At 42.9% G+C, this 144,179-nt stretch overlaps 2 protein-coding genes across 8 annotated transcripts; one reads left to right on the forward strand and one right to left on the reverse strand.

Annotated features, from left to right (window-relative positions):
• Nucleotides 1–12,111: 12,111 nt before the first annotated feature.
• GRHL2 (grainyhead like transcription factor 2) lies at nucleotides 12,112–75,671 on the forward strand. 6 transcript variants are annotated; one of them, XM_039706311.1, is made up of 16 exons: nucleotides 12,112–12,413; nucleotides 24,753–24,942; nucleotides 27,898–27,965; nucleotides 29,527–29,911; nucleotides 32,402–32,454; nucleotides 34,826–34,982; nucleotides 36,991–37,102; nucleotides 42,140–42,234; nucleotides 50,904–51,062; nucleotides 56,626–56,713; nucleotides 56,800–56,939; nucleotides 58,951–58,982; nucleotides 60,085–60,176; nucleotides 65,210–65,295; nucleotides 70,538–70,602; nucleotides 71,768–71,882. In XM_039706311.1, exons 1-16 carry the CDS (start codon nucleotides 12,394–12,396, stop codon nucleotides 71,880–71,882), a joined length of 1,857 nt encoding a protein of 618 aa, XP_039562245.1. In that variant the 5' UTR covers nucleotides 12,112–12,393. The 6 variants fall into 6 exon arrangements, with proteins under 6 accessions (XP_039562245.1, XP_039562243.1, XP_039562242.1 ...); XM_039706309.1 differs by having other exon boundaries at nucleotides 12,113–12,413; nucleotides 34,829–34,982; nucleotides 60,082–60,176; XM_039706308.1 differs by having other exon boundaries at nucleotides 12,114–12,413; nucleotides 56,803–56,939; nucleotides 60,082–60,176.
• A 2,348-nt stretch (nucleotides 75,672–78,019) lies between these two features.
• Nucleotides 78,020–135,864, reverse strand: NCALD (neurocalcin delta). 2 transcript variants are annotated; one of them, XM_039706217.1, is made up of 5 exons: nucleotides 135,645–135,864; nucleotides 128,644–128,701; nucleotides 94,628–95,024; nucleotides 88,320–88,425; nucleotides 78,020–88,141 (listed from the first exon to the last, which is right to left on the reverse strand). In XM_039706217.1, the coding sequence occupies exons 3-5, from the start codon at nucleotides 95,003–95,005 to the stop codon at nucleotides 88,044–88,046; spliced, it is 582 nt and encodes a 193-aa protein (XP_039562151.1). In that variant the 5' UTR covers nucleotides 95,006–95,024; nucleotides 128,644–128,701; nucleotides 135,645–135,864; the 3' UTR covers nucleotides 78,020–88,043. The 2 variants fall into 2 exon arrangements, with proteins under 2 accessions (XP_039562151.1, XP_039562150.1); XM_039706216.1 differs by lacking the exon at nucleotides 128,644–128,701 and having other exon boundaries at nucleotides 135,645–135,854.
• Between the last annotated feature and the right edge of the window lie 8,315 nt (nucleotides 135,865–144,179).

Consider the following 144,179-nt stretch of genomic DNA (forward strand, 5'->3'; position numbering starts at 1 on the left):
GATGTTCTCATGCACTGATCACCAGAAAACCTGACTACAACCAGCAGCTCACATGGTCCCAGGCCACTGTTGGTGGCCACAGGCTTATGACATTATCCCATGACTTCAGCTGAGCAAAACAGTGTTATTCACAGAGCTGGTGACACAGGAAGTTTTCCAGCTTCTGTGGTGTTCAGAAGTGTTAAGGATGTGACATATCCTGGTATTGGTACTTGATGCCTGTGTGAGGTTTGGTACCAGTTAGTTGAATCTAGAGGTTGTGCAATGATTTAAAGCCATCTTTACACATTTCAGATTTGGAAAAGCAAATGTAACAAAAAGAAGAAAAAGTGTAACTCTTTAGAGTTACAAAACAACCTTTCTTAATTTCAGAAATAAACAAGGGATTCTCACAAGTGGATGCAAAACAACTGAGAAAAAGAGATGCCTGCCTAATCAAAGCAAGCCCTGGTTAGTTCAGTGGTGTCAGTGATGCATCAGTGATACCACTTCCTACAATTTTCTAAAGGCCACCCTCGCAGAGTCATATGACAGAAGTGTGTTCTTTAAATCTCTGATTCTCATACTTCATTTGTACTTCAGGGAAAAGCTTTACAGGGAAATACCGAGACACTGGCAGACAGATGAAACCTCTATTTTTAAAATGTCATGATTCTAAAGCACGATGCAAAGAAGGGGGTGCCACCATCTGCATGCATTCACTTCAGACTTTAAAGCAAGGTTTGAAGCTGAGGGCCTCCAGAGTGTGTTGTCATCTGCTGCAAACACAGCATAAAAGAAGCAGAAAGTAAGATAACAGGAATTGTGCATTTGTTAAAAAGGAAAACAGAGCTCAGTTCTCAGCTGCCTGTATCTTTGCTGTGGCTCAGGACACAGCAAGCCACCGAGACAGCACATCTCTGGCGCTGCTTCTGTGCACGTACCGAGAATCTGCTGCAGCACTGACACTGCGTGCATTTTCCCATCTCCACAACTGTCTGCTGTCCACAACACTTGCTTCACTGCCAGTACCAGGGCAAGAATTGCCTGCCAGGGCCAAGCTGTCTGTTCTCAATGTGAGCTAGCTGGGAGGAGTGCCCTCCAGCTCCCAGCCACTAATTAGCCATTAATCTCAGGCACTAGGATTCCCACACACCATGCAGGCTTCCTTTGGTGACTTTGCAATTAGCATCACAACACCCCAAGCTTTGAAGGCTTTGTGTATATTTATCTTTTCTTCCAATTGTCAGGGCCAGCATACATAAATTAAACCAATTTAAGAGCATCTGTGTATCTATTATTTGGCAGCTATTAGCCTAAACTGACATAGTCGTCTGCCAGCTGACAGTTAGACACACTTATATTACCTGGGTGTGACTTGTATTTTTTCACAGAAAATGTGACACATCACATAAGTGCTGCTTTAAAACTGGAACTCACTTCTACATGTACAGGAGAAATGTCTGCCCTTATTGCACTGATGTGTCACCTCCAGATGCAGATGATGCAGCTCTGCTGAACGAAGGACAAAATCAGCACATCAGTCCCAGACTGAGCAGGGACTGCACGCAGTGAATGTTTGGGAAGTTTAGAAGAGGAGCAGCCATATGGCATGGCATGGCATTCTCTTCTAAAACCAGAGACCAGGGTGAGGAGCCTTTCTAAGCAAGTAGCAGCACTCACCTGCAAACAGACTGAATTCAACCACATAGGGATAGGGCCTGATCAGTAGCTCACAAAATTAGAAGGATTCTCAGTGGACTCCATCTACTACAGGATCAGGCCTTCTAAAAAGCAGTATAGTGCTTCAAAGGAGAAAATTATACTTGAGGCTTAGAAAGACCCAAAGCTAGAGGAAGCTGCAGAATTCTTGGGAAAGTAAATGGTCAGGAAAGTGCAGGTTAAGCAATTTCCTGGACACAAAGACAATGACTACACATACATGTAACAAAAAATTCCAATTCCTTCACACTGCTATTAAGGATTTGTGTTGGCTGATACAGGAACCATGCAGCCAGGTTGCTACTGGCTACTGCTTCATTGCAGTTGAAATTTCAACTCCTGTACTGTCATACCACTCCCATCCATCTCCCAATCCGCCCAGCTCCATTGTCATTGTTACCAGACTCCAGTCACTGGAGCCAAGAACTGCTGCTGGGGCAATTCTCTGCATTAATAGGGAACCTCTGAGCAGAGGCATTTCAAAGCACCTTCCTCAGGCTCTAAAGGCTCTCCCCATTATAGTGTGATTGGTTGTTAAACTGAGGTAATTGGCATGTGTATAATTGGCCTTGTTGACAATGAAGATTTTCAGATATCCTTAGTCTCCCTTCCCCCTCCCTGCCCTGATCTAAGCTCTGGAACCCAAAGGGAGAAGCACAGATCAAGGGGAAATCCCTGCTCCCCATCCCCCATGTTGCCGTGTTTGGAGGGCCATAGCATCAAATTTAACTTCAGGCATCTACTGTCTAAACCTTACAAAACTGGAGCACTAACCAGCAATGGAGTCACTTCCAAAGCAAAGAACGGACACGCAGCACAAAGGACAACTTAAATGAGTAGCATTCTTCATTATACTATCCATTAAAACACCTTCTGTATGTACACCCTTCAATGAAAAGATGGTAATTTCACTTGTGACTAATGGAATACCTTATTGACCAGATAACTGCACCCATCCACACACTTCTATGAATTCAGAAGCTTCACTGGTACTGCATGATGCTGATCCTGTCTTTCAGTTGCAGAAATCCACCACCACTCCAGCCACTGGAGAGCTGAAACAAGAAATGGGTGCTCCCCGAGCTGCTGGTGATGGCTCATCTGCTGCTAATGCCAAGAAACATCATGTGGTCCAGCCATGTGCGAGACTCTAGGAGAAGAGGGCTGTGCAAATGCTGCAATGAATTCCCTATGCTTACACTTGGAAGGCTTTAGTTCACCCTGAACAGAAGAGACTGCTTTGCATGCACTTTCACAATCACTTTAACTCAAAGCTAAAATTGGGTTGCTGCCAAAAGAGGTGGGTCTCTTTCCTTTTGTTGTGTCCAGCATTCCCACAGTTTGGCAATGGAATTTTAAGAGGTCAAACCAACCTATGTACCTGCCTGAAAACTAACCCTATTTAAAAAACCAAACCAAATGAAAAGAGGCTTCAGGCAGATGAAAGAGCAAGGCTCCTGCTGGGACACCAGAGGGCAGAAATGCATGACCTGGGTGAGAGAGAGAAAGAGCCCCTTTGGGCAGCCACGCTCTCTTCTACCAGTCTCAGCCAACCAGTGGTCATCCTAACACATTGACTTCTTGGGCATCTCAAACAGATGTGCTTTACTCAGCCCCACTCTAAGGAGGAGGGTAGAAGCATGCAGTTATTCCCCCTTGCCCTACAAATGAGATCCCAGGATAACTAAGGTTACAAGACCTTCTGACATATTTTTCTGTCTTGCTTTTTTCCTCAAGATGCTGCCTGCTCATCACTGTGACCTCAGGGATAAATATCACAGGAATCACTGCTGTAGGATTACTGTGCTCCACATTGTGGTACCAAGCTCAGTGTCCACCACCTGCACTTCATACATACATCACACTGAGAAAGATTTCATCAAGAGTTATAAAACTCTGGTGAGAGAGGACTCCACTCTGCCCAAGGTAAGATGTGTACTGGAAGCCAGATATGATACTGCATCATCAGCTGTCCTGTGTAGATAGTGGTGTCAGTTTAGAGTTATCAGTGCAACATTCAAAATTCAACCTGTGCTGCACCAATAGGTTGAACCAATTAGCCCTGATAAAATGAGATTTTAAACAAGATTTTAAATATCACACTTCATATGTAGTTTGTCAGTTTTGTGAGTGGAACTCACATGGAATTTTTCTCCCTCTGTAAGCTCTACTTTCAACTTTGCTAGTGATTGAAACAAACAAACAAACAAAAAAAGGGCAAGACTAAATTGAGAAAGGCACCTCACACTCTCTCAGGCTCTGCCTGGGAGCTCACAGGAGGACTGATGGATGCTGCCAGGCAGCAGGTTTAATGAGAAGTTAGGCATGATGATGTTTCAGGGGCTAAGAATCCACAAAGCACTCAACAGTCTGGCACATGTTTCAAAACAGGTTTCGTGTTTGTCAAAACGTATTCCCTGTCTGTGCAGTTTAAAAATAAATGCATTCTAAACTGGGGAACTCACTGGTTTCACTGGGAATGCAAGAGTACTTTCCAGGAGTCAGGTTGAGGCATTCAGCAAACTCCCCAGCTGTATTTGGCATCAGCCTGAGATTTGGGCGAGGGGTAATAAATCCCTGGCTTTGCACATGCTCCCCATACAACCTTTGGCAAGTCTGTTGCTCAAAAACCTCAGGCATAAAATGGAGAGGTGCTGCTACCTCCCCGTGTCTGCCTTGCACACCTTCCCTGAAAGCGTCAAAGCTCAAGAACTGCCTCTGGCAGATGGTGCCTGGGCTGAAAGAGTTTAAAAAACTTTTCCCTGATACCAAATGTCTCTGTCTTGGGGCTGGGAGACTGTGGTGTCAGTTTGGGCTCCCTCTCACAATGGTTTCCTGAACCTTTGAAAGTGTCCTTCTGCACCTAGTTCAGTCTGGAATTATGCAGATTTTACTCACCTTTCTCCCCAGGCACATTACCATGGTATTGATTATGCAGACTTATGCACACTTCCAATGGTGTTAAAGCAGGGTCTGCCTTCCCTTTAAAAGTCCTAGTACTGAAAGTAAAGTTTATGGTGAAATAAAGAGCAACATGCACGACTTGCCCCACCCTTCCCTGCAGGGCTATTGGTCATGTGTGGGAGCTAGAGAAAAAAGCAGTGAAGAAATGTAAATGTAAATGCTTTTCCCCTCACACCCAGACACTCGATATAAACAAACAACCATCTCCAGGTAGTGTTTTCAAGTCAAATAGAGACAAGCAAATACTCAACATCTCTGTCCTGGAGTCAGGTAAAACTTCCTCGCTGCAGAATGCTTTCACCTTGATTCTTTCTATAAGCTAACATTTCCTCTTACTTGGGAAAAAGGAATAGAAGTAAAAATGTAAGGGAAAAGCATAGATATTGTAAATTTGTTTATTCTAAAATATTTGGTTTCTCTACTGAAACAAAGAGGGAAAATTTGCAGTGCAATTCCTATTTACACACATTGTCTTGGGTCATGACACGTGAAGAAGTTTCTTAATCAAAAAAAACATGGATGTTTTGTCTGATCATTTCTTAAACTAGGAAAGGTAGGGTAAAAGCAGCATGTAACATTCCAAGAAGTTGGAATTACATAGTATCCTCAATCTGCATTAAAAGACAATGAAATAATGAATTAGGCAGTGTAATAGTGCACACAGGTAACAGAGTTACTGCAAACAAAAAATGAGGTGCAAAGCAGCTTGGAACCAACCCATCAAAATGATTTCTGGGTCTGGCTATCCCACAACACATGGGCAGAACGAGATAGAATAATTATTACCTCTCCCTGGGTGTCAGGGAAGCCCTTCCAGCAGCAGAGGAATAGCAAAATGTACTTTTGCAGCACTATGAGTAGAGATAAAGCAGGCTTGTAGGTGCATGCAGGGCATGTGCATTGTATAAACATGGTATCACTGAGATGGCAAACCTGATAGGACAGGCTGACGAAGCAGCTGCAAGGGATCTAAAACTGGGGTCTTCCCCAAGCCATGGACTAAATTATCTTGAAGCTCCTGAGCACTGAAGAACCAAACCTAGGCAGTAAGAAAGGCCAAAGGTTATGGCAATAAGCTGTGATCCTGTGTTGCCCAAAAATGCTTGATAGAGTAGTATTATACACTGCCTTTATGTTTATGAATGAAACCAGCTGGAGGCTTTCTTCTCACATACTCCTGTATTTCAAAAGAGAATACCAAAATGTTGTAGAAAGTGACACTGCTACACCTGTCTGTAAAGGTACTAAAGACAGAGCTGACAAAGCTTAAACAGAAACACAGAGACACAGGGTCTGGTGACCTTTCCACAGAACAAGGCACTGCAGAGGTGCCCTGGCTCCAACACTGGTTCCTTTTGTGCCACCAGACAATTCTCTTTATCCTCTGCCCTTCAAATAAAATAACATTTGCTTGCTTGTGAGGGCATCCACAAGGAAAAATGAGCAATAGCCTAGTGGCTGTCAACCCCACCTCTTATTCAGCAAATTCTGAAAGCAGCTTTTTCTTCTTGCTGTGATTTTTAAAATACCTTTCTCTTTGATTATAGTATTGACCTATTTTCAGGGAAAACGACACTGATTTTAAGCAAACAGGTTGGTGAGTCCATGGCTCTGTTTCCCAACTCATACTGCTGAAGTATTTCTGTGGATACTATGGGCTGCATTTACTCTGGTTCTTGAGTGTGGGAAAAGTAAACAAGCAATTGTTTATATGCCATCCTTCACCTTCTGCATTCTGGAACACTTATACCTATTTTAAGACAGACTGCTGGAGCAAAAAGACACATTCATCATGGCTTTTAGAAAGCTTATTGTTGCAGGGCATATTTTAGACCTGTTCAGCCTCTCTATTTTTTAAAACTCTCAAATACTTATAACCAATGCAAAGACATTTGAAGCTCTTGCTTTTGCCCCATGTTGATCACATCCCTATTTCAGGTTCCTTTAAAATGGTGCTCTGCTGGTCATAATGGTTCAAGGAGTGACTGATGTGAGCTGGGAGCAGCATCCCTGGTGGCAAACACAGACCTGGCCATTCCCACTCTGCACTCAGAGCCCTCAGTCTGGGCCTCCAGGGAGCTTGGAGAACACCAGCCCATCTCCCCCAGACACCCACTGCAGTACCAAGAACAACTATGGGCTGATTTTGTACAACTGAGGGAATTCTGCCTCGTCAAAAGGAAAAGAAGGTGAGGAGAGGAGGAAAAAAAAAGACAAAAAAGGTATAAAATAAGGAGAAAAAGAGAAAGATAAGATAGAGGAAAAAAGATAAAAAGAAGAAAGGGAAAAAGGAAAAAGAGAAAAAGAAGAAAGAGAAAAAAGAAAAAACGAGAAAATTAAAATTTTTATAAAAAAAAGAAAAAGTATAAATTTTGATAAAAAGTTGGCTTTAAAGTATTACTAGCAATTAAAAATTATATAGTAATTAAAGAAATATATATATAGGTATAGGTATGAGGACAATCTTCTTACATTGCCTGGGAACTGTTTACAACTGAAACAAACCAACAACACTTTACCTGTATCTCAAACCAGTTTGAATTAGGATGACTCAAAATGTGTCCATGAATTTGCAATTTTGTTCTATCATGTTGCAAAGACCTTGTCAATTAACACAGAATGCTGGACAAAGCTTTAGGAAGATGCACTCTCAACGTTTTTCTCACTGGTCAGGTTATTTACACTCTCTAGCACTAAAGACAGGACAATTTTATGTCAATTTTAATGTCAGCATGATTAATATATTTCCAAAGTCTTGGCTCCCACGTCGCATGAAACTGTCTTTCAGAGATGTCTCCTTACTCTTTTGTTTCACACTACAGTTTTACACTAACAGCAAAATTACCATCACTAGGACACCTAACTGTATTTTCCCAGTGTTTAAAAATGGTTGAATGAATCACTAAAAACTCCACCAGGCAGATCAAAGCATCTGCAGAAAAGCCATCATTCTCTATTAAATTCTATTGAATTGGTTCCAAAACTATGAGTATTCTTTATGAAATAGATTGGTACTTTAATGTCTGCTAATCAAGTTTGCACCTAATATTCCAGTTGATTGTCAGGCTTTGCCACCTTCTCACCTGTATCAATGTCTCAGTGTCAGTCCTTAAAGGACTGACATAATGTGAGGTGTTTTCATCACTAAAAATGACTTCTGTTTTAAGCTGAAACACCATTGTGTGTGCCACACTGCCTCAGTGCAGAGTTGCAGATATGTAGGATAGTCATGTTATAACTCTGTCATGTTTCAGAACCGTGAAGTCTACATGCAAAATGAGCAGGACAAAAATTAATCAATCTTCTTTTTTTCCCCCCTTATATATTTACATATTACCTTGACAAATCTAAAATAAACGCAAATCAGCATTTCATATAGAAAGTGCCACACTCAGCTTCACACCTTACTCTGTGTAAGGTGTGCAAATGCTTGATATTCCATGATCCTCCCCATGGCTGAGCTGCTGCTGTCATACATGATGTGGAGGTGCTTGAGAGCTTGTGGTTGTTGAAAGGCTCCCAGCAGGCCTGTTTGGGGAGCACAAACTGCAGTTTGCAGGCAGCATTACAGAAATCCATGAGTACTTGCCATTAATCACAAAATCTCCTATTCCAATAGGAATTTTATAGTCAATTGTGAAGCATTAAAAGTCAACAGTTACCAGGATCATGGTTACTTAGAATCACTTTCTTGAAGCTAACAGTGCACAGCAATTCATGCTTAGAGCGAAGAATGACCTGTTTTGGGGTATAGGAAGGTTGCACTGCAATCTTTTAAGCTTATTTTGATGTACACGATGGCTTCATTGAAGTCAGTTGAGGATCAAGGTCTGCACAAATTCCAATATAGTTTCGTACAGAAGACTACAAAGGAAGGGCTGTAGGGAAGATTAACAGTAAATGTTGCATATCACAAAACTAGTAAGTAGGTGGTTGTCTTTGAACTTACTGTGAGAGAATACATTTTATATCAACAGCCATCAGTGACATAAAGACACAAATAAAAATATGTGGTAATCACTGCCCACTGAAAACAGTTGTTTTCAAACATCTGCTCTCTCACTGAACTGCTTTACAGCACTGTTTTGACATAAATATCTCTTCAACATCTTTTATCTCATAGACTTCTTTTAATAGTTTTCTGAAGTGTATTTTAAGTACTTGGTGCAATTAGTAAGCCTAGTTAAGCCTTATTTGTACACTTGATTTCCTTTACCCAGTGCTGGCAAGTCCAAACGACATTCACTGCTATGGAGTGAATAGCATAAACATGAGGCAAAGCTTTAGACAGTTGAATTCTACACTGAACCCTTACAATGCCACAAAAAACTATCAGCTACTGTGCAAACAAAGAAGCAGGCACAGTATGAAAAAGAGTAGCCTACCATCTTAAATATTTCCTGTACACTCCAAAGACAAGTCCTAGACTTTCAATAATGTATGGCATGACTATTCTATTTTTGCTTTACACAGCCTTGATTCTACAGGTAGAGAGACTGGTCTGCCCAGAAATAACATTATCTGATGTTTCAATGACTAACAGATTAGTTTATAATAATCTTGTAGATCATGAAGAATGAGCATCAGGCTGGATTAAGCAGGACTTGTTTGACCTGTTCAGCTAGAGGTGGACTCTGACAATTTAATTCCAGCCTGCAGTGTGCAGCAAAAGGCTTATCCAGAAAACTGTGAGCCCTATGCCTACCTTCCTACTTAAAATAATTTTCAGGGTATATTTTTCTATATAAGCAACTCCTAACTAAATAACAGTTGTCATCTCCAACTACCCCAAATCAAGAGCTCATTACTCAGAATTTTCCACTTATATTCCTAACTTTGACCTTGGAACTACTCCTAAGACAGTGAGCAGTAATTCAGTCTCCTGACTACCTCATTCTAAGAGGATCTCTCCTGAGAGCAGGCTGCTAAAGGCAGTTTTGTATTTGACCCAGTACTAGAACAACAAACTCCATTTCAGTTTGAGTTACAGTTTGGGTTTGGTCCAGGACTACAGATGGCATCAAATGCAGTTTTCTTTCTTTTAAAATCACATATCAGCAGCCTTTCTACCTTGGGGAAGGTGGCATTTTCAAATGTGCTCATCACTGATCTTCCTCTCCTTCTTCCTATGCATTTCATATGGGAAAAATGGGGGAGGGGGATATGAACACAACAACACCCAAATGTTTCTTAAAACTGAAAAATTAAAAAAAGAGAAAGAGGATACCTGAACTAGTGTTAATCCTATTGATGGTGCTCAAACAGGTAACCTTTTCAGGTCTCAAAGTTTCTTTCAGCATAACAGCTATTTGGGAAAGAAACCTTATCATTTCTGCAGTTAACAAGGAGAGCTTCAGTAACTTAGATTGTTAAAGCATTCTATCACTATTTCTTGAAAACAATATATAGTAATGTACTTGAGAAGTCCAACTTATTTTAAGATTATATAGAATTCTGTATTCAAAATGACTGCATCATTTACTGTGAATAAATTACTCCATTTCTCTTGTGTTTTATGAAGCCTTATAGCTTCCTCACATTTTGATGTGCTATACAAAACAATTCATACAAGCATCACCATGAACAATAGCCACACTGACAACTTTTGACTGGATTCACAGATTGTATAATGTTTCTTTCCTGTGAATGGGTAAATGGACAAAGAGATTGGCTAACTCATATCTTGTGTTGAATCAGAGTCATTGATCTAGGGAAAGTATTTTTCTAATTCTGTTTAGTTAAAGTGACAAATCTTAATGAGACTATGTTTAAGCTGACTTAAAACTGATTTATACTGAATTTTTAAAATTTGATTAGTTACTATGTACACAGATAAGGAATGAGACCCAGTAATAGATATTTGTACCTGACTGTGATCCCATAATACCACGGACTTATCAGAGTCAAGTTTGATTTCAACTGCAGCAGTAGGCAAATGAAGATGAGGTCCCAGACCATAACATGTTTTATACCTATGTACATATGTATGTGTGTCTGTGTGTATACATATATATTTGGTTATACAAATATGTATTTCCATTAATATCCCTCCTACTACAGTCCCCTGTCAAGGGAAATTCCCCTCTTCAGAAGCTGGACTCGATGATCATTGAGAAGCCCTTCCAACTCAGGGTATTTTATGATTTTATGAAATCAAATGTAGGAAATGGATATTTTCCTTCACCTAAAACATTATAAATTTGATGGGTTTGAAATAATTTAGGTAATTGTCTTGCAAAGATGGCTAAGTAACATAATGGTCTACCCCACAAATTGGTACATTATTCACACATTCAGCACAATTTGTACAGCAGAGGATGTCAGCAGTCAAGCTGGATGCCTAGTACAGAAAGCTGTTTCCAGGAGGGCAGGTGGTAGCAGGAAGGATTAATGCAGTCCTGGCCTGTCTGATGGAGGAATGGAGACTGAAAATGGGTGACAGCAGACGGGAGCCTCATTGCTGCCCTTCCACTACCCTTCCCAAACTGACCCAAGGAGGTCCCCTCCCCACCTTCTCCATCAGGCTCAAAGCTGCTGCCCCCACAGCCCGATCTGGTCATCCCTTGTAAACCTACTTTGGTCCTCTGGCAAAGGACACAGTAGGTTGTACTGGGCTGCAGGGTGACTGATGGGTCTGCAGTCCTCTCCATTCACTTCATCCCTGCAAGACAGAGCCTCGATAAACGCTCCGTTCCAGCTTTTCCATTCTCTTCCGGCTTTCCCCTGCTGACAAAACAGACCCCTCAACACCCGTCACCAACATCCCCAGTTCAGGTATCAGCTCTCAGATCTACACAGTGGGTGTCATCACCTGGCACCACCTCATCCTGCTGCCGTGAGATGCCTTCTGCAGAAAGACATTCACCAACGTCTAACTCAGCTGGTCCCAACCGTAGATCAAAAGAAAAAATAAAAGGAAAAAAAAAAAAGTCAAAAAATCCCCAAACCCAAGAAAAAACCCGATCTTCCAAACTGTCCTGCGAAGGGCGACACCTCTCTGGGCGTTATTCGACGGCAGCCACAGGCCAGCGAAGCCGGGGATTTCGGGCGCGGAGCAGCGCGGCAGGAGAGGCCGCCCCAGCCTCCCGGGCACGCTCGGCCCTGCGCCGCTCCTCGCCGCCTCAGCGCGGCCGCCCGGGCGCCTCCGTCCGCGGCGGGGCCGGGAGGCGTTGTTGGACGGTGGACCTGCCCGCCGCCCGAGCGCCGGCTCCCCTTTTTCTTTTTCTTTTTTTTCCTCCCCTTTTCTTTTCCTTCCTTTCCCGCCGGCGGCGGCCCCGCGGTGCCTCCCGGCGCGCTCGTTACCTGGCGCTCGGCGGCGGCTCCTTCCTCACCTGTGCGCGCCTCTGCCAATGGCAGCGCACCTGGCGGCCGCGCCGCCCAATCAGCGCGCGGCTCGTCCCTCTCCCCGCTCCTTTAGTGAAAGAATCCAGCGCCGCTCGGGAAAGTTACCTGTGCGCGCCCGGCCCGGCCGCTCTGCCTGCCGAGCCCCGCCGGCGCCCCAGCCCCGCCGCTCCCCACATGCCAGGGGGAGGGGGCTCTACCTGTCCTGCCTCGGCGGCTGGCTGTGGAGCCGGGAGAGGGGGGGAAGGAAAGCAGAATTACCAGTAGCTCTGGTTCTGCCGTCCCGGGCGTTCACACGCACACCTTCACCTGCACAGACCTGAAAGTCCAGTTCCGCCAGGCAGACGGAGGCACCGGGAAAAGGGGAGAGAGTTCATTGGATCAAACATGTCACAAGAGACGGACAAGTAAGTGATCGCAGGCACGCCGCTGCGCCCGCTGCGCGGGGCGGCCCGCCGGGCTGGCCGCGCTGCCCTTCGCCGGTGGCAGACGCGCACCCGCCGGGACGGCGCTTCTCCCGCTTCTCCCTCCTACGGCGACGCCGGAGCGGGCGCACAGACTGCGGAGAGCCCGAGGACGAGGCTGCGGCTCGCGGCCCCGCACCTCGCTCTCCGCCTGGCCGTGGGGCTGCGCGATTATTTGTTTAACTCCCCTTTTAGTTTAGGAGGGGTTTTTTTGTTGTTGTTTTGTTTATTTATTTGTTTGTGTTGATTTCGTTTTTTTTCCCCCTCACCTCGAGGGTCGCTTTTCGTGACAGAGAGCTCCTCGCCCTGGAAGAGCGGAGCGGCCTCCGCCCGCCGAAGGCCTCGGACGTAAAGAGCTTCTTGGCTTTTGTGTTGGCGCAACAAAGGGCTTTTATCCCCAAAGGGCCGGGGACGGCCATCTTCCTCCCCTCGGCTGGGGCCGGCGGGGCAGCGGGCCCGGGCCCGGCAGGAAGGCCCTGCCTCGGCCCAGGTGCTCCCCGGCCGCTCCATGCGGCGCCTTCTGCCGCGCCGTCCTGACCTTGTTTTCCCGGCGGGACGCCCGGGCGGGCCCGCGGCTGCCCGGAGACCGGCGGGGTTAAAAAGTAACTTTCCCCGTAGCGGGGCCGAAGGAGAAGGATGAAGAAGCGAGGGAAGCCTGCCGGCCCCGGGCCCGCCGCAGCCCCTCTCCCGCCCGGCCTGGCGGGAGCGGGGCCGGGCAGAGCGGCGGTGCGGGGGCACTCCCGTTGTCTCCCGGGGCTCCCGGCCGTGGTTCTGGGTCCCCCCCGGGACCCGCAGGGCTCAGTGTCCCCGGGACCGGGAGCACCGCCAGGAGCCGTCGGTGGGCGCGGAGGCCGCGGCGTGCCCCGCTCCGGCAGCGCCCGGTGCCCAGCGGGCCGGGCTGGGGCGGGTTACCGAGCCCCGGGACGGGACTGGCACAGGCCGTGCCGCGCTCCGCCATGGCGGCGGGTGGCTCGGCCTGGCGCCCAGAGCCGCCGTGAGGCAGCCAGGCGGGAAGGCCATTTTCCCTGCTCGGGTGATTAGTGTTTCTGCAGGAGGCGGCTGGCGCGAGTTACGGGCTGAGGAAGATGGAGGGCGGGAGGTGTTTTGTTTTACTGCTCCCCTGGTGCAGGTAGGAGTGCCCCAAACACGGGTGTGAGCTCGGCTACCTTTGGTGTTGCTCAGGTGCTCGCCCTGGTTGGGCTGCCCAGAGCCTTTGTGCCAGAGGAGGTGGAGAGGAGGAGCCTGATGCTGGAGGGAGGCTTGGTGACAACCTGCCTGTCAAAGAGTGAAAGAAGGAGATTGCCCGACAAAAGAAAACAGCAGGGTTGAGTCCCCCGACAGGGAAGAGACAGGATAGGACGGTTCAGAGGGAGAAGAGTAAACAAAAATACTAGGCCTGGCCTTTTCAAACATCAGCTGACAGTGGGATTGTACGAAGGTAGCCACTGACATGAAATTGAACCGATTTGGGTAGGAGTTGAGAGTGGCATTTAGGGGTTCATTTGAGTCGGGTGGGAACGAATGCCTTAGGTGGCCAGATTAGGGCGGTAAATGATTAAAGTGCAAGGAAGGGAATAACGAGAGAGCCCCGAGGGGTGCGGGTTAGTGAAGGAGCAGCTGAAAGAGCAGTCGGTCACTTGAGAGGGGAACCAAATTAGCTGTGGAAGAGCTGATAAGCAGTGATAGAGGGCATCCCAAAGCAATGGGCAGTTCCAGAACAGCGTGAAGGTGAAAGGGGCCTGTAAGTTGCTTCCTGGCCAAGTCTAGTTGCCAGTAGTTCCAGCAGCCAGAAACTAGGCTGCGGCAGATCAAGAGCGGTTAGCGGGAGTGGGAGGGGAATGTGGAAAGGTGGGGGGGTCAGAAGAGCAACTTAGCACCATAGTCGGCTTTGAATCAGAAAAAAACAATGGGGAGGAAACCTAACTCAAGTAAGGAACTAGGGCAAAAAGTGGTTTCCCGCTGGGTCTGGGATTCTACTGAGATACTGGACTATCCTTCCTTCCCAACAGCAACAGTATGGCAAACGTGTAAACTACTGAGACTGGAGATTAATGCCCTTCATCCCCTGCTCTGTGTAGTGCTGCTGCTGTTACCACTGTGAGGAACTTAAGAGCAGTGCAGAGCACACAACCTCAAGTAACAGCACTTGCTCCATTGCAGGTATGCCTGTGATCTGTTTTTGGTTAAGGTGTTTGGAGAATTTATACGTGATAGGTAAGAGTTGGAAAAGGAAATGAAGAGTAAAGAAATCCCCTTTGCTCTCTATAGACAAGTGTAACATGAGAAGACAAATACATTTCTTTCCAGAAGAGATGACCAGATGGAATGAGATAATAGACTGGTGTGAGGAGTTTGCATGGGAAGGTTTTTGGTGTTTTTTTTTTTTCCTAGGTTCTAATTATTTCCAATTAGAACCTAATCCAGAGAGTATACATTATTCTCCTCCACATGGCCTTTCTTTTACTTAAAACCAGATCTTCCCTACAGGCAAGACTGGAGAGTGGAGCTCATTATTTTGAAGTCAGTTAATTTGTCAGAGTCATTGGACGTGTTTTTATGGGCCTTTTGTGCTACTAAAGTGCTGATGTAGAGGACTAAGCAGGGGTGGGGATATAAAGTGTGGAAAAATCCATTCTGTGGGACTTGCACCTTGCTGGAGAGGTGGTAGAGCCTTCTGCACCACTACACAGAGCTGCCTGCAGTGTCTGTCTTTGGAGGGAGCAGTGGGGACAGGTTCTGTAGTGCTTTAAGGGAGGAAGGTGGACAGTTAGGTGAAAATGCTAAAGAACCAGGTGTTTGATTCTAATGCTAATTGAGGAGCTTCGAAGGGGAGATTATCCTTGAGATAGGTGTACTATCTCCCTGTCTTTCCCTTTAGTCTTTCTACCTAAACCGGGTCTTTTCTGCTTGTTTCCACAAACTCTGGGGTCAGGAGAGATAAGGCATGATTGCACATGCATTTTGCAGAGGTAATACCGACTGAAGCAGGCTATGGCCACTTGTTTCTACCTCTGTTCCAACCTCTCAGCTGTGTCAGTAGAGCTGTTGTGCAGCTGGAGAACCGGCTCAGAGTTGGTGTTATTTTTGACCATTCATTTTTCATTGGTCAAGGTTCATATGCAGCAGGGGTGAAAACAAATGACAGGTGTTAAGAAAATAACTGTTCAAACTATGATCTCTGCAGAAGGAAATGCATGTCCCTCCCACTCTGAGTGTTTTCTGGGTCTGTGCTGTTGCTTCCATTATTATCCAGTTTCCAGATCCTTTGAGGGGAACCAGGGCATTGATGAAGGCTGAGGAACATGGGGTGGGAAGGATGGAGCATCCCTTTTGCAAGGTGAAAAGATTATTCTAGGGTGCACTTCTGCATTTATGGGCTAAAGTTGTTCTTTAGTAGCATACAAAAAAAGTGATCAACACAAAACTCCAGAGTCACTGCTCTAATGCATTCGTGGAGCAAACTGGTGAGCTTGCTACTTGTGAGACTTAACTGGGTTTTAGAAATTGACAGCACTTCTGTGAATGAAGGGCAGCAATTGTACAACCATTTGGGATCTGTCTCGTACATGCCACAGTTGTGTCCCTGCTGCTCCTGGGGTTGTGTGAAGGCCCAGGTGGGCTGGGACAGCGGTGGCAGGAAGGGCAGGCTGGTGGCAGCCCCAGCACGCTGGCTGCCCTGGCTCTGCTGCCTGCCTGCCCCCTGGCAGCCTCCGGCAGCCCGGGCTGTGCAGAGCTGCTCAGGACACCAGCTAGCTGGGGCTGGGGCATGCTCAGGCTGCCCACACAAAGGAGGGCTTGGGGCAGCCTGGGTCTGCAGCAGAGCGTGTGCTTTAAGTAAATAACTGAGTGGAGAGCAAACCCGTAGGTGGGAATGGGTTCAGACCTGTTCCCCTGTGTCAGTGGAGGCATGTTCACATCCAGCTTGCTGCTTGGTAGTGTCTGTGGCAGAAGTTGAAATTGCATTTACTGCCTTCATAGTATTTAACTTAAGCATCTAATGCTGTAACAGAAAGGGTGTTTGTCATTTACAATGTGATTCTGTGTTTTGTTCTTAATTTTTTTCTTTGAGGGTCAAACGTGTTTCCCATCAGCAGATATTAAGTAGCAATTAGGTGACAAATCGATTAATTTTTTTTTCCTACAGCCAATTGTCTGAATAGGGCATCCAGTGAGATTAATTTTCCAAAGTGTTACTCATCTGGGAACAAATGGAGAAACAGGAATTAGATGTGTTTAGTTCTTGTGCTTTTTGAATGCCAGACATACTGTCACAGATGTTCCTTAGAAAACCATTTCTGGGCAATGAAGGTGAAAGATAGAGCTTGCAACCATAAGCTTAGCTAAGAGGAGTAAGAGTATCAAATGGTTGGGACTTGCTGTTTACACTGCTGTCTCTCTGGCACTGGAGTCTGAGACCAGACTGAAGATCAAAGCCGAAGAGGAGGGAGGGGATTTTCCCAGGTCGCTTTAAGTTGATTGTAATGTCACATAACTTCTTCCCTGTGGAAGGGTCATCAGGGACATCGTTGTCCCTGTTTTGGCTGGGACATCTGAAGGGGAAATGATATTACACCATTTGACATTTGTTGCCAAACATTTTCACAAATATTAATCCAGTGCAGTGGTTACCTTAGGTATTTTTTATTAGGAAGCAGCCAGTTAAGCTGCTGTTCTTTGTACACACACAAAATTGCACTTTCAAATGCTGATCTAGGAATTAATCCTGGGGTGAATCTTCATTAGCTTTTTGATCAGTTATTGGGACAGTACTAGCTAGTTAAGTAACTATTTCAGACATGTTAGTATACAGGGATACTGTTCTGTTCTTCTACAGTGCTGACATAATAAAAAAAGACAGTAGTTGCTTACACAATATTTAACCAAGGAAACCATATTAAATACATCTGAACTGTGAAGTAAAATATTGCAATGTATCTGTAGTTTGAAAGTATGTCTCAAACATCAAAGATTATGTATATAGATTTCTTTCATATATATATTTATCTATTTATAGCTATATATTTTTATATATAGATTTGTTAATTTTCCTAATTTGGGGAGGCAATGCTATATTCCATAATAATGTATTTAAATAGTTCTATAAAGTATATTTTCATGTTTGTTTGCTTTTAAAAAATACTTGTGGGAAATCTTGTCTCCCAGGTTTGCTTGTTGAATTCATGTTTTCCTTCTAGCTACATAAAAGGTTTAATATCCTGAAAAAACAGCAATCAGTGCTATCACTGAAGTAACTATTCCATTTCCATTAACTCTGTGGAAGCAGTGAATGAACAAGGACCACGGGGCCAAGGGTCAGGTTAAATTGTAGGAGGTTTGGGCTGCCTTGTCATGACCTGTTCTTAATTCTATGCTTCTAGCTGCTTCAAGTCTGCTAAAACAACCTTGGGTGCTATGCACATGAAGTACTCTTCTTAGGAAAACAGTGTGGCCTGCCATGAAGCTGCTAAATAATTGCTAATTCTGATCAACTCTGTCAGCTCCTGTAGAAATGCTGTGAGCTTCAGGTTTTCCTTGTTTTGATTTTTTTACAAATGTGCTGAAACCTGTCCTTTTTTGAGACTGTTTGTCTTGATTAAAAATAAATAAAAGCAACAGCCTTAGTACACAAGCAACACAAGAGTGTCTGGTAGAAATAATATTTTATTACTAGTGAAACACAAAAAGTCTCTGAAATCATAGGTATAAAAAGTCTGTCCCAGGGTAATTGCCTACTTGAACTAGTCCTCAGTAGGCATTTATTGTATGTATTTAGTCCTTGTGTCAGATTTCTTTTTCATACTTCCGCTTTGACATAGTTAATAATAATTTTTTGTCAATGTTAATGAATCACCTATTTGTTTTAATCTCTTGATCACTGCTGCATGCTCAAGTTATTTTGGTTCGGAGTAAAAACAAATAAAACTTCTACTAGGCATCTAATTGTTAAGCTAGTCTGTTTTGCCATTCATTGTTGCTATTCTTAATATATTAGTTTACTTCCTCTCAGACCATTTAGTAACGGTAAAATAATTTCTTTTAATCATTTCACATGTGTAATCTTGTTCAGATTGGTCTTGTGCTCAAAAAGTATAATTGTCCCAAAATTGCAAGAGTCCCAAACTTGCCTTCATTAGAAGGCAAAATGACTCAGCCTCTTTAATGGGAATTTTTTCCTTGGTATGGACTTGTGGGCCAGAGGGCATCTTACCTTTTTGTTTCCTGGTGGTCTAAATCCTTTAATTTTTTTTCCTTTTCTCTCTCAATTCATTTGTATATTTATATAGTCACTGGATTGGGTTAAGTACATTTTGGAGACCTGTTGTGCTTCTGGGAATGATGTGATTGTCAGCTATGAAAGACAAAATGCTAAAGCACATGGGCCATAATTTTCCTGTTCGTTAAATATTTGTGCTCCTTTGTAGTTTTAACGGAACCCTATTATCTAATTGAAACAACAGTATTGGAGACTATTTAATTATACCTTTGGCAATAAATCCTGAGTTGTCTCAAGTTGTGGGGTTTTTTTAATCAAATAAATCAAAACTTGCAATGAACCACACAAGTTGTGGGGGTTTTTTTTTGGTGGTATTTTGTTTGGTTGGTTTTTAAATTTTGTTTTGTTCTTGCTTTGTTTTTAACTTGATGTCAAGTAGGCAAAGTAGTTTTCTTAAAGTAGTAAACTTGGGCCAAAACTAACATTAGAATCTCTGAAACAAATGGTTTCAAGCATTAGGACTAGCTTTGATTTATACTCCTCTGTGTAATGAGCACAGGCAGAAATTTATGATCTAGAATCTGAAGTTTAACTTATGCAGCTTCTGTGGGATCTGTCCTGCATTTTAAATGGTCATAGTGCTTCATTTTATGCCTGTGAATTCATATGTATGTGCATGAGTTTTAAGACAAATTGCATTAACATCTGTTCTAGATCTGTTTTACAGTTGTCTTAGAGCTAAACTAAGATTTGTGTAAGTGTAAAATAAACTTGCAGAGGGTTTGAGAGCTACTGAAATGTTTGTACATGATCATACTCTGCCCTCCTTAGTTGTGTCAAAACTGAAGTGGGAACTTCTGCTCTATTTTCTGGTTCTTGGATGTGTCTGGAGCATGCTCCTGTACCTTTTGTCACACCAAATAAAACATGGATGGTTCTGTAAGTTCACCATTTCTCTGACTTGGCACTGGAGGGAAGACCAGAATGCACTGTGGTGTGTGATGTATGTCTGTGTGCAACGGAAGTGGTCCCTTTGGCTAGGACCTTGTTTTAGACCTTGTGTTTCTCCCAGCATTTGCAGATTGCAGACAATTGCCCTGGTCACCTTCTTATCATGCAACTAACAAGGAGTTTATGATAAAGATCTTAGGACCTTGATGTGCTGGGCTAGGAACAAGGGTGATGTGAGTCTGTCTTGCCTTTTCCAGTTATTTGACTAGTGCTAAAACTTCTGGATGTTTTGTAACAGCTGTATGGGCCAAAGCCCTGTATCCCTCCCTTCTCTTGAAGGAACAGTTTGCAGTCCATGTATGCAGAAGTGCCTGGTGCTCTTTTATCTCACCTGTGTAAGAATGGGCAGGCTCAGGCCTGGGTTCATACCTGGGAGTTGGAAGCTCTCCTGTTCATTCTCCTGCCTCACACACATTGCTTATGTGTTCCCATCTGGCACCTAGCCTTTGCAGGGAGGGGAAAGTCTTCCTGCATTGTCACAGGGTGAAGAAGTCTGCAGGTATATTCATGGAACATTTTGATTGTAACTTTTTTTTTAAGAACAAATGCAATGTCAAAAAAAAACCCCCAAAAAACCAACAAACCCAAACAAACAAAAAACAAACCAAAAAACCTAAACAAAACAACACCCCACAGTTAAAAAATGGAAATGCCTGGGCTGGGTGCCCACCTTGGCAGTTTAAACAATCTGCTTTGGATTTCAGGGTTGAATTTCCTGAGCAAGGCAAAAGATGTGGGGCAGGTAGGACGAGGCTTTCCTTCCCACTCTTTCCAACTGGATGGATCAGGATGTAATTCTGAACATATGATGCAGCAGGATGCAGATGTACTTGATGCTGCATGGCTGCCTCAGTCTGCTTTATGTTCAGTGGCAGATACAGCTGAGAAGTCGAGGGCTGCTTGAGCTTTCCAAATTAAAAAGAAAGCTCTTGAGCATCAAAATTGGATTTGAGAGATTGGCAGGCAGAACACCTTGTTTCTGAATAAAAAGGAAGCTCTGATCACCAAGCCTTTTTTACTGTTCATGAGTGTGTTAATGGGCAGTTCTGATTCATTGTGAGCTAATTCGAAAATTGCATCAAGTTGGGTGAGAATTTGCCTGTAGTAGGATTTTGTAGCCCCAAGGGCTGGCTCTTGTATGTTCATTATCTTTAATCTGAGGAAGAGCTTGAAAGGCTGGCCTTTTCCATTTAGCATTATTGATGTTAAGTAAAATGTACCTCTCCAACTGGATTGTATGAACAGGAAAATCTCTACTAAACAGTGGAGAGAAAAAATAAAAGATTTTGCAAAATAAAGGCTGTCTGAAGTTCTAGTTTTGACATAAATGCTCCCCTGTCAGAGCAGTCTGGCTCCTAGCTAGACCATTGCCCAGAAAATACCTTTCATTCTTGCACCCTTACTACTGTTTGCCATAATACAGTGGAAACATTTTGCATTCATGAGGAGCTCAAGTGGTAGCTTGAAAGGAAACATTTACTTTTTAGAGACAAAGTATCCTAAATTCTTAATCTCTTCCTCTACGATAAAGCGAGGATGTGCTTTCAGCTTGTGCGAGTGTGTCCCACACAGCTGTGTTCTTGTTAGCACACATCCCGAGTCCCAGATAGAGGGGTGGGGGGCTGGCCGGGGTGAGGGATGGGCACAGCAGGGGTTGCTCTTTTCTCTGCTCTTTACCAGGTTTTTAGGCGTGACTGGAGCTACAGCAGGTATTTGCTGGTGTTGCTGGTCAGGTTGAGTGGGAGTCTTGCAATCTTGGCCTGTCTTTCTCCTTTAAGTGTGTTGTTCTTGGTGGATGTGGTCACTGATGGATTTTCAGCCTTTGATAAGATTCATAGATCTATGGATCTGCTAATTACAAGCTCCCAATTAGGCTTTTCTTTCAGCTGGGATGGTCAGGGCAGCTCTGTCGTGGGATTGCTGTTACTTGTAGGTGTCACCCTTTGTCTTCCACACGGTCCAGGTACCACCAGAGTCACTTTCCTCCCAGGCAGCTGCCAGTTGCCATCAGTTGCACAGCTGGAACAGCTGGGGCTGCCCTGGCATGGAAGTATGATTGACAAGACTGAGGAGCTTATCTGTGGGGAGCCTCACTTGGGATGTTGGGGTTTCTTAGTGTATATTAAAATACAGAGTATTTATCTTCTCTGGTTATGGAGGATTCTGCTACCCCCCTGTCACGTTTAGCTGAAATCATCCAAGGAGGTTCAGCACTTGTGCAAAAAGGAAAGGGAATTTGTGTGCATGCACAAGTCTCATTTCTTCAGAGAAACTCTCCCTCTCATCCAAACGGCCTTATTTAATAGAGAAGTTTTCTTTAAGTGAACCCAATTGTTTTGGCTGACTACTTTGGCTGTAATCTTTGAAATGATTGACTATGTTAAGTCATGATAATTAGCTCTGACCATTAACCTCCCACAGAGCTGATTACAGGGATAGGGGTGATGAGGAAGTTTTTTATTTTTCTTAGTGCTATTGTTTCAGTCTGTTTGCAGAGTAAACACAATGAGTGTGGCAGTTGATTATGCTGCAGACCATCTCTCAAAGCAGAGGAGACAGATACTTCATTGTCAAATGTGAAAACCTGAGTTTTAGAAAAAAAACATACTCCGGAAAGATGTTGGGAAGGCTCTAGGTCTATGCACCTGTGCCTTTCCAACAAACCCAACTGCTTACTTACCGAGTTGCTGTTTCTAGAGCATTTATCCACTTTGCTTTGGCTTCTCCCCATGACAACCAGATATGCACCTCTGAAAGACTGCACTCTGGTCATTGCTTTAAGATCATCTTGGCGGAGTTAGAGCAACAGAGATTGACTCCTCCCCTCCAGCATTTTTACAGACAAGCACAGCCCAAGTCATAAAAGGTGTGTTTTTAAAGGGATCTTGCTGTCTGACTGTAGTGCTCATAAATCAGTTATGACTGTTGCATGCTGTGAGTGCTCCAAGAACAAAAGGCAGTTATTGATTTTAAGGGAAGATTGCTACAGGAGGAAGGGTGAGCGGGATTTTGTGCGCTGCAATGGGCAGCTGCCCATGTGGTGAAACAGCCCAGATTTAGCTGAAGGGGAGCTTTGTTGAGGAAAGGAGAATCCTTGCTTGGAATAATTGCCTCTGAGCCAGGGAGAATTGACTACTCCAGAGTGGAAACAGGCCCTCAGCTACCTCTGGCACAAACAGCAGGGCTGTTGCAAATCTGATTTGAGTTGCTAACAATAAGGGATTGAAAAGGCAGGCAGACCTAGTAGTTGCCTTTGTATTTCCTTAGGCTCCTCATTTATGCTCAGCTATGCTTGCTGAAACAAACCTGTAACAACACAAATGTATATGTGAAAACAAGAGGGACAAAAATCTTCAGCAAAAGGCCAGGCAGAAGTGTTGTCCAAAACAAAAAAGCAAACAAATAGGTAGTTTCCGAAATCCAGTTACTTTATATGAAAAGAAAATAGAACCGGTACTGTAATTTGCTGTATTTTCTGATATGTAGCTATGAAATGCTCTCTTCCCCCACAGAGGTCATAAAATTGTGCTCTGTGTACCAGATGGATTATTTTGTTTTTCATTAAATAAAGAAACTTGTAAACAGTGCTCTGTACCATAGAGATTATAATCTCCACCATCCCCCTCTTCTTCCTTAAGCACTGGAGCACGCACTGTGCAGGTTGGGTTTGCAACACAGGCCTGGTGATACCCCAGCCTTCTGCTGGTCACTGCAGCTTGGGGGCCAGGCAAGGCATGCTCCCAGCATCTGAGAGCATTTACTCTGTGGGTTCAGTTGTGCTTTTATCAAATCCTATTTCAGAAAACAAATAAAAGTCTTGTTTGCCCAGTTTAAATGCCGCTCTCTGTGCAACAGCAGCAGTTGGTTTGGTTAGATTTGTGGAGCTGGCACTGGTGCAGGTAAGGCAGAACAGAAAGAGGAGGCTGACTACTAAACTGGCTTTTATGTGGAAGTTGGCAAAAAGTGTTTTATGAAGGTCACCAGGAGTAACTACTAGTTTTACCAGTTAAGTTGGTATATTTAGTTATACTACCCTCTCTGCAACTTTCACATTTGTAAGGTGTAATGTGTTAAAAGTTTCGTCATAATTCTAAGTTGAGCCACAATTCTTGACAGCGCTCTTGTAACACCCATGAAGCAGCACACTCCTCACTCTACTATTTCCCATGCCTAATCTGTTTGCCTACTATCTTATGTAATAGGCCTACAACCTTTTTTTTCAATGCAGTTCTTTTATCAATAAGTTTATTGAACAGTTTGCAAAAGCAAGTGCTATTATCTTCATTTATATTTCCATTATACTTCAGCCATAGCTGTGGTGCAGCAGCTTCTTATGCAGTGTACACGGGCACTGGTCAGTTTGTACCACTCTCAGGCTGGAGGAAACTGCTCTGGCTGCAAATGCCATTCACTAATGGTCTTGTGTGTGTTACCATGGGTTTATAATTAGATGTGGTGAGTGATAAAGTGTGCATTGAGACCAAATATGTTTACTTCTGTTCCATCCACTGGACCTATTGCTCATGTCATGTTACAAAAAACTTCTCTGAGATTACTGACAAATTGCATTCTAAAAGCACAGAATAGCTTAATTTTAATGTGTACCTACTTAATAAATACTGAACTATACTCTCTTTAGGTGAACCCTAGATTAGTATTAGATGCCTTTTCTTGTTTTTCATTTGTATCTTCTTATGTCAGTTAAGTGTTGGATTTTTTTCCCTAATCAAGTGTACACATAGCAAGAATACTGGGGCAAATGTTCTTATATTGTTGCTTCATTTTTTTTCCAAATAGCTTTAAAATTTTTGTAGCTCTATCTGTGTATTAGTAAAAATACATTTGAATTATTATTACAAGATCTGCACGCATTTGACTTTTTCTTAAGAACTGAAGATAGCTAATACTGATAAATATTTATGTCACCAAGTGTAATACAGAGATGCTTGCTTGATGTAATCATATAACTTGAATTTAGCTGTTTGATGTTCTTTACCATGCCTTGTGAATAAAGTAATCCCTTCTGGATCACAATTTTATTCTTCCTGTCTATGCAGTAACAAGCGACTTGTGGCCTTAGTGCCCAATGACACTTCATTCAACACCAGACGAGCCTACACCAGTGAAGATGAAGCCTGGAAGTCGTATTTGGAGAATCCCCTAACAGCAGCTACCAAGGCTATGATGAGCATAAATGGTGATGAGGACAGTGCTGCTGCTCTTGGCCTATTGTATGACTATTATAAAGTAGGTAATTCTGTCATTATCCCTCCCTGCTGCACTAGCAGGGACCACTCTAAGAGGCATCAAAAGAGCCAGTTTTCAAAGACAGAAGTCACTGCATCTTGTTTTCTCTCTAATGTTTCCATCATGCACCCATTCTATTATAGGAAGCCTGTCTGAAACAGTTTTGATATATTTAATTCTGGAGAGAAAAAAAACAATCTCAGAATTCCCATATTAAATTTTATACCATGGGGTTTTTTTTTGGGTTTTTTTTTGTTTTTTTTGTTGTTGTTGTTGTTGAGCCTAGTGTTCTTCCTTTGCAAGAACATTGGATGATACTTGAAATACTGAAGTGTAAAAGGGGAGGCCTTGTCCATCTGTACATTTGTCTGCTTTTCTGGTTCATTCCACACATGTTTTAGTTTGCTCTTTAACTGGGGTATCTCTCATCTGACAATTTCCCATGTTATTTTTGTTTGTATAATGATTGCAGTAGGCTGTATACAAACATACAGGGAGGGCTAGCCCTTGCACTGGCGGTTTGCAGGACAGAAATGAAGCTGGACACAAAGCCAGAAATCTAGGTCAATTTACAGGAAAAGCACTGATGTAGTTTCAGTTTGTCATCTTCTAAACCCAGGGCTTTACTTACAATTTTGGTAACATTTTTTTAAAAATATATATATATTTCATAGTATTTAAGTAAAGCTATGTTTGAGATTTTTGCTGAAATCAGAGGAGAGTCCTAGAGAATGCATCTCTGTGTAATGCAAAAATGTCATTCTGAAACCCATGCTGACCCCTGGTACTCTGCCTACAGAATCAGTGTTGTTTCCCAAGCACAACAGTATGAAATAGTTGTAGTGAAATGAACAATCTCCATTCCCCTCAAGTCAGCTATGGCTGCCTTGGACAGATGATCTTCTGTGAAAGCCAGAATAGCAATGCTGGGTCCCCTTGTAATTCATGAAGCAGTAACAGGAATGGGAATTAAAAACCTGTGCTTTTAGTATTTATTAGTATAAATGCTTTTCATGAATAGACCCCTCTTTTTAATCTCTTTGCATTGAGTGTTCAGGAGAAGGGGTTGTAGGGGAGATGCCATATACTGACCTTACGGTTAAATATTGGTTTAATTGTTTTGCTGATTATATTCCTTGCTTTTGTGTGTTGTTGTCAGTAGAGAAAACTGTTCCCAGTGAGAAAGAAAAAAAGGTCTTTTTTTCTGCTTGACATATTTACCACAGTGCCAGAGTCTGTGAAATTAATATGGATTCATAAAGTTCAGGATATGTATGAGTATCTGGAGTATTGGCTTCTGTCTTAATAATACCTTTGTATGTAGCAATTCATTAATCTGATAGATTTTAGTAATAAAACCAGAAAATATCCCTTTTCCTTCTCAAAACCATGTTCTAAAAGACATATCTGCTCCTTTTTCCAGGCAGTTGCTAAAGACTTGGGGTTCAGATGGAAGAAGGTGGGATTAACATCTCAAAACCATTTCCAGCATTCAATCGTATCTATTTTTGTCTTAGATAGGGATAAAATGATAACTCTTTTTGATGCTCCCAAACACAAACTTAAAACTTAACCTCTGTGCTGTAATGGGGAAGTGTAGAGGAATTCCAATGCACGAGACTCTTGAATTGTCCTTATTTATAATCTGGTTCCTTCATTCTGACATGCTGCATAATATTTTTAATTACTTTGTCCAGTCAATAGGAATGATTTGAATTTAACTGTTTGTTTTTTAACTTTTCCTTTTCCTTGTAGTGATATTTACCTAAACATAGAACATCATTCAGAGAAAAATACATAATCTTAACAGGGGAATCGGCATATGTAAACAGCTTTTATCCCAGTTCAAAAAATAAATGAAAGAAGTTTTTTAACCAGCAGGATGTTTATTAGGGAAAGGGGATGTCCCTAAAAGAAAGAGGGCTCTGGACAGAACTCTTGACTGTGCTGCTGTCTTGCAGTTATTGTTGATGTTATCACTGGCTACTGGAATGCCCTGTAATACTGTTTTTCCTCTAAAGTCAGATATTTTTCTGATGTTTCTTTAAAACAAGTAAAATATTTAAAAGTAAAAAGCGCAGCTTTAGCCCATTCTTAGGTCTATTCTTGCTCTTTAATCATGAGTTAATTGCTGGGATGGAGTGGATATGTCTTGTGCAAAAGATAGATTAGATGTTTGAGCTCCCAAATTAATGGCTCAGCAAGAAAAGAAAAATATGGTCATGGCAGCAACTTTTCACTTGGTGATTTCATATCTGTGCTGGTGTCAGGACACTGGTGGGTAGGAATACAAATCTTTAAACTCACTTGATGTCAATTCTGTCAAGGGGCCAGATTTGACTGGGTTTTTACCTCTCATAGCTATTGATGCAATCAGCAAAGCAGAAGTGTTTCTGATGACATACCAGCATGCCCTGACCTGTCCCCATACTAAGAAAGGGAAAGATCCACAAACTTTTTCAAAGTGTGACTCCTGCACTCTCCAGGCTTCTCTCTAACAGGAGGACTTACCTGGTGCTTACAGTTTAATTGAAAAGCCTTTTTTGTCTGAGGTAAAATGGTCTCCGTGCAGAGCTCATCAAAGCATGGTATCTTCCTTCTCATCTTGTTTTATTCAGTGGAGAGTGTGTGTGTGTGTTTTTGGAATAATATGAGATTCGATTTTGAGATAGCTTGGCCTAGCTTGATATTCAAAAGATAGGACATAAAGAAGAGTGCTTTGCTCCTAACTGGTGTGCTGAAAAACTAGAAGACAAAACAATTCCTATGTTTTTTGTCTTTGGAGATTTTCTTTCTGTTCACAGTCAGCCTCCCAAAGAAAAACAGCTCCTGGCATCTGTGAACTAGACAACACTGACAGAGTTACATTTTTCTAGCTGTTGCAGTAGAGCAGTTTGAAGCTGCAAATGCCTGACAGTTGCATTTACCTGACCCCATGCCTGGTGTTGTTCTCAGGTTCCCAGAGATAAAAGGCTGTTGTCTGTTAACAAAGTGAGTGATAATCAAGAAGACCAAGATAAAAGGTATAGTATTATTCAAAATCATACACCCAGCTACTGAAAGTGTTGATCAGTTATGAACTCTGAGAGCCTGAGGGGTTTATGGTTTTCTTTCAAAAGTTAAAAGAATGAAGGCTGTTTTGGGAAGCACATTTTACTCCTTTTTACTTTCAATTGATTAGAAAAAATGGATAGTATTCTCAAACATGCAGTTTGGGAGGTAGCTGAGAGTTTCACTCCTTGTTTGTGTTTGGTGGTGTTTTGCTGCTGCTGAGATTACTAAAATCAGATTATCTTGACAGTTGGCTATTGGCTGTTTTTCTTTATTTTCTTGTTGTAGGGCAAAAAGTGAGTAGTTTGGTCTCAGTAATCTCATTTATAGAGTCGTATTTAACATAATTTAGGATCTGCCCAGCAAATAAAGTAACTCTTAAAATCATTTGCTTAGAATGTTTTTCTCACTCCTCTCAGATTTCAGCTTTTCTCTGTAGGCTAAAAGTTACTTGAGTCACAGGACGCTGCTTCCCACTATTAAGAGCTGTAGAAAAGAAAGAGTGTATATTTTTGTAGAAACAAAGGAGTTTTTACATACTGGAAGGTATCCCCATATAAAATTATGACTGAGATGAGCTATGCAAGGTTTATTTCAATGTAGCTAATTTGTGACAGCCTTAGATGGTCTCCACTAGCTGTTCGTAAGGTGATTGTTTCAATAGGCAATAGTATAAACTTACTGTTTCAAAATAGGATATGAAATGTTTTTTGGACAGTTTTTCTTCTACAAACACCAGAGAAATTCCTGATGTTTGGTTCCTAAATTGAGTGTAATTGACAAATCTGGCCTTCAGTGGAAAGCCAAGAGAGAGGAACTGGGCACTGGGTAGTGTCAGAGCATTTCTCCTGGGTTGAAAACAAAGCAATGTTACACCTACTAAAAGTTCTATGAGTTAACAATTTTATGTCAGTGTAACTACTATCAGCAATCAGATTGCTTTCAACAGCAACTGTGGGTAGATGTGGGAATGCTGCTGAGGTTACCTTGCAGCCGCTATAGTTACTGATCTACTCTGCTACAATGGAATTCCTGCGCTTGCTCTTTTAGAACAGCATTGCTACCAGAGTTAAGCAAACAGCAGTGGCCTGTCAGCAGTCTGAAAGAGCATGCCATCTGCATATGAATTTTGCTGTTGATATTCTGCCTATTTTATGTGCAAAATATCTACTGCGAGTAATCAATGCCCTGCCTTATTCTTGATTCTTATTTTGTGTCTAATGCTGTTGTACTGCTGGATTGATTTTGCATCCAAATTATAAGCTAAGGCAAAAGCAACCCTAAAGACCCAGAATTTATTGTAACAAATAAAATCAAATGTATTACCTTTCCCCATTTGTTAAAGAGCTCTGCACCTCTCTGCTTGTCTCACAATTTCTTTTGCCTAGTATTTGTTAATGTATTACTTCTTATGGCAGTGGCTTATCAGAATTGAAAAATCTTCTTCCTTGACATCTAAGACCATTAAGCTATTTAAGGAGGAGATTTCCTCTATCAGGACAGTTCATAATATTTTTTGGTTTTGTCTCACAGAAATTGTCTTAATACCACGGAAGCTCAGAATAACTTAAGTGGGGGAGAGAACCGTGTGCAAGTCCTGAAGACAGTGCCAGTTAACCTTTCCTTGAACCAGGATCCTTTGGAGTCATCCAAAAGGGAATACAACACAAATGTGTCTGGGAGCTCAACACCCATCACAGGGTCTGCAGTGACTGTGGTTAAAGCAGAAGAATTCACCCCTGTTTTTATGACCCCACAAACACACTATGCAAGAGGAGAAAATGAGGAGCACCGAGGTGTTATCTTTGAACCATATGAAGTGTCCAACATTGCTCCCCACACAAATTATCTTAAAGATGATCAGCGCAGTACTCCTGACAGCACCTACAGCGACACCTTCAAAGATGGAGGAACAGAAGTAAGTTTTTCACCTCAAATTAGCATCTAAGAATGCAATAAAAAGCTGTAAACAAGATAAGGATATTTGAGCTTGTAAACAAGATAAGGAGATTTGAACTGTCCACAAGAGCCATTAGAAGAATAGTGATGCTTGTTTCAACAAATTAATTTCTACTCCTTGCTGTGTTTCCATTAGTCTGTACTCTGATGAAAGGGGAGCATCATGAGGCATTTCAGAAGACAATTTTAAAGATGGTTATTGAAAATTCTGAGAATAATAAATACTGATTTTTTTTTGTCTTTGGGGATATTGTGTGAAGTAGAAGATAGTTGTTATTCTGAAAGAAAATTTATTTACCATTAACAAGATCTGCCTTCAGAATAGTAAGAAATAGCCACATTGTAACGGGGAAATTCTAGATGTTCTTTTGAAAATGCAAATGAGTAGCAACAGCCTCTGCTGCTGGATAAACCCAAGTAATTTGTTCAGAAGCTGTTTGTTGCACTAAGCTCTATTCTGCAACACAAGCAAGTGAGAAAAAGTAGCAAAATTAGACTAATAGAGGGAACAGAGAATTTAACAGGCAAGGAACAACTGCGTGTATATGTACAGGAACGAGGAGAAAAAAAGGCAAGGAGAGCTCCTTCTAACTATTTTACAGCTATGTTACAGTCAAAGTAATTTTACAGTCAGCTAAAATATGGTGAGTACCCTCTGGCTGCTTTTGCCTGCTACAGAATAAGGCAAACAAGCTGGAATCATAGAAAGGTAAAGACAATTTAAAGCTGACAGTACCTCTGCAAATAATTAGAGATATTAGATGGTAAAACTCCCCTAGGGTTTTTCTCCTCCCAACTCTATAAAATAGTAAACATAACAAAAGTACAAGGCAAGCTACATTAAGGCTGAACTGTCCTGATTTAGTATGTGAGAAATTTACTGTGTGTTTGTGTATTATAGAAAAGTACATTGTCTCCATGAGCGACACAGATCCAGGATGTCTGGAGGTGAAATCCGTTTTCAGATATAGAACATGTGTAGGTCAACTAAATGAGTAAATAATGAAGAAATCTAGCTTCCTGTTGTAAAATCAGTAGGATCAAACCTTGGATTAGAAACACTGCTCTGCATTATCAAATAATATTAGTTTGGCAGTTTTTATGTGTTAACTGGTAAATGGCTCTTATGGTACCATATTCATGGCTTTCCCTCGAGTGCTGTAGCAAAGTGATTCCATTCTATTGGTTTGTTCTGGGACATGCTGCTGAGAGGTTCCCAAACAGTCCATCTGCCCTGTGCAGAGAGCTGTCAAACATGCAAACTTGTTAAATTTGGACGTAAAAGGGAACTTTACATCTGTACCTTGGCTTTGCATCCCAAAGTCTGTGTTATAGTAACTTTGTTACATGTTTTTGTAATATATTGTTACATGTTTTTAAAATGATTGGTTAGTAACAGGGTGCAGTACTTGCCATGTAGGATTTCTGTGCAGTCTGTGGAGACAGAACCAGTTCAAATCCGCTTGCCAAAAGTGGGTGGAGTAGTTTTCTAAGTGCACTCACTCCTCTCCATCTTCACCTCTCCTAATAATTCTACAAAGGACACTGGACAATTAACTTTATGCCCCTAGCCGTAGTTGTTAGGGGAGATGTGTGCTACTGTTTTGGTGGCCTTCTAGCCCCAAGTGTTCACTTGCACGTGGCATGGGAGCAGTCAGAGCTTTGCCACCTGGCTGCAGCCTCACTCAGCACTGAGCCTGTCCCTTTGTTTTTCTCAGCTGCCCAAACCCCAGGATGTGCTTAGCCTGGCTGTGCTCTGACTGCTCCTCCAGCCACTGTTGTGTAGGCACAGCTGGATGGAGCAGGTGTGGGGAAACCATAAGGTAAAATGTCAAAACATACCAAAAGAAACTTAGGCAAAGTTAGTGTTTAGAAATGGGAAGGCAGTTGTTCTTACTAGTTTTCACAAGTGCTTGCAAAGTATTTCCTAAATACTGGTGAGAATGACTGGATTTGGATTTGTTCTAATACTTAATTTTCAAACACATTATACATACAAATTTAGGAATGGTTTCAAAGCATTTATGAAATGACTTAGTTGTGTTGTACTGAAGGAGTGCTGAGTTTTTATAGATCCTTGTGGACACTGGTCAGTCACTTGCTGTGTTCTTTGGTAACAGTTTTAACAATTACAAATATGCTGTTCTCATCTCTTTAATTTTTATTTTTGTTTAACTGTGCTTAGTTTGTTGGTTCTTTATAGTATAAACAAATTTATAGTCATTCTTTAAAGTTAGGTAAGTAAATTGTATGTTTTTTACAATGTCAATCTCTAACCTTCATATAAAATGTGACTATCTTATTAATATCCATTCCAATCTTTAGGTATTTTGAGTTTTAAATGGTTGATAGTTTCTTCTGAGTTATCTTTAAATAAACATAGCTGCACTTTTGTTGGTATTTGCAGTTTGATTTTATCAAACAGTATTTAATTGGTCTTATTTTTCAGAAGTATCGGAGTGTGTCAGTGGGGGCTGAAGAATATATTTATGAACAAACAAGGTATGGCATAAGTTTTGCAGTGGGTTGACTGGCATCAGGCAGGAATGTATTGAGGAGTAGCTGCCTGTGTCCACTTCCCACCCTTCCTTTCTCCCCCCTGGGGTACCTGCAGGGCTCCCTTGATGCTGCCAAGCATCATTCTGCCCTTACTCTCCTGCTCATGTTAGCTCTTGGATCTGGCCAGTTTATATCTTATCTGTTACCTTCCCTCAGCATTGCTTTAAACTCATAATTCCTCTGAAGCTCCCTGCCCAAGATATGCAAGATGAAAGCTGTTGAGAAGTTGGTTCCCCAGATAAAGCATATAGCTTTGACAACCAGATCATGAAAAATCTTTTCAGGATGGCAGAATGCACAAGTCAAATGTCCAGGACAGTTCAAAAGCTTCAAGAAAAAGCTTCAAAAATTAAAGTTTGAAAAGAATATTGTTCCGCCTAAGCACAGAAGAATGTGCATGTAGCATGGGCAAACACTGCAGAGTCCCTTTGTCTAGGAAAGACTGTAATCACTAAAGATTTTAAACTGATGCTTTATTTCATACTTGTGAATGGTTCTGTTTATATCTGAGAGTTTACTCTCACTTTAGACTCAGGAACATGCCTACATAGTTTTTGTGGATTAGGCATATGGCTCTGAGTGTGCTGAAGGTTCCTTACAGCTTGATATTTTTCTGAAGAATGTTAAAACAATCATTAACTGCAGTGAGCTCAGAACTGAATCATTATATAGACAGAAGATATGAAACTGATATTTAGCAAAGGCTGCTCACTTACGATACTGAATATCTGTAAAATTGAATCCTGAAGCATTGGTATTGTTAACAATTCTCACACATTTAAGTCTTTCATGCTACGGCCCAGGTTACATTAAGAATGAAACCTGTGAATGCATATTAAGAAAACTCCCAGGAAAGATGTATTTAGTTTACTTGGAAGTGGAAGGCTCAAAAATGAAAATTTCAGATTGAAAAAAGAAGTGGTGAATATGCAAGTAACTGGAAGCTTGCTAGAAAATCTGTTAGTGACTACACAGGGGTTTAGTTAAGACTCATGGTGAGGTTCATAATGGTATTATAATAATTGAGTGACTGCAATAAGCTTTAAGAGTGAGAGTAATTCTCCTGCTATAGGACATGCTTTGCTTGCCAACTGGAAACAAGAAGAAAATTCTGAAATGGTACTACACAGAGGCTCCAAAATTGGCCAAGTGCATTGGATAGTTAAAATATCTTTTGTTTTCCCTTTATTTCTATATTGCTATGGCAGTACTATGATGCTCTAGAGTATTTGCTTGAATTAGAAAGTTAGGGATACACTGTTGTTTTGGACCAACGTATTCCTCCTATTGATTCTGCTCTGGCACTGCTTAAATACTTTGCTGAGTCAGAACCTTTGTGAAAATGCTTCCACTGTATCTTCAGTTCACCAGGACTTTGCATTAAGGTTCCTGTGCAGTTTGAATTTTTTTTTTTTTTACAAAATCAACATTATTTTAATGTAAGAGAATGTGAGAAGCTGCAGGCATAATTTTTATTGGATTATTGTTCAAGCCCATTATTGGAGGTGGTGGCTGAAGGGGTTCAGTGAGAATTGTTTCCAGCTAACAGTTCACTAGTTAATGGAGCCTTAACTTTTCATGGTTTGAGAAGTGCTTTGAAGTTGGAAAGTTCTTCTGTGAAGGAGGGTCTTTTTAAGATCTAAAATTTCAACACAAGAGCTAACTGTTTTTCCCTGACATTTTTCTAAAGGGAGGTTGCTTGATTGAAGATAAAGCCAAACGTAGGCACTTCATTCAGTGTGACTAATTTTGAAAAGAAAGCTTATAAAAACCTTGATTTGCTGTTGTCTTAAACAAATGAACTTACTGTCCATTCTCTTAGTATTCCTTCTTTGAACTGTGCTGAAAGTAGCAGTTGGACTTTCCATTCTCTGTGTCCATCTTTTGTAACATGTTTTATTCTGGTTGGGCTTTTAAAAAACTATTTATTTATTTATCTTTCTGCAACTTTCTTCGGAGTTTAAATGTCTGTGGAGTTGATGATGATTTCCTGCAAATCATACTGAATCCCCTCTTGGTAATCGACACTCTCATTGTGAGGTACACAGTCTCATAATTCATAATGGTTCCTTTCAGAGATAGTACAGATCTAGCCTTTGATCCAAGAAACTTACAGTCCAGGTAGTTTTACGCTTGATTGCGGGATCTGATGAAGTCAAAAAAAGAAAATTGCAATTTTAAATTGCCATGTGACAGTTTCCTGGAATTTTGTTGTTACCATCTTAGGCTTTATTCAATGCAATAATTACATAATAAAAGAGAAAAGGGGAAAGTGATATGGATTTTGTGGGTGTTTCTCTCCTTGTCTTTTCAGCAGCACTTTTCAGTATACGCTAGAAGCTACCAAGTCTCTGCGTCAAAAGCAAGGGGAAGGACCCATGACCTACTTGAACAAGGGACAGTTCTATGCCATCACCCTGAGTGAGACCGGTGACAACAAATGCTTCCGGCATCCCATCAGCAAAGTCAGGGTATAGTCCCATTTCTTTCCTAGGTGGGAATGTAGCTCTGCAGATAGATACAGTTGTGGTTGATTGGCTTTTAATTTAAGTTTTTTCTCACTGGAGCACTTAATCAGCTGCTTTGCAGTGCATTTCAGAGAAAACATGAAGAGTTGGATCCATCCTTTGTGACATAAATTTTAAATAATTTTCATTTTATAAGTGTGAGCTTTCACTTGACATTCACCCAGAAGTGTAACAAAATGAATTGTTTGCATCTTAGATTCTATGCATAGAACTGTAGCTGGTGTATTCAGCAACATCTACCTGGTGAATGGGCCTCCTGATTTCCTTGGTAATGTTTTTGAGTTCATAAATCCTAACCCAGTAACCTTGGAATGAACAATGAGCCCTGTAAATTTTACCCTGAAGCTGGCAGTGCTGCATATGTATGAGGCTGCAAAAATGTTTCCATCCGAATACATGAAGCTCTCTAAAAATGTTGTGACTTTAGTCAAAGAAACCAATGAAAGTCAATGTGAGCAGTGAAGCAGACAACAACCTATATGTTTCTATCATACGTGAAATTTAGAGAGACTCTTCCTAAACAGAGGCAGTGATTTGGAAACCTGAATTAGCAGTTAATTTTTAGCCTGGTTTCCTTAGGACATTAAGCTGTTGGCTGAATCCAATATAAGACATCTCTGTTGCTGAACAATTTCTTTCCCTCCACCCATTCCTTCCCATTTTGTGGTTCCAGCTGTAGCGCTTATAGAGCTGAAACAGGAGGCAGGAGGTCACTGGTCTGACTGAAAACCAGTCCTCATGTACCTGGTTCGGTGCACTGCCACATGAGTTTTGAAGCTGTGGAAGCAGAAGGGTGGAAGTTATAAAGGAGAGGTGAGATTGCATCCTGCTGGAGGATGTAATTGACAGAAGATTGTGAAACTGTGTGCAACTTTCACAATCATGTTCTTTTTGTCAGGGCTCTCCTCAAGTGACTGTTGAATTTATTGTCAATTCCATCCAAAGCTAACAGAGGGGCAAGAGGTTTTGAAGGTATTAAACCTCTACAACTTCCCTGTAAGTGGTTCATAAAAACATTAGTGGTGTCCTTGGTGGAAAAGCTAGGCTGCATGGCCAGTTCTGGTTAGGGCATCACTGGCCAGCCACACACACCTGGTGCCCACCCAGTACATACAGGCACAACCCAGGACTCCTCCACGGTGTGTACTGCCTCATGCCCATGGAGAGGAAGATCTGGTGACGGGTTCACCTTTTATAGGTGGAATGCACAAGGTCACAGAGTGCGTGAAGGGTTGTGGAGGGACCAGATGATGAATCAATTGTAATCTACCTCCCTGGCTTATAAAGCAGCTTGATAGTGATTTTTTTTTGTGCTTAGTGTTTCGGGGTGAAAATAAAACAGAACATTTAAAAGTGAAGATTTTTTTCCTCTGGTTTATTTTCACTTGATTTTAATTGGTATGATTATTCTTCCATTGTTTTGTATTGTTTTGCTTGCCTACAGCAGGGCTTATTCAAAAAGCCTATATTGCTTGTGTAAAATTTTGCATAAAAATTCAATCTGTTTCCTTTGAATCACAATTTAACAAAGCAAATTCAGAACGTGAATTGAAAACCTCAGCAAAAATCCATAAACAGTTACATTGAATTTGTCATTAAACACATATATATACAAGAGTCCTGCTCCCAAAAAGTGTATTTATGTATACTAAATTGAAAATGTATTACCTTTAGCCAGTGAAGGTGACTTTTTAAAACGAAGAATATGATTAATTTTTATTTGGACTGTCAATAACATAATCCTGGGCCTTGCATTATTTTACAGCTACTTTTTTTTTGTCCTGAGTCTTTAAGTACACTGTAGTACTGGACCACTTAAAACCCAGTCTTCTACAACCAAAGTACTGTGAGAGTGGTTGGATCAGAATTAGAGGCATATGGAGATTTTAATTTTTGTGTTCCTGACTATTAATTATTTTAACTAATGTGGCTCTGGTGTTGTTTTTCATAGAGTGTGGTCATGGTTGTTTTCAGTGAGGATAAGAACAGAGATGAGCAGCTGAAATATTGGAAGTACTGGCATTCCCGGCAGCACACAGCTAAACAGAGAGTCCTTGACATTGGTGAGTGTAAGAACATCTCCAGATGTTTCAGGGAAGATTTCAGATATGGAAAGCCCTGGTGCCTTGCACAGGAATGTGGTGGAATATATTGGCAATGGCTTCTTGGCTTGTACCAGAGGTTTTAGCAATGGCTCATTCCTGCTAGGACTATGGGGTCTATGGAGCTGGGTAGGGACCATGCAGAAAGAATGGTTCTCAGTATTTGCACAGAAGAGCTGCCCCTTGCATGTGTATTTAGTGGTGTACCTCCTTCTGGGAAATCAAGGTCTGCACCTCCTCCTCAGGTGTGGCAGAGTATCTGTTCCCTTTATTTTTTCAAAGGGCGATCCAGTCTTTGATCCTGCAACAGTTATGTTAGCCAATTGATGTGGAATTGCAGCCTGAGAGTGCAGATGTCATCATTGTGGTGACTGCAAAGGAGCGTGCAGGATTCCTACACCCCTAGGGTTTGAGTCTTGTCAGTGTCAGCACTGAGGGAGAGGCACACTGGTGTGCTATCCTGAGAGACCTGTTTGCCGTTCATCCCATCTAAAGTATTTACTAGCCCATTCCAGCCCCAGCTGTCCTATCTGCGCGCTCGGGAGATTTTAGCAGAGGAAGAACACGTACTTGCTGCCAAGGAGCCCGAAATTGTAGGCAGTGGCAGTGTCTAGACATCAAGCGTTTCTCCCCTCCCACGTGCAGTTTACACATGCACCCATCTGCACGGATTCCAGGCAAAGGAGTCGGCAAGACCAAAGCAGACAAAGTCGATCTTGTTTTGACCGCCTGAGGGAACCAAACCATTGAATGGCAGGAATGAGAGGGGGCAGAGAGGGGGGCTAAACCAAGGCAGGGTTACTTGCAGAGAACATTGGGACGATTCAGGGGGCGATTGAACTGGGTGGTCAGGGAATCTGTCCCCTCGTGGTGGTAATCACTGTGCTGCCTGTAGATTTTCAAATGCTCCAGTTTCCACTGAGGCCTGGTGTTACTTAAGGTCAAGTGTATTTTGTCCAAGCAGCTCTTCCAGAATGTCCTCTCTGCCTCTTATCATCATTATTCTTGTCTGAACTGTTTCATTAACTTCATTCTTTTTCCCCTTGCACCCATTTTCTCTTCTTGCCCATTCAGGTACCTAACTCAGTAAAACTACTACCCCAGAACAAATTACTTTTGTCATGACACCTTAAAAGAAGAAATAGGCCACGTCACATCTCTTTCTGAAGGCTGCTTGGGTTTTTTTTGTGCTAGTCCCTACAAGCTTGTGGTAGTAGTGCTCATACCTTTGAAAAGTATGTGCTGAGCAGCTCGCTCCACTCTAGTGCCAGCACCCTCTGACTCCACTGCAACTTGTGGTGTCCTGGCACATTCATTTCAGTTGCCTTACCCCAACAAGTTAACTTATGGTACATATTCTGAAAAATAGTGCTCTGCAAAATAAGTGCTGTGCATGAGCTGCGTGTTTACCTGTGTTAGAGTGAATGTCTTTTGATTTTCCATTAGTTTGAGGTGAAATAGCTCTGCGCTGACTTTTGAGGCACTTTTGAATACTGAGGTGTGTATTTTTTATTTGCACTGCAAACATGAGCAAAGCACAGTGTAGTAAGACTTACTGATATAGCCCTTTTTGTCAGATATAAGAGCTGTAAGAGCATGGTTCACCTCAGTTTTCAGAAAAAAAAAAGACCTAATGTTCCTCAGTAGAGTTTTCTTGAGAACTGAAATATAGCGTTAGCTCTTACAAGTATGGTATTTCTGAAGTACATTACATTTTCTTTGGCATGGCTAACTGGCTAATTAGGCCAGAATGGCTCCCAAGTATCAAGCTGCATTTATAAAAATCTTCTAATTTTATCATCAAATGATCTAACTGAGCAACTTAATCCAAATTTGAAGTTGGGCCTGCTTGAATCAGATAATCTCCAGGGGTCCCTTCCATGCAAAATTATTTTGAATGACTCTATGAAGATTTCCCTTTACGTTAAAAAGTCAGATCCCTGAAGGGATCCTCTAAATACTTGGAGTTAATGTCCAGGACCTGTGTAGTAAAAAAAGAAAATTAAGTGTCCAAAACTCTTCATGACCTCTTCCATAGACGTTGCTCTTATTTTAATTTGATGTTTGTAGCATGTTTAACATCTGTGAATCCTTTCTAATTGTTTATAAATGCACTTTTAATCTAGAGCATGATGTGGTCCTTAGCAGGCAGAGGATCAAATTAATTTGGGGTGCTCCAATTCCAGCTGTTGAGATCTCAGATGGACAGGGGAACTATGCTTGTGCTGCTTTCCATTGTGGCAGGGATCTGTCTGTCTGCTTTCTGGCCTGCAGTTATATTCTGGACATCAGAGGAAATAGTGCCTTGCTCCTTCACTCCAGACACACAGGGGTCACTGCTTTAATTTGTTTTGTGTACTGGCTGGTGCACCTCCTGGGAGGAAGGATGCTTCAGTGGATTAGGTGCAGTGACAGGTCTGAAGATGTGTTGATATTAATAAAGATAAGCATGTACTTACATGTATTCAAGTCCTTAGTGCTTGAGGAATAAACCTGAAGGTTTTACACTTATTAAGCAAGAAAGTAAGATATTTTTCAAAATTTAGGCTATGTACTGTAATGGATTTTTCTGAAGAAGGAGTAAGGTGCATGTTTACTTTTTGTAGGAGGAATAAGGGGGGCAGGGGGAAAACAGCTTTATTTTCACAGTGCTGTGACACTGGATCACTAACTTTTTCTTTTAAAATAATTTAGAATAAAGAATACAATACTTAATTACAGTGGATATTGATTATTTAAAATAAGTAAAATAATTTGACATACTAGAACAGGTTCAAATACAAAGAGTAGGTGTGCAAGCTTTGTGCTCCATAGAAACTTGCTCTTGTTTTTTTCAGGATAGTTTGTATTCTTTATGTGCACAATACAAAAGTATGCAATGACATGTAATGCATGATTAATGTTTAACATTAAAAATTTGCCATTGTTTAATATGCAATTTATGTAACAAAAGAGGAAATAATTCCTGTGCAGCCATTTTTTGCTTATTGAACATGCTGATTTTCTCTTTCGGGTAACTCACAGCAGGAGAAGAGGAAAAGTTGTAGTCACTCTAACAGCTTTCAGATATTCTGAGGTGTAAATGGTTTCTTAATCAACTGAGGATCCTTCTTTATTTGCCTGTAAATTAAGGGGAATAGGATGCACTTCTCCTTTTTAACAGTGTCATATAGACACTTATGAGATTTGTGTATAGCAATTAAAGGAGAGGCATGTGTTGAGAGAAGGGAAGGGTTGGTGGAATGTGAGGTTCTGACAGCCTTTTAAGACAAGAAAACAGGTGTCTTTACCAGACATCTTGTTCATGTCTTTCCAAAGTGCACCTACACAGCACGCCCATATGCAGCAGTCAGTTGCATGAGGCACTTTCTGGTGAATCATAAATTTAAGAGGTGGGTGGATGTGTGCACATGCATATTAAACTACTTATGTGTCTTCTAGTTCCTCTCATTTGCATCCCCACACTGAATTTAGATAGTGAAGCCAATGACTTCAGCTGAAAAGGAGATCTGCGTTCAAGGTGGGAATGAAAGCCTGCCTGCCCTCTCAAACACTTTGTTAATTTGCTACATCACCAAATATCTCGTGCTGTTCCTATGGTCTAAAGTGATTCTTTTTTACTGTATCCAAAATCATTCATGTATCCCAGGAACACAAATTTATTTGCCCAGTGAGATGCCAGCATTCTTGTGTTTCAAATGAGAGAAAAGTATACTGATTGCCAGTCTCAAACATGAAATAATTCTTTTTTTGTAACGTTTTTTGTTATAAATTATTCTAAAGCAGTTTTTATTTAGAAAGTATTTTTTAGAGACCAACAGTTTAGGCAAGGGGAATGAATATTGGAGTAATTTGTGTGTCGAACAAAATACAAAAACATCCTCTTTCTGTAACTGGTTACAAAGCTAAGAATCGGCATGTTTCTGAAGCACAGATTTGGGCAAAATTTAGATCCGGAGTGTAATCTCAGCCCTCTGGCACTGAGTCCAATTATAACCCTCGGGGAATTCTTAGGAAATGTTTGTCCCAGAGAGAGTTATTCCATTAGTGTGAACGATTTGGAAGTTCCTTTAATCAAGCAGCTATTACCAGGTATCTCTCTTAATCTCAAAAGGAATAAGTCATCAAAAGGAATAAAAGGTGTTAAACTGTCAGCAAAGTGAGGAAAAAGCAGTGCTCGTTCCTCTTTTCAATTATAAAGAGGACTGGGAGTTGTCTGTTTTACATAGTTTTCCAGCCTTACTGTTTTGGGGGAGGATTAGTAAACTTTTAAGTCTTCCTTCCTTTTGCTTTGCATTCCTTCCAAAATGCTAGTTTATTGATGATAATAATAACAGCACGTGGGGAAGAAGTGAGAAGAAGGTGCAGATTTTGTAGTCAGACAAATTAAAATTTTTTTTTCTTCGTTTGCTCTTTTAGTGGTGCACGTACTTTGGAAAAAGGATCTTTGTGGTTTTGGTTCTTTTTGGGGATTTGTGATGGTTTGGATTTTTGTGGGGTTTTTAATTTTGTTTTTAATAATATATAAATATTAATCCAGCATCCAGTGCAGTAATTCCTGGGAAAGTTGGAATGCACACTGATGATTTCCTCCAGTCATAGCTCTTAGACTTTTAGAAAGCTTCTTTAGGATTTACCATGTGTTTTCTTAATATCAAGATTTGAAGAGTCCCTTTAAATGCTTCAGTAGTTTTCAGTTAATTTTCCAGTTTTGGCCATTCTTTGGCCAAGCTAATGAATGCACTGTTTCATTGCCAGTGGAGTCACACTCCTTTTTGAGAGCCAACAATATTTTGCAAGAACTTTAGCTAGTGATATACTATGCATAAGACTCAGGTTGCATTATATTACCTCTTTGCAATTAAGACTATTCATAATTAACTAAACTACACAAGAGGTGGTTTTGATGCACTAGACAACCCAGCTGAAGAAGCAAAAAAGCATTATGAGTTGTAAAACAGTTCAATTTTTTTCATGACTCTTGTTTTTTTCTTACAGCTGATTACAAGGAGAGTTTTAATACCATTGGGAATATTGAAGAAATTGCATTCAATGCTGTGTCCTTTACTTGGGATGTCAATGAGGAGGCAAAGGTGAGGAAAAGCCATGCAGACGGCATCCCTTTATAAGCACCATTCATCATTAGACACTGTTCCACTTCTCTCCTTTCTGACAAATAAGAGGGCTTGTTGGTAGGTGCCCAGCCTGAGAAACAGTAAAAGATTTTTTTCCTATTTGCAAAGCCAGGTGTAAGACACAAGCTGAGTCTTTTCTTTCTCCAAGTTATCAACTTTCTTTCTACACTCTAAGCATCTCCAATAATCCAGATTCTGTAAGTTAGACTATGCCTTCCCTTGTGTTGGTGCTATTATTTTTTATATTGTTACACAGACCATTTTGCAATTTGGAATTAATGTATTTTTGAGGACTGAGGCTTTTTTTAAACTTTTTTTTTTTTTAATGGTCGAGTACCCTCAGGCATGGGGTTTTCGTTCAGGAATGTGACTCTTAAGTGGACCTATAAACCAGGACAGCAGAACACCTTAACTAGTTTCTTACAGATAAGGTTGTACAAAGGCTGTCAGAGTGCTTCAGCTGCATGGACTAGTGTGGGAGAAATGAAAAACTGCCGGTAATTATAAGAAGAAGTTGGCCCCCGGAAAGCAAACAAGGGAAATAGGCTGTTTAAAATGAGTGGGGGTAATGCAGGACTCTTGGGGATGTAGAGTTAATAAACAGCAAACACTGAGCTCGGCAAACTCCTGATACTGTTTTCATGTTGAACACAAAATGTCCAGTATTTAAGTAAAGCTGTGAATCTTTCAAATACAAAGACCTCTTCAGGCACAATTGCCCACTGCATTTCCAGCAGCATTAGAGAGGTTGCATCCTCAGAGTGAGTCCTCTGAGAACTTGTACTGAACACTGAGTGGTAGGACTAACACTGTCCTGACTGAAGGTGCTGTTTATAGTAAGAGGGATTTTAATCTCTGATGCGCATCTTAAAAGAAAAGGCAATAGTTCTGAAAATCACCCAGCTCTTTCAAAAGCAGGCCTTGATAAACAGAGTTGTACTTGTCCCAGTTGCTAATGGTGCTGTATTTACTCATGCAGTGATTACATTTTCACCGCCCCAGATATTTCCCTATTATGTGTTTCCATTTCAAAATACAGCAGTAGGTTTTCCTCTGCAGTCACAACAGGCGACTGTTGTGTGTGTGATCACTGTGCAAGCAAATACCGATTTGGGATCTCCAACACAGCAGTCTTCCTCGAGGACCTTTACAGAAGCACTACCAGGGCTAGAACGTGGCAGTCTTGTTCCAGGGCTGGCAGTTCTCTAAGACAGACATTTGCATTTGCAGCCCCAAGCCACACTTAGCAAGACACCCGTGTTTGATCTAGGAACAAGGAAGTCACATTCATTAATGTCAAGTATTAACCGTGGACGTTTTCTTCTAATCTCTCACCATTCACCTGGCTCTTGACTTGGGTGCCAGAACATTATGAACACAACTTTTGCAATGATCACTGGAAACAAAACAAGCTAAGATTTTAAAATAAATACTCCTTCTGGATTAAAAAAGTGCTAGGAGTGAGATTTAAGCTGCTTGTATTTCTGCAGGAAATAGTGATTAAAATGCAAATTGGCTTATGCGTATTTATTTTGGGGTATTAAATATCTGATCTTTTAGGAGCTTGAACTGTAAATGTATTGATAAAAGAGGATTCATAACGTGCTTTAGTATTTGGCTATCAAGCATAAATCAGATTGTACGTGAAAGCTTATCACCTTGTCTGCACTACAGTGTTTCCCTCCCCACACACAAGTATGTGTACATGCTTGCTCCTGTTGGAAAGTGGTACAATAACTGGTTGCACTGGGTCTGGGGATTCCCATAGGATGCCCCTGCGGTGTTGGAAAGCTGTGGGTTCTGAGGCACGTCACTGAAGGCTGTTTTTTCTCCAGCAATTACCTCATCCATGGGAGATGAAGAATTTCAAGGCATAATTACAGACTCCCTTTTCCTAAGCTTTTTGAATGATGATCTTTCAACTGCCTCCATTGTTTCTGTTCAGTATTATTTTCCATTTTCACCACAATTTCAAGATTAAAACTTAACCCCTTCAGAGGCACAAAAGCCTTTTTTTTTCCACGTCAGACTAAAGTAGCCCACAACAGTTCTTTTCAGGGCCTCTGAGTTGGGATGTGATGAAGCACTATACTGGCCCTGGAAGAAGCAAAGAAAAACTTCTTGTTGGAAGTATACTGTGGAGTGATGTAGAAAATCAAGCCGAAGTAGTAGAAATCACCTAACCAAATCTGCCTCTCCCTCCTGTGAAACTAAATCCCACATTTAGAAGATCTGTCTTGAGCATCAGGTTTCTCACTTTCCTACTCCACGTGGATGGCAGCTAATTTAAAGCCATATTTGTCCTCATTTGAAGTCAGACTTTTCCTCTCACACAGACAGAGCAGGCCCTCCCCTCACAGCCCTTCAGGAAGAGGGTATAAAGCAGTCAGAATATGCCAGCTACCAGTAAGCCTGCTGAGGGCTGGTAAGGCAGCATCTTGTGTTGGGTCTTAGTGGAATAAACAGGAATCCAGAGAGTACAGGCAGAGGCCTCTCTGTGTTCTCCCAGTAATGTCAATGGAACTGGGCTCTGGGCTCCAGTTCACCCCATGCTTCGTGCCTCATCTTCCAACTGCTGCTTGGCAGAACAAGTCAATGGAAACAATCTTGTACGGTGCATGTCAAGAGGTGGAATAATCATACTATTGCTTTCTGTGGAGTAAGGAAACAGCACCAAAGTCAGAAACACCGCTCTGCTAGTGTTCTCTCTGCTGTGCCTGGTTGACAGCAGCAGTTCCCTTGCCTTCTGGCAGAGGAAAGTTAGTCCTGGCACATCCTTACCCTTTTCTAGAACAGCATCCTTTTTTGCTGGGGCTGTTATCTAGAGGTCACTGTGGGGCTTGTGGTTCAGAGCAGGATCCAGGGAAATGAGGAGAAGGCTCCATAGCCATGTCAAACTCAGTGCTGTCTTAAGACAAAAATATTGCTGTAAAGGAGCAGGGGTAGGAAGAGAAGAATGGTTTTGTACAAACCATCTTTGTTTCCCTCCCATATTTAATTCTGTTATATGTATGTAACATTTATGGGTAAGGTGATTGTCTCCCTTTGGTTGAACATAAATGCTATGTTTGGTACTTTTAAAGGAGTTCTTTAAAAAAAGATGAGGAAACAAACAACAATTAACAACAACTGGCTGACTCTTTAACTATCTTTTAGAAGTGTCTTTATAATATGCTAGAAGCTATGTAGTTGCCTTACTGCTGCCCTGTAGAAGATTTTGCTGCAGCATCTGGCAAGTGGACAGTTCTAGTGGAGGCTCTTGAACAGACTCAGCTTCATTGATGGTAGACATTCATCTGTCTGCTTGCAGTGTTAGCACTGACAGAAGTTAGTTTGCAAGAAAGATGGTTAAAGAGACAGAATTCTCTTGGTCAATGGATAATATATTTGTAATAAACCATACTACCTCCTTGAGATATGACTTCTCTCTGGTAGGTACTTGGCACATTTAAATTGGCTATGACGGTGTTACTTTTGAAACAATTAATTGTATATTTTTATGGAAAGTATTTTTAGCCTTAAAATCAAGGATATTACTTCAATGAGCAGCTGCTAACAAAAAATGTCACCTTAAAGAGACAAACAGTTTTCAGTGATATCAAGAGATTGCAGATTTCTGCTAAGCACTGCAAATTGGACGTGCAACAAACAGACATGTTTGTGGCTGTGTTATTCAGGCAGGTGCTGGCAGATGAGTGAGATGATTTCAGTGAGCGCAGGAGTTGTGTGCTGAACAGTTGTTGTGTATACTTGCGTGCAATAACTGCCCTGCTATATTTAACTGAAATGTAGATCTTTAATCCAAAGTATGCTGAAGCCTCTGGGAACCTTTCCAGTTATTTAATGAGTTTTGGCATGGCTCATACAGTAATAAGCTGTTTTCAAAGAGTGACTGATTTGCAGGATTAGGTTCTTGGATATTGTGGGCCAAAGTGAGCTCCAATTCCAGTGGGTACAATGGTAAAATCAAGCTTATAGAGCAGCAATATCTCTAGCAGTAATTTGTATTGTGGCAAATCCATATTTCTTAAACATTGGTAGTGATACTTAGGACAGGCTTTGACTAGTATAAGATTTTTTTCTTCTTAATCGTGAATTTCCTTCTCAAGTTATATCAAATTTAATTTCATTAGGAAGGAAATTAACATCTTCTCTACTCTAAAAATGTAAAGGTTGAAGGAAAAGATGCTTCTTTTTGGGGAGTTAGCAGAAGAAATTATGTAGGATTAGACTTGGCAGCTACTTTAGTAGACCATGTCTGTGTGTGCAAGTGTGCATATATATATGAGTGTATATATAGATGTGAGACATGCACACACACGTGTATATATTAGAGAAGAGTTAACCTGTGGTAGCACATAATGTTGAAATTCTGTGTATACAAATGGCTTGGTAAGTATGCATCTGGGATTCAAAGCAAATGGCATTTTTATGTAGTTGCCGGGGTGTGGTGTGGGTTGAGGAAGCTTCAAAAGAGTAGTGTAAACATTTGCTGGAGACATTTGTATTGAAATAAAACAAAGGTCTTACCTTTGTGTGGGATTTATAAGGTAACGGCTGGTAGGAGAAACTATAAACCCACACTTTCTGTGTATATGAGGAATGATGGGATTGATGTTAGTCATTTGAGAGACGAGTCAGTTAACTCCTTGTTGTTAGGGTCTGGAGGGAGGAACCTTTTAAAGCAGACTTTTAAGGGACCCGTCACCAGGGTTCTGTGTATTGCCAGTACTCAGTAGAAAAATTGCTTTAAGTTTCTTATTTTGTGCCTCCCTTCTGCCCTTGGCAGTTTCTGAGACAATGGGAGGCAGAAATGTAAATAGTAATAAAAGGCTTATATTAGAAGTTTTGTAGCTGTAGACCTTTAGTGTGTAAGCTGAGAGACCACAGCGAGAGTCATGTTGGCTGAATTAAATGATAAAAAGGGAAATGCACTTCTGAGCCTTGCTTTCCCCTAAGGCAGCTTACTGTGTTTGTGTCTTGTACATCCCTAATTATGCTGCAGTATTTAACAAACAGTAGTTCTCACAATAGCAGCTCACCGTGGAGGAGTAGTCCCCAAAAGATAGAGTGCTTTTTCTAGACATGCTCTATAACAAATAGAAGAGCTGTTGTTATCTTGGGTCACTTGTGAAACTTTCTCAGCACCAAATGTTTCTCTAAATTAGTATTTAATTGCCAATGGCATGCCTGAGCTGGAGACTAGATGGGTGGAACTCTGCCATTAATTGCTCTAATCTAAGATATGCTGACATTAAAAAAAAAAGACATCACTATAATGACAATTATACAATGTGTTCCAGATAGCAAAACATTGCTAAAATCCAGTTTGCACAGGGGAAAAAAAAAAAAAAAAAGTTGTATCTGAATTCGGGTACAATCATACTAACTTTTATTAATACAGTTCTAAGACAAGTGTAGACAGGGCTTGGGAGGGAGACAGTGATTTCTCTTCCTGCTACTGTAATTTCTACTTAACTCTACACTTTCTAACCATGTTATTTCTATTATGCAAAATACCACAGCAAAGGAGATCTTAAATCTGGGTATCTTCTAAGAAAAGTAGAATAGCACTCCATTTTGTGGCTGCCTATGGAGTTGTTTTGCCCCTTGTCTCATCAAGAATGGGAGTACATGCATTATGAACAGGAGCTGGAAAGAGAGGGAAGGTGAGAGTTGCAAAGGGCAAAGCAGGATGTGGTTGGACAAATGGCTGAAATCAGTGCTGCTCAGAGCAGATCACCTCTTTAGAGAGGTAGTTTCTGGTCAGACCAGAGGAGAGAGAAGGGGACTGTCCAGGTGTTTCTTCAGGTCCTCTTCACCACAGCAGCCTGCTGCACTGGTGCAAATCTTTAATCATACAAAGAAGAAAAACCCTAAAATAAATAACAGAACCTATGCCCTCTTCCCTTTCCCTCTATACAACCCTTTGTTTTCCATATCCAAAGTCAGTGTGTTGCTTTACAGGAAGGCTAACAGAACATTGCAGGGAGACAGAAAGTTTCCCTGGTATCAATGATCTGTGTTAATTTGAATCCATCTGTCTGTCTGTGAGGTGCAAATGTTATGACAGAAAGTGTAGTACATGTCATGTGCATGAATGTACGGTCATTGCTTCTCAGAGAACCTGATGTATTACAGTGTCAGGACAAGATATTGAGTCTTAGAGCATCTATCTATTATTCATGCTGAATAATCTGTTATTGCTGTATGGGGACTCTTGACACCATGAAGTCTGTCTTCCCCAGCTGTTCCTACTCTGCTCTGGGATTGTGGAGGCAGTGAAAGAGATGATGCAGTGTGTATAGTTGGTTAAGGTGGGACAAGATCTTTCTTGCTTCTCAACTGAGTGTGCAGCAAGGGTGAAAGAAGTACAAACTGCTAGGTAGATGTAAAGCCTGCATGTCTTCTCACATTTGAATGTACGTTTTGGAAATTCCCTGTGCAGAAGTATGGGCTAAAATATAGAGAGACCAGATTCTATTTTATGCTGGACTTTGTTCCACTACTGTGTGTTCACACACACTTTAAACCATTGCTCTGACACTATAAATTATTCTGAAGGCGAGTGAAAATTCAGGCTGTCATTTTTCAAAGGTGCATTTGCTGTGTCTACACTTATCTTTGGAGCTGGAGAAGATCAACTTGTAATTTGAAACAGAAATAACACTATCAGCTTCAAAATCAGAGTTTCACCTAGGGCCTTTCCCTGCCTCCCTCTTTTCTCCGCAGTTAAAGTTCAACTATTTCATTTGTAAATGCAGCTCTGTGATACAATCAGAAGCAGAAAGGAGGGGCCATTAGCTCAGTCAGGCAAACAAGCTGCTCTGGCTCCATCATAAAGACCCTGACTGTAATGTTAACTTCTGCCAGGAGGGTAAAGTATCCCCCACCAGCCCTGCTGGAGCCCTTCTTTATTTTCAGCTGTCTTTCTTAGGGATGTTGCATTCTTAGGCATGTTGCATTCTGGTTACTCACACTGTTGGTTTATTTTCCCTGTTTGTGGAATGGAGGGGAAGGAGGGGGGATGTCCTTCATGCTCTTCCTTCAGGAGTCCTCCCAGACCCCGGGGGCCTGCTGCCCTCCCCTCTGCCCGGTGAGGTGTGCATCCAGGTGTGCTTGAGAGACCAGTTTGAGATCTCTTCTTTGCTGAGTCTCCTTATTCTTCTGGAGCAGGTTTCACATCCTCCTGGTTCAGGAGTATGTACTGCTAGTGTTCTCAGTCCTTTTCCTTGGTTCACACTTTTGGAGTTTTATTTTCTTTGGTGTTTCGTTGTTGCTTCTTAAACTAAGGGCAAGTGAAAAGTAGAATCAGGTTGATACACAATTGCCCCAAATTATTATGTAATGCACATATTCCTCATTGGGCTGAAAATTAGATTTTTAATCTAGTTTCTTCTCTTGAGTTTTATGAATGCCATTCTGACTGAAAGCTATTGGTGGTATTTCAGTTCATAATGTTTGCTTTACATCAGAATAGTCCTTGGAAGATTTTTTTTGGTGGGAGACCCTCCTCCCAGGTCTGTACAGATGACACACACCTTGTCCCATGGTGCTAATTGAGTTAATGAGAAGGAGATGATTAGTGGCTATCAGGTTGTAAGTTTTTGTTGTAGAAGGACAGCAAAGGATGGATTTCTGAAGCAGGCAAGCAGAGTATTTGCTAACTCAGTTGGTTAATGCCGAGGTTGTGGGTTCCATCCCTGACTGGGCCACTGAGAGCTGGGCCCGATGAAGCTTCTGAGTCCCTTCCAGCTCAGACAACTCTGTGACTCTGAATGCAGTCAAGTTATGTGGATGCTGTGCCACAAAGAGAACTTCTGAGACGAGGAAGGGAGTAGTATTTTAATATTTGAAAAATTCCTCCTCAGTTTGAAAGACAGGGTGAGATGCATCTTTAAAACTGAGGAAAGACTGTGAAGGGCCCTTAAAGTGAAACACAGGGGTATCAATTGATGGGATGGAGAAAGCAGTAGTGTCGATGAGAGTGTGAAAAAAATGTTTAAAATAGAAGAAAAGGAGTAGAGTTTATCTTTGTCCCACTGAATTTGAATGAGCTGTCAGATGAACAGGCCATACCTAAGGCAGCTGGAAAGGGTGAAGCAAGATGATCTGTATCAACAAATAGTGCAAACATGCAGAACAGGGTTGTAGAGTGGAACAAGTAAGGGCTAAAGACCTGACATCCACATAAGGCACGTTTTAGGAGGTTTTATCTCAGATTATCTGTAGTTAGTTCCCATGAATTAAGCAACTGTGAGCAGCTGGAGTATCTGAGTGCTTCTGGAATATATCTTTCCTGGTCTGGCTCTTCCAAAAAGAATCCAGTTCATGTATTCTGAGCTCTGGTGTGAACCAAAGTGCAATAAGTTGAGAGAACCAAATGATTCATGTCAAATGTGAGCTGCTGATCCAAACTGAAACACCAATATATGGCTTTCAAGTTTGTTCTTCCCAGGATGGGAGTGTCTTTGCTGGACAGAAGTGGAGGATAAATGTGTCAATTGCCAGAGTGTGCATCATAGCTGAATTAAAACCTTTTTATTTTCCCATTACTTGTCATGTATTTCTGGAGGTTTAATTGTTGTTTGCACCACATTTTAAAAAGTAATCTCTCTGGCACACAGATTTTCATCACAGTGAATTGCTTGAGCACAGACTTCTCCTCACAAAAAGGAGTAAAAGGGCTTCCTTTGATGATTCAGATCGATACTTACAGCTACAACAACCGCAGCAATAAACCTATCCACCGAGCCTACTGCCAGATCAAGGTTTTTTGTGACAAGGTAAGTGCAAAGCACAGTTACCATGGATGAAGGAGGAATCTTGTTAGGCAGTTTATTGTTGCTGTATTTTAGACCTAATTAAATGCTGGTTCTTTCCTTAAAGAATTGTATTTCATCATAGCATTTGGTCCATGTGGTATCACAAATCAAACTGATTATCATGTAATTATTTTACTGCTTTGCAGTCTTTTTGGCCCTGATTCCTCAGCTTGTAAGCAATAGTTGGACTGTTTAAGGACAGCATGTTATAGGTCACGATTATGGAATATAAATAAAGTAATAGAAAGTGCAAATGCAAATATCTGTATTTCGAGGGTCAGTGCTGAGCACAGACTCTCTCACATAAATGGCAGTCCACTGATGTCATCCCTTCTAACTCTGACAGCCAGGACAGATAGCAGGTAAACTTCATGTCAGTTTCTTTGACAGAAAAAAAAATGCACTTTTCAGTGAGGGTCCGCTAAGCTCCCTTTTATGATGCAGTGAAAACCAGCAAATTCCAGTGACACAGCTGATGGGCTTTCCCCCTGCTTTGCTTACAGTTATTTTAGAAACTCTCATGTTGCTAGGATTTTCTTATCAAAAGTAAAATACAAAAACATATTAGCCATTCCCATTTTGTAATTCAGTAACTATTTTTTGTGTATGTTCACACCCTCTTTAGCAAAATTTTGGTTTTTTGCTGTAGGTATGACTGCTCCTCTGTGGAGACTAGTAAGATGTTTCAGCGCCCAGACATAGATCATGCCTGAATGAATTAGACAGTGTCATGATCAGCAGTGTATATCACCAGGCAGAAACAGTTGCTCAGAAATGTCAGTGATGATTCTTCAAAGAGAGTGTGACCACTTTTCAGCTTTGTTTAGCATCTGCCAGCTGATTACTTTCTCCATGCTGAGAAACATCTTTCATAGGGGAGCTGATGCCTGGATTCTAGTCAAGGTTCAGGGATTCAGGAGCCTACATCTATTTAAGTGACTTGGAAATTTATCCAAATTAGTCTTGCCATCCTGCAAGTGGGAATAGAAAGACAAAAGGCCATGCCCCAGGCAAAACATAACATTAACTTTTTAATGGAAAGGGTAAGAGTTCAACTGTTTCAGGTCTCTGTGTTGCTGCTCCTTCCCCCTTTTCAGTTCATTCCCTTGTTGCTGTTTTGACAACGACATCTTGAGGGCTAATCACTCAGTTGTGTTAGTGGAGGAAAATCTTTGGAAGTAATGAATGTAAATGTATGCACTGAGGTCTTCTTGCAGCCAAAATGCTATGCTTTTAATTGTAACTTTGAATGTCAAATATTGAGAGATTTGAAGCTACAGCTGGATCTTAAAAGCTCAGTAAATATCAAAGTAACAAGTAGTTTTCATCTACCTGTTTCTGAAGAGCAATTAGAAAAATTTGAATTATTAAAAAAAAAAAGGAAGGAAATTCAGAGCACAAACTCATCAAGGGTGACCTCTAGATACAAGTGGTGGAGAATTTGAATAATACATGTTCATTGCATCTATTGGCTTAATTGGAGCTTCAACTAGCCAGACTGAAAAGCAGGAAATTAATGTTGAGTCTATTAATCAAAACTGTCTCAAAGTAGAAGGAAAGATCACAGGGGTAGTTAAAGTGTTATACACATCAAAAATGTATTGGAAGTGGGAACTGAAGGGCTCAAGGGTATTGATAATAGGCTGTATATGTGTTTAATATAAATGCATAGACACATGTGGAGCTTTTTAAGTTAATGTGGGTGTGAAAGTGACTTGAGCAAATGAAAATTTTCAAGGTCAATGCACATGACAGTTTGTGCTAATTGGCACTTGGTAAGAGACAAATTCTTGCTTCTTCCCAAACGTATGCTGCCAGATCTTTACCAACATCCCTTTGTCACAGGGCTTTTGGAAGTAAATAAATGTTTGGAGAATTTCCACTTGCTGGTGGCACTGGGAAAATTCATTGTGCTCAGAGGAAGGTAGCTGGTGTGGCTGGGTATCCTCATCTTTCCAAGATGTCAAAATAAACCCCTGGCTCTGGTTAAGGTGGTGCTAAATGGTTCAGTTTCTCTTGCTAGCCTGTGGCCCTCCCCCCAGTGACATGGACAAAGCTGTCTGCCTCCTTGGGAAAGGCCATGAAGCTGAGGCTGTTATTTATTGCCCATCTCCTTGTCATGATGAATTGAAGAGGTACTATAGGAACATAAAAAAAACCACCCAGCAATCATGTAATGATCTTTATATATTCTGAAAGTGTGAACTGCACTGTTATGCCCCAATCTGACAGCCTCAAAGAGAAGCTGATGACAAAAGTACCTGATTTATTACAATCACCTGGCCTAGTGGAACTGCACAGTAAATTCCTCCTCCCTAAGTATGAAATGTTTCTCATTCTGGAAGGAACAGGGAAGAAAAAAAATGTTTCTATGTCTGCGGTGTTATTAAAAATGTTTCTTTCTGTAGTGGTGGTTCCTCTTTAGGAAATACAAGTGAGTGTATTTGTATATTCACTTGGATAAATCACAGGTGGAGGTGTCGAGTTTTTAAGAACATTCACTGACAAATCAATGTCTTGTAGCTGCAACACAGCATAGCTGTTGTGGAAAGAGTTATCTTTAAAGAAATAAAACTGCATTTAGCTAAGTGGTACATATTATGTATATATCAGTATTTATTCTGCCAATTCCTTGATTTTAATATTAGTTTACATATAAACTAGAAAGCAACACCAACTCACATCCAGTATGTGCTTTGTGACATAAATGTATGAAGATAAATGCTGCAAAGGCTGTAAATGTTACTTAACAAATCTAACTTTACCATACTCCCTATTTGAGTCTATACTCCCTATTTGTCATCCAATCTTTTGTCCATGTTTGTTTTTCAGTAAGCAATCTTCAAAGCATTTGTTACAGTCCACATCTTGTTTTGTCAGTGCTAATTCTCTGCCTTGCAGTCATCAGTGCAGATCACTGATGCTGCATTATAAGAATATATAATTTTTATCCCTTAAGTAGGTTGTCAGGGAAACTTGCTACCAGGCCTATTTATATTTATATATTGCACAATGCTTTAGCCACTGTATATGAAAGAACTGGGATTTCAGAGCTACTTGATTTTCTATATGTGATTATCTTTGCTGAAAAGAAACAGAACTTGACTTGGCAAATACCATAACATTGATCCAAAAATAAAATAAATTAATCCAATTTCGTTTAACCTTAAAAAATACATTATTTTTGGAATATGTGCAGTTCTCACATCCTTGTTTTTGAAGTGGAACATCATAGAGAAAATGGCCTATCATAGAGTATTGAGCAACTCTAATTGCCTATTAATCTTCAGCTTTGGAGAGAGCTTCTAGTTCCAGGCTAAGGCATTCCACATCTCATTGGGCAGGCACATCAGCCTATGTCTGTGTGCTGCCCAATGAGATTTGGAATCCTTTAGCCTGGAACTAGAAGCAAGAGTACACATGAGCATCAGAGTGTTGCAAGACTTAAGTTTAAATGAGTTGAAGGATTAGGAAGAAAATACTTTGAATCAGCTGAAATTTGTAGGCTGCATTTTGTTAATGATTAGTAGCACAAGTACTCCTTGCATTTATACAAAGCCCAGATATCAATGAAAAAATTAAGAACTCATTTCATTATTTCACTGGTCACAACACAGTTCATAGTCCCCAGTAGGAGGGTAATTTCTTCTGTCCTGAAGAGATGTGCAAACTGTGGTTTATTAGGTGTGTGTCAGATGGCTCAGCTGTCAAAACTATGCAGCAGAAATGCTCTAGTATGCAAAAATAATTGTGTGGTCTCATTCCTGTGACTGTGACATCCATCCTGTAGGCTTGACTGGCCCCTGCCGTGTGCCCTGTGGGCTGCTCCAAGCTCAAAAGGGCTGGTAGGTAATTTTGTGGGTACTGCAGTTGCTGCTTTTGTGAAGTATCTGTGGCACAAATAAACACTGGTGGATGGGAATGACTGGCTCAGGGATTGCCTGCACCCCAGAGACCTTGGGGTGTGTTGCCTTGAATGAATGAATGAATGAAGAGAAAGCTGTGAAGTGTCACCAAGTTCACAATCACAAAGAATATTACAGAAAATCAGTAAAACGTATTTTTTATTATGCATAAAAGGCTGAATCCTCCTCAGTTTCTGCTTTCCTGAGAGGAAGCTCACTCTTGCTGCTGTGTATGAAATACTTTGGTGGTTCATCCCATTCCTTGTGAGCAGCAGAGTGGCAGCACTGAGTGGTAGGTAGGGCTGTGGCCACCTGGCAGAGCCCTTTGTGCAGCACAGGTTTCTCAGGATGTGCTTTTTGCTGAACAGTGGCTGGGATGTGTATTTTTACTCCTTTCTTAGAAAGAACAGGTGGCTTTAAAGGCCACTTAAAATTTTGGTAAGTGCACAATTCTGAATCTCTTGGCTTCTGTGGTTGAGGTTGATGAGTGACAGCTGGACTGGGATCTGGTCTGGAGGCAGTGTTTCTGTTTAACACATTCATGTTTTCCTAAAGAGCTATTTCTTCCTCCAGCTCTTTCAGCCTCTGGAAATCTACTGATAGATCACAGCCAGGAGTACATCTTTCCTTGCACTCTTTCTAAACTTGGTTCATTGACTCATGTGTGAATTTTGCCATCTTGAGTGGGTGTTTTTTGCTTTTCTTACCTCCCTCCTCTCCCTTTCTATTCAAGAAACTTCTAATTTTAATTTGGAAAAAAATCTGTAATCTTGCATGCCAACTGTCTGGGAGCATATGGATCTTCATTACCCTTCACAATGTGATAGGTATTATTTATAAAGTAAATTAGGAGAACTTCAAATGAGGTGTTGCTGCTTTTTATGTCAATAACAAGTTTTATTTTTTAAACTTGTTGAGAGTGTATTTACATAACAGAAGCCTGCAACTTCCCAGGAGTTCCTGGTGCCTAATAGGGCAGTGCTACATTGCTTTCCTATTTCTGGAGAGCTTCTCCCAGTTTGAAATGCCTGTATTTTTCTGTAAGAACCCTTGCAATGTTGGCAAGCTGTCAGCGCAGCCTTTTTGGACTGTCAGTTCTCAAAGGCTCTGCACAGCTGGCTACAGTGGAGCAATGCCTCCCACAGACAAAGTGGGTGGAGGAGAGTTTAGGGAAGACCTCAGCACAGAGATTATGTAAAATGATAGCAATCCTGCAAGTGTTTTATGCTATTACATACACAAAATATTTGGCCTGAGCACTCTGTCCATTGCAGAGACATGGGGCTTGGGATGCCCTTTGCACAACTGTGCTGGCATCAGTCCTGCTACAGACTGCACACTGCCTGTCCTGGCCCCTCCAAACCAACATGTGGATTTGTTCCCCTTGCTGTCTGCAGTCCTGGGAGCTACTGGATGTGCCAGCTGAGTCTCAGGCACAGGTGATCCTGCAAAGCCTGGTAACCTTCCCAACAGACTGGACAGATCTGTCTTCAATGAAATAACCAGTTTATCTTTTAGCATTTCTGTGTGTCTGATGCTGTAGTTCAGGCATTGCAGAGTACAGTGCTCATGGTGGTTCCTCTCTGGGTAATACCTGTGGGTTGTCTTTTTTGTATCAGGGAGCAGAAAGGAAAATCCGAGATGAAGAGAGAAAGCAGAACAGGAAGAAAGGCAAAGGCCAGGCATCCCAAGCCTCATGTAATAATGGTGAGTGAAGTGGGCCTTTCTGATCTGGGGCTAAATCAGGCTTAACATGCCTCCTTTCACAACCCTGTGCTTTGTGATCCACCTAGCAGCTGAAGGGAAGTTGAGTGCACTCCCTCTGCAGAAAAAGAGTGATATCACCTTCTTCAAAACAATGGCTGACCTGGATTCCCAGCCCGTTCTCTTCATACCGGATGTTCACTTTGGAAACCTACAAAGAACTGGACAGGTAGGAAATAATGAGATGAGCAGGTGCCCACTTGCCACCTGGCTGCCTCTGCTCTGGGGCAGGTTTTAGGGAGCTAAATAACTGTTCCTGGGGGCCACTTGTTTCAGCTCTCATTTTGGTAAATGCAGTTTTTGCACATCACTTATAGAGGACCTTACAAGAGACAAGTACCTTTCTGAGTTCTGGGTGTGAAGGAGTTTATACTTCCTTGACAACTGACTAGTTTGGTTTTGTTACAGTTCTGTCATTCTTTTGCTTTCAAGTATAAGGCTGACTTGTGTCTGGAACACAATCTGGTTTTGAGTGCACTCTTTGGCTTGGTGAAATGAAGTGCCACCTTGTGGTAGCAGAGATCCCCCTCCCTGTTACAGCTGAAAACAAAGACCAAGCTCTTACCTGTATAGAAAAGTCAAGTGCAGGGTCACTAAACACCACTACCCATTTTCTGTTGGCATCACCTAGAGATCTAGAAATTCCTTGAAAAAAATATTTTCACTCTTCCAAGTAAAACTCCATCATACTAATGTTAATACTCAGTATTGGCAGTTATTATCATTAGTAAACATAAGGAAGTCTTTCCTGACTTGGCTGTTTTCTATTTTATTGCCTGCTGGGAAGTTGACAACCTGAACCGGAGGGTCAGCTCTGACAACTTTGTTACTATGAACATGTTATTTATTAACATCTCAGGGAGTAGAATGAGACATTTATGCATAGGTTTATAACGACAAATAGTTGATGAGGAAATTTAATATGCATCTTGCTGGACAATACTAAAATGACAAAGATGAAATGAAACTGAGTGTTGGAATTGTCAATTATTTTGAAGCAGTGAGAGTTGTGGTTGAGCAAAGCACAAAGAGCACCGACGTTGTAATCACAGCTGTCACGAGCTTACTCTCCCAAACTGGAAAGACGCCCACTCACATATCAGTGTTGGGTACCTTCTGTCCTCATGGATCTCAAACCAAAATGTGGATTTGGTTCAAAACAGGAGGTTGTGGAAACATTCCTTAGTATATATAATCCTGTAAATAATTTTCTAAACTAACTGGAAGGTATCCCCATTTCCTAGCTCTTAGGCAATGTTCAGCCATGATTTTTATTGCTGTAACTCGTAGTTACAGCCCTCAGCTTTGCACACACACACCTCTGAGCTATTTTCATTGCACAGTTTCAGAAGTGAAGGCTCCTAGTGAAAGCTGAGTGTGCTCTGAGTGTCTTGCCAGCCCCAGTGCCTGGGGTGCCCTGCCCTGCCCTGCCCTGCCCAGCAGGGGGAATAACGCTGCCCTGTGCCCCCAGCCCGTGCTTGCACCACAGCTCAGCAGCTGCAGGGCTGGTGCACTTGTTGGTGCAGACCTGCAGTGTGGGCATGTTGTGAGGAGTTTGGCTGATTGTTCTGTAAAGTGTTGGACAAGAGACTGTGAATTTATACCTCTCTTGCTACTGTCAGCTGCATTTGCTGCTGTTGTAAATTTGGTCCCAGTGACTCTGAGCTACGTGGATTTACACAAAACTGGACTTGGGCTTCTGCCCACAGCCTGTGCAAAAAATGTTCAGCTGTACGTTTAGTAATTGTATTTCCATTAGGGCCTGTAGTTTAATCTTGTTCTTTATAGTTTAATTAGATTTTCAGACAGTATTAAATACATACAAAAGCTTTTGAGTGTTGTGGCTTAAACTGTATTAGGGGTTATTTAGATGAGTACCAATCTGATTTAGAGGATTGTAAAATAATTGGGAAAATGATATAAAGCAGGGAAGAGGGTAATATCTCTCAAATAAACTTTGATATATTTCCAGTAGATGGTATTCAACAGCAGTTTCTCTAAGCCACGCTTCTTCCAGATAACAGTTAGAACTAGAGGTGTTTGTGCTTTTTAGGAGGAGAAATATTTTTAACATATGACAAACTGTAAAACACTTGTTGTCTTTTCTCTCTTTTGAAGTTATTCTGTTAAGCAAGTGCCTGAGTTTTGGGAATAATTGATTTTTATTTCCATCCTTCTAGGTTTACTATAATACAGATGACGAGAGAGAAGGGTAAGATATTTATTGTTTCACAAGCTTTGCAGTTAACAGTTTAAACTCATAGAAAGTTGATACAAAATACGAATAAATAAATAAAAAAAACTGACCCCTTTCTCCCCTTTCCCTAATGTTCTCCCATGTAAACTGCTTGCTTTTTATGTCTGTATTTTAATACATTTCCAAGTAAAAGGGAGAGGACAATATATTTGACAATGAAGTGCCATCTACGTAGGCATGAGGGTTCTCAAATAATTTAAAAAATGGGAATTTTTTGTTGAAGCACTGAGCTTCACTGCATTCCTGAAAGCTGTTTAGCAGTGCATACATGTGTATGCAACAAATACAGGAACTGTAGAGAGAATGGCCAAGTGCCAGAAGAGAAGGGCAGAAAGAGAAGAGAGAACCTGGGAAGGACAAAGGTTGGAAATGGAAGTACCCCCTATCCCTATCTGACTTTTGGAGGGACTGGAAGAATTGATGAAAGTCCCTCTAATAGTTAGAGGTGCCATGAAATAAGGGTTTTAATATGGGCTGCTGAACTTCAGCCCACACTGTGTGCCAGTCCCATACTTTTGTAAGTTGCCTGAATCCCCAGGTGAACACCTTCAAGTCTGAGATTCTGGACTAACATAACTATGGTCCCATAAATCTGCAAATAGTGACCTGTGGTAGGGAGTGGCCAAGCACCTGCAGTCCACACTGGCTTGAAAACATGAGGCCCTTTTTATTTCTTTTTGAAACTAATGCTCTTCATAGGACTTACAGTGGAATTTAAGAAACACAGAGGTGTATTGCATCAAGCAATAACCACCCCCCTTCCCTCAATATTTAAACAGTTGAGGGCCTTTGGGGTTTTCAAATTAGTGTGTGACATTGGAACATATTTTCCTGTCACCTGTCCCAGCCAGTCAGTCTCAGCAATTTAAGAGGCCTGGATAGTTCAGATAAGCATCAAAAGCTAAATCCTTGCAGTTTCTGCTTTTGGTGCTACTTGAGTAGCTAGTGAGTGTTTTTGCCAGAGTACAAAGTGAGTCATGACTGTTGCTGTTGTCTCCTCTTCTGCTGTGAGCACAGTTTTATTGTGACATGGTCCCTGTTTTGTGTATTCTAGTAGCAGTGTCCTGGTCAAAAGGATGTTCCGGCCTGTGGAGGAAGAGTTTGGTCCTTCCCCTTTGAAACAAATCAAAGAAGAAGGTCTGAAAAGAGGTAACAATCAATTCTTAGCAGTTAAAAATCATTCTGTGTGGGACTCAAACCCTCAAGCTGGGAAGGGCAGGTGTGGTTTGGACAAAGTCAGTTGTAGAATGATAGTGCAAATATGGGTAGATGGGAGAGGAGATCTTTGCATCTGCAGTCTATAAGGAGGCATTTTAACAAATGCTAAAAATTACTTAAAGAAAAAAAAAAGGACTGTGCTTTCTCAAGAAGGGATCAGGACACAAGTGTATAGAAAAAACTTAGAAAGTTTCTTGGCTCTTGGCCAAGCTACAAAGTTTATGAAAGTTCTAGTAGCAAATCTGTGATGGTCTATTTTTAATTTTTGCTCATCCTTTCTGTTCTATCTGGGATCACAAGCAAATATGCAAGATGCATTGGGTCAAATACAGAGACATTAAACAGGCAAGCTCCTGCTGACTGCAGACTTAGACTGGGTAGAATAAAATCAGAAATTTCCTACCCCATTAGAAATATAACATGGAGAGACATCTTCCAGCAGCTGTAACTGAATTGTTTAAGGGTTTGTTTCCCTTAACTGTTTTACTGCCCAGGTGGGTATTATTACAGTTGCAGTTGAATTTCATAGAAATGACTTCCCACAAGCCTGCATTTGCAGAGATTCTCTGTTGGTTAGGGTGGTCTGCTTGAACCAGGGGAAACATAGAAGATTATAGGATGGAGACTGATATCTTCTTGAAATAAATGTGAACATATGATTCTTTTAATTAAATCTTAAATTAATTATGTGAGGTTAGCACTGACCATGGACTTGCATTTGGTTGACTCAAGACCTTGGCCAAATTCACATTATCAGGGCTCTATCAAGCAGAAGATGACAGCCATGAGGGCTACATAAAGAACTGTAATTTCCTACAATTTCACCTGGGTTTCCCAGCTGGAAGCCTAGGAAATTGCCTGCAAGGAGGTATTGGTTTGCTTTGATTATTCCTGTCCTTTGCTGCGGTTAGTTGTTTTGATATCGTTCAGAACTTGCAAGTATTTCAAGGGTAAGATTAGAAAGAAAAAAAATTTAGCTGGTGGCAAAACTATGTAAAATTACTAAATCCAGGAGAGGCACAAACCAGAGAAACTGGAGGATGCTGTCTTCACATCCCCTTCCTGTTCAGTGTTTCTCTCATCTTGGACTGTGCTGGCTGGCGGCCAAGGCTTTTCCAGTGTGGCCTTTGCCCTGGTGAACTTCCTGCCACCCAGAGCCTTGCATCTGGGATCGTGCTGATGGCGTGCAGCTCAGCTGAATCTACCCATTTGATCATGCTGTCTTTGCCAAAGGATTCACTGGGTATTAAAATGTTTGGGGTTTTTTCCCCAGCGTTGCCATATTAGAAGCTTCTTTTCTCAAGATTTATTTGGTACAGCAGAATCAATAACTCCTAGAGAGTAGGTGTGGATGGGGTGTGGGTGTAATGTTTGAGAGGGAGCAGGTCTGATATATGAAAATATACATTAAAAGCAATGTAATCCCAAGGCGTCTTATTGGCAGAGCAGTGCAGGTAAATAGCAGCCAGTGAGGTGTCCAAGCTCCACTGAAGAACTGAAGTGGAAGTGTGTGACCTCACCCCTGCCTTCTGGACCTACTTGTAACACTGTCTGGTGGAAGTAAAAATATTAAGGGGCAGCCTTCAAGACAACAGGTCTGAAGGGATTTGCAAACACTGTTCATATTCTCACTCAGTTAGCTGCCTCTTTTTGAATTATTCTTTCATCTCCATGACCTCTAAGGGAAGTCCAAGTGCCCAACACAGAAATGTGAAGTATGTTAATCTGTACCAAATGTGTGTCACAGCTAGTTACTTGGCTAGACTTGGCTTTTTCCTGTTTTGAGTTCTCAGTAAGTTTTCAATTCACTTTCCCTTTCAGATTTCATAGGGAGTTTGCCGTTAATTATGAATCCAGCAGCCGAATTACAGATCAGGTGGATTTCCAGTCCTGTAGTTCTCAGTTTCAAGAAAGGATTTTTTTTGTGTAGCTTTTGTCTTTTAGGAAAGTCATGTTAAACTACTCTGAAACATTTTGGATTCATAGCAACTGGGGGTTGAGAGCCATCCAAGGGAATTTGTGCCTGGGCAATGATGAAAATTCCAAATGTGAGAAAGGAAAGCTAAATTATAGCTACCAGCCCTTCTTTCCTTGACTAACATGTACCACATCTTTATCCAGACACTACTTAACAGAGACTGTAGTCATTGTTCATAGGGTGCCAGTCACAGCACTGGTAGTGCCCAGGCTCAGGCCTTCCTAATGCCCCAAGTCTTACTGACTCATTGTGTCCTTAGTTTCATTTTTTCTCGTGTATGTTGTTGTTAACAGTCCTAAAAGAGGTAGCTAACACAGTTTTTCTGCATTCACACATAAAGCCTCAGTTTGGTGGCCTGGCTTCCAGAAGTCTCACTGGTACAACAACATCCCTTGCCTTGAGCAAAGGCTGTTTGTCCCTCTGCAATTTGGAGTCTTGGGGGTATTTCTTAAGTAACTGAAGACAAATTTATCTCCCCCCATCTTTTGTGATTCTTTTTAACATCTAAAGAATATTAAGGTCTGCAGTAGTTTTCAGTGCTGGCAAGAAGGTTAAGGACTAAGACCAGGGAGTAGATCAGACAAATTTGAATTTATCTTGTAGCTTTCAGGCAAAAATAACTCATTACCTTGTACAAGATTTCCCCCTTGTTCCCCTCCAAATCTTGTAATTTGTACTGTTAGAGTGAGTCCATCTAGATGCTGTGAATGTGATGACAGTAGGATCAGAGGGCATGAGTTGTGTTACATGGTCACAGTCGTGCAGTGGCAATGCCGCTGCTGAGCCCAGTGGAGCCTTTGCAGCCTTTCTCTCCCCTCTGGCTGCGCCTCCCACTGTGGCCATCTCTTTGCTGCTCTGCCAGCACAAAGGCTTGTGGGGCTGCATTGTACACTGCGGCAGGGATGTGATCTGTCTGAAGAATAACTCAAAAAAAGGGTTGTTTTTTCACTCACATCTGCTGTTTGAGAGAGTTTGTCATCCAGGAAAATTCGTTGAGACAAGCCAGAATAAGAGTGTGTAAGGGCAGGGATGAGACAGGGGCTTCCTAAAGCATCACTATCACCACAAGCCATTTGTGGAAGAGAGCTCTACTGAATCAAAGCCAGGAGTTTCACACCTGTCAGGGTAAAGAAAAGCCTAACAACCCCTCGTGTGCTTACTAATCCCATCTCTCTGTGTGTATAATGTTGCCTGGCACACCAACCACAACAGAGAAGTAAAGCTCAGCACCGGGACTGGGTAATGTACCCAAGTTTAACCTTGGAACAAGTGATTTTTTTTTTCTCCTTTCAGATATATTTGTAATTTTAAGGCTGGTAGAGCTCCAGATGTTTGTAAAGCCAGGAGTTACAGGATAACCCTCTAGTCACAAGGAAATGTTTACTAAATTAATATAAGTGTTAGTACTGGTAAAATTAGTCCATTGGGTGAGAGCTTGTTCATGCAATTAAACATATCAGGCATGGTAAAATGTAACTCCTGGTGTGGAATTTTTTTTCTTTTATGTTTTGACAGTTTAAGTTGTGGCCCAAAGTTGTCTCTGCTTCTAACTCCATTAAAACAGTGTTCTCAGGCCAGGCCCCAAAGAGTTGCCAAAATATAGGTGAAAAGGATGTGGCCCTGCATGCTGTGGTTGCAGTTTTGTGGCTCATATTTTTGAATTGAAGATGCAAAAAACCCAACATTGTCCTGCATATTTGGTTTTTAGGGCAAGTGAGGGAACTGAACTACCCACTATTTTTTTCCAGTCATTTCAAAACTTGGGCAAAGAAGCTATGATTCTCCACAAATGGGCCAGCGTCCATCCTGCTAGAGTCTTGGCCTGAGAATTAACTTCTACATAATTACTTCTGTATGAAAAATACCATCATATTTTTTGGTTCATCTGCTCGTCATCTATTGAGTTACGTGGTGAAGATATCTCTTGGACCATGAGAATTTGTAGTTTCAAAAGATGCCCTTTTCTAGCTGCCCGCCCCAAAAAAAAGGGTTACCAATGTAATTTGTCCCACAGACATGACAGTGCATGTGTGTTTTTATTTCATGTGCAGCAGTGCTATTTGAAAGTCAGTTCATTTAGGAAACAAAATATATTGCAGATCATCTTATTCAACCTGTTACTTATCAGTCATGTGAGATGATGCCTAAAATGCTTTCCTAGTGTCTATGCTTATATGCTTTGTACCTGTCTGCTTTGCTTCTGCCATGTTATAGCAAGGTTCCTCCATTTACCTGTACAAGTGTGAAGAAAACAAAAGCTAAAGAGGGCAGGGCACAGTGCCTGTGGACAGCTAGCAGCTATCATCAGAGGGAGGACGAGGAACAGAAATGGCATTTGGGTACCTAAGCAGGTGGGCACACTGGTAAATGCCTGTCTGCCAGCTGTGCTCTTGAATGTCTCCCCTGTGAAGTCTCAAATTACTTTGAACTCATTTTTCCCAGTGTTTATTTTCATACTGGTCAGGCCATTTGCAGTCATCTGCATGGTAATGTCAGAAACAACTATTTCTTTACCTTTTCTTTGATTTTGCTCTCAAAGGCACAGCTAAAGGCAACCCAGACTTGCCTTTTTTGAATGTCCTTTCCAAGCCTTTTAGATGAAACCTGGGGAGGTACAAGCCAAGACAGAGGTGTAAGAAGACCTAGATTGTGTGTTTTGTCCTATAACCAAGGGACCAGGCCCCAGTGCTTTTCAGCTTATTTCTGTAAATGGAGATTTAGATTCTGGAAGATAGAGATTCTTCACATTAGATTAAATTTGCTGAATTAAAATTTCAATACTGTATTTTCAACGCAACTATGATATGTCCATGTCTAGATCACTGATAATATTAAAGGTACATATTTTTTAAGTTCAAACCATCTTCAGTGCTTAATTTTATCTGTCATGGATTAATATTTGTTTTCCTACTCAGTGTGGTGTATTTCATCTGTGCAATTGACTGAATCTGCTCCAAGTTTGATATTTTTTTCCCTCCTATTTCAGTGCTTTTATATGTGAGGAAGGAGACAGATGAGGTGTTTGATGCCTTGATGCTGAAATCACCCACAGTGAAGGGGCTAATGGAAGCTGTAAGTATCCAATGTCCTCACATTGCTTGTCTTTCTTGGCAAGAAAATCTTGAGGCTTTCCGTGTATTATTGAGGTAAACCATAATATAAAGATGAAGTTATTCCCAAATACATTTAAAGCATTTCTTAAAGGCTTTCTGGAGCCCTGAAATGCTGGTGTTTTCCTAATTCAGTGTTATCAGCAGGTTACTGGGTTTAAACAGCATCACAGAGCTGATTATTTGAGAGCTGACCTTTGAGGAATTGCAATAGTTAACCAGTGTCAGGGAAGGAGAGAGGTGCAAGCTTCATTTTCTGAAATGCTTCTTTCTGAACTGATGGTTCAGAGCCTGTTGAGTCTTTTCCTGTAATGCTTGTCAGTACATTCCCAGCCTGGTTTCCAAGAAGAGGCCCAAGGATGCACTGTTTCTGTGGGAATTTCATGTGGCCTTTGTGCAATTGCTGTTCAGCATGTAAGAGGCAGGTGCTGAGCCAGTGCAGACTTGTCATTCAAATTTTGTCTCAAATTCCTTCTCTAGTCCTCACTTACAGCATGACCTACGTCACACTTGCCTCTTTGCTGCTTCTTTGAGTTTTTGCTTGTTACCCATTAGCTGTTACCCATAAGAGTTGCTGTTTCCATGTTTAATCTTGCTTATATGAGCTGATGGCTCATGAAATTTGGTAAGGGAAGAGTTAAGAAATAATCAGTGGAGGAATGTGAGATTGACATGTGGGATGCTGAGTTGATTTCCAGCCTTGTTTACGTGTAGGGGAGAAGACGGAAATGGATGAAAGTGCCCCTGGAGAGCTCAGCCAAGTGCTAGATGTGTGTATATTTATACTCTCTTAAAACCGTCACAGTATCTTCTTGCATTTGCTGAACGCTTTTAAGGCAGTAAAGATTGAGTTATTTGGTCAATATTTGGCCAGTAGCAGAAGGCAAAAAAAGATTTATAGGTTAGTGAAGTTGCTTAAAGCATCTATTTAGATGAGGGTATCTCTGAGGAGAGTCAGTGGCATGCTAAGGATGTCCTAACTGTGCTTCTGCTGATGCTGGTTGTTAGCTGTGACTGCAGCTCAGCTGTCAGGCAGAGCATATAGATAACAAAAACCAGACTTTGCTTGAAGAGGCAGCAGTCTGATTCATGGTAAACTGCAACAGGATTTAATCTTGTCTTTGTATGGAAGTTAAAAGTATGTTATAATCCTTCTATAACTGTTCAACCTAACATGAATATTTTATCTCCAGTAGTCTGTGCCTCTCCATGCCTGTTCTCCAGCCACCATGTAACAAAAACAAAGCTGGTGCAGAAGCAGGAAGGGTTTCTGCATACCTCAGTCAGTGCAGCTGCTGACTCACTGGCATGTTTTCAGCACCAGAGAAATCTGATCTGTTGTAAAATGTCCCAGTTCACTGGAAGGAACACATTCAGAAAATTTTAATTCTCTTTGGTAGGATATTGTGGATAAAACAATGCCAAAAAGCTGTCAACCTGCATATTCTTAAATATTCTCTCTACAGTCATTGCAGCAAATCATGTAATTTTGTAATTGTGCATATCCTAAATGCGTCATTCTGTTCTCAGTATTAGGAATTTAGGAACTGAGCCTCTGAGTATTACAGAGCCCCAGATCTGAAAGGGAGCTCTGGTGATCCTAAGTCATAATCCTCATTCTCTGTTTATGGATTTTACGTATTTTTTCTTTTTGTTAGTCACTATTCTTGATCTTTGACTTTTCCCCTAACTTTCTGTTATTAATGATCTGGTTTTCTCAGATACTATGTTCATTTTACTCTCACATATAAACCCATTCCAAATTAACAGTTAGATTCTTTTTCAGATATCTGTCTTTTGGCAAATATCTAGGGGTTTTGGGTTTCAGAAACACAGCATGTCTCAGAAAGCGACTCAGATGTTTGGTTTTTGCTAATCAGTCTTGATCAAGTGAAAATAGCAAACCATCACACATATGTGGTGACTGACCAGCTCTACATCCTGATTTCAGCCTGATCCAAAGTCAGGATAACTGGATCTCCGTAGGTACCTCAGTCTTACATTGTGCAAAATTGCATATTTATTCAAATTAAAGAAGACCGTTCAAATTGGGAAACATCTCCCAAAGTCTTTCGATAATTAAAAGCTAACAGCTGAGTTCAATAGAGCTAGCTTAGACTATTAGATACCTGCCTATATATCTGTGATCTTCCAGCCAGTGTAGGGCAGCAGACCAGACCATTTAATAGAAATAAGCTGGCAAAGGTGTTTTCCTATACACCTTGACCCACCCAGATAGTGCCCTTTCTGGTTTCCTGACTCCAGCAGAGAGCATTTCTGGTGGCCTGTGCAGTCAGACAAACTTGCCATGCCAGGGGACTGCAGCCCCCAGGGACACCCAGATGCCATTTCAGTGCCACTCAGAAGGCTGTTGCACTGCTTCAGGCATCCTAACAAAGAAACCTCTGCTCAGAAGATTGACAAATGGACAATGGAGATGATAAGGAAAAATATTCCTCCAAATAAAGACACTTTAAAAAAATTTAATGTAGCCTGCTTGGGTTCAGGTGAGAAATCCTGTTGTTTCTGTGGAAGTTGGCAGTAAGTGGTGGTCCCCCTGTGCTGGCAGCAAACACTCTGAGAAGAGGGTGTTAAGTGAGATGCCCTAGCAGATGCTCACCCTGTGCTTTCTCCAATTCTGCAGCAGGACTTAGCACATTTGTACTGGAGACTATGAGGGGGAGGCTCTCCCATACCCCCACTTTAAGCCTTGCTTCCACAGCTTGCTGTTTGGTATAATTGGTTGAATCCCAGGGGTTCCTGAGAAATGTGCTTATTCAGTCAGCTGGAAGTCTTTTGCAAAGCTCAGTAATCCCTGCATGTTATATAAATCCTACACCTGTCATAGGCAGTATGACAGGCAAGGCTTTCTCAGCCCAACCTCTCATAGTTTATGTAGGAAGTGATGTCCCAGAGTCCCAAAGTGCTTTGAGCAATATTTGGAATGCATGAGTGTTAGGTATGCCAAATATCCTAGGGAAGATTTACGCTGGAATGTGCAGAATGCTGTATATTAGCTGCTATTAAGCCTCCTTGGCAAGAAATGTTTTGCTCGGCTTGTTTATTTGCATGGAGTCAGTGAAAAGTGTCTTCAAGTGCTGATCTTTACAATATCACTGGGCTTCAGAGTTAACAACCCAGAGAGGGAGATAATTTCCTCATGTTCACACACTTGTGACACTTTCTGCAGTTTCAGGTTGCCAGTTTTTCTCCAATGCCTGTTACAAAGGATTTTTTTCAACTGTCTGATGAAATGGAGGCATTTTTATTATCCATTTTTATTATTGCTTTAAGTTAGGGGTACAACAGAAGCACAGATATAAAAATTCAACACCAGATTGTTTATCTGATGTAATTCTCTTCATGATAAGCAAGGCCAGAGAATAATAAAGAGTAAATGAACAGTGAAACATACTGGTGAAAGTGAAAACTGAAGTAGCAAATACCACCCAAATTCAGTTTGTATTTTTTCTCTGCTAGGTAGAAAACTTAGGGAGTGGATGGGTCTGTTGTACCCCGTCAGTTATTCCCCTTTCTCTTAGCCACTGATATATGCTAATAGTCAGAGGACACTGTTTTCAGTGTAAGAGAAGTTTTTTGGTTCTTCAGAGTCCTGGAGTTATGCTGTAGAATGCCAGTCAAGCTGATAGCTTGTGTATTATTAGGGATAATTTGTTTTTAGGTACAAAATTGCATCTGGGCTAAGATGACAATTATACTATTTCAGGTGATGTAGACAAGTATAGGCTAATTAATTCTCTCTTTCAGAGAATCTTGGCTGTCTGGATGGGAGCCATGCTTGGTGTTCAACCTGTAGCTCTTTGAATCTGTCCTCAGTGCTGAGTTTATCCATTCCATTTTCTCTTTTGTGATAATTGCTTTAATGTACTTCCCTAAAATACCTTTTCTCAGCAGAACTCTGAATGCAAACACAAAGAAAGGATTTTACAGTGCCTGATGTTTGCCAGTCTTTAAATGGATTTTTAATTATGCATTTCAGTTCTCTAATGCAGAAGATAAGCAGTCAGCTCTTTAGCTGCAACTTCATTTCACTTGGGAAGAACTGGAAACTTACTTTGCTTGGCAGTAGAGCACCACAGAACATTAATCACTGGGGGGGAAAAAAAGTAATTTTTCTGTAACTATTTTGTCTTTTGGGACAATCCTCTTCTGAAGTGTGAACTGTGAGACCTGTTCCCTCAAAGAAGAATCATAATTTGGAAAGCAAACCTGGCTCAGATGAAGGGCCCAGGGACACCATCTTCATAAGCACACCACAGACTCACTGCAGAATAGACATCCAAAAAAGTTACAAGTACACTGCTGCAAAGCAATACCAAAGCATCCCAGTGAAGTATTATGTTGGCATGGGTAATTTGTCAGCTAAGTAGTTCTTCCTTCTAAAGTTTTACTGTATTTTCTGCTTTATTGTTTTAGTTGCTTTAGTAAGAAGTTTATTTTAGAAGTCCTTTACTTTGATAACACACTTCTCTGTGAAATCTCATTTTGTTATCTATACACTCAGGTGATGTTCTGTGAACCAAATCGTGTTTTCATTTTGTTACTGTAGTAACTTCCCAACAACACAGAAGCTTCTTAGTCCCTTGTGTTTGATGTTGGTAGCCCTCCCACAATAAAAGGTACCTTGAAGAGACTTTTCAGACAGAAGTACCACCATGGAGAGTCCTGTTAGCTTAATAAGCCTTGAAATGTCTTTGAGAAATAGAAATGTGTATGCTTTTGTTGCTCCATTGGTCCATCAGCTCCTGTTGGGTTGCCATGTGTCTGCCTGCTGCCTGGTGGGAGAAGCCTTTGCTTCCATGAGCCCAAGAAATCAGATTAAGGAACAATAGAAAGATCAGACAGAAATTCCCTGGTGAAATCTGAAGCTGGGAAGAGCACTGACTCCTTGAGCAGAGCACTAGGAGATGCTGGGGCAGTTCTGATGACTCACACCCTATAAAAACTACAGTATCTGAGCTTCTGGATAGAGAAAATTGTGGGTTTTGATTAAGCTGTTCAGGATTCTTGCTCTCCAAGTCATCCTCAAATGAAAGCATGACATGATTGTGACAGGCTTTTCTGTATAGCTATCCTGTCAAAGTTTGCAGAAATTTTGTTTTAATGTTTTACATAAGGTAAGAGGTGATATTTTATAATTCTCATTCATCTTTAGTGATTTTTTTTCTTTTTTTTTATTTCAGATCTCTGAGAAATATGGGCTGCCAGTTGAAAAGATTGCAAAACTTTATAAGAAGAGTAAAAAGGGGTAAGTTAGTTACCTACCTAACTAATGATCTGTTGCAGGATCCTTTAGAAGTACTCAGAGATCCCAATTACAGCTGGGGCCTCATGATGCTGGGCAGCACAAACTCTTCCAGGAGACACACCCATGTGCTTGAAATCTTCATGTCTGTGGAGACTGTAAGGGATGGCAGAAGGGGAAACCTGGATTCCAATCTGTGTCTGCCCAGTATTCATCAGCTCACTGTGAAGGAAGGGTTTGTGGATAAGATATGTGGATAAGATTTGTAGACAATATGCTTACTAACATCATGGAGGGCCAGCATGGGAGATACTGCCTTTGCTGTGAATGCAGTGTGGAGTTTTCCTGCAGTGTTAGGAAGAAGTAGGCCACTGTCTTACTCTGAAAGACAGGCAGGCAATGTTTGCTGCAGGCATTTTAGCTGAATAAATTTAGACATGAACATCACAGCTGGACTTTTAGAATAGCTAGGCTTCTGCTCCTTGCCATAAAACTAAATCTCACCACTGCAACTGTTTTTTAAAGTTCTATTTAACCACAATATTTTAGCAATATAATTTTAATCCACTCATTTATTTTCAGCTGTAACTAGCTTAGGGCATTGTTGTCTGGGGATTTTTTTAGCTTTTGAGAAGACAGGTGAAACTTCTCATGTTTTGCTTCTTTCTAAATGACAGAAGAAACACTTGGAGGTAGAGTGAGGAAAACACTCATATACACTTGTAATAGTCGTTGTTGATAGTCTCACATCCAAGCTGAGTTCCAAGTCTGTGAGCTGTGTGCAAAGCACAAATTCCACTGCTTCCCTGTGTTAGCAGTCACACCACAGAGGTGCAGCAGCTCCCACGGTGTGCCTGAGGAGTGGCACAGACGTGCCAGGCATGGGAGGCACCAGCTAGCTGGGTCTACCAGGGGTCTGAAGTGCAGCTCATCTGTAGGTAGCCTAAGTGTGTCCCTTAACTGCTCTGGCAAGGAGCAGCCTCTGATCCAAAGATTATAAGGGACTACGGGGCAGATCTTGCTGATAATTCCTGCTAGTGAGCCTGTACTGACACGTGCAGGAGTCTGGTTTTGTGTTGTAGAGAAGCAAGTACATGTGGCAGAGTGTATAGTTTTTCCTTTCATTGTCCTGGTACATAAAAACATTGATTTCTGCCTTTGTCACCAGCATCCTGGTAAACATGGATGACAACATTATTGAGCACTACTCCAATGAGGACACATTCATCCTGAACATGGAGAACATGGTTGAAGGCTTCAAGATCACACTGACAGAGATCTAGCCTCAGGCAGAGCCATTTTGTAAGGAACCACAGCATTTCATCCTTCTTGGAAAGCAGATTTCCCATAAAGTTGACAGATGTTGATCAGAGAAACTGTTACAAGACTGCATTGAAAATACTGTCCATTCTGCACCTGTGCACCCACTGCAGACAGACTTGGGTTTGTCAAACACAAGGCCATTCACAGTAACCTGGTCCCTTATTTATTGTTCCTCACTCTCTAGTGTACAAGCAGTTACCAGCCCCCAGATTTGTAACCAGATGACCCACTGCAAATGTGAAATGCAGCATTTTAATCCATACTTCAGTGTGGATAAGCTCATTCTAAAACACATTCAGTAACTACGCTGGGCTAATTTCAGAAATCTGGTATAAATCACTTTACCAGTAGTTGTCTCTGTCATTGCTAAAAATCTGTTGCAGTGCTAAAGATGGGCAAAGTGGCTGACAGTTCACTTGCTCAGACTGTTCCATATCTCTATACTGTATAGTCTTGCCAAATACCTCTGGTAGTTCTCAGCATGTAGCAATGAGGACTTGTAAGTAAGGCATTCAGCTACAAATGTCACAAATGTAAGTAAATGGTAAAGAAACCATTTTAACCTTGTATATAATGTTTATAATATGCAATAATATATTTTAACTACTGTATGTGGGCATGTTTACTGCCACTATGTTTTTGTATGTATTTGGTTTAGGGTTTAATAGAATCTTTCCTAGAGGATTAAATTGCTGCAATCTGTCAAAGAGTGTGTACTGAGAAGCTGATAACTGAATCTGTACTCATATGCTCCATCCTTGCTCAATTGTATATACTGAAATATTAGAGCAGACTCTGCTACTGGGTCTTGGATGCTCTGGCACAATGGGGCCCACCTTAGGTGTCCAAGTCCAGCTATAGATACCTGAGTCTCCCATCCAGCTGTAACAAAATCCAAGAGACACCATGTGTCTGCTGCCTGGTTTGCCAAGAGGTACAGAAGGGAATTCTTCCTGGTCATCTTCCTTTGATGAAGCAGAGGCTCCTAAAAGAAGGAGTCTTTTCTCAAACATGTGGTGGGAAGATTCTTCCTGCAGCAGCCTGTGCATCAAAGCATTCCTCTAGACTGCAAGAAACAGGACTTCAAACTCTTCCTTTTAAGTGTATTTTGCTCCTGTATTTCCATTGAATGATTCTGTTGTGATTCCTACGACACTTGGAAGTGTCCAAGCCTGGGCTTGTTGTAAATATTTTATCAAAACTGGAACAGTTTTTCCACTGGAGATTGAATATCCCACAACTGAGGAGTGGAGATTGGTCTCTCTCTCAAGGGCTGCATCTGAACCCAAGTTGAACTACATGGTTATTCCATCAAATTCCACACCTGCCTTCAAATTCTGTGAAGAGATAAAGTTGTGCAGGCTAAAATCATACCAGGAAAGGGGTTCAAGGCCTGAATGTCAGCACTAACATACCCAGAATTCACATAATGCCTGTAAAGTGCAGTGTGTATTCTTTCTCCTGCCCTTTTCTTTTGTCATGCGCTCTTTTCCCTTCTGATTCAGAGTTCTGTTGTAATTTCCTTAACTTTAAATAATAATGCACTCCAGCAAAGATGCTCTTGCTATGCGGCTCAAGAGCAAACAATCTGGGAATACAAGAGATTTATGATGGTTCCGTTTTTTTCTATTTGGCTCAGACTGACATAAAAAGTCCATGCTGACTTATCCCAGATATTTTTTTCTTAAAGAAAAAAAGAGGACAGTTGGTACAGGAGGCATTAGGAACTGGGACCAGCAGATAGGAGCAATACCATTAGTTCTTGTATTTCTCTGTTTGTGTTTGGAATCCTCAGAATATAATCTGGGATCTCAGGTCAAGATGTTTGGGCAGAAGCTGTGTGTAAAGCAAAGGAGTAAATGTATGCAGGAGTTGAGCTCTAGTTCTGCCCCCAACAAACCTGATGTCCAAGGGAATACTTGGGGCTGGCCTGGGTTGGAATGTGCTGCATTAAGGAAGGCCAGTGAGAATTTATGGATCACAGAGAAGGACAGGCAGTCCTGGCAGCACCAGCACTCAGGTTAATGGGATGGTTTTGTCTTACATTTGGGTTGAGATGAGCTGAGATCTGTTGGGTGCTGCAGCATCCTGTGATGAGGAGCAGTGTAGGATCAGTGAGAAGTGCAATGCTCCAGGAGTACTGGGGCTTAAGGAGCTTTCCATTGTCAGTTTAGGAGCTTTCAGTCAGCCACTGTCCAGAAATGGAAAGTTGCTTTCAAGACTAACTGAAAGCTATTCTAAATATATCTTAAGGTGTGCAAATTCCTGATAGTAGAAAGTTAATACTCCTGCCTTTAGTTCCTTCTTCCAGCCTCAATGAAGTTATCAGGAAGGTGCCTAGATTGGTGGTAAGATTATTTTAAAACAACAGCTAGAGCTAGGTAAGGATGATCACACTTTACTTTATCTGCCAGGGTTTGAGGACTTTGTTTCTCTGCTCCAGATGCAGAAGCATGACAAGCACTAAGACTGAATATCCATACTGCACCCCTTCAGTTGTAGTTACAGCATCAGCTGCTGGAGGAGCCCTGAGCCTTGGATGCTGGTGTGGCAAGCTGTGAGCTCTTGGGGTTCACCTTGTTGATCCAAATCAGCCCATCAGAGTGGTGGGCAAGGGGCAAGAGTGGTGTGAGTAATACAAACTTCTGAAGCAGTGGCTGCCGTGTGCCCTGCTTGACTCAGACATCCTGAGGAGTACACAGAGCTTACATGTATATTGTTTAAAATATGCATGTTGCTCTTGTTTGATAAAAATTATTGATTAATGCTGGATCTTCCAAATATTGTGAGTTAAATGGAAGTAAGTTTGGCTACTGTTCAGCAGGGGACAGGAATATCTGCCTTGCCTCCTTTTGTCTCTTTGTGGCACTGCTGTGGTTGTTTAAAGGAACAAAATTCTCATTTCCTTCTCTTCTTCAAGACAGCAATCTTGAATTTTAACTAGTGCAGCCTGAAGAGTAGCTTGCTGCTCAGTGCATTTTCCCTATGAAGAGTTGTAGCAGTGCAGTGTCTGTAGATGTTATGTTTTGAAAGACTCAAGATAGAGATGTACAAAAGGAGAACAGACTTCTGATTTTGGTTCCTGCTGCAGATTTGGCACTTTGTCCGTCCATTTGACGTTATATCATGAAATCCCAGTCAAATTCTCAAATTATAGTTCTTTCTTACAGTCAGGTGCTGATATTCCCAAAATAAAGTGCATCCCTTGAGTGAAGCTTTGTGGATGTACGATGATCACTCCATCAAGACATTTTGGAGGATTTCTAACACTGAGTGTAAACTACAAAGAAAAGAATGGGGTTTTTTTATGTGTGTCCTCTCTCACAAAGTTTTTGGTCAATGGAATTCAGAGATCAAATATCTTTCTTATATATTTTTTCTTTTGTTCTATGAATTGTTTAAATGTAAATTAATTCAAACAATTAGTGAAATCTAAACTCTCTAGCTGTCAGAGATGCTGTATATTGATTGAAGTGGAACTGGAAAGGAGTATCTTATGACTTATAAAATGTAAAGCTTATTAAATGTTTATATGCTCTTCCATTTCCTATTAATTGAGACAAGATACAAACAAGAATGTTTGTGCCAAAGATTGTGACAAGCCGTCTTTCTGGCAAACAAGAAAACTTAATGTATAAATAGTGTGCTTTTATATTAAGAATATAGCTCATGTAACTTAATAGTGTTGCAACTGGGAGAGGGGTTTGATAAGCTGTAAATACAGTTATTTTATTTTTTGTACATTTTTAAGAAGGAAAAAAATAAATATTCCTATGTATGAGATAATATTTCTGTTGCTGTGGTGTGTATTACTACATCTCTCCAGGAGAGAGTATCAGTGTGTACCAGTACCTGAAGGGGGTGCAGAGAAGATGGAGTCAGGCTCTTCTAAATGGTGCCCAGTGACAGGAGCAGAGGCAAGTGGACACACACTAAAACACAGGGGGCTCCCTCTGAAATCAGGGAATGCTTTTCACTGTGTGACTAAGCACTGGAGTAGGTTGCCCAGAGAGGTTGTGGAGTCTCTATCCCTGGAGATATTTAATGGTTCTGGACAACCAACTCTCATTTGCCCTGTGAACAGGGGGATTGGACCAGATGAACTGCAGAAACCCCTTCCAACCCCAACTGTTCTGTGATTTTGTGACTTGTTGGAGTGTCCTGTGAACCTGGCTGGAAGCACTGCCACTACATCTTTGTGACTCCTGGGCACCTGAGTTGAGATCCTTACCCACATCTACTCCAAAAGCACTGAAGCATACCTGGCCATATATCTTGCAGTAAAACATTTTCATCAAACATTTTATTCTCCACCAGTTCAGTCTGGCTTTTCAAACAAGATTCAGGAGATGAGAACATCTTAGTAGGCGGGAAATTGTTTGAGAATGTATTTGTCTGAGCAAAGGTTGATTTCCCAAGCAGTAGCAGGACAGCCCTGTCTTAGAGTGGGGTGGAGGAGTTCAGTGCTCTGGATGAGCAGTGCAGGGTGAGCAGGATCAGCTCCCATGGAGCCCTTTAAGGTAATCACATTTCCTGGGCACTGCCTGTGATAGATGTTTAATTATGTTTTATAGGAAGTGGTTTTACTGAGTGGCTTTTATGATGCAAATGCTTTAAGGCTGCGTGTTGGCAGTGCTCCATCTGAGGCCATGGAGGGGTGAGGAGAAGTGATGGGAACCACTGCACCCACTGCGTGCTCAGGGCTTGCACTGTGTCTGGCATGGCTGAGCCAGCTCTAGCAAAGTGACTCGGCTCACCTTGATTAAAGGTCATTGAGAAGAACTCACCCCTCTTTCGGAGCAGGAAGCAAAACATTCCACCTCTAGCTCCTGACTGAAACTTTAGGGGACTCACTGGAGCAGCAAAGCTTCGTTTTCGGCACCTTCTCAGTCTCTTGGCTCAATCTGTGCTGCAGAAAACACTGATAGATTGTGGAGCACGCTACTTCCCAGATGGAGCCATGAGCTGCAGGATCACAGGTTCCCTCCTCCCTGAGGTGGTGGGAGGTCCACTCTGGGATTGTGGGAGTGCAACGTGCTCCAGTGCCTGGGACAGACGCCTTTGCACAGCGAGAGGAGGGACAGCAAGGGAGGTAAGTGGAGGATTTTAGCACCCCTGTACAAATAAACACCTCCTTACACCCAGTCTTTTTCTGCTAAATCGTATGGTGGCCCTAAGGGGAGGGTGAGGGGAATGTACATCACAGGGAATCTGGCACACTGGAATCTTGTTTAATGAAGCCTGTTTGCACTGAGCACGGGAGATACCTGAATACTGCAACTGATGCTTCATTCAGGCTCCAGCCTGTCTCAAGCTCATATTAAAGTGTAGTTCCACAAATAGGCATTTTTGTTTAATCTCAAAAGGAAATAGGCACTGGCTTCTATTACCTTCCAGGAGGCTTTAAACTACTTTTTGCACTCAGCTAATCCCAGCTCCAAATTTAACCTGGGTAAAAATGTGGGGAGCTTAAGGAGTATGCACAGAAGCACCAGGCAGCCCCCTCCAGAGCCTGTCTGAGGCTGGCAGGAGTCCCTGCTGTGACAAGCTCTGCTGCTGCCTCATCAGCCTCGTCTCAGAGCTACTAACCACAGCTACCACCCTGCCCATGCTCCCTTGCCACATCCTGCTCCCTTGATGGTGGGATAGTCATTAGGGGGTAAAAAACTCCCCTAAACCTGGAGAGGGATTTATCTATCACAGGGAAAGTTGCTGTCAGTCAGCTAAGCTGCTCTTTCCAGCTTCAGAGGACCAGGGCTCTCAGCCTTGTGCTGTCCCTCCTTTGCTTTCACAACCCACTCCATGACACCCTGCTCCTTGCCCAGCTGCTTTAGCTGCTGGAGCACAAACTGTGCCAGCAGTGGAGCGCCCAGCCGGCTGCAAGGGGCCAGCCCAGCGCCCGTGCCCAGCTTTAGCCCTGGCTGAGCCCTCCAGAGTGGCTTTCACAGCTCTGACTCTGTGCCCACAGCAGTGAGCAGGACAGGAGCTGTGGAGGCAGCAGGCAAAGGCTCCTCTGGGGTTTTCTCCCCAGAGCAAGGAGCCACGTGAGGCTTTAAGGCTCCACTGTGAAGGGAGTAAAGCGCATGGCACACCGTCACTAGCTGCAGCAGAATGTTTATTAGTAGGAAAGAACATTTAGGGGATTTCTGTAGGTGAATTTTTTTTGAACTGTTGGTATCCACCACACATTGGTTTTCATCAAGATTGTTCAAGGTCACATATTTATATAAGAAAGCAATAATTAATATTTAGGTGCAATCAGTAATTCCAGTATGAAAAAGCACCGTGTCACAAAACAATTTACAATACAAAAGTCTTCAAAATCTAACATTTAAAAACAATATATTTGTTCAACAGTAATAACAATACAGTAAAAAAAATTTTATTTCCCTTCAAACAATACTGCTTATATATTTTGGCACTCAGAAAGAAACTGTCACAAATGTGCCTTTTTAGCCACACAATGCTGTTTTGTGAGTGTCTATATAACAAGGAAAAACATGCTTTTGAAGTCAGTCATTTTGCCAGGTGCAGTTTGAACTGCTTTCTCCATTAAAAGGAAAAAAAAAAACCTGAAAGAAAAATAACTCCTAAGCTGCAGCATGTCTTGTCTTTTGGCCCACGACACAATCTGGAGAAGCATCTCAGACTCAGTCTGTCTAGTAAGTCAACTCTGCCTGAAAGGCTGGATGTGAGTCCCACCTCACTCTCCAAACCTGACAAGAAATGTAGACCTAAGCCATTCAAATGGTCCTATCTTTTAGGGACTGGCCCCAGGTTCTTGCTATATTAAGCACCCCAATAAGATTCTGACCCTAAAATTGCTGCTCAGGCTCTTTTCCTTAATTCCCCTCAATTTTAGTAAATTCATTTTAAAGTCACTTGCACAAATTGTCTTGCAATGTGAGCCCACTGTTGCTGTGCTGGCACAGCCAGCAGTTCCAGGGAAAGCCAAGTTCCAAGGAGCAAGCACTGAGTGAGCCACGGGGTGAGGGAGCCCGATGCCAGCGGGGTGCCCTGGTCAGGAGACATTCCTCCCAGGTCTCCTCCTGGGGCCAGGGCTGGCACACAGCGTGGGAGGGGGAAGCTTGAATCTGAGAGGGGGAAAGACAAAAGTAGACTTTTCAGGAGGAATTAGTTTCCACTCAAACCTGACCCCTATCAAAAGAGGAACGCAGGTGCTACGTGCCGGGTGACACAGCGGTGCCTGCGTGCAGCTATGCCAGCCCCTGGGAAGGGCTGATTCTACTGAACATGCAGTCCTTGCTGCTATCTCTAAAAGCCGAACAAAAAAAAAAATTAAATAGTTTTTACATCTTACATCAAAGATGCCACTACAAAAACACAATAGTACCACACATTAATTAGTACAGTCTTAAAAATGCAAACCAACGCTGGTAAGACTCCCATACATTCTGCATATCATATGTACAGAGGAGAAGAGCTTCTCGAGAGGAGGGGACAGTCATAGAGAGATAATCTTCTGTTTTCTGAGTACATTGCATAATACAAATACATTATCAGCAGAAGAAATCTTTATTCTAACACTAAGAGCTCAGGAAAGGTCCTAACTGGGAGTTAATAGCTGGGGGAACCGTGCACGTGCTGGGGGGCACAAAACATACACAACCCTCCACAAATTGTCCGTCTCCTTCGGTGGCCTGATCACCTACTTTCATTTTGTCAGGTAGGTTTAACGTGTTGCCCTGTAGGTACAGACTCCCAAAGCAAGGAACAGCACAGGGACACAGCCCCAGAAGCTGCCCCTGGTGGGCCTGAAAGCCACTCGCCTCTACATGTCCTTCTCATGGGCTTTGCCTGGTGGAGAACCCGCTGGAGAATCAGGATGCCACCAGATGAGTTCACAACAGAACCGGGGGGGAATTAACACATCACAACAGCTACAGGCAACAACACACAGGACACTTGCAATTCTAGACAGCTGTAAGAAAAATATGCAGACCAAATTAATTTAATTCATAGTTGTCCCTCTCCTTTCTGAACAGTAAGTCTTCCTTGGGATATGTAGGTTTTCTTACAAAGCATTCATCTAGAGAGGTATCTAAGTTTACCAAGACACAGGACATGCTGAACTCCATGCTGCTGCAGTGAGTCTGCTCGTAGTAGATCATTAAAAGTTCGATTTGTTACGTCTGCTCTGTGCTGCAATGAGGCAACAGCCTGAGGGAACAGAGAAAGCTCTCCCTGTGGAACGGTCATGGACTTAAATAGGAACTGGACACTTTCATCCATTCAGCTCTTGGCCATGTTTTATCTCAATTTATTAGTTTCTACAGCATCAAAAATACCTGCCCAAATTTAAATAAATTGTTGTGATTTAATCCCAAGCAGCAACTAAGTCCCACAAAGCCACTCATTCGCTCCCTTCTAGTGGGATGGAGAAGAGAACTGGAAGGGCAAAAGTGAGAAAACCCATGGGCTGAAATAAAGACAGTTTAATAGGGAACACAAAAGCCCCATGCACAAGCAAAGCAAGGCATTCATTCACCTCAGGCAGGCAGGCAGGTGTTCAGCCATCCCCAGAAAAACAGGCCTCCATCACAGGTAGTGGTGACTTGGGAAGACAAATGACATCACTCTGAACTTGTCATCCTCTTCCTCCTTCTTTCCCCTACCTCTTTGTATGCTGAGCATGACACCATGGTCTGCGGTGTCCCCGGGCTCAGTTGGGATCAGCTGTCCTGGCTGTGTCCCCTCCCATCTCCCTTGTGCACCCCAAGCTCCCCTGCTGATGGGGTGGGAAGCAGGAAAGTCCTTGACACCATGTGAGCCCTGCTCAGCAGTAATGAAAACATCCCTCTGTTACCAACACTATTTCCAGCACAAATCCAAAATGGATCCTCATTCTAGCTACTGTGAGGAAAAATAACTCTATCACAGCCAAAGCCAGCACACAAATGTGTAACTACTTTTGCATCCATCACATCACTCAGCAATATTTAAGAATCAGAAGGTATTAAGTACTCCTGTCAGAGGAAGACAATATTGGCCACTTCAGGTTCAAGAGCAAAAAACTGCTGAATATACAAATATTAACTGCAAGACTGCTTGGAATTGAAGTGATCTAGTGGAAGAGATAAACATATTGAAATGCAGCTTAATTTGTCTCCTTGAAGCAAGCATGCAGGCAGAAAAAATCCCTAAGGTAATTAAGTTCTTCATTTTTACCAGGCACCACGTGCCCACCTCACTAGTCAGTCAGTTCTGCTCCTGAGGTCTTTGGGACTTCTGCATAAGAGCTGAAGGACCAGCAGGGCTACATCTAAGAGGACCCAAAATAACGAAATAAATCACAAACATGCCTGAAACATGGATAAGAAAATAAAACACAAAATACCAATTAAACAATACTTTGTGGAACATTTGTACAACTAACATTGAGCATGATGTCTTCAGTAACCTTCCTTAGAACCTTATTGATTGAAACCCTGGATTTGATTTTTCTTTTTCTTCTAGATACTAATAAAAAACTATTTGGTTGCCCTGGAAATGGGAATAATGACAGGAGATAAAAAGGTGGTGGTGGCAAGGAACTGCAAGTTCTCCCCCAAAGTACCACACTGGACACATTTAATCTTCCCTCTGAGTGCAGCCAATGAGCAGCACAAATGAAGTTTAGAATCTAAGAGGATTTTCTCAGGTGGGTTTACTAATCACCATCATCCTGCTGTCCCATTTGGTGGGGAAACGTGAGGCCAGCCCTGAACACCACTGAAACCCCTGTCCCCAGGGAGGGGAAACCAGAGGTCACACCCCCAACAACTGTTTTTGACAGACAACGGGAAGAGTTTCTGCCTGATAAAACTATGCCAAAATTACCTCCTGGTCCACAGCACCCGGGTGTTCCTGCAGGCCTGGGGCACCCACACACTGCACGGGGATGTTTGGGAAGGTGCTGCTGGGAGCAGCCTGGAAGGAACCAGCTCTTTACCCTGGAGTAAACAGGGCACGGAGAGCGAGCACCAGGCACATTCAGTCTGCAGTGCCTCAACAAACACACACACAATAATGAAAACCAAGTTATTTCAGAGGTTCAGTGTGCCCTTAAAATACTGCCATTTTCTTAATAATAAGAAATAAATAGTGTGGTACTCACAGGTGGGCCAAAGATAGGAAACCAAATCAGAAGCTGTTCCATTTAAGTGCATCAAGCTTGGCTCCTCCCCATGTCAAGGGCTGGTGTTTGTTATTTGTTCACACAGAGGCTGGGAATGGCAACTGGGAGGTGGCTGCAAAGACTTGGAGAGCTGGACACCCTGAGCACATGCCCTGGGAAGGTGAGAATGTCTTTGGTATAAGGTCAGAGCAAGAGGGGAAGATCTAAAACATCTGAGGGGCACAGTAAGTGAATACTATGCAGAGGGTGGGTGGCTGTTGTGTGCCTCAAGATCTAGGAAGCCCTCAGCCTGCCTAATAATCCCAGATGACCATGTCTGTGGCAGGACCCAGAGTCCCCAGCCTCACCACACAGGGCTGAAGCCGCCCAGGAGGTACCATTGACTGGGCTGGAGAAGAGGAGCTGTTCTGTGCTGGCTAATGCTAAGAGAGTTTCACTGTGCAAATTCAGACCCTGGGCTACAGGCAGGGATGTCCTTACAGTTTTTAATTTCTCTAGTCTTTTCACATTGTTCACTACAACTCAAGCTCTTTTTTTTTTCTTTACTTATTAGTCAGCATTAGTCAGCATTTTACAGATGACAGTTTAATCCTAGTTACACACCAAAATAACACAACCTGTGGGAAACAATGAGAAGCCCCTTGCATCTGTCCTTTCCAGCTTGTTAAGATATGGACAGTACATCTGGAAAGCTTTATACCTTATCCTGTGAAAATCCTCACCCAGAAACAACTTCTCAGTATGGGTAATTTGGAAACAACAGCATCAAAAGCCAGGATGGAATAAGGGATGCTGTTTAGATACCCATAGTATGCAGGCATAGCTCCTGCAAGGGGCAAGGAGATCAATTGCACATCCAACAATGGTTCTGCTGCTCTGGAGGCCAGAGGCACCTAATGGCTTCTGCAGTCCCTCAGCAGTGGTCCTGGTTTCTAATGTCACTGATTTCCATGGCAGTTTACAATCCCTGCTGTCTTTTTTATGTGCTTAAAGCACAGATGTTCATTCCATGGTCCCTAGCCTGCAAAATGACACCTGGGCTTTGAGACTCAATGGAGCTTTCCCTTCTTTTCTACCATGACCAGGAAAGAACTCCCATAGGCAATGTTTTGTCCTCAGCTGCACTTAGGAAAGCCTTATGCTCATCCTGGGAGCTGTTTGTTCAATACCTGCCAGGGTATGGTGAAGAGCTCTGCTGCTTAATTTTGGAGTGTATTTTGTCAGTGCCCCTGACAGAATATGCTGCAGACAGAGCTGCTCACATAGAAGGTGCCATTTCTAGTCAAGCCCTGCCTTGACACACATTGCACCATGTGCCTGCCTTATCACTGCTGTTTATCTGATCTGCCTGCTGCACAATCAGTGCACACAGCTCTGAGCACTGCTCAGCTCTCTGGCACTTGACAAGTTTCTCTGCATTTCTAAGCACAAGTTCTGACTGTGATACCAAGAAAACCAACTTTTCCCACTTTCAGACTCCAACATGAGATCCTGCTTAGTAAGACACAGAGCCAAGAATGCATCCAAATACTTCTGCAGAAGGAAGGTGAAATATCCTTCTCCACCAGTCTCACACCAGGAACCTGACACCTAACTGCGGAGCCCAAGGACTGCTGTGCCTGGAAACCGAGGGAGCACCAGGGGAAAGATGAAAGGAGGTGCTGGTGTACTGGGTGTTCAGGAAGACTTGTCCAGCCAACAATCAGACTGGTCTGATTGTTTCACTTGGCACTTGCAGGCTAAGCTGCAAAAGGAATCTCTTGAAGGATGCCTCCTCGATCTTGACCTGCTATATTGCTATCATGTTGCATCTCACACCAGGGGTGCTGAAAAAGAGGAGAGTTTTAAAAGGAGGAGGCAGCTCAGCTCGGGGCATTTGTTCTGGGGCAGGAGATTCCCTTCTCACTGCCACATGTCCCAGGGACCTGCCAGTTGTCACCGTGCTCTCCGGTTCACATGTCCTGAGACAAATGGCCAAGGCCATCTTCTCATCTTAGCTTAGTCTGCAGATTAGGGCTCAGCACCAAGTTACCACAGTTCACCAAGTTTCCATGATTCAGCTGAGAGAAGGTTCTGCCCACAGCAAATGCAAGGTAATGCGACTTAACCTGATCTGCAGTGAAAGAAAATCAAGCTGAGCTGCATTATTGCACTTTTGCCATCAGTGAAGAGAGAAGTCCCCCCCAGAGACTTCTCATCCCCCAGGGGCAGTGTTCAAACCACAGGGACTTGGCCATGTGTGACTACTTCCTGTGCTGGTGTGCAATATTTGTGCACACAGACCTCATCCAGCTATGAAATTTACACACTTCTGACTTACTGTTTTAAGCCGTAGAAAATGTGGAGGTCATGCCTTATAACACAGAGCAACAAAGAATGCCCCAGGAAGAAGATAAAAATCCTACAAGCTCCTAAGAACTGCAAGGGAACAGCAGTACCTGGGTACCTCAGGAACATAATTGAACTGTGAATTGACAGGGTTTCAAATAATGTTGAAACATAAATATTTCTTCAGTCCCACTCAAACTCTTAAGTGCTCACACGAACACCTGTGTTGGTTTTAAAAGGGTTGTGTTCCCATTTCCTTTCCCGAAGCACCCTAAAACAAAGAGAGTATTGCAACACTCACAAGTCAGTCCTCACTTCACATGTTCTGGCTCGGAGTTTGACAAGCTGACTGGGAATGTCAGATAAACGGGACTGGCATTTTCCATGAGTTCAGTCTACATGTGACATATACTCATTAATTCCTTTGGACAACACATAGTGAAGGCTGCCTCTTGCCCATGCAAGTAGAACTAGAGAATGCAGCTAGAAAATTGAGAAGTCATAGGAAATAGTATACGCTGTCTGCCATCCTTCCTGTGTGGAGATATTGCAAATGAATCACTCAAAAGTCTGACTTACTGTGCTGTTTTATACAGGATACACCACTTTGCCTTCAAAAGCTTTATGAAGGCAATCATGATTACAAATGCAAATGACAGCAAAGCAGAACATTTCAATCTGAGGCACAGCACACCACTGCTGTCCTGCTGATTTGAGGTCTGCAAATGTTTCTATTGCAGCTTCAGGCTAGGAATCACTCTTTAAGTACATGCAGAGGCAGAGAAAGAAAGGGATAGTTAATAATTTAAAATAGTACCAATCATCAGCGGCAGTCAGGTAAAAGAATAACCCTAGCTCACTCTGTAAATGTTTATACAATAGCCTTATCTGCTGCTATGTCCTCTGCAGCTATAAGCTAGTTCTTATTATTCCAAATTTTGTGAACTGTGGGAAGCATTGGATCTCTGCTGGGGTCACAGCACAGGTTGTGCTTTCAAACACGTGTTGTATGGGAGTAACATGGGAGGCGAGCCTGGCCCCAACACCCCAAAACTACTGAGCAAAAACAAACTGAGAGATTAGGTTCTGAGCCAGAAGCATCTTGTAAAATGAAAAAGAGGTGGTATGCAGTCCCTTAAAGAAAATACATTTTAAAAGCTTCAGTCACATGCAACTGCTTTCACAGCATGAAGAAGAAGATGGAACCATGGAAAGTATCCGAGTTCACCTTCAGTAAATGCCAGCTTCCACAGGTCTGGGCTGCTTTGGACTGAGCCAGGAGGTTGGAAATTCAGCAGGGATCCTCTGGTATCACCTTGTCCTGCCACACAGGGGTGGTGCTGGAGCACCCAGAGAGGCTGGGGCGGCGGCACAGGTCATTTCCATCTGGCAGAGGAGTGTGCATGCCCACTGACCTTCCTTCTGCAATCCAGCAGTCTGGCCAGGCTTCGTCTGCTGAAAAACAACCCTCAGGTACATGACTTTCAAAATCCGTAAGGTGATGGACATGAAGAGAGGGCCAGAACCTCTCCAGGTAAAGCAGAAAATTACCTTGAAGAAGGTAGGCACAGACTGTCCTTCAAAGGGTTAGATTTGTGCACATGGTGTCTAATTAGGATTTGGGAAAAGGAGATAGGGAATGCTTTCATCAGCCAGAAGAATTGGTGCAAAACTTGCCAGTGTTGCTTCTAACACCTGAAAGTGCTGGGTATTAAAATCTGTTTGTGTCTGTGTCTGGGCCCCCTTTGATTTCTTATTTTCCCACACTCATCTCGACTCAGTATTTTGATGAATTTTATGGAAATATAGAATCAATTTTTTTTTGGTGATTGTTTGAGACAAAAATGTGTGCTTGAAGACATTTATTGAGTGTCATTAGCCACTCATAAAAATTTTAGTACAACTGATTAACAACGTTATTTTCAATTTACTTTTATTTTCTCTTAAAATGCTTTGCCCTTAACACCTGGCAAAGCAGATGGTATGGAAAAATTAAGTATAGGATGGCTCTGTCAGTTATTGTACATGCTAGCTAGTGTTCCACAGAAGATTATTTATGCTCAACTACTTATTCGTGACTTCTAATTAGTACTTAGCTAATCATCATCTGCAAAGCAGACTTCTTTTACTTGGTTTTTTTTAAATTAAGGCTACTGGGGATTAGCATCTACAAGGTCACTTGACAAAATGCCAACTTTGCCTGTCAGACAAAGGTTACTCTAACGAGCTCATGAATTCCCAACACCGTGTGCTGCCTGCATGGGTAGCTCTCCAGCAGGATCACAAAGCAGACTTCAGCTAATGACTGATTAATGCCAATTTAGTCAGCATAATGCCTCCTGTTGCTAAAGCTTTTCCAGCTTTTCTTTTGCAACAGGCTTGTAAAGTCCCTCAGAAATCCCACATGTGTGTACTAGCTTTGCATACAGCAACTTTGACCAAAGGATAAAATTTTGCAGCAGCAAATTTCAGAACTCCTGCACCTAGGCGGAAAGATAAACATTCAACATTTCTTTCAAGAACTGATCTTTTTTTTGTTTTAATTTTATATATATATAAATATATCATAAAGCGTACCATTTCCTCATTTCAGTACAGATTTTTTGAACTTTACTAAAATAAATGAAATATAAATGCTACAATTTTATGTTTAAAACAAGTTTTGATGACAGCCTTCCCCTAAGAGCAGGCCCAGAAACTCTGTTAGCTACATGGAGAGAGACAAAAACACCCCCAAACCTTCCTGCTATGCAAGAGCATTGAGAAGAGCAGATGTGCCTTAGCTGGAGCTGCTTGCAGGTGTCTGTGAGTTCCTCACGTGAATGCCCACTCTCCCTAGTAGCAACTGCTTTATTACTAACCTGAAAATTTCACATTCAACACGTATCTCCCTTAATTTCATTGCCAAGACCCAGCTTTTCATATCTGTGTCTGCTTTTGCTGATCCCAAACGGCAAGAGGTATTGTCAGTTGTGGATTTGGAGATCAGGATTGCAAATTGCTGAATTTTCAGATAAAGCCATATGACTTCAACCACTGTAAACCTAGTAAAAAAATGTCAACCTTCATTTTGTCCCTTCTTCACAACCTGGAAAGTGTTCACAGCATTGAAACAATGAGGCATAGGAGTGGATGATACACCCCACACATGTTTTGCACTTTCATACTTCTTCCCAGTCCTGTCTTTGAACTGGTGCCTCCTGGACAGGAGAGGAGGTTCCAGGTGAATGCTACCCCACTGGTCACAACCCCTTTGGTTCAGCCTTACTACACTTTCAGGTCCTGCAGGTGAATACCTAACAACTAAAGCAGCAATCTAAAATCTGTCAGTGTGTCTTGCTGCCAAGGGGTTTGTTGGTTTACTCCTCCTCAACATGTTACTTTTCAAAACAGATACAAACAAACAAACAAAAAAACAAAATGAAATTTTAAAAACAATGATAACACCACAATATCTGTTTAGAACAGTACTGCCCATGCTCTGGACAAATTGTTAAGAGCAATTCAGCATTCTTATAATTAATCCACAACAAAATAAGCTATAAGATGCCACAAATGAAGGCATAATTGGCCATACAGAGGCAACACTACCATGAATGTTGTTTGGCAAGGAAAAAAAAAAAAAGCAGATACATAATTCATCCAAAGTAGAGGTTCAGAACTGCCCGGCACTGCTGGGATCACACTGCAGGAGACGGACTATGGACGGATCACTCTTGGCGCCGCGGATGAACTCCTCCAGAGAGAGCTTTCCTAGAAAAGAAACACGCTTACTTAGAGCACGTGGTGGGTTGCAGCACACCTGTCAAGCCTGTGGGCAAGCATGATGGAAGGAAGCTGGGGAAGCTGGGAAAACCCCTGTGAAAGCAGCCCTGCAGGGTGAAGAGCTGCCTGCCACGGCGCGCTGGCCGGGACAGCGCAGGGCGCCTACCGTCGCGGTTGGTGTCCATCTGGCGGAAGATCTTCTCAGTCCTCTTCTCAGGGGTTGACTCATCTTCTGGCATCTTCATTACAGAAGAAACCATCTTGTAGATTGCCTGTGTGACAGACAGCAGCAAAAACTGGTAAGAAGCACATTATTTTGATCCTCTCGTGACAGAAGAGGCAGAAAATATCCTCGGAGCACCAGCAAGGCCTGCTCCTTGGATGCTGAAGGGTGTGGGGTGGCACCAGTACATGCAGCTTCCCTCTTCAGTGGGACACTGGTTTATTAAATACTGTGTTTCTTTATTTGGTCATGGTCAAACACCATGTAGGTTTGGACTAGGGTTACATTTTTCCTTATCAAAACAGCCTTTGGACAAATTTATCATCTGTACAACACGCTGGACAATGCACCAAAGAGCCTGGAGGAACAGCCAGACATCAAGGTCTTGTCCCATGCTGTGATGAATCTCCATGCTTTGGGCACACAGGTTTCATCCTCACCACACCTGTCTCCTCACCCTGCCTTTGTGTCTCCCCCATCCCCTTTCTCTCCCTCCCTTAAGCATCCTGACTGTGGGGACAGTAGTGACTCCTTGCGTTTGCAGCATCTCACAGAAATCAAAGACTGCACCATCAAGGAGGTGACCTTTTCATTGGGGGTTGGTGTGTGCACATCTCAAAATCCCTTCCACAATTTTCTCCACAGAGACCAGATGTTCTGGTCCTAGAGAGCACCACTACCACCCACAGCTATTCTCTGCACAGACAAATGCATTATCCACCTTTGGATAGTACTAGCTGCCCCTGAAAGAGGGGGAAGGTTAATTTTAAGGATGAGGATCTGTCTCTGCACTGGTTATCCAAACATAAACATTCAGCACCAGTAGACACCAGGGCTTTGTGTCAGGTGTCCCTGCAGGGCCACACCTGGGAGAGCAGCAGGACTCAGAGGGCTGCAAGGTGGTTCTTCCCAGCTGTGTGGAGGGGCAGCATTGCTCTGGTCCAACTGGCCCCTTCTGCTGCCCACTGCAACTCACTGGCTGTCACCTGCTGTCGCCTGACTGCTTTAGATATTTGTTCTTCCTTTCCTCCTGCTTTGGGAGGGGGGTCCTTCGTGCAAGCCAAGATTTCTCACTGGGTTGCCCCTCTCCCCTCTTTCCCTTCATGAAGTCACTAGCCTAGCAGCTCAGATCATCTGGCTCAGGATCCCCAAGGACTGGCTCCAGGAGTGTAACAGCACAGATGGAGGGTGCCACTAAGCAGCACAGACATTTTACACTCAGACTAGGGAGCACCTGTTTCCCTGGACATCTTGCTGGCTTCTCCTCTGCCAGCAGCTCACCCTTGACATCTCCCAGGAGAATTAGTGTTCCAGAGTACTGGGAGAGCCTCAGTAGAGGCAGGGATGCTGCCCACACAACCATGATACTCTGATACCAGGAGCACAGAAGAAAGGATGAACATGCAAGCACGTAAACACAGGGATGAGGGAACCGGGGGAAGGAGGCAACAGGGAAGGAAAAAAATGGAGAGGGTGGACAGTAAGAATTCAGACCTTGCTCATCCTCATCAGCATGCAAGGCTTGCAAGGGTCAGAGCAGAGATGAGGCTTATAAATCTGCCAGTGTTTAAGCATTTGAAGCTGTCTGGCTTTTGTCTGGGGTAGGAAGAGAGGTGGAGGGGTCACTCCCTCTCTCTGGGTGAGAGGACGGCAAAGCAGAGAATCTGCATTGAAAGTGTGGGAGGAATGCCCCAGACTGGGACTGAGGGCATGTTTACCCTGATCAAAGTAACCATAGTAAGAATATGCAGATTTTTAGGACAAAAAAAGCACTTCAGGATGACTTCATCCTACAGGGTCCTTTTCACAGAGGCGTGTGAAGGGAATAACAGATGAGATATTCTAGGAAAGCCAGATGGGAATAACATAGTGAGCGTTCTTTTCATGCTGAAAATGGTTACTCCGGACAAATTCTTATGTCCTTACTCAGAAGTTCATTGGGAAGTTTTCCCAAAGTAAAAGCCAGCTAAAGCTGATTAAGAATCTTGAGACTTGCCCCATATTAATTCAGTGCAGCTACACAAAATTCGTTATTGTATGTTTGAAAGAGCAAGCTCTGAAAGGAATTTGGTTTCATGCAATAATTACATAGAGCTGGGCTGTGCTAACCCTGGGCTAGGACCTGGGACTGAGAGGCTGCAGGGGTTCCATTCCACATGGAGTGTATCCCCTAGGCCTCCCAGAACCTGGGCTGAAAACCACCAGTGGCATTCCACACTGGAAGCTGATACCTTTCAGCAGTCTCTTGAGTCAGGGCAGCTTTAATAAGTGAACTTCTGTCAGGAGTGCTCCTTACAGCTCCCTGGCACCCTGACTGCCACCAGGAAGTTGTGCCTCCAGAGCCCTGTGTACATCACTGGAGCAAGCACAGGCTCCAGCCTCATCTGCTGCCCAGCTGAACTCTCTCCTTTGACTTTCCAACTCCATGTGGATGAGCAGCAATGGGTGATTTTAGGGCAAATCCCATCCCTTTGCCCATACACACAGGTTCTGCTCCCAGTTGCAGGCTGCCACTGCTGCACTCAGGCCAGAAGCTTTGGCGAGGGCTGCATGTTCCTGGTGTACTTGGCAAACTGTCAAAAAGCTCATTATGGTGATGGAAGCAGCAATGACAGCACAAATTTTCAGTTGATCCTTCTTACTCTTTTGAAATAGATTCTAAAGGCTAGAAGTCTCATGAAGTAAATGACTGGCCTGAAAAAAAATTGTTTTCCTCTCAATGTCATGGAGATTTTTGACAGTGTCTTTACAGAGCCATATCAGCTTTTGCTTCTTCCCATACCAGCTTCTTTTCTTCCTAGCTTGCAAATAAGCTATCCCAGCAAGTGAAACGTGTGTGCTCTGTTTTTATTAAACCTAAAGTGTTATTCTTGTCTCTGCTCAGTATTCTTAAAATGCCTTATGAGTCCATACAGTGAAAAAATGTATCCTTAGAGTAAGGTTTTCCATCTCTTATTTGAACTCTTATTTTAAGAGACTAGCCAAATATGTCCTGCTTCAGCAAGGGGAACAAATTTTCTAACTGGTTTGCAGCTATTTTTGAGTGGACTGGGCTATTTAGATTATAGGTAAACATATGGGAGACATGAAAAGCCTGAGACATGAATCTGAGAGGAGCTGTGACAAGGTCTGTCAAGAGGGCAGGCTGTGAAGCCTCTTCCCACAGTAGTCTGCAGATGTGCTATGCCTGCTGAGCGTGGCAGTATCCTGTGGACCTTCTTTTTTGAGGCTCTACAACTGTCAGCCCATCACTAAAGTCCTCCATCTTCCAAACTGTGCAGCTGGGTCCATGTGGATCTCTAGGCAGGGTTTTTTGGAGATGGCCTAGGGATGCTGGTGGACAGGCATGGTGAGTGCACTGGGCTGTGCTGTGTGGTTAAGGGCATGGTGGTGTACAGAGCTTAAAGGAATGCACGTGCTTTGGCATCTAGCAAGGAAAAGAGGCCTGAGGAAGCTGCTATGGACCATTCACCTTCATCTCCTTGGCACTGGCCAGTCACGAGGGCTCCTGTGGGACACCTGAACCAGCAGCTCTGCTGTTCCAGGGCTGCTGCTGCCACTGCTGCCTCAATCTCCTTAATGTAATGCCTGCATTGCCTGCAGGGCTGTTAGATTAGGCCAGAGCAATGGAAAGATAATGCAAGGAAGCATCAGCACAACAGTGAAAATCACTGCAGAGACAGGGATTTCAAAGCACAGAAAAAAGCAGACTGAAAAAAGAAGAAAAGTGTGCCTTGCCCCTATGCTATTTAAAATACAGTAATCCCACAGTAACAGGGATAGTATTTTTCTGTTAAACTAAGACTTTAAGACTAAAGGTGTTCTTTTAACATTCATTTTGATGTATTGTCTCAGGAAAAAACCCAAATATAAACAATCCCACTCTATCAATCTGAAAATGTATGCTAGATAAGGGACTTGCAGTGGGTTCCTTTGAGACATAGAGATATGGCAGAGTTCTGATTTTCACTCTCAGAAAAAATGTGATGGCTGAGGCCCCCCAGGAAGACATTTGATACAGAATCTTGTCATTCCATATGAAAAAATAACCATCTTTCATAAATGGAAGTGAGAGTTGTTTTCTGGCTTTTTGTATCTAATCACTCTACATCAAAGGAACTTCTCAACAAAGCAAGAAAATATGCTCATCTACTTCAGTTTCAGATGTCAGCTGAACATGCTTCCAGACTACACAACAAATCCCATCCCACTGGAAGGACCCCCTGGTGACCAGTGCAATACAGGGAGACCAATGCATTAAAAAAAAAAATAAACAAAACAAAAAAAAAAAAAGAAGAGAACAGGGTGAGACCTACAGGCACATTGCCTTATGGGAAGCTCCATCACAGAAAGGGTTTGTGGTTTAAAAATTGCTGATAGTTCATGGTACAGGACTGGTTTCAGGCTGTTCACTTCCATAATTGCTTTTTGTGTGGTCCCTCGAAATTGGGTCCCTCAAAATGAGATTATAAGCATCATGCAGTTGAGTTTCACATTGAGTTTGAAAGGAGAGAGCCAAATCTCCCAAGAAGGGCAGAGGGATCTCTGGAGTGCCAGGCTGGGGGCTGTGCCCAGCCAAAGTGCTGCTCAGCACTGGATGCACATGTTGGCAGAATGCTGCCCCACACTGACCCCTAAGCTGCAATTCTGTTTCATGATGGCATCATGGCTGTAAAGGACAATGCTATGATTTGGTACTGACATAAACATGAAGAGGAGGCAGAGCATTTCAGCCTCTAGACTTGCTGGCAAGCAGATCTGGAAAAAGCTTCCAGCTTTGCTGGTCCTTGTTTGGCTCCCTACGGAAAATGCAGCCACCAATATTTTCATTTAATTTGACATGGACAAATCTGTGGCCTTTTTCTGCCTGTTTGTAGCTCTCCTTGCCCTGGGGGTTTGTGCTGCCTGTTGGCACGATGCCTTCCTGGGCAGTGAGCAGCAGTGAGGGGTCCTGCAGTCCCCGGGGTGTCTCCTCCTCCAGAGGAGTGGGTGGTCACCCAGCTTTGGTTCCTGTGTTTCCTATGTACTACGTTAGTTCTTTTGGGATTCTTTTTGTTTTTTCATGTGGAGAAATACAGCCAGAAAAACAATAATTGACAGTCTGTTTACCCTGCCTGGGGGAGAGGAAGATTTGTAAGGACCAGAGAATCTTCTAATGCAAATATTCCATGGGGTTTGTCGTGGCACAGACAGGGAGGTCCTGCTCCTCAACTCAGACCCAGGAGCACAAAACAGACCAAGTGAAAGGCAACAAACTCTAGATTTGCAGCTGTGGATCTGGTCTTGCTGAAGCAGTGCAAGTGCTGGAATTGGCTACTGTTTGAAGGATTTCAGAAGGGCTCTGGTAGAAAGACAGGAGCACACCCGTTAGGCTGACTCCTTACATGCAGCTGGCCATCACAGCCCGTAAATTGTGTGCATTACTTTCCCTTGGTTTTCAGTGCAAATACAAGTCTGAATAATACAGTACTTTGTTAGCACTTCAAAATTCTCAGGGAAAGAAAAGGATCTTGATAAGAGGCTTTTTTTTTTTTTCCTTCCAGTGCTGCATTACACAGATTCAAGCTGTGTAAATACATTGCCATATAAAAAATGTTTTAAATCTTTCAGTAGAGTGATGTGCCTCAAGGGCAAAAATATGTTGGAAAAAGCCAGCGATGTGGGATTCTTACTAACACCACAAGCAAACACTATGTATGGAATCATCATCTACTCAGATAAGGTTTATCTATACTGTCAACTTAGACTAAGACAGCTAGTATGAATCTAATAATGCAGACCCCACTGGAATTAGGCAGACGAAACACCTTTATAACAAGTGAGCTGAGCTGGTTCTTCATAATAACATGATTTCAAAGTAGATTTGCTTCTTATTGTGGAGGGAGCCTGCCTTCCTTAAAAGTACACTGCCTGGTTGCTCTAATATACCTACTTGGTCCAACTGCAATTTATCATAATTAATTGACAGGGTTAGAGAATCACATTTATCAGCAGGTTAGTTGCTGAGCTCGAGCCCAACAGAGCTCCCAGGGAGGAAATATCCATGCAGGCTGTTGCTCAGGAAGAACTTGCAGTGGATATTAAGCTGTAGTTTGAATTGCAACACAATCCTTGCCAAATGAAATAGCATTTTATATCCAAGCAGTTATAGAAGATTGTAAACCAGTGCTGCCAGTTTTTCATTCAGTGTAACATTGCTTCACGATCTGCTCCCAAGGAGGGAGCCCAGGGTGCCCCTGAGCAGCACATACCTGCACGATTTCCAGCATCTCTGACTTACTGATGTAGCCATTCCCATCAAGGTCGTACATACTGAATGCCCACTTCAGCTTCTGCTCCAGTTTTCCTCTCGACGTTACGCTCAAGGCTATGATGAATTCTCTGAAATCTATTGTTCCGTCTCCGTTGGCGTCGAAAGTGCGGAATACGTGCTCTGCAAACTTAGAAGCGTCCCCGTAAGGAAAAAAGTTTCCATATATTTTTTTAAACTCCTCCATAGATAAATGTCCACTTGGACAGTCTCTCAAGAAGCCTTTGTACCACTCCTGGATTTCATGTTCTGTAAAGTCTGTACTTTCTAGCAAATCCTGCATGACTTCAGGGCGTAGTTTGCTGTTTTGCTTTCCCATATTGGAGTTAAAGTATTACCTGCAGAGCAAAAACAAACACATATGAATTATTATTAATTATTGATACTGATTAGCTTGGAGGCTGTGGAAGAACAGTATGCTGTATTCTGAGTTTTCTGATGATAGTTCACTCTTGGGTATCAACCAAAATCTTGAACAATGTCCAGAACTACATGTATACTCTGTAAAAATTAATAAACATAATCTACATGTTGATTGCATTCCCTTTTGACAGTCTGGAGAACAGTAATTACACTGTATTCACTGCCATCCTATTTTCCCTTGAAATCAGGAGGCAAGCAATGGCTGTTGCAAGGTACAGCTAACAGCAGCTGTGTGCTGCAGCTCTCCCTCCATCCCAGTCACCCAACCATCCTGAGGACCTGGCCTAATGAGACACAACTTCTGTATCTCTGGTGGAAGCCAGGCTGGTACAAAAGCCTTTGTTCCCTTGGTCTTGTTCCAAAATGGGATCAAGGTGTGACTGCGGGGTATGCTGAAATCAGTAGCTCCAAAGCCCTTCCATATATATCTTTATAACCAGAAAGCAACACAGAAACTGCCTCTTTTGTTTGGCACGCATAAATTCCCATTTTACTTCAAAATTAAGATATAATCTGAAGAGATTGTATCAGCAGTGGATTCCCCCACTCAAACTATTACTGTGTTTTGTACCCAGGCAATGAAATTGGAAATTCATTTCCCTTAAATTAACCATTAAGAAGTATTATTGGATGCAGTCTCTATTTAATCACCTTAATTATATTTCATTTGAGGCAAGTTGGTACATATCATATTGTACAGCACATTTACTAATGATGGATGCCTTTGGATTTTAAGTTTTGGAGCCTGAGTATGTTGGCTCCAAAAGGCAACATCAGTTTTACTGGAAGCTTAACATTATTCTGATTTGTGGGAAGCCCTTCTCTATTGACAGAAACCTGCCTGAGAATTTGTCACGCAAATGACAGTCACAACTAAGATATGATATATGGATAATTAAAGTAGAATTGCAAAATAATTTAAACATGATTCACAATGTTGTCAGAATGGAGTCTCTGGCCCAGAGAGGGATTTAATAATGATGGCTGGAATGGCTAATGAGCATTCAATAAAATGTCCTTTCTTAACCAAGATATTTCTTTTAAAAGACGAAGAATAATACAGTATCAATACATCACAGAAGCAGCTACTGAGAAATGTACCACCATTTGAAGCTAATCTACTGTCTCTTCTGTTTGACATTGGGAACAAGAAAGTGAGGTTCCCCTAGGTTGATGCTGCTTTTTTTTTTCTTGTGGAAAGGTCCCTTTCTCCCCAAGGACTTTGAACTCCCCAAGGTAGCTAGAGGACTGATTCCTTAATTTCCTGTGTTCTTGGACCAGAATGACCAAAAAGTTGTATTTCTCAAGTGGAAAACTACAGGATCCATCCTAGATCTATCTGTGTCTCCAGGATTCACTGATGGCTGTCTGGCAGCATATAGCTGTTGCCTTTTTCCCAGCCTGGAAATGAAACTCAAGATAATTTCAGTAAGGAGGTCATACAAAGGTGGATATTTATTTGAAGGCCTTCAGGAGCAGTTATTGAAAGATGTCCACAATTCACCCTCTAGGGGTGAATAAATTTTATGGGTTTTAGGAAATTAGCATAATTGATAAAAAGCACCAATTAGGAGGACATGCAAGTGGTGATGCAATTTTCCTTCAGGTGAAGCCCTTTCTTTGGGGTTTTCTCCTCAGCACTCTCAGCCTTGGTTCCCAGGATGAACCAAGACAGCACTGGGGCCTTGTACCCCGGGGGCTTGGAGTTCTGGAATTTGTTCTGCCTTTTTGTCTAGGGAAAGGCTATGGAAAAGTACTGGGAAAACTAGTCACTAATACAATAGGCTGCAGAGTTACAAATATATGTGCGAAGAATACAGAGAACGTATAAATGAAAAAAGGCAAAAACCAAAGAGCATCACTGTTTGGTAACTATATGTGCTGTCTAAACACATTGCCTACATGGTTATGGAGAACAGGCTTCCCTGTTCACAGACAGGAGGATGGGAAGGGTGAAGAATTCTGCCCCACGAGAGTCTATCCATGTCCTGATAGTCTCAGGGTCTTGGTTGTCTATGTTGACCAAACAGTATCTTTTCCTCCAAAGTGCCTCCAAAACACTTGAAAAGTGGAAGATGCCACCTCAAAGGTAATTTTTTCTACTGCCTTTTGTCTTTTCATCCTGATCAAAACATGCTGTACAGTTTTTAAGCAATCCAAGCTCTTAATGCCCTGAAAATAGCAAAAAAGTCCTTGTTTCATAGGCAGTCCAAGGCAGCTGAACGTTGTGCTGCCTTCCACGAGTGTTGGATGGGGCCCATAATAAACAACCTGGGAATTAGCCGAGGGAATGGATTACATTAGGGCAGCCAGAGGGCTTTATGTCAGGCAAAGCAACATGATCAGGGTCTGCCAGTGGGATGGAAGAGCAACTGGAAGTGGCCAGGGTCAGTTTATAGTGGCACCAGTTTAACACAAACCCCCCAGTAAAATCCCCAGCATAGATAGCAGCTGCCCACCTCTAGCTGGCAGCTCCTCCACAGTGCCAGGGGCAGACCAGAGAGTAGGGAGGGAAGATTGCTGACTAAGGTGCAAGCCAGCTGTGGTGGGAATGAGCTAGAATTAGCCATACAATCCCCTCCTGCTTTTTAATAACTCAAACATTTGAAAATGGAAGACTCAGCTTGCACATTTCTAGTTGAGAGTGCTCTGAAAAATGAAATAGTGAGGTAAGATGCAGGCAGTGTCCTTCGAGAGGTGGCTAATAAGACTGTATTTCACTCTAAAAATTAATGCTTCTATAGCTGCACAGTGCTGTAGGTGCAATATATTTTCACCAAATAATAAAAACCACAGAAGAGTAGAATGCACTGCTTTGAAGAACATCACAACCAGAAAAACCAGTGTTCTCCAGGCAGAAAGGGACAGCTAACCATATGTGACTTGCAGTATGAAATCCATGGCTGTTGTGATGCCAGGTGACACAGTCAAAACTAGTAGCACTATTCCTCACTCCACTCATGATAAATTTTTATCATGTTCTTTCCCTTCCAGAATGTTCCTTTTTAATAGGTGGTGTTCTAGGAACTGCAACAATGGGATTTATTGTGCCTATTCTATCTATTAACAACAAAATGCTTTTGCAGTCCAAGTACAGAAAATCATTGAAGATGCTTGAAGATCCTTACAATTACTTCATAGACTGCTGTCTGACTCTTCGAGATAGATTAGATTGTGGGCAGAGTGCAGTAAGCTAAGAGGATGTCAGCTAACAATGACAGCAATAAAAAACAAAATTAAATTGAAACTGATTTTCACACCTTTTCACACTTTATCATTCCTGTAGCTCTTTCAAATGTCTAAAAAATGATTAAAAGTTCTAAATATAGCAAGTAAATAGTGAGCAGCAATCACAATGGCAAAGTAAAATATTGACAATACTGAGAAATGGATGTTGTAGGAGTACAAAAAGAAAGACAAATTAAGTGGTTAATGAATACGTTTAATTTCATTTCTGCAATTTCTTCCTCTGATACAATGGTGTTAGATATAATATACATGAATGACTTGCTGCATAGAACAACATATCAAAATATCAAGATCTTAATTCATAAGGCAATATTTTTTGGTAAAAGAATGTGATGTGTTATTGGCTTGAAAGGTTGATACCATTTCAGCCAACAACTACAGAATATCAGGAAGTGAAGCGTCAGAAGGAATCCCTGCTCACTGATTATGGGAGGAAACGTCATGGGCCATGGTCCTGAAAGGAAACACTTAAAGTTCCTCTATTCAGGTCCACGTGTGGAGTTTTTAAGATGAAGATGGCAGAGCTGTTTGACAGACAGCTGGCCTGTGGTGATCCAGCAGAAGCTGAGTGACCCTGCCCTGACCGATGCCGGTCCCTGCAGTGCAGCAGATCCTGTGTGCAGGTCCAGCCTGGGAGCTCTGCTGGGCACAAGGGCAGCGAGCACCTCTGCTGCCACGTGTCTCTGCCAGCTGCCCACACACACTTGTTACCTCAGTCTGAAACCTCAGAGGAAGGCAAACACCGCCTGCTGAAGCAACAGCCTTGCAGGAGCTGGAGGGATGCAGCAACCAGGAGCATGCAGCCAGCCCACTGCAACGAGTGCAGTGCAATGCAAACAAACATGCAACGCAAACATCTAAACATATTTCTTTAAAAAAACAAATGTTTTCTTTTTTCGATTGAAGGTTTGCTACAGTAAGCAAGTTCTAGCAACACATGTCTAACAGTGCTTTTACTCTTCAAACTTCACACCCATCATATAAAGAAAACTCCATGCTCTTTTTTTTTTTTTCTTTTTTTTTTCTTTTTTGGATTGAGCTCAGTCTGCCAAAGACAACAAGACTTCTTAATTTTCATTTAGGCTTAAATCTGAGGGGAAGTCCCCTGCTGGGAAAAAGTATTATGAGAAGGGGGCATTTGTGCAGGGAAGCCTTGTTCTAAAAATGGAAGTTTTAGGTTATTGGGTACTTCATAGCTAACAGGATACAAAGCTCCTCAAAGGTCTAAAGAACCAGTTTGAAAAAAAGTCCTCCCTGATCTGTTTCTGGTGGGAGCAGCAAGGTGAGTTACACCATAGGCTTGGTTACAGACACCAATTCTGTAAAAATGAAAGCAGAAAACTTTTCAGAAAGAAGCAATGAAAGTTCAATTTTGTGATTTTTGTCTTCAGAAACTTCTGTTTCTTGGTTTCTAACACACAGTTTGACCTGTTTCCAAGAAATAATCCACTTATGGGTGCAATGCTGTCTTTAATATATTTTTAACACATAATTTGAGAATTTTCCTGAGACTAGCAATCGTGGGATTTCAATCTCTGCCAAGCAGCTGCACAAGATCCTGATGACTGCTGGAATGAACTAAAGGCTGAACAGGACAACAGCGTCACTCTGAGCCAGCTCTGCTACCTGACAAAGGTGAGAAAGCAGTGCTCCAGCATGAGTCAGTCCCCTGTGGCAATGCCACTCGGAGGTACAAGTGTGATTGTCCACTCACCATCCCTGCTGTGGTTCTCCCTCCTGTCAGATCATTACTGAAGACTTGGATGTGTGACATGTATCTCTTAAGCTGTCTGCACATCTGGAAATGGCAGGGATCTCACCTTTCATGTCCTACCCACCAGCAGTCTCCTGTCACTGCATTCCAGCCCCCACAGCACAGCAGACAGAGCTCTGGCAAGCTAAATTCCTCTGCCATCACTTTCTGGCACCCCTATCAGTTCTTTCTCTGCTGCCACTGTGCAACTCAGCTCTGTCACAAGCTCAGAGGAGGGGTGCTGCTCTGTCCTGGTTCACCAAACCTTGCAGTAAGGCATCCCCTTAACATGCAATAAGTGGAGGGATATCGAGGGGAGACTGAGGTGCATCTCACAGCATGAGACTTTGTCTGGGGATGCATCCAAAGGGCTTCCTGGCCAAAATTTTTCCCTGTTATCAAAGTTCACTGCATTAGAACTACTCTCTTCCTTCCCCTCTGCCAGCTGCTCTCATTGCTTGGTAAAGCTTCAGGTACCAAGTACCAGCTCACCACAATGTGTCAGTCTCTGCAAACCCTGTTGTTATTTGTACACATACAGTGTACACATGCTTCCAAATGCAGCTCTGGTTCATCTGTGTCCATGCTCTTACAGAAAGGGGGAAGTTATGTGCATTTACAAAAGTCAAGGCTTGTTGAACACCATCTGATATAAAAGCTTAACTTTCTTTCATAAGGTCAGTTACTCCTTTGGGCTGTAATACTGCTAACTGCTGTATGAGCCATGTAACGAGACAGTTCAGAGCAACAGCTATCTCAAATTCTCAAATGATACACTACCTCCCCATCTTGTGTGCTGCTTCCCTGTGGCTGGGACAGCTGTGTGGCCACGTCCTCATCATGAATGCAAACCCAACAGTAAATGTGGGCAAGGCACTGCCTTGGCATCTTGGGGCTCTCCAGTGAGACTTGAGCAGGGCAGGGACGTGTTTGTTGGTCTCTGGTGTGCTCCAGCCCAGGAGACTCAGAGCCACCTCCAGCACTGCTCTCCTCTGTCCCACTGGAAATTCCAGTGCAGGATCCCACTGGTGGGGCACTGTGTATCGTGACAGCAGCAGCAGCACCTGTGCTGGGAAGAATAACTCCTCTGGTTTTAGTCTCCTGCCCTGAAGTGTAAGCACTACCTGGTCAAGAGTTTTTTTTTATTTCCATCCCACAGAAAACAACTCCTCAGGCTCTTGGAAGCAGCCACTTTGCTTCCTTTTGGCCATTTCTATTTTGTTTTCACACATTCATTTGAGTAACCAGTGTGGAGATGCATGCCAAGAAAGGCTTTTGCTTAATTTTTTTAACAGCATCTTGGAACATATTTTTGAAAGAAAACCAAATTTATTAAAAACCACATAGGGACTTAACAAAAAAAATAAATATATGCAGAAAAAAATTGAGCCTTGCCACCCTCCCTTTATCTTTTTTTTTAATTGGCAAAGAGCAAAAACTGAATGAAATTAATAAGATTAAAAAAAAGTAAATCTGACATTCTCTTACATTATTCAGAAGGAACAGCAGTAAACAGACTTGCAGTGGAGTCAAACAAATACCCAAATACATCTGGCTTTTAATTGGCAAAGAGCAAAAATGGAATGAAATTAATGAGTAAGATTAAAAAAAGTAAATCTGACACTCTCTTACATTATTCAGAAAGAACAGCAGTAAACAGACTTGCAGTGGAGTCAAACAAATACCCAAATACATCTGGCTAAAACTATAGCTGACATCAAAGAAGAGTAATGAAGACTAACGAAGAAATAAAGAGGAAAAAACCCAAGGAAGAGGTGTGGACAGGATCATGACTCAGTATGTATGCTTTATTTATCAACAGAAGGAAGAGGTTCATGCGCCATCCAGTTGCTCACTGGTACTTCCAAACATGTTCATCACAATATTCACTCATCTTTTTCTATTAGGATCTTATTTCGATTCCAGGATCCTGACATGTTCACTGCTCTAAGTTCCTGTTTTGTTTAGTGTCCCCTTCCTGTTTTCTAGCCCCTTACTGGGAATCCTTCCCCAGCAAAGGTGCCCCTAACTTCTCCTTTGACAATATTTGTTCTTTCCTGACAGAATTTGTGCTTTCCTGCTACCCCAGGAGGAACTCAGAACCAGAAATAAAAGCAAATCCTTATAGCTCTGTGTTTTGTTTGAGGCAGGCAGTCCAAGCAGGAGCAGCTGCACAGAGTTCCCATGTTTCAAACTTGGAGGTGCTCATGGGTAACATCAAAAGCCCAGGCTCTTCTCCCTTCAGATTTGCTCTGGCAGAGAAATGCTACAGCTGCTGCACTTCGTCTCCTATTTCTCTTTCTCATAATTCCTTTGTGCATTTTAGCAACGAGGGCTGGTGTGAGGTGTAGGAGGGGGATGCAGCAGAAAGGCAGTGTCCCAGCAGTAAATGCTGGGGTCTTCAGCACCACTGGGTTAACCAGACAATGGCCTAGTGCTCGCCATGTTACTCTCAGCAGTGCCCACAGTCCTGGCTGAGTTGTTTAGAGGCCAGTACACAGTGTTTCAGTCTCAAGCAGTGAAAGTGATGATGTGCACACCTCTCACCTTTGCATCACCTTCAGCATCACTGGGGCTTCCAGAAAAGGTCTCTGTTTCCAAAGCATTTCCTGAAAGTTGGAGCGTGTGGCACAAAAAGGATTACTAGGCATGTGAGCATTTCTAATATTGGGAGCTGGGGAAAAGAGCATGTTATGTGCATTTGTTAGTGCACACTGTGCACTGACTCCTCTCTCATTCATGGCTGGCCACTCTTTCCATCTTAAAGTCCTGCACTCAGGACTCAGAGCTTATTTCTGAAGCTGCTCCTGGCTGAAGTTTGGTGTACATGTATCCACCAAGGAGGAGTGTCTGTAATGGGCTACCTCTACCCATCAGATTTTGATTCCATGGGGCAATCAGGTTTGTCATTAACCTTTTGGCAGTCAGGTACTCGCTGCTGCTGCATCACCAGAGGGGGGATGAAGCTGTCTCACTTTATACAAAATCTCTGCTGCTTAGACAGAGCACACCTAGGCATCTTTAGGAAGGTTGTCTGCTCAGTTAACTTCAGGCAGTGAAGACACACGGAAAAGGGGCTGCTGGAGATACATATAAAGCAATCCCAGATCCTACAGTGACCCTCCAAAGAGTAAAAGGGTGTAAATGTGGGCTCCTCTGAGCACACAGTGAGGCATCTAGCACTTCAGCCCTTCTCAGTGTCCTGGGCTTTGTCTGGAGTCCCTTTGGGAAGTGCTGCCACAACTGTACGAGCAGGGCAAAAAATGATGCAATAAGTGGTGGACAGTCATTCCCCAGGGCCAGCAAAGGCTTCACCCATCCAGAATGGCTTGAAAGTAACCTTTTCTTCCTTAATGAGAAATGAGCAAACAAAAAAAAAGATAAACCAGACAAAAGAGGAAGAACTCATACAGATTTGTTTACCCCTCCTCTTACACTCAGAAAAGGTCTTGCTATTTAATTTCATTTCTTCCTAATTCTTTTAGAACTCACAACAATAAAAACCATGCCAATATTCACATGCTTTTTTGGTTCATAATCATTCATTTGTGAAGTTGAGAAACAACACTTTACCATATGGTGAATAAGAAAAAACCACAACATTTTGTTCATTAACCCTGGGTAGAATGATCTAAGGTCTTTAAAATAACTAACTCTTTGTCTTGGCAGACTTCAAATGACTCTTTTGGGAATTAGATATATATTTATGTATTTGATTTCTTAAAACTCTACGGAAATGGTATTTTTGTAAAAGTATGTTTGCCTTTGCCTAATTTTGTATGGCAAAGGGCAAGAGAGACTTTGCTAACAGTACATTAGAAGATCCACCCTCAGGAGGCTGCCTTTCCAGATTTTACTGCATTCAGCTGTTTCACTAAGCACAGGACATCTGCAGTATTTATAAACATGAGTGTTAAGCTGACAGCAGGGGAGTTGGCAAAATCTCTCACCTGTTCCATCTGGAGGTGACTTTACCTATCAACATTCTTTCAGAACGCCATATATCAAGATCCAAATGATGGAAATTTTCTGTGGTTACTGTGTTTCCTATTAAGCAACTTGTGAGCCTGAAGTCTCTTTGGTTAACAATACCTTTCTGGGCCACATTTCCTAAAATGCTCAAGGTCACATTTTTCCAAGTTCCCAGTACCCACAATTAAACTTGGGTTTGTCAAAATAAACACACCTTCCCTTTGGGCACCTGTGCAATAGGTGGTTTCTCAAAAAGCATCTGTATGCAGTAAACTGCAACCTGCCAGAAAGTAGCACCACTGATTTTGGTACCTACTAAGAGCCTGGGTGCTTTAGAAAAGCCACCCTTGCTACACACCTGCGTCACTGCTGTTTGTCCTTGTCCTGATACTCACATGTCCAGCCATGTCAAACCCAGTTTATTCCCCTTTCTTCCACAGGGCTTCTCTCCTTTGTGCAGGGCACCCACCAGAGTAAGTAACATAATCTTCCCCAGTGCACCTGAGCACACCAGTCACCAAACTCATCCAGCAGCTACTTCATCGGGTTTCTAATCTGTCCTACATCTTGTTTGGTCCTTTTATGTAATCTTATATGCAATACCTCGGTGGAGGGTAGTGGAAACCAAAGCAGAAAGCTACTGTTGCACAAAGTAAGATGAGAAGCTGATGTGAATTCATGATATTGATTTTTTTATCTTTGTAAATAAATAGCATGTGACTCCAAAAGACTGACATTTGTGCTTAGACTCCCCTTAAAAAAATTGTTAACAGATGGTCTCCTATCCCACAGCAGAGACTTGGTGTTGACAGAAAAAAGTGAAATCGTGATACTGGAAAAAATGGAGCCATTAGCTGGCAAACTAGATATTTTCAAAGATGTTCATATGACAGGGAAAGGAATGATTGTGAAGGTTCCTACCTGGACAGTAACTGTGAGTTTTTGTTCCATATTGAAGAGAGTTATTGGAACTTTCTCCAGGAAAGTAGGCAACTGGAGATTGGGAGTGGGAGGTTACTGGCAGTCAGGACCAGAATTTTGCTAAGGAGATGGAAACAAGACTCACTAAGATAATGTCACAGTTTGCAAGTTCATAAATATGAAGGTCCATGCCAGGGATGATTTGTCCAGCATTTAACACTCTCAAGTGTGCCTGAACAAGAGAGATAATGTAAGAGAGATCTAGATGACTAAAGGAACTTTGTGGGAGTTGTAGGAGTTTTTAAGGCAGTCTTCAAAGATGTTCCCAAACTGCATATATTTGTGTTAATTTTCTCTTTGTGCATGTCTTATTTCTCAGAATTTTTACATCCTTGAACTTGCAAGATGATCCTGTACATTACTGGCCCTGGACAAACAGCACTGGGTGAACATCTTTTCAGTAGAGCCCATTTCCATTAGGGTAATGCAGCTTTTTGCTGAAATCAAAATGTTTTGTCACATTCAAGAAAACAAATTTTGTAAAAATGTTAGAATTTATAATTTCAATTTAATCTTTTCCTTTTAACATGGCAAAATGTTTCAGTGTTACTTTATGTGTTTATTAATTTTGTTTTGGCATTTATATTTGATTAATTTTAGAATTACACTGGTTTGGTATTATTGAGAAAACAATTCAATACCAATGAAGTGAAATAACTTGGTGTTTCCAGAGCAGTTTTAATATCCATCCCACTGGGAAAATTTGATGTTTTGTTCCAATATGCAGTGAAAATAAATACAAACGTCAAAATTTCCTTTGGAATGGGAATTTCAGATTCTAACCAGCTCTAATCAACAACAAAGCCATCTGCTTTGTATTAATGACTTAGGACAGCATTTAATGCTGCAAGAGAGGGTGATATTCCACTGCTCAGCATTGCTCATGGAAGTCAATGACATATGGCAAGTTTCTAGCTTCTAGTTGTCTAGGGGAGTTGAAGCTAGCCACTTCTATTTTATTCCTCATGTTCTATTGCCAAGTTCACGGAATTCATCTTGCAAATCCAAGATTTTCCTGTGAATATATGAGAAAACATCCTCCTAGTGACATATGGCACAGCCTACAGCTCCTACATTTGAAAGGAACTTGTAATTCCCAAATTGCAGTGCAGCAAGCTACTTCCATTTTACAAAGGTTTTAAATTGATTTAAATAGAATATTTGCTACATAATAAATGGCCATTTTTGAACATTAACAGTTAAATAAATATATTTTATTTCAAAAGTTAACTTCATCCACATAGGTCATAACATGAATTCTCTTTGAGAAGATATGCTGACATGAAGGACTTTAGCACAAATGAAAGTAGTATTTAACTTTTGTTTTAAAACACTGTCTTTGCTGTTTTTTCCTAAGACCTCTTCTCTGTCTTCACCTACAAACTTTGTGCTGCAGATAAGGTACAGAAAACCATGAAATTGCCCCAAAGCTGGTCCAGCAATGCAGTCAGCTTGCAAAGCTCACCCATGGACCCCAGCTCAGCTGCTGTGCCCCCTGAGGAGTTTCCACGGAGAAGGATGTGGTTACCATTGGTGATGAGAGTATCTCTTCTCTCTCCTGACAATCTGATGATTAACCAAGCCACCTTACAGCACCTCCTCCACACTCTGCATGGACAGCTGACCTGGGAGGGATGGATCTGCGGGTGCACAACAGGCATTTAATGCGGAGATTCTGCTCCCTCTGAGCACCATTTGTACACAAACCTGAAAAAAACACCTTAGCTTGGGAAACTTAGCTTGGATATAATGTATAAAGTTACTGGAAGAAGATTTTGATTTGTATTCACTTTGAAAGTCAGCCCGCTGTGAAAAACCCAGAGCTGTGTCTTACCCAACTGCTATTTCATGCATAACACAGTGTGCTGCCTGGTTTTAGAAATTACTCAACAGGAATGAATTTGGGAGTTTGAACAACATGGTAAAGGTCGGTAAGCAAACTCCCTTAAGAGGAATAGAAAAACATTTGACAAATTAGGTGCAAAAATAATTTGCCATGCTTCTCTGTCTGTCACACACGTGTAAACAAATGCTTGTATAATCTTGATGTTGTTACTATTGCTTGTTATCAATAAACAAAACCACAGCAGTTCTCAATATTAAGTTAGGTAGCAAGCACTCACATACAGAGCTGGTTTACAAAGGAACTCTTGAAATGCCATGTATCACACAGGCATTAAACAGAGTGTAGTAAAAAATTGTTTGCATGAATTAAAAAAAGCTTATAGCATTGCACAAATTGCAACAAGAAATAATGTATAAAACCCAGGACAAAATCTAGACAGAAAAATATGAATTATGAAATTGAAAACGTTTCTGCCATCACTGAAAATTTTCAGTAAATTCAACTAAGATGAACTCCTTCACAAAAGAAAGGGTTAACAGCACTTCTTCCTTCACTACTAACATCCTTTGAGGAAGTAAACAAAGTCCATCAGATAACTGTCTTCAAACAAACGAACTGTTTTTTCTCATGTGAACAACAAACAATTTGTATCACTCTTGTAGAAAAGAAGAAGTGCCAGTACCAGAAAGCTCTTTCCAAAGTTTAACTTTAGGAAAACCAGATTCTATCCAACATGAACTAAAATGTCACTATTCACCACTTCCTAGTGACTGTAAATAAACAGAGAAGCTGTTACATTTTTAGGCCAGTGCACTTTTGCCTCTTTGCTGTTCTCAAGATGTCAGCTTCTCTGAGATTTCTTGTATGTGAGTTTTAGTGCCTTTCCCCATTTTTAATTTTCTAGTTAGTATTTATTTATTGTGTTAGTATATAAACCTTGTGTTAGTATATAAAACCTTGTGTTAGTATATATTTATTGTGTTAGTATATAAAACCTTGTCCTTTCTTTCTTATACTTCGTCTTTCTCCCCTACCTCTTATTTTCCACTACTACTCCTCAGCTCCCAAAAACAAACACAATCTTTCTTACTTTTCCTACTATCTTTGAAAAGTCTGTCATATAATTTCTCTTAAGTTTTTCTGCATTTCCCATGCATGTCCATTCTTACTACTAGCATTTGCAAATAATGGCATTTTTGATGTCATGCACCATCAAAACAACATCCTAACAATAAAATATATTATCTCTGAAGCAGCAGGGTTTGGAAACCTTGGAAGAAGACAATCTGTAGCTTAATCTCTGTGTCTCTCTCTGGTTAAATCACCCAAAAGAAATATGTAGCAAAGATGTATTTGGTATCTAATTCATAGAAAACTGTTGCCATTTAATCTACCGTGATTTGCCTTGCTGCTTTTGCCTTCATGGTAGAGTGCTGTTACTGCTGTTTTTAAGAGCAGTTTCTGAATTCTGAACAGCATCAGCACCAGTGTCAAGTACAAATTCAGATTTTGATGATCTGATTCCTTTTCCTGGGAAGCATTACTTTTCAGACATGGAGAGGAGTGAAAATGTATGTAAGCATGAGAGATGCTGACTCTAATGAGAATATTTTGGCTATGGCTAATGAAAGATTTACCAGTTACCTGATGGCCAATATTTCAGATCCTTTCAGTGACATATGCTCTTACATAATCATAATCTCACCAATAGAGTTCTGTCTCTGACATTTGTTCCAGTTTCTTTTCTTGCTCTGTATGCCTCATATGACCCATTCTTATTAAAGCAATAACCTCTTGCACTCTCAGTGTCATGCCTTATAAAAATAAAGGTCTCATATTTTAAATGTCTCTCTCCTCCTGCTTGCTACATATAGCTTTTAGGGAGCCACATTAAGCAACAGTATCCATTTCATTGAGAGGTGCTTTAAAATCTATCTCTTGGTTACATTAAAACCAGGATGTTTTCAAATTAGTCTCCACAGGATGATAAAACAGTGACTTATCAGCAGTTTACCACCCAGCTCTTGGTAATAGTCATTTGATCTCAATCTGAATGAAAGATGGAGCTATCATCATATCATGAACACAGTTCAAACCCACACATTGTTCATTCATGTGTGATCAGATGGGAACTGGTTTCAGTGATCTCATACTGCTTTGTGAAACCTCCTATTAGCATATATTGTCATTACTTCTTTTAAAGGTTGGCAGTAAAGTTGGCTTTGGAGTTGGCTTTCAGGCACTAAAAAAAAAAAAAAAAAAAAAAAAAAAAGGGAAAAAGAAAAATCCCACACAACTTTGGGAGAAAGTCAAAATTTTCTTGGAAGTTTACTTGATGAAGTAATATGAGTGGGATAGAGCAATATCCTTGATTTTGGCAGCAAACCTTCCTTCTGGAACTTCATTAAAAAGCCATTCCACTTTATGAGTTATCAGCAAAGAGCGGGTATTTTTGAGTGCGACTGATGGTCCTCCCTCTTCTGACAAAATTAGAAACATCAATAATTCTTAGATTAATTGCTTAGAAAATTTCCAAGAGGCAAACATTTCCTTATTTTTAGACCCTTGTTTTCTTCTGTAGTCAAAGCAGTGGAGGCCAAAGTTCGACTACACGTACTTCACTTAAATGATGGGATCTCTCTGCTCTCAGTTTTATATGTGCACAGAAACAAGTGTGCACCACTGCTGTGTGGGCAGGGGTGTCCCATGCTGAGCCCTCCATTCCCAGTCCCTGAATAAATCCTGATTTATCTCACAGAGGTCTGGGAGCAGTGTTCATGCCACACATCTACAGGTCCATCCAAAGGAGTTGAGGACGTGGATATGCTAGACCCCTAGCAGGGACTACTGGCATGAGAGATGCTGACTTTGATGAGAATATTTTGCCTGTGGCTAATGAAAGATTTACCAGTTAGCTGATGGCCAATATTTCAGAGTGACATATGCTCTTATATAATCATAATCTCACCAATGGAGTTCTGTCTCTGACATTTGTTCCAGTTTCTTTTCTTGCTCTGTATGCCTCATATGACCCATTCTTATTAAAGCAATAACCTCTTGCACTCTCAGTGTCATGCCTTATAAAAATAAAGGTCTCGTATTTTAAATATCTCTCTCCTCCTGCTTGTCAGGAGGACAAGACTTGCCCCATGATGCTGGTAACAAAGTGTTGTGTGTGGCCAGCAAGTGGTAGGAAACCTGTGTGGGCCAAGGGCTGAGGATAGGTGCTGGCAGTGACATGGTCTGATGGAGTCCTGGCACAACAGTTGTTGCTACCTCAAGCACAAAGTGGAAAGCTGTAGTGAAATAACGCACATCTCACCACTTAGATTTTTCCTGTTCCTTATTCAGGGGAAAAAAAAGTCTTTCTAAAAAAGTTCTGTGTACCCTTCTCCACTCACTGCTTAGTTATGCACCTGGGAATCCAATCATGGGGTTGTCTTCTGACCAAAGATCTGCATTAGTGTTCCTGAGAGGCTGCTCCTGGGCAGAGTACCAGGAGACAATCCTCACCAGCACGAGCTTGGCTGTTCTCACTAGCACAGAGCTTGGGTGTCCTCACCAACTTCTGCATGTGAAAAGGCTAAACACTGCAGAACTGGATGAGATGGGTTAAATGCTGCTGCTAAGAAGCTGAGTTTGTGAAGGGGGGTCGTAACAAATCTTTTATTTGACTCCCTAATGAGGTAAAAATAAATGGACTCTCTCAAGTGCCTTAGCAGGTCAAACAAAGCAGTAAGCCCTGAGATAAACATAGGAGAGAAACAGGTGGCCTGCAAATTTATCATTGTTAAAGCACTATAAGCATGACAGAAAAGGGTAATTAGCACATTTGGAGCAGGGAGGGATATTGGTGGAGAAGGAGGTTGTCACTAACCTCTGTGGAGCAGTCTCACCTTCATTTTAAAGGAGGCAGATGGTGCATTAGAAGATCTGTATCATATCTGGTAACAAATATATCTGGAATTGACTGGTTTTGAAGACTGTGGGGGCTTTGGCAAGGCCTGATCTCACTTGACACATCTTGGTTCTTAGGACAATTGAATTCAGCTGATGAACTGGGAAAGGAGGGGGGCTACTTGAAACCAAGTGGGAGAGAGACCTAAGGAAAAAACTCATTTCCAGGTGTGACCTCATTCCAGCTCAGGCAGAAATTCTTTAATGATCTCCATGTAGATGCCAGCCTGCAGCACTCAATAGTGTATGCCAAAGGTAGATTCTGCTGTTTCACAGCTCATAAACTCACGTGATAAAAATATATCACCTCCCTTACTCTTATACTGTTAAACCATCCTGATGACAGCACCTGTTTCACACTTGTATGAGCATGAATGTCCATGCACCATGTGATCACTTCTCTGATTCTTGACTGATGACAATGAAATATAGCATGGAGAAAAGGCAGAAGGCAATGCTGAGTGGGAACGCTCACCTTGCAGACAAGCAGATTTTGCCATCATCTTAACAACTAGGAGGAGTAAGTCAGAGAATCACAGAATAAGGTGAGCTGGAAGGGACCCACAACAAACATCAAGTCCAACTCCAGGCCCTGCTCAGCACATCCCCATGTGCCCAAGAATCACACCATGTGCCCAAGAGCATTGTCCAAATGCCTTTTGAACTCTTGTTAGGCTGATGCTGTGACCACAGCCCTGGGGAGCTGTGCCAGTGCCCAACCAGCCTCTGGGTGAAAACTTTTTTCTAATAATCCAACCTAAACCTCCCCTGATACAACTTCAGGCCATTCCTTGGGTCCTGTCACATGGACCACAGAAGAGGGATCAGTGTCTGCCCCTCCTCTTCCCTTCATGAGGAAGTTGAAGTCTCTCCCCAGGGTCCTCTTCTTCAGGTTGAACAGAAGAAGTGATCTCATCTGCTCCTCATACAGCTTCCCCTTAAGGCCCTTCACTGTCTTTGTTGCTATTGTTTGGGTGCCCTCTAATGCCTTTATAGCTCTCTTATTTTGTGGTGCCTGAAACTGCCCTAGCACTGGATGTGAACGGCCCAGTGCAGAGCAGAGCAGGGCAATCCCCTCCCTTGCCCAGCTGGTGATGCTGTGCCAGATGCCCAGGACACTCTTGGCCCTCCTGGCTGCCTGGGCACTGCTGACTCATATTCACCTTTATGTTGTTCATCTATGAACACATGCAGGGGATTTATTCCCTTCTGCCCCAAGGCAGAAGGCAGAACTCACCTGCCTAGTCCAAACATCTTCCAAAAACTTGAGGACATACCTCTGCATGCCCCCTGCATCAGGCAGCAGATGGGGCCTTACACTGAACACAGAATGTGCTGTCCAGCTCCCCTTGCACAGTCACAAGCATGGACAGTATTTTACACATTTCACCTAGAAGATAGTTTTACTCTTTATTAAAAAATAAAAACCAAACAGATCTTTTAAGCACAGCTTTGAAGTGGGTCCAAAGTAAACAAGGGTGCTCAGGGAAGATCAGACAGCTCAGCTTCATCATTAAAATACTCTTTCTACAGAATATGTGTGAGATGCTCAAAGAAAGGAAAGGAGTCTGTGTATGTGAACTTTAAAAGGAGCCACAAACAAAAAAGCATTATTCTGCTGATTTTTTTCCCTGCAGGAATCTATCTCAGCAGATTATCACTCCTGTATCCATTCAATGGCCATTTGAGACATCAACTTTTTCATCTGGGAACTCTGAAGTTTTTATATATTCTGATCTCTTATGTTTACAAAGCTAGCAGATAACAGAAGCATATTTAACTAAAATTTGACCAAATATGTCTAGAATAGCACCTTCACAGAAGAAACTACAGGTTCTTGATGAGATGATCTAGAAACACTGAGACACCACTAAAAGGTGCATTGTAATGACTGTGGAACATGGATGCATCTTCATTCTGAGAAAGACACATAGACAGGACTGTTCAAAATGGAAAACTCCAGATACTTTTTAAGATAGTGATAGGACTCAAGCAAATTGGCAAAGTTACACTTTCAAGGACAGTAACGCATGTAAGCCCCTTGAACACTCAAATTATTTGCGGGGAGAGTTGTGGTGTGATGCTGGGCAGATTCCACCGATTTACAGGACCCTCTCTGCTTCAGCATGCACTGAATAAAAGACTCTGGGATGTGCAGTTGTTGAATTGTAAGTAAATTCCCCCTGGCTGAAGCCATCTTCCTTATTCACAGAGACCCCACTCTTGGATTTCTGCAACCACTTTCCAAGGAGTGTCACAAAAATGAAGCATATTGGAAACTGCACTAATATATATGCTCCTATTGTATGAAAGAGATGCACGCTAGAAGAGTTAAGAGAGAAGGCACAGATCACCCAAATTTCAGCTTTTCCAACTACTTAAATTTGAAAATCCACCTGTATCTTTCCATGTAATATATGCACATGTACATGTATAAGCTTTACACACGACATATGTGAACATATACAGCATTAACTGGAGGGACACCCTTCCAAGAGGAGGAGACAAGACACCCCCAGTTAGGCTACCATGCAGGTGAGACAGCACAGAGTGGGGAGCAGGGTGCAGAGGTGGATGCCACACTGAACTGTGAGTGCCCTGAAGAGAACCAAATGGTCCTTCAGAACTGGTGGATGGGGCAGATCTGAGGTCAGCTGTCACAGCTGCTTAGCACGAGCCCCCTGCACCTTCCAAGACCTTGGCACCGCAGCTCTGCTCAGCTGCTGCAGCCAGGGATGCGAGCACTCATGCATGGAGCGTGAAGCAGATGTTGTAAGCAAGGCATTTACTTTTCCTTCCAGCACTGCAAACTAAAAACATGCCTTAAGTAATGGATTGCCTAAAAATGTGCTGTCCTCTCCATGGATGCTCTCCTGTCTCCTTTCCTGCTCAAGGGTGATTATGCCTCCATGCAGGCAGAAGACTTTCTGTCCTACGATGGCTCAGCCACACTAGGTGGCTGGGTTACTTAGGGTAAGTCTGCAGCATTATATTACTATTCTAGAAGGAATGAGTTCCTAAAGCCCAAAGATCAACCTTCTATTGCTGAACTCACTGCAAGCATGGAAATGACACTGATGTCTCTGAGAAACAAGCGAATGGGAAAAAGTGTAAGGAACTGAGTGAATGATGTACTGCAGGCATAATATGAGAGGGGTCATATTTAATTACTGACTCTGCACAGGCAAGAACAGCTTTTACAGCAACACAAGAGACTGCAACTTACCAAAATAATTGCATAACCAAAAATAAAGGCAAAAACATGACAGCCCAGCTTCACATGGTCAGAGGAGAAGGGACTGCTGGGCAGCCAACACTCTCTCCACAGTGGCTGAGAGGCACATCCATAGCTGGCCAGCTCTTCCCCTGCCTGCCCAGCAGCAGCTGTGTGGGGACATTCTGGAAGCATCACATAGCAGCAGGGATGCTGAGAAGCTGCTGGACACTGAAAGCATCTCCTATCATGGGACATTCTGCAGCCATTAACTCTGAACCTCAGGCATCTCTGCTTCCATTTGGGGTTCCAGTCCCATTCTGGGTCTCCCTCCATAGTGTGAGCTCTGCTTCTGATGGGGAGATAGCACTGTCCTTTGCTCCAGTTTGCAAAATCTTTAAATCAGTGTTCATCAGCATAACTGTTGATGAGATTATGATCCTCTTAATACACTAATAGCTTCAAGTTAGCAGCAGTACTAGTTAGAGCAAACGCCACCACCAAGAGGAGCTATGCAAAAACAGCTAAACAATGAGATCTCATAACTCATTAGGAAGCTGATACTTAGGAGCTGTGATCCAAGAAAACTTAGGAGGGTGTTTAACAGCATTGGTCTAGAACACTTATCTGTAGAAGGGAACAGGAGAGCAGCCTGAATATGGAGATATGAATTCACATCTTTCACTTCTCTAGTGCATTCACCTTCCCAACACTTCAGTACATCAAGGAAGTCTTTGGTGAAGAGCTCAGACACAGAGCAACAAAACACAGATCCAAATAAGTTTAGACACTGAAGGTAAGAGTGGGAAGAGAAGTAGGGTTGCTCTATCCAAACATGCTCAAGCCAAACACCCCAAAGTCCCTGCTCAGCAGCCATTTGTCCCTGGAAGTGAGCAGGCATCAGAGTCTGCCTTTTTGTGACATTGAGTATTAACCAAGTTACATACCAGTCTCAGTAGGATTCAGGACCTACCTCATACTTGATCTTTCTTATAATCAAATTGTTCTTTTGGCCTGAGAAGAGTCTAGTGGGGAGGGGTGTGCACAGGGACATGACAAAGCTTTCCTCACATACTGTAGTCACCAACATTACAGACAAAATGCTAAACTTAGGCAAACCTCAGTACAGGAAGCTTTAATGAACAAATCTTCTATTCTGTGACACAAGTGGTAATGCTAAGTAAAGAGGAACATACCATGAACAATCCATGAGACATCCAGGGACCACGTTCCCTGCAGTCCTGTTGGCTGAGCAATCTCCCAAGTAATTATTGTCTCTATCCACAAACCAGGAATGCCACAATGTGGTGGAGGAGAAGTTTCTGGTGAAGTCTCCTGTTTTGATAAATCCCAAAGGATTGTACACACAGTGGGGATGGTGACAGCCACAACCCCTGGGCAGCAGGGCATGGGCAGGACTCTGCTATGATGTACAAATACATGGCTCTGGCTTAACAGTGCTTCTTTGGGTAGAAAGCAGAGTGTTCAAAGGACATTCTCAATCCTTTGGGGTTGTCAGTGACCAGGACAACAACTGCTGTATTTTCTACAGCATGGTTTTCACTTACCTCTGATTATTGCTAATACCAATCCAATATCCAATCCTTAAGATGTCAGGAAGCTGCTTTCCTCACCTCAACTCAAAAGTTGTAGACAAAGTGCATATTGGCATATATTAATTAACTTCTGCTATTTTTCTCTAGGAAAATGATAAACAATAAAAAAGGACTTATTTTTTTACTGAGGACTTCTAAAATGTCAGCTGTACCTAGTAAATGGAATAAGAAGAATGTAATTAAACATCTGCTCTTTCACTCCTAGTAATGACTTTAAAGCAGCCAGAAAACTCTGAAGGTTGTGGCCATGGTAACAGACACCAGCTTAGGAAAAAGGAAATATCTGCAGTTATAATTGAACATAGAGATTGCTCATCTCCTTCTCTGAGTTGGAAGTTTACAATCAAAGCTTTGATGTGTGTGCTGGTTCCTCTAAAACAATTCCATCCTATGCCATGTGGTACACTTATTGTGAGAAACTACCAAGTATAAAAATATGTATATATAGTTCTAATGCTCCATTCACTCTTGTTTGAAGGAAGAAAAACTCCTCTTTTTTTGGCAAGTGGCTGGAGCAATTGCTGGTAAATACTTTTTGTGGAAAATGACAATGCAGCATGATGGAAATGGGTCAGACTTCCCTAACATGCAGCTGTCTCCCTCCCTCAGATCAGCAAAGTAATCACTGCTAACACCAGAGTGATGTCCAGCAGCACTTCTGGAACATCCTGCAGAACTGAGCCCAGAGACCTCCTTGGCTTGGCTGAGACAGAACTGACAGAACTGATTTGATTCCTCAAACCCACCTGACCTTGCCACACCCTACTACCTGGCCCACTGCCTCTGGTGCCTCCCCAGGCTCTCCCTTGTCTGTGGCCAGGGTCCATTCCAGCTTGCACCCACTAGGCACTGCAGTTCCTCAGACACATACAAGCATACAAGTGGAGAAGAGCAAGGCCATTAACCAAACAAAGCCCAGTAAAATATGAATCGCAGCAGAGACAGGGAAGGTAAGTTGAGCCAGAGGTGGAGGTGGGTGACATGGGTGTGCTGTGCACAGAGACGATGAGCAGCTCCTGGAGCTCTGCACGATGACTGGAACCACTTGGAGCAAGAGCCAGCAGTGAAGGAAAGGGTTTTCAGAGTGTTTTACACACCTGTTTTACACAACTGCTTCAAAGGGGAACTTGTAAGCAATGTGCATATTGGCCAAAGAATCCAAGAAAAAAGCATTTGTCCACTTCAGTGCCCAATATCAACCTTGATTCATAAAAAAGTTGCAAACACTTCTCTTTGAAATGCAGATGGTAAAATATGATATGAAAATAAGCAGGCAAAGGTAGGCTCGGGGAGCTGGTGCTGCTGAGCCCTACTGAAACCACCAACTTGTATTTTTTGAAGGCTTCCTGTAAACCTTGTCTGAGGTTCACTTGTAGAACTGGGGTGAACCTCAGCTGCCGGCTGGAGGCCAGCTGTGAAGCTGGTGCAAGTAAATAGGTTGTAGCAGTCTTCTGTGCAGGCACTAGAACTGGGGTGAACCTCAGCTGCTGGCTGGAGTAAATAAAAAAAAGCTGGTGCAAGTAAATAGGTTGTAGCAGTCTTCTGTGCAGGCAATAATTATGGGCAGGGTATGAATATCTGAAAATGTTACGTTTTTGGTGTGACTTTCATTTTGAACTGCACTTTAAGAACTTAAACAGCACAAAAATACTAATTTATTTAGATTTTTTTAATAAAGAAGCCATGAATAATTTTTTCCAGGAGTTTCCAAGCAAACAAGATACCACTGTCTCCTTACTGCAGATGCTCTCAGCAAACTGTTTGGAGCATCAAACAGTTTGGCCTTCATAAAGGCAGAAAACACACCAACACAGTTGTCCTGATCAACGGCTTAAAATTATATTAAACTAGCACATACCAAGCACATTGCTGGAGCCTGCAATGTAAATGCTGCCTTGTCAAACGTGAAGACAACCAATTTCTCAGACAAGCCTGGTGGAGCTTGAGAACTCCTCTAGCATGGCCAAGAGAAATAAAGCTACTGCCACCAGCATTACATGGGCTTCATGCCTGTGGTTTCTAACAATACCACCCCAGCAGCATGGCCAGATGAAAATTTAATTCAGTGAAGTTCCAAGAAACTCCAGTCTCACTAGCAGTGCAAGGCAGCTCAATCATGAATGGAAATCAATGACCTGTTAAGACCTGGGGGTTGGACTAGATGACCTTTAAGGGTCCTTCCCAACCTCAACTATTCTCTGATTCTGACTTGGGATGCCTTGAGGGGCACCTGTCTGCCTCTCTGCACAGCTGCTCCAGGGGCCCGACCCTGTAGCAGAGCCATTCCCATCTCTGAGGCTGCAGAGATGGACGAGTTCAGCAGTTGCCCTGCAGGGGTGTAAGCTGCCATCCAGTCTAAAATGCTCAGCTCTTGGGGTTTCCTTATGGCTGCAATATCTGTCCCTCAGGTGCACCCCCAGGAGGCCTGTGGGTATTGAGCAATCCCCAGACACCATCAGACCTCGTGCAGTGCCCAGTGCATTCAGCCCCTCCCTGAGCCCAAAACATGAACAAAGGCCTGAGATGTCTACCCAGCATCACTGTGCCACAGGCTGCTCTCTCCCTCCTTCTGCTGCAGAGCTGCAATAGCCAGTGGGGACCAGCATCTCGTGCCACCAGTACTCAGAAGCCACTCCTGTTTCCAGATCAAAGGTGCAGGGGACTGGCAGTGCTTGTGGCTCTCTGAAACTCCTTGGAAGAGCAGGGTGGTCAGGAAGTGCTGCAGAAGAGGGGAGGAAGCAGACAAGGGGAGGCAGGTCTTCTGGGGCCAGACAGCATTCCCTGTTTTACTTGGAGGGCTTCTCAGAGCCCTCCATATGACATAAGGACCATGAGCCAGCTCCATATGACCTTTCACGTGAGCGGAGAAGAGTGACAGCAGATGCTGGTAGCCAAAGGGAGGGGAGATTTAGTGCTGCTCTATTTCCTTCCCTGGAAAACTTGTTTTTGTAGGAGGAGGTCAGAGACACAGCGCAGCAACCTGAGGGAGGGCGTTCTCGCCTGCTCTTCTGAAGGACTGGAAATTGAATGGAGTGGATTGTGCCATGAAGCCTCACTTCACTGGAGCTTTTATCTTTTAAAATTAGGTTAGGAAATTTATTGCTACAGTAGCTTAATCCCACAGTGCATTATCTGCACACATGATGGACTGGAATATGAACTAATTCTGTCAATAAAGTGACTGCCTGCATCTTGATCATCAGATACAAGGAATTCAGTCTTCCTTTTGAGATGCTAAGCAGCTGCAGACTGGCAGACTCCCCTGCCTATGCTTCTGGTTTGGATGCTTCCTACATTCAAGTTGCTCAGCAAGAGATGATGCTGTGGGAAGGGAGGAAAGGGGGGAGAAATTAGGTTCCAGGCACCTGGGTGCACACTGTGACTCTGCACTACCCCGTGGGGTGGCACAGGGGCTGCAGCCCCCAGGGACCTCTCTGCCTGATACCATGAGCTCTGCGTGTGCTGGGGACCCAGCTGTCCAGCTCTGCTCATCTTCAGTCTGTGCCCTGTACTGACAGGAGAGGCAGACACCAACAAAAGTGTTCCCTCTGAAGGCTCAGATCAGCAGGGAGCTCCTTTGGTGGAAGGGATCCACTGCTGGGCACTCACAGCCACAGCCCCAGCTCTGCCTGAACAGAGCAAGGGGCTGGACTGGCTCAGAGGATGTGTGCAGGTACACACTGAGGGCTCTGAATCTAGAATCAACCTTTAACAAGATACACCCTCCAACAACAGCTCAGGAGAAGATTGTTTTAATATCAAACTCTCCACATTACTTACCTGCAGAAAACTCCAGATCCAGAAATATAAATTTCACTGTCTCTATACAAGCTATAGAAATCTAGTCAATACCATTTCTAAATGGAATCTAGAGAGTGAGTGAGCAAATTCCAAATTTATGGTTGGCAGAAACAGAAATATGGGAATCTAGTTTCACAAAATTGCTTGAGCAGATCACAGTCTGAGTTTGCTCAAGATGGGAGTGTCAGATTGAGTTATATAATTCCGTCTTGATGTGAAGTTCCTTGATTTTAGCAAAAATGGCTGGAAAATGAAACCTCATGGCAAAATAGACTTTTCTACCTGATTGCTCAGCTGACAAATCCTCAAATAAATTATTCTTTGAGCAGCATCCAGGATAAGTGGTCCACCAAACAAGTAAGATGAAGTCTGGAATGTCACAGGAGTATCTGGTCTTCGGTTTTACAACATCTAAGATGTAGCCACTAGGAAAAGGCTTTTCAGCCAGCCCACAATATGAAAAGGTGAAATCTTATTGTTCAGACCAGAGAATGCTCTAACGTTCATATAAAAAAGTTAAATTATATGCAGGGAACAAACTTAACTAGACTGACTTGTTATTTCTGAAGGCCCTTTCCTCTTCTTTTTCCTCTTTTTAAAGGAACTAGTTCTCATTCAGTTCTCATTTATACAACATATTCAGAAGAAGTAGCTGATAACATTGAGAGATACACAAAACCTGCACTATTCATGGGAAGGAGGACAAGGACTGATTTTCCTGTCATCAAAAGGGCAGCTAAATATTCTGTCATTTCTCCTCTATTGGTCTGTTTGAGCCCAAAAGAGAAGTAGCTGTGTTATTTGGTTTGTGAGATGTCACCACCAACTCCTCCAAAAGTCTCTAAGCCCTTTGGCACCAAGAAGAAGACAACTGGATATTTGTCAGACTTCAGAGGGAGATGTTCAGGGAGAAATATCACAGTCTTAATTGAGGAACAAGCAGGAGTGTTTTAAGACTACAAGATATTTATAATCTCACACATTTTGAATGTAAAGGGTACAAATATAATTTTTGCTCTTCCTCTGCAGGCCAAGATATGAGGGACACTTGCCAGAACACAAAAGAATTTTCACCCCATTCCAAACTCCCATTAAAAAAAGTGTACTAAGTCTGAAAAATAAGTGTAGTCATTTGAATCAAGAATTTGGCTTTGTAACCCACTGGGAGACTGAAGCAGAGCAAAACACATCTGCTAACACCCCAACTTGAGCACCACAGTTGGCAAGTGCTGCTGAAGAGATCTCAGACTGAAGTTGTAGAAATGTTAGAGGTTAAAACTGAAGTTTCTTGGCCGAACTGACCTTAAATGGAAACTCTGTAGGAAGTCTGCCTGCACTGGCTTCCCAGCCCGTACGTAAGCATTCATTTCTAATAGATACATGGATGTATATGGAAAGGCTAATTCAAAACCACGTGGGTAAAATCAAAGCAAATCACTCCTCTGGGGATGTGCTGGACAGAGTAAGGCAGATGTTTCCTCCTTCAGGATCATGAATCAGAGGAGAAATATCAGGTGGAAGGTGATTACAGTAGGGTTCTTCCAAGCTGAGTCTCGGGATGGATGTAGTTGTACATTTTCATTAATAACCAGGATGCATCATCTCAAAGCAGTGCAGTTACTGGTGACACCAAGGTGACAGGCACCATCAGGTGGACACCCCACAAGAAGAATGGGACAATTTTAGCACTCGAACAGTGCAAAGGGATGAAATTCCTTATTGCAAAATGCAGCATGAGAGGGACAAGTGGGAATAATTGATGTTCTTAACTAGAAATGATGGAGCGGGAGAAAGAGCTGAAGGACTTATACAGCCATAAGATAACAGGAAAATACCAATATGATGCATCCTGCAGGACACAAGTGATGCTTTCTAATGAACCTGCTGAGACCAATCTGTTGAGTTCAGGGAGGGTAAAATACCAATGCTTGTAATCAGCAGGTTTTGGAAAAAATGGGGGCTCACCTGGATTACTGTAGTACATGGCCAGGAAAACACGCTGAGGAAAAGGGATTTTGGCCTGCAGTGGCTGCAGAGCAGGGCTATTAAGCCAAATAAGGGAATGGAAAGCCTGTGCTCTCAGAGGAGTCCAGAGGCACTTGGATGTTTAGCCTTGCTAAAGAAAGGCCAAGAGGGGATATGGTTGAAGTCTATAAATACATCAGAGGGGGTAAACACCAGGGAAGGAGAAAAGCTGTTTAAACTGAAGGACAATGCTGGCAAAAGAACAAATGGGTATAAACTAGCCATAACAAATTTTGGCTGGGAATGAGAAGCAAATCTCAAACCACCAGAGCAGCAAAGTCTGTGGAACAGCCTTCTTCAAAGATCACAAGACAAAGAGCCAAAGTCGTGGGAAAATGCAATTTAAAAACTCCACAAATAGGGTCTGTGGGACATGGATACCTGCAGTGGACTGGGGGAGTCAGGAGGGCCCCCAGGTTTCCAAAGAAACAAGCATGCTTCTTACAGTGGGCAGTGTCACATCAGTGATGGGGAGTGGCAGGAATGTGAAGGGAGGTTTAGGCAAGCAGAGGAACAAGTGCCAGGATGCAACAGACAGGTCAGGAAAGCCGGCCAGCTCTGTCACTTCAAGCATCAGATAGCACTGAGAGCAGCAATACATTATTGCAAAAAATTTAACAGAAATTAAGATTTATAAGTAACCTCAATAAAATTCACAGCTGGTTGGGCTTAACCTTGGAGTCAAGAGGATTAGCAGGCTGTTGTCCAAATCAAGAAATAGTAAGTTTCTCATTTTCTTAGAAAGTGAATTACAGACATGCCTGGTCTCTATTCAGTATTGAGTAATTCAAGCTTTCTACAAAATTTCACTTCTTTATTGTCATCCTTTTGTCTCCTCTAAGGAACACAATAATTTATTAATACTATTCTTTTCTTCTGAAGAGTTCTGATGACTTCACTGAAATTACTGGGTGACAGCTGCACTACAGTGTTGACTGAACAGAGGCACAAGAAGAGGGAGGAAAGGATTTTTTTCACCTGTATGATTTTTTATCAGCTGATCATGTGCTCCTGGGCTAGCTGGGGTCAGTTTTCAAGATTCCTGGGTTGGCAGAGACTCACAGGAGGTTGGTACAGAGCAGACTCTCATCAGGCACTTCTTGACCCTACCTGGGCTCAGAGGCTGTAGGCACCTAAACCTCCTGACAGCCATCCTGCTGCCTCAAGGCATGCCCAGCACCGTCTCAATTGTGACAGTGGGAAAGCACCATGCTGCCTCACGCTCCCTCCCAAGCCACACCACGACAGATATGGAGGAATTTCTCTGCTTATCAGACCTTCACTCCATTGTCAAATGCCCACCTAACAGGTAAGAACACAGGCAGCAGCAGGGAGCTCTTGTTCTAGGACACCACCTTGGACTGACCTCTTCCTTCTTCTCCTCTGAAAATTGATTGCTCATGATGTGAAATAATAGTAAAGTACAAAAGAGTGAATGGCACCAAGGCACTTCCCTCTGCACAACAAAAACTAGCCATGCATGTGTCTGCAAGCACAGAGGGCCACCAGAGTTCTCTGCCATCCTCTGACCTTCCAGAGGGCAGCACCAAGTGCAGTGAAATTGGCTGGAGATGAGGTGGGGAGATGAACAGCTCATCATCTGAACCCTCTGCCTACATTATGGCTGTCTCCTCAGGGCAAGAAAAAACAGCTGAGAACAGATACCCACAAAACCCAACAAATCCACCTGATGTCATTGTCTCTTGGGGCTCTGTAATACAGTTAACTGCTGCTCCCAGGAGAACTACCAAACCTAATTACTCGTCATGACTGCATCAGATGAAGAAGGTGCATGTTGCTGATAGTTGCCTCGTGGGAACATAGAGTAGATCATGAGTCTCCTCAGGGCAACAAAAAACAGCTGAGAACAGATACCCACAAAACCCAACAAATCCACCTGATGTCATTGTCTCTTGGGGCTCTGTAATACAGTTAACTGCTGCTCCCAGGAGAACTACCAAACCTAATTACTCGTCATGACTGCATCAGATGAAGAAGGTGCATGTTGCTGATAGTTGCCTCGTGGGAACATAGAGTAGATCTTTCTTTTGTCCACTTATAATTAAAGCAATCTTCTTTGTATATTAGAATCAGAAATGCAATAAAGATTCCTTGAGTAAATCTCTTACTTTTCTTAATAAGTTTATCCAATTTAATGGAGCTTCTAATTGATTGGAGGAGGAGCAGTTTTCAGAAATAGTGTGCTTAAACAGACATGACAAACCATGCAACAATCCAGGTTTTTTCAAGGCTAATGCCTGAATAACAAGCACGTTCCACAATGGTGCCACTTCCATTTGTGCCAGACACCTGAGAAGCAGCAATCATAAACCCCTGCAATGGCTGGGAGAAAAACCTGTCATTCTATCATCTGTGCAGACAAATGTAGCATTCTGTGAAATCTTTATCAAAATTACCCACCAGCAGAATTAGGTAACCAACTTCAAAGAGCAAGGAACAGGGAATTATGTCCAGTTGAGCAGCGGCAATTTGGACAACACTGATTCTTCAGAGGAAAGGTTGGAGAAAAATGCAAACTATGGTACAGAACAAGAAATGCAAACAGTGATGAAACACAGAAATGGTTGAATAGACTTTTATTATCAGATGAAATAACAATGCCTTAAAATAGGATCCCATTTGGGTCAAGAAACTGTAGATTAGAGCCAGGTGCTTAGTGGAAGTAGAAATTTAAAAACATTTTTGCTTTTATCTGACAATTCTTGGAAGAAACACTTGTGTTCATATTTCTGAAAGAAATATTTTCTGTTGTTGAGCTTTCCTTTGAAAGACATATTTCTGTTTCACTACTGAGAGCAGTTGCAGAGCTATAAATGCACAGCAGGCCACGCAAGACAGATCTTTAATTATACCTCTCCTTCCGTGAGTTCACTGGGAGCCAATTGCTCAAGGCTATTAAGGATTAAAACATATTCAATGACTCTGAAAAACTGTCTTAATGCTAGTCTTCTCAAATCTCCTGTTTTATTTGGAGCAATACAAGCACAGCAACTTCTGTTTGTAAGTGAAAAGGGAAAACTTTATGCTTTCACACAGTCATGTCCAAGTCTTGCTTTAGTTCTTTTAGAACCGCACTGTTCAAAGTTTTCAGCCAGTACCCTCATGCTTTGTAGGACTTTGATGTAAATCTGCAGATAATATCAGAGTTCCATATGATGGCTTCCATGTAGCACTAAGTGATCTGTGACCGACACGACTGGGAAATTTAGGGAAAGTGGAAGACACTCTATGTCTAACAGAGGAAGAAATTAAAATAATCAAACCTACCTGAAAAGCCTCAGGCAAAGAGATAGGCAAATGTTCCCCTGGCTCTCACAAACCCTACTGACATTATGCTCCAAGATCAAAAACATTAAGGTTGAATTCAACAAAGCCAGAAGTACTGGGAGAAAACTGCATTCAGAAGTGTCCTTTGCTTTTGATCTCTTTCAACCCTGAAGTTTTAGGAGGACAGCACCTGGACATCACTTCTCTCCTTGCAGAGTGAAATGTGAAATTCCTGACAGTGCTGTGTGGCAAAGGCAGTGCTGTATGTGGGGCTGAGCAGTCCCCAGGGAGCTGGAGAGTGCACTGTGCAGAGCACAGTGCTCACTGCAGGCAAAGGAGGATTTGGAAAACAGATTTTAGACATGAGACAGCATTTAAAAAGTGGAACATGTTGGTCTTTCACTGAGAAGTCTCATACAGATAATAACAATTTAGTTATTCTGGATTAATGGTAGAACAGTAGTGAATACTGACCTATGCATTTTTCACATATACAAATAAATGGATTGTAAACTAGAAAAGAATTAAAACTGAGCCTCACAGGGGAAAGAACTGAGAAACAACATGAAATCAGCATCAAACCCACTCTCTGTAAAGAGCCAGGTCCTCAGTGTACATGATAATGTTCCTCTGTACAAACAGAGGAGTAAAGAGCCTGGTGCTCTATGGACCAAAGGCTTTTCTTTATCCTTTCTTCCAGCCATGTTCCTCATTTCCTTCACTTTGGTCCTATTAGAACCCCACTGCTGTTTTTGACAGACTGGAGCTGCAAGCCTTTTTGTCATGCTCCAATGGGCTGATTTCCTGGCTGTGGCCAGAGCCTGCAGCTCATGAGCTCTACCTAGACCTGGGCTTCAGAAAAAACACTTCTACTTTTAAGGCTCTTTTTTCCCCCCAAGGATTCTCACCCAGTTATGCATGATGACATTTACCATATCACCTGTGACTATGAAGCAAATATATGTGGGTGCATTCCCCAGCATGGGACCAACTGGTCTGTGCTGTTGAACTCTGCACCCTCCTGAAAAGTGACTGTGTGCCATTTGCCCCCTGGAATGGACCCAGTGGACAGGCTGGGAAGATAGGAACTGATTGGAAGCTAGACTGGGATAGGGACTGCTGTGCAGAGGAAGTGATTTTGACTACTGAGCTCTGGTGCTGGGGTTGCCCCCTATTTCATTTATTATGGACACAGCCAGTGGCCATAGTACAGACACAACCATTATCTCAGGAAACTGGATAGCTTGTCACCTACTTGAGTGTTAGTGTCAAAACAAAAAATATCAAGGTTTGGGGGAAATAAATGCTTGCCTAGTGTGGGATATTAAGTGGAGATTATGAACTTGACCCAAAGTTCAAATCATTTGGGACATGCTCTGCAAGGGGCCTTGGGCTCAGTGATGGGGCTGGGGCTCTGAAGGGGTTTCAGGGCATGTGCACACCCAGGAGCTGGACTGGATGCCAAGGAGGGCCAAACGTCCCCATGGAGCCCAGCCCTTCTACCTCCAAATACCAGCCTTGGCTGGCATGATCCTTGCACCCCAAATACCAGTGTCTGTGGGCTCAGCCTCCACCTACACTAAGCACACCTGTTGCTGGGTTATTGCAGACTCCAGACCACAGAGAGGGCTGTGCTATGGCCAGCTCAGCTTCTCAGCACCCCACACTTGGACAGCTGCACCTGCTCAAGAGGCATGTGACTCATCTGGGTCTGGCCACCTCCGGGCGTGATGCCTTTCGCTCGGACTCAGGGGATTTCCACAAAGAGGCACATGCTGCTTGTTCTGGTCAGTTCTGTGTGCATGCAGCAGTGAAGCAGCTCCTCCTTATCCACCAGAGCCACAGGAGAGCTGGCTGATCTCCAGGGAAAGCAGTGAGAATGGGATGCTCCTCTCTCTGCTCCTGCCCAGTGCTTGGGCAGCCAGCCAGCCACGGTGAAGGTGAACTGCTGAGATGTGGTGACGGGAAGCCACTGCCATGAGCATTTAATTTTTAATTCCTCTCAGGGCTTCTTTGCTACCATCCCTGCCTGTAGCCCTAGGGGAAGGCTGCTGGCACGTGTTTCTGGAGCTCACCCTGTTTGTGTTTGGCTGCATGCCTGACTGTGAGGGATAAGGGAGCAGGATCACTGGGCAGCCCTGCTGGGTGCTGTCAGGGAGCCCCTCCTGAGCAGCTGCTTTCCTGGGCCAGCAGTCTAGGGTGGGACACACAAGGTGCTTTGAGGCTGGAACTGCATCCCAGCTCAGTGGGATCTGCCTGCATCACTAGTCCTGGAGCCAGGCTCCTTCAGGCTTATTTTTCCAAAAGCATCCTTTCCTTCTTCTTCAAAGGAGCATCCACCAGCAAGAGATGCTTCTTTTCAAGCTGGGCTATAAAAACAGTGGACAGCATGAGCACTCTGCCCAACTCTTGCCCCTGGGAAGCAAGAGCTGTCAGGGAGGAATTACTGGGCTTGCCAGTGAGGAAGCAAAATTGCCTGAAATACTGAAATACCCCTCACTGCAGAAATAGGAGCATGCAGCTGTCCCACTTGGCCTGCAGATCCCCTCTTCTCCCCATTCAAGTCATTCTTCTGCTTAAAAATGTTATTTTGGGAAAGACAAGAATAATGAGAATAGCAGTGTAAAAGCATGGGGAATTCAGCAAACAAAAGAAAAGCTGCTATTTTTGAGACTGTCTCAAATTGGTAATTGTGGCTTGTTTTAACTCCTTCTCTCCCAGCTGCCTCCCCAACACCCTGTTTGGTGTGCCAGCTGCAAGCATGGTGGGAGTGGCATGCAGGAAGAGTGTGTCTTACTACAGGCTCTTGGAGGAACACCACAGCCTACTAACTGCCACATGGAGAACTAATAGTGAAATACTCTTCAATTTCTAATCAGATTCCTTGAATTGAGGCAGGGGTTTCTGCAAAGGTCCCAGTGTCTAACAAAAAGCATAAAAGTCAAGCAGTCACCCTGCTAGCTTCTGTCACCTTTTGCCATCTCTGAAAGAATTGTATTTTCCTAATTGAAGCACCACAAACATTATGTGTCTATGGTGAGTGGAGGGTCTGACTCTGCACAGCAGCAGAGAACCCTGGCCCGTGTTCTCACCGAAAACACCATCGCTGCAAGAAGAGAAACTGAATCTGCCAAGCTGCAGATCCAGTGAAGCAGCATAAACTCATCTTTCACAAATTCACCAAGACGCCCAGGAGCAGATGTAGAGCATGTCACACTGCTGTTGCATCAGCTCTCACTTTTTCTTGCCATGGTGTGGCCAAACTGGCCAGGTCTCTTTGCAGCCCTGGTCAGTGCTGGCACAGCTCTCCTGCCTGCAGCATCCTGTGCCAAGGGAAGGCACAGGTGACATCTGGACCACTACTGCAGATGGCCCTGAAGTTCCACCTGACAAAAGCAGCCCTTCTGGGCTAAAATCTAGCAGAAGAGAGGTAAAATAGGAAACAAATGTGGGGGAACCACTGCCCTGATGATACTGAAGGAAGAACAACCGAAGTCTGAGCTCATGTTTTCAGTTCCTAAAGCAATCCTATTCTGCCCTAGTGCTTCTGTGAATGCTGGTGAGGACTCCCATGGATGCATGGAGGTAGCAGCAGGGACAGGGGATGCTCTCTCACAGGCAGTCTCATTTCTGAATTGTCAGAAATAATTCTCTTTGTTTCATAAAGATGACTCTAAACACTGCTCCCTGGATTTTCCTTTCCAAGAGCAGTAGGAGAAAGTAAATATCTATTTTTTTTTTGTTCAGAAAGAGTTCCTCTTTACATTCCCTCTGACCTTCCCAAGTCCCAGCACTTCTGCCTTTTCACTGAGTTCTGCTTTTCAGGTTTTACCTTAGTGGTGACAAGGGGGACTTCCTTAGCAGGAGTCGCTCAGCTCCTTCATCAGGCCCTGTCAGGAGAGGCAAAGCAAAACACAAATGGTCTTTCTGCAGAAGTTCCCACTACCCCATAACTCAGAGACCAGAGAGTCTACACAGACATCAGAGCTGTAAGTGGTTTAATATCATGTGCCATCAAACATTACATGCCTTGCAATTCACGTTGGGGATTTTGATTGAGGAAACCCTTGAACATGGCAAGGAAGAACTGTGAATTCTGATAATGTTCTCAATTTTTAGCAGTAAAGTAATTGAAAATGAAGGGTGAAGTGAAATAATTGAACATGAAAGCTGTGTGCTGTGTCAAACCAGCAATAATACTCAAATGAGAGGAGATCATGGTTAGACTGAAAGATGTATCCTTGGCCAGCCATAATTTTGCACTCTTCTCAACCACATCAGCCTGTGAAATAAAAACACAGGCCACCCTTCTGGTGGGACTGTTTCAGTAGGGTCAGAATGACTCTACATGAAAAGCCTCATACATGATAAACAGCAATGAATAGGATGCTTGACAGACAGGTCCGGAGGACAACAGACAGTGCTTCTGCTGAGATATAATTGCTCTAATTGGACCGGGGCTTGCAAAGATGGTAAAGCTAAAGAGGACTCTGCAATCTTGCTGCCATTCTGCACAAAAGAATACTGTTGTGATAGGAAGCACATAGCAGTTGTGGAGATAATCAACAGCTTTGTGCTCACATCCCCCTGGCATCTTGGATTTGCGAGCACAACGTGAGGAGAATATTTCTTTAGAGTTAAAAGGTTCTCAGGCTGAATTGCTTCATGAAATCTCTTTAAGTGTTATTCAGCTGAAGTTAGACACTTCATATGTGCTGGATCCATTGTGGTTTTGCAGTCCTGGAGGAGACGCAGAAAGACTGTGTGAGGCATAATCAGGAAATCTTGCTGCTCTAAGAGTGAGGGAATTTGCTAAGGAGAGAAGCCAACTTTGACCTTCTTCAGCTTTAACTTGTATTCTCTTGGGTGATAGCCTGTAAACCACCTGATCTGCTTGTCTAATAAAATCTCTCCACAAGTCATGTTGGATGTCTCCAAAAGCTGATCTTTTCTATTTATAATAGTAGAACAAGCATGAAACTATTGTTATCAAGTAGCAGGCACTGCACAAGGGTTGACTGAGCGTGTTCCTCCAGCCCTTCTTTGAACCCAGTGGCCAGAAGAGAGAGCAGCTCTGTTAGCCACAGCTACATGGCAGCTAAACAACATCACTGCATCATTGCTAACACAGGCAGAGTATTTCACTCTCCCAACTCCTTCAGCTCTGTTTCATGGAGCAAAAAGTCTTTTCTGTCCTGTTCTGCAGATGCCGGAGCTCCCTGCATGGGCAGATGCAGCAGTGCAAGAGCATCAGCCTGCCCTGGACACATCCTGCCAGCACACTCAGTCAGCCCTGCCAAGGACTCTCCTTCCCTCCTCGTCCCATCCCTGCTGGTCCACCATGCCCCTGTGGCTGGACAGCCTGGCTCTGGCCTGCTCCCAAACCCATTCTCTTGACAATAAAATTCAGCACACAGCTAAGAGGCTTTGTGACACATATGGCAGGTATAAACCTGTCTCAAAGCCTTTCAGCTCCCATGTGCAGACACGGTCAGTTGAAATGCTGCCTCCTGCTCCTTTACAGTTCCTAAGTAAATGTGCAAAAATGCAGTTGTGGTGTTCAGGAACTGCTCACGTCCCAACTGTAAAGCAGCACCTGCACCTCAAGCAAGGCCACTTGTCCCTAAAGAGCCATCCTGGCTTACTGCAGCCTCCTTACAGAACTGGCCATCTGCAGTCACACCCTGAAGCTCCTGTCCTGTGCTCCTATTGCAAATACCAGACAAGAGGGGCAGGATGTGCATCACCCAAAATGTGAGTGATGGGACAAACATCTTCCCCAGCACCCAGGCAAAGTGACAGGGCTGGGTGCAGGAAGGTGGCCCTGGGCAGCCATGGGAAAAGCTCTTGATCCTCAGAGCACTCTGGGGGTGACAGCATCCCTGGGCCACTAGGAACCATGTCACCAGCCAGCCCATGTATCCATGCCATCCTTGGGGTCACAGGTCCACACTTCTCCTTTTCCTGTCCTGACACTTCCTCTGCATTGCACTGTGACTGTCACTCAGCAGGACTGTGACAGATGTATGGGGAATTCAAAGCATCAAGCATGTCCCATACTCAGCTTCTGTCTCCTCCCAATGCCACCCCTGCTTTGTGCATCCCAGGCTTGGTTTCACATAAGGACCTGGCTAATGCCCCAATAAAGTGGTGGGAAAAATTGGCCACGGAGATGCTCTCCTAAAAAGTGCACAACGCAAACAAAAGCACACGGGATTTATCTACGCAAGCCCAGCTAAAAAACACCAGACATGTTTGTTTCCAGCTAGTATGCCTATGATAAGCCATAGATTATCACAAGAATAAAAACCACAAGGATTGACATCAGTGGGTTTTATACAGCTAAAACTTTGCACAACACTGTGAACACGTACTGCAAAAAATAGTGAACTACAAAAGAAGATAATTAGAGCTAGACCCTCAGCTATTTTCTGTGAAAGGAGGCGTGGCTGGGAATTTCAGGTGCTGGGCAAATTGAAAGCAGCATTTCAGACCAAACGACAAGCTTCTTGGTTTTTCTGCATGTAAATCAGATCCTTACATTATCTCAGTGTCATTTTGTGTCTGAAAGCAATTCAGCAGCTATCAGCACAGCCAGTCTGAAATTCAGCAGAACAGGATCTGAGCCCTTCAGCTCGTAATGATTAGATGATTCTGTGGAAATGATCTTATGAAAAATGAAGTTAAGCAGAAAGTTGACAGTATGGTGAAGACATAGAAGAGAGAGGAACTTTACAACTCAGCCTTCGCATTTTCCACCTATAGGATTTCAACATTTGCTAAAGTTGTAGTAAGGGCAGCTTCTTCACAGTGCTCCCTCTGGGAAATATCACATTCAGCAATTCCTGAATTACAGTTTCTAATTATATTTTCATACTGTAATGCTGTCTGAGATGCAAATTTGATGACAGAATAATTCAATCCATATAAAATAATTACAAAATTACTGTTTCTCAACCCTCAACTCATACTCCCTGCTATTTAAGAAGATAAATTTAACAGCTGCAAAAGTACAGCCAAAACATAGTCTATTTTTTAAACTGTTATCTGACTAAAGCTGTCTGTACAGATTTTGGCTCACCATAGAAGATTATGTCTAAAATATGACCACCAAAAACATTCCAGAGTTAGGATTTTTGTTGCTTTAGCTTGGAACCAACAGCCAGGTCAGCTTTTATTTTGCATTCAGAGTACCCTACGTATGGCATCTGTGTTTAATTGGAAAAACAACTGTTGGTTAAAATGCCAAATCTCTACTGCAGATCAGCTATCATTTAAACCAGTTGTTCCTAATGTTGGTGCAGACATTAAATTAGCACAATGTAATGATTTTTAGCAAAAGTGGGAACCAACTTCTGCAATAAGTAATTTAAATCTTGAAACTCCATACTGAAGCATCAGTTCCCACTGACAACTGCCACCCTTTACAGAGGATTTTATTCCCCCCATGAATATTGCCTCAGCAGTAGCTAGGACCTTTAAAAAGACGGCAGAAATTGCATTCTGTTTGAAAAAATTCAAGGAGTAGTGTTCTGCACTGCAAGGGGTTTTTATGTTTTATTATGATTCTGGCCTAAATTTAGATTGTCATTGCCCATCAACTCACCAGACCAAGGTAGAGCACACTGAGTGTGTTATTATTATGAGGCTAGAGGCATCAACAGCTCACATCTGGTTTTGATTTCCCTGCTGTATGCAGTTGTGTGAGAAGTGACTTGAGGAGATCTCAGACGTGACTTCAGCCAAGCTCTCTCCTAAGGCGCAGTGCTCCAGCTCCTTGGGAATTGCTGCTCTGCTCGCCCTTCGCCATGGACACGGAGACTGGAGGAAGAGATCATCCCTTCCTCCTGTGTGTGCAAAGGGGGTGACATTTGCAAATGACAGGAAGGCTGATGGGGAAGTTGGAGGGTCAGTCTAGACTCCCTAAAAGAAGGTGGAGTGCTGCCAAGCCCATGTGCATCTCACATTTTTTCTCTTTACGTCAGAGGATTTCCAGCCCAAGGAAGCTGGCAGTGTCAGTTGTGGCATTGGGCAGAAGGTGAAGGATGCAGCCACCTTCCCCTCTGGGTGGTGGGAAGGAACCTACAGGCTCTTTGCTCTTTTCTCATGGTGGGTGCAAGCACGGCAGCTCAGAGAGGGAGGGATGCTTAGCATTACATTGCCTGGCAGCTTCACACCCTGCCAAGGTAAACCCCAGTGCTCGTCCAAAGGGTTTGCTACAGAGCTGACCAGTGACAACAAGAGCATGAAATTGTCAAGCAGAGGCACACAGCCCCAGGATGACTGTCACACACCATTCCCTTCCCTCCTGAGCAGGGATCTGTGTCACCTCCAGTTGCAGATTCTGGCACTGCCTGTGAGCTGCCTGCCTGCAACCCATTCCCATCTCTGGGGCAAAACGGGTGGAGCCTGGTGATGGGATGCCCAAAGCCCCCAAAGACTCATCAAGAGGGGACAGAGGTGTCGTTCTGCCAGGCAGGACGCATCCCTGTGCAACCTCAGTGGCACCTACCCACTTCCCCTGTGACATTACCTCTCAGACCTCTTGCAGCAGCATGTACAGGACCCTTCTGCTAAAATGTGAAGCAGTTTGCCATCTTCACTCTAAGGTCAAGTTAGAGCCTTTTCAAGACTGCCTCCATATCACTAAAGAAAGACATCTCTATTCCATCTGGAGATGAGGGAGGTATTTTTAAGACATTTCTAATGGATAGCTCTTGAGCAAAAGTTGCATCAATTATTTTTCCCCTTACAGGTGGTATCAAGGCATCAGATGCTACAGGACACTGTATTCAAGCCTAAATGAATGAGAATAAGCCTCAGCCCACACTGAGCACCATCATTCAAGTCCAATCTGGGAGGTGACAGCAGCCACACATGGAGTCAAATACTGCAGACGTGAGGATGAATTACTTCCCTTGAATGGCAGGTGCCACTCAGCTCAAATCTGTCCCCACACTCCACGCCTTGGTCCCTCTGCAGACTTGCTCCAGCTGGTGAACAAGCAGACCTCAGAGGCTGGTGGGCTGCATAAACCACCTCCCTGTCCTCCCCTGCTAGCCCACTCTGCACTCTGAGGACTCACATGCTGATGGAGGGGGTGAATGCCTTGGCTGAGGCACAGCTCCCCACAGCAGCCGTGCCCAGCTCAGCCCAGGCAGGTCACCAGGCAGGGACACCCAGAGCCTGCTCACTCCCTGTGGCAAGGCTGCACATGGGGTGCCACCCCCTCCAACGCTGCGAGGCTCCTGCAAACCTGGGTACAACTCACCTGTGAGGAGCCAGGCCAGATTCCCCATGCACTGCTGCAGTGGCATCAGGTGAAGAATTTAATAAAGACAATTTGAAATATTTGAGCCGCCCCAACAATTATGTCTTAGGGTATCAGCTGAACAGGAAAGGACTAATGAGATAACACCAAGTGAAATGGTTTAGACGTTTTTTCAGGTTTAGACAGTTCACATGTTTCAGCATTTATCCTTGTTCTCTGCTAAGAATGCCAAATGCAGTGAAATCCAGAGCACTAAGCCATAACTTTCTTAGAGAAGTGCCTTCAGTTTTAATATCTGTCTTGGCTCTCTTTCTGAAACAATTACTTACGCTGCATTTGATAACATTATAATAATTTTTGTAGATTTTTACAAAATCTTTTACTGCTCTGTGTTTTAAATTGTGTTGTAGCTCCACACTGTTTTAGACCAGCAGCTGCTTTAGAGAATCATTACCATTATCGATAAACCCTTTGAACTTTGGGAGGAAGGGAACAGGAGTATATAATTAGAGAAGATAAGAAAGATCTAACATACTTTTCCAGGAAACAACGCACATGATGCTTCAGCTGTAATCTGTTCTTAAAACAAATCTATATGTTCCCACACAAACAAACTCAGCCTGTGGCACTAACTTCAGGAGCTCTGGGATATCCTTCCCCACAACAGCCACCTCAGAGTAAGTGCAATACAGAAACAGACACAAACTCCCTCTTGTTTTCACAAAAAGACCCAAATCGCGTTTCATTTTTCAGTCACTGTGGTGATTGAAAAATCATGCTGCTCATGCTGCAGTTCTTTTTTTAGCTATTCTAACTGATCTCAATGCACAACAGAAAAAAAAAAAAGAGAGAGAGAATAAACAAGCCCTGTGCGTGTGTGCTTGTGAGAAAAAGGGTAAAAGCCAGTGTTACAGCAACGCTGCTCTCTTGGCACATTTCAGACAGTTTTTCAGGAAGGTTTTGTGTCTTTCCCTGCAGATGCTACACAGCCAAGGGTGCCGCGTGCCCGGGAGAGGGGCAGAAAGCCCGGGCAGCGCGCAGGGACTGCGCCCCAACAAAGATGATTTAAATGCTGAACTTTGAGAGTCGGATTTTAAGCTGCTCCTGGCTGCATTGACTGCTGGCTTCCCCCTCACTGGACACACTGGGAAAAAACCCGCCTGAACCGGGCAGGACTAAAAAACAACAGATTCCAGCAGAGGTATAAAAAACACAGTGCCGAAACATCCTTTCGTTTAACTCCTGAACGCGTTAGCCTAGGATTACTCACGTTCATTTATATTCCTAAAGTGTCAAATGAGAACGATATCATTTCATTCTCCTTTCATGGATCATTAACCTATATTTAACACCGTTTTGCCGTCTACACACAGAATTAGTAACTGGAAGCTGCTCTGCATTTATCTGATAGCGCTGGGCTTGATCATCAAGGCAAACTTCCAGCCAAAACAAACAAGTGAAAAAAAAATATCAGTCACTGATACAAGCTGCTTTCTATTCTATTTTTTTTTCGTTAAAGGAAAATAATCCAAACCTGATGAGAACATAAAGCAAACGGTTACCTCACGCTGCAGAAATGCAAGTTTTTAATAGTCCATGCTCTGGCAGCCCCCGGGATTCAGCGGCGGCGGCGGGGATGACTGCAGCATCCACCGGGCTCCGTGTGTCTCTGCCGGCTCCGCGGCGGCCGGGCCGCAGGCTCAGCCCCCGGCTGACGTCAGGCCGCCGTCACTCGGCGCGGCCGGCCCGGGGCGCCGGTTGTCCCGGCAACGCCGGCCCTGCTCCCAAATCCCCGCGGCAGGTCATCTGTCACACCGCGCCCGGCAGCGCAGCTCCTGCCGCGGCCGCTCCCACCGCCGGCCCTGCTCCCAAATCCCCGCGGCAGGTCATCTGTCACACCGCGCCCGGCAGCGCAGCTCCTGCCGCGGCCGCTCCCACCGCCGGCCCTGCTCCCAAATCCCCGCGGCAGGTCATCTGTCACACCGCGCCCGGCAGCGCAGCTCCTGCCGCGGCCGCTCCCACCGCCGGCCCTGCCTCAGCCCTGTCCTGTGCGAGACCGCTCTTCCCCTCCTCCTGCATCCCCAACCGCCGGCAGAAAAAAAGACATTGTGCACCTGGCTTGCCCAAGCAAAGGGGCACAAAAGCTGCCCCGCGAGGGTGCTGGGGCACCGCAGTGACATGCTGGCTGGCTAAAATTAGGGTCTTTCTAAATGACACGCAGCTGAAGTTTTATTCATAGGCAGAGTGACGCATGGTTGGTCACCCACGCTGTGCCCAGGTCCGGGCGAGGCAGCAGTGCTCCTGCCGTGGTGGTGAGGGCAGCAGCCGTGCAGGGCTGCGCGCTGGCCCCAGAGCTGCCGGGCCAGCTCGGCCTCTGCCCCTCAGCCTCAGCAGCTGGTCCCTCTGCTAGCCCGCACGGGATGCTTCTCCAGCTGCTCCCAGCAAAACAGCACGGGAAGCAGGACAAAGTAGCACATGCCTGCATCTGATTCTGACTCACCTGTGCTGCCTACTCCCGCAGGAAGAGACACAACACCAGTGTCTCCAATTCCCTTGTAACTCTAGCTGAAATCCACTCCTTCCTCCTAATTTCCTTTTTTTCTCTCTCTCCACCTTACCAGAGCCTCACAACACATGCATGCGCCAGGAGTAGGACACAGAAGAGGCTGGAGAAGAGAAAGACTTTCACCTGTGAAAAGCAGGGAGGAAAGACAGAGTCAGCAACAAGAAAATGCTTCTGAGCTCATCAGGTCTGGATGAGTGCACAGTGAAGTGGAAAGAAAACTGAACAGCAGGTCTCAGAAGATTGTGGTCAGTGACACAGGGTCTAGTTGGAGGCCTGTAGCTCATGGTGTTCCCCAAGGCTCGATACTGTGTCCAGTATCATCTGACTTATCCATCAATAACTTGGATGAAGGGGCAGACACCTCCCTCAGCAAGTTCACTGATGGCACAAAGCTGGGAGGAGCAGCCAATGCCCCAGAGAGCTGTGCAGCCCTTCAGAAAGGCCTGGGCAGGCTGGGGAGATGGGCAGAGAACCATCTGAAACTCAAAGGCAAAAGCAGCTCCTGCACCTGCTGAGGAACCCCAGGGACCAGCAGTACAGGATGGGGGCTGCCCTGCTGGGAAGCAGCTCTGCAGGGAAGGTCCTGGTGGACAGCAAAATGCCCATGAGCCAGCAGGGTGCCCTTGTGGCCAAGAAGGCCAAAGGTATCCTGGGGTGATAGGAAGAGTGTGGCCAGCAGGTCAAGTGAGGTGGTCCTGCCCCTCTACTCAGCTCTAGTGAGGCCACATCTGGAGTGCTGGGTCCAGTTCTGGGCTCCTCAGTGCAAGAGAGACATGGAACTCCTGGAGTGGGTCCAATGAAGGGATACAAAGATGATTTGGGGACTGGAACATCTCAGTTCTGAGGAATGGCTGAGGGAGCTGGCCCGCGTAGCCCAAGGAAAGGAAGACTGAAAGGGGACCTTATCGATGTCTATCAGTGTCCAAAAAGGATGCAGCCAGGCTCTTCCCCGTGGTAACAGGTGATAGGACAAGAGGCAATGGCAGAAACTGGTGCATAGAAAGTTCCACCTGAACATGAGGAAAACTTTCTTTACTCTGAAGGTGACAGAGCACTGCAACAGGCTGCCCAGAAAGATTGTGGAATCTCCTTCTCTGGAGTTATTCAAAAGCCTTTTGGACACAATGCTGAATAGCATGCTCTGGGGAACCCTGCTTGCGCAGGGAAATTGAAGTAGATGACCTTAAATGGTCCCTTCTAATCATTCTGTGAGCCTGGGACCAACAACAGCTAGTGCTGGTTTACACAGCATTTAGTGAGCAGGGCACCTCCAGCACAGTTTACCAACAACCTCTCCAGCACCAGCACTGCACTGGAGCTTTCTTGGGCAGCTGGTATTGGGGGCAAAGCCCTCTGAGATCCTGAGCTGCCTCCTGGGCCTCAGTGCAAAGCAGTGAAGAGAGCTCAAAGAGTTATTACAATAGAATAAAGCAGCCCCCACTGTCTAAAACTCATGCCATAAAAAGAAGATATTCACAATTAGCTAGGAAACCTGTGACTGTTTAACAAAACAAGAATAATGTGATGAATTTTAAAAGCCCACTGATTACTACATGTGTTGCACATAATCCCACATATTAATCCAATATAGAAGGCTGACACTTCATGTCAACACCCACCAATAAAATTGTATCATAACTTACAGATGTATTCTTTCACTTAATGGCAATGTTTGTACAATACTACATAAAATTTGGGTTTGCAGTTTAAAAAGATATCTCTCAACACTCTGTAGTGTGTTCCTTTCTATTGATCTGACAGAAATGCTTGCACCTGAGAGATTTTTTCTTAATTCTTATAAAAGCTTTTTCACAAGAGGGGACAATATAACACATGCATTTTGATGGTCACAAAACATTCAAAAAAACCATTTTGCTGATTCCCTAAAGAACTGGCAGAGACAGCCAGGCAGGATCATACAATCAGAATGGTTCTGGTTCAAAAGGACCTTAAAGATCACCAACTTTCAATCCCTCTGCCATGGGACACCTTCCATGAGATCAGGTTGCCCAAAGCCCCATCCAGCCTGGACTTGCACACATCCAGGAATGGGATACCCACCACTTCTCTTCTTCTTCACAGGACAACATGTTTCAGTGTCTCACCCCCCTCACAGAGAATAATTTCTTCCTAATATTTAATCTCAGCCTGCACTGTTTCAGTTTAAAGCCACTACCCCTTGTCCTGTCCCTACATGCCCTTGTAAACAGTCCCTCTCCATCTTTCTTGTAAACCCCTTTGTGTACTGGAAGGCTGCTCTACAGTCCCCCCAGATCCTTCTCTTCTCCAGGCTGAAGAACCCCAACTCTCACAGTTCCTCAAGGACCTGCACCTGCTCTGCTCCTGTGTAAATCTGGTTCTCCATGCCTGCAGACACGTGGGTATGCAGAGCATCTTCGTCCTGTAGCATAAAAATATCCCTTTCACTCACCTTTACAGGATATTTCTGCTGCAGTGCGAGAGCCTGGAGGAGTTTTTAAACCATGCACAGTGTTTATAAGGGGGTACTAATTATATGTTGAGAGGGTTATAATTTTCAGCCAGCTGAAAGATACTAAGTGATAAAAAAGAGAGACCAATTCTCTGAAGAACATATGATAATGGCAGTGTAGGTTTGGATGTTCCCAGTTCCTAAGGCTTGGCTGAAGTTTTCCTGCACCTCTGCAGTGATGTGGCTCCTCCACAGGGATATTTTCTAAATTGCTGACTGAACCCCTACTTCTCGGTGTAACTGATAAATCTTTCCAGGACTAGGGTCAAGGGGGACCTTACACCATGAGACAGATGCAGAAATGAAAGCAGCAGCATCTGTCCTTCAGAGAGCTGAAGCATCCTGCAAAAAGTGGCAGAAAAATCTATATTACCTGAATTAATTTTTCCGTGATAAAACCCCCAACATAAAACCAGCTTCCTCTATAGTTTCATCAACCAAGTAAGCTCAAAGCTATGAGACATGGATGCTGACAGGAAAAATACAAAACAGATATTTTATGCAGAGAAGGACTTGTGAGTGATGGCTGATAAAGAACTCAACATGAGCTGGCAGTCTAGAAAGCTTAAAGTAGTTTAGTTTAGCTTAGTTTAGTTTAGTTTAGAAAGCTTAGGGTTTTTAAAAGTTCTTTTATAGTTTAGTTTAGTTTAGTTTAGTACATTTTGTTTTAGCTGGCAGCCCAGAAAGCCAACTGAATTCAGGGCTGCATCAAAAGGAGCAAATTAGAAGAGAAACAAGGGATGGAACAATCACCAGCTTGAACTGCAACAAGGGAAATTGTAGGATTCTGCACCTGGGATGGGGTGTAGAGAGGATGTACAGACAGACTGGGGAATGAGAGGCTGGAAAGCAGCCCCACAGAAAGGGACCTGGGGATCCTGGTTGATGGAAGGTTGAATAAGGGTCAGCACTGGATGATCTTTGGGGTTCCTTCCTACCTCTTAACATTCTACAATTTAAAATCTGAAGCCTGCTGAGAAACAAATGCATTGCATCCATCTGGGACTGTGATACACAGGCACTTCTCCTGCTGCAAGAACATGATTCCTCCTGGGGAGAGGTTTTCTGTCATGCATTTGGGAGCAGCTCCATCCCTCCCCCCCTTCAGGTGTGGGGCCCATGGAGGGCAGTAGGAGAGAACAGGAGCTGGCTCCCTCATCCTTAGATGATGGACAGTCTGCCAGAACTTCACTGACTGTAGCAAAGTGTGTTGTATGTATCATATGTATCATAATACACACACTGATATATCATACACCTAAGCCTAGAACACACATGTATCAGGACCTGTGTAGGAACTTACACACAAATGCAGTACTACAAGGCTGGGCACCATCCAGCTTTCCCCCCTGAACTTCTTTTGTCTCTGCAGAGCTAACAATAGATAACATTTGTTTGCCCATTAAATGGAAGACACGCAGGGAGCAGAAACTCTATATGGGTTGCTCTTTGAACCCAAAAGGCTAGATCTTCCCTGGCGTCAATCCCCGCTCTCAGGAAGGAGCCACATCCATGCAAGCAGCTGAGAATCTACTCTTGGCTTTCCTCTTATCAAAACAACGGTTAGAAACTGTTTCATCTTGGAATCTTCCCTCAAACATCCACTACTTTTTACTGTTTTTAAAAATAAAAGGAAGGAAAAAGGCAAGTAGGCATGATTTTGATGTAATAAAGAACAAACCACATGTGTTTTGCTGGCCTCTGCAGCTTGCTGTTTGAAAGAGTGGCTAATGTTTCCATTGGCATTGGTTACATAGATAAAAAAGAGACAGAAACAGGGCTCAGCAAACTTGTCATGTTGACTTTTGCTCTTGTAGAAAAACAACATGGAAAAAAACCCACAGGAAAAGACATTTTAGTTTTGATACAGCTGTCATGGCACTACTAGCACAGGGGGTTTTGAAACAAAAACAAGAAGAGAAAGTGGTTCAGCCCACCCTGTTCACTGATGGTGGCTCAGTGAAAGAGTTATTGTTTGAGTCAAATCAGGTGGAAGATGGTTTCCCAGGAATGCAGCACCGTAAGAAGATCCTACACTCTCCATATATCTGTCATGACTCTTTACTGCCACTAATTCCTGTTCCCAGGGAGGGTGAAAGATTCTGCTTTCCAAAGCAATATTTTTTGTTTCCTGTACTGCACCAGTGGCTTTGGGGGGCCCAGCACCCTTCCCAATGGTGAGAAGAGCCCCAGGCTGAAGAGAGACTCTGAGGGTTAAGCATCAGCAGTGAGGACCTGCTCCAAACAAAGGCCTCTGATGGCTGCTGCTGAGGGGTGGGAAAAGCTCTTGCAGTGAGATTTACCTTTTTGTGACACATTCTCTAGAAAGGATCACTTGGTCTGCAGCACTTTTCTGGCATTTGAGCCTAATGATGCCACCATCTATCCTTAAGCAGAGTTGCACTGATTGTTTCTACTGCTGAGATATGCAACAGCTTCTTTTAAAAGTTTTGCTTGCACCTGCTTCCTCCATAGAACTGATCATTTTTGGGGCTTGTGCATCCCCACTGCATCTCCTCCCTATGCAGAGTCTCTACATCCTCTCCTTTCTTGACTTATTCTCCTGCATTTCCCTTGCAATGCCCCCACCTCCACTCTGGAAACCCTCAATGTCACTTTAGATGGGAAGCATCTTGAACCATGAGTAAGACAAAACTCACTTTCAGCCACCCTTGCACATCTTCCAGGACATCATCTACTCAGCAGCTAAAAGGAGCCAGGACCCAATTCCTGACCCAGAGATCAGATGTCATAGCACCATTGGAGCCTGCAGTGACAAACCTCTCCCCAAGAGGGTGGCCTCATCCCTTTCCTCCCGTTGTGAACGACCTCAAGCCTCTGCTCATCCCTAATCCACAGCCAGGAGAGTGAGAGGAGTTGAGGTTGGTTACCACAATATTCATTTAGCCTCTGGGCAGTAGCAGGTGTGCCAGAGTGGAATCACCCTTGTAGGAATCCCATCTCACTGGCACAGAAACACCAGGAGACCAGCTCAAAAACTTAAGAGACTAGATAAAAAATGAAATATTCTTAGCTGGAAAAAAAATCCCATCATCTAGCAATCACAGTCAGTGCCTCCTAAGGGACCAGCCAGAAGACTGATTTTGCTGCTGAATGTGGATGCTTTCCATTAATTGATGCATTTCAGTTGTGTGTCCTTATCTAGGGGCCAAACTGAAAGAAAACAAGGAAAAGTAATTTGGATTAATCAAGAATTGATTATATGGCAACATGCAGGGGAAAAAAAAATGCACTTTGGATCAAAGAGAGCATTTAGGGCATTTTAAAACAAGCCAAAGATATTTGGAAACAAAGGTCTTCATCTACACAGGCACTTCAGCAAGGACCTGTGTGGGCAGGAGGGGCCACCACTGCTTGTCCTGCTGGTGGTCACCCTCCCTCATCCTTGAGGCCTGTTTGGCTGGGAAGCACAGACCACCCCTCTCCTCTCAAACTCTGGTATTTGTATGGTCTAACGTAGCCCAGATCATTTGGACTGAGTTTGCTGATTGTTTGCAATTCCTGAAAGCAGCACTGTCTGGAGAACAATTGATTTACCAATTTTTCATCCAGACTGAAATAATATTTCAGGTAGTGAGTTACCCCCTGAGCCCTCTTGCTAGGATCTCTGTGGTCTCAGAAAAACATTTTCTAATTGTCTGGCTCTTCTGCGTCTCCTCCTTACTGTGTGGAAGTCCCATCTGAGCTGCAGAGAAATGAAGATCCTGACCCAAAGTCATCTAAGCTCATGGATAACCTTACACTGGCTGGGATGTTACACATGTGCTTAAGTATTTGCTGGATGGGAGCCCAAGTGCCTGACAGCATCGTGGAAACCAGCTATGCACACAGTGATAGCGGTGCAGAAAACCAAAGAAACAAGATAGAAATACCCTCTTCCTCCCAAAGAAATCTTTCACCAATAGGGAGAATGGGAGAGAAATCAGTAACAGGAATTCAGTCATATGTATTTTAGTCCCACATATATTGAAAGAAACCTTTCCAGTTTTAAAAAAAAATCTTTGCAGTGTTAATCACATCTGGCAAATTTCAAATGTTTTGGGTTTCTTCTTACTTGTCTTTTCCTGTGCTTTCACTCCCTCTCTTTCTTCCCCTTTCACTGAGTTGCTGCTGTCCATTTCTGTGTAGTTAATCTTATCTGAGTAGCTGCTACTATTTAATTTGTAATAGCAAATCACCAGCCACCATCCTGCAGTTGCACATGGAAATATTCTTTCACACTTCTGTTAAATATACCAGTTTGTGAATAGCCCAATTTATAAAACAGTGAATCTCAGCACGCCTTTGACATCATGTTTCACTGCTCACCCTCAGGAATGAGAGCAGGATGTTATCCTTCCTTCATGGATCCACAGTGGTACCAGCGCTTCCCATGCCTCTGAAGCCCTCAAGGTCATATCAGCCCTCGGTGTTGGAAACCTGTTTTCCTCTCCAGAGGATGGTGGTGTTTTGCAGCCCACTCCCAGGAGCCCAGACAGTGCCTGCGTACACCCTTGCAAAGAAGGCTTCTGCCCACACATCTTCCCCAGAAGAACCTGGGGGACGTGTGGCCTTTGGGCTGGTCACTGCCAGCCTCCTCCTCACCCAGCTCCAGACTGCCACCCAGTCACTATCTAGCCACAAGGAAACCCTCCCCTGGGTTGAATTGGGACACAGTAAACAACTCATTCTGCTTCTATTCACTGCCAGTCCTGACATGGACATTTCTGTGTCCCTCCCAGTTACCCAGCACCTCCCCAGCAGCTAATCTCTACTCCTCAGTGGTAGGTGGGTAAAGTCTAAATTGCCAGCTTTACCTGGCTTTTTATCAGTGGGCAAGTAGGGGTCAGAATGGAACAAAAGGTCAGTTCAGCATGCTCTGGAGTTTTGCTCTTCAGAATGCAACTTGCTGTCTTTGTACACATTGTTATACAGTGTCTCTGACAGGCGCTTCCTTAACTTCTTCCTCCACAGATAATGTGGAAAAGTTTCCTAGTGTCACTAGCTGCTGAAGAGATAGGAATGAAAGCATTTTTGGCA

Source organism: Passer montanus, unplaced genomic scaffold (assembly GCF_014805655.1).
Source record: "Passer montanus isolate IOZ18808 unplaced genomic scaffold, ASM1480565v1 scaffold19, whole genome shotgun sequence".
In the NCBI taxonomy this organism is placed as follows: domain Eukaryota; kingdom Metazoa; phylum Chordata; class Aves; order Passeriformes; family Passeridae; genus Passer; species Passer montanus.

Coding starts and splice junctions, on each gene's coding strand:
- GRHL2 (XM_039706307.1), top strand. CDS start 12,394: ATGTCACAAGAGACGGACAA. Junction 32,455..34,825: donor TATATTTATGAACAAACAAG/GTATGGCATAAG, acceptor TTGTCTTTTCAG/CAGCACTTTTCAGTATACGC. Junction 51,063..56,625: donor TCAAGGTTTTTTGTGACAAG/GTAAGTGCAAAG, acceptor TTTTTGTATCAG/GGAGCAGAAAGGAAAATCCG.
- NCALD (XM_039706217.1), bottom strand. CDS start 95,005: ATGGGAAAGCAAAACAGCAAACTACGCCCTGAAGTCATGCAGGATTTG. Junction 88,426..94,627: donor AGATGCTGGAAATCGTGCAG/GTATGTGCTGCT, acceptor TCTGTCACACAG/GCAATCTACAAGATGGTTTC. Junction 88,142..88,319: donor GATGGACACCAACCGCGACG/GTAGGCGCCCTG, acceptor TTTCTTTTCTAG/GAAAGCTCTCTCTGGAGGAG.